The sequence below is a fragment of the Enoplosus armatus genome, chromosome 15 (genome assembly GCF_043641665.1).
Source record: "Enoplosus armatus isolate fEnoArm2 chromosome 15, fEnoArm2.hap1, whole genome shotgun sequence".
NCBI classification, from domain to species: Eukaryota; Metazoa; Chordata; class Actinopteri; order Centrarchiformes; family Enoplosidae; genus Enoplosus; species Enoplosus armatus.
In genome coordinates this window covers 20,218,220-20,329,053 of record NC_092194.1, presented here as the reverse complement: position 1 = coordinate 20,329,053, position 110,834 = coordinate 20,218,220, and the positions used below count along the sequence as shown (strand labels likewise).

Genomic DNA, 110,834 nt, shown 5'->3' with positions numbered 1-110,834 from the left:
TTCAACCATTACATCAGTGATGACGTGAAGGCCAGATGGACACGAAGGAGACAAAACAGGTTAAGCGCTTTTTAAAACTGGGCCATTAAGACCAAAAAGGGGCTGTAACTCCCGCAGGAGGTGGTCACTAATGTTGACCGTATATATTTACCAGGTGGTGGTTTGCAGGATGACATCCATCAAAATTTTGCGCACATCCCCTCTGTCAGCATCAGGCTTTATTAGAAAATCTATTTGGACGTTTTACCTGCCTGCTGGCCAATATCCCACGAATCTGAGGAAATCAGCGCTGCACTCACAACGTCTCTGGGTGCTCTTGTGTTTGATCGTCAGTGCTAAGTGATGTTTGGACCTGAGAGTGAAGCTAGCAGTGCATTAGCCATGTTGGGACGAGCACTCAGATCGATACCGCAGAAATGCAAGGCAGCATTATGGTGTGACAGGCAGCGCAGGTATCAGGTAGCTTGTATTATCCAGGCCTTGTCTCTGATACGTGTTTGTGTTTCTTCCTCTATAATGTTTTACATGCGTGTGCTAAATAACTAAAAACGTATGAAAACACGAGTGCAGCAATATTTCCAAATCATACTTCCAGAGTTTAGTGCTCCGTTTGGGTGTTTCTTCCCCGGCAGGGCAAAAATAATAATATCAGGTATCAGGGCAGATATTTTAGTCACATTCTCAATCTCTGCTCACTGCAGCATGTAGTTACTTTCCAGTGATGCAGCAATTCAATCTGATAAAACAAAATGAGCAATTATTCAAATGTGAAGGAATGACAGTTATTTTAACCCATCACATATTGAATCACACGTCAGTTAAACTAATTCAATGATAAAATGTCTGTTCCAGCTCCATTTTCTGCTTACAACATGTCTACATTTGTGATTTTATAAATGTTCTTTTTCCGAATCTGCATTCAAGTCAGGACAAATCCAGACAAATGAGATAATCTCTTTACATCTTTTCTTTTTTTTCTTCGTCTTGGCTATGAGCAGACAAAATGACACAGCATTTAGTTTTGGCACGAGTTCAAAAAAGATTTCCAATCCTTAATCAATTTCTGGCTTGAGAGAAAAAGGGAAAAATAACAGCTGCGTTCTTTGTCATCCGTGTGGAAAATACAACTAGACGATGTGCCACCACATTTAGACTTTTCGTTCATTTTCTGATCTTATATGTATTAAATTAGATTTGAAGCATTTATCAAAAAGCGTGTTATGTGAGAATGCTAGAAGACAAAAAGACACGAGTCAGAACAATGTGGACATCAGTACCACAGTCGGAAAAGGCAGATTGTGCTGTTCTGTGGTTTGTTGTTTATCCTTCTCAGGTAACATGTCTCAGTGTCCTTCACAAATGTCACAAAACTCCTGTTTATGATGTGTATGATTATATTATGTACCACTGAGGATATGGCAAAAGAAAACAATTTAAGTGTTAAGTGGTTTACGTTTAAGAGGGTAACATTTAGCAATGCATGTAAGCAAGATAAGAACAAATTCACATTATAGCAAGTTAAACTTCTGAGTCTAATATCTTTAAAAGCTTGATGTTATCTGCATCCTGTCCAGGCCGTGTCCTCATCCATGAAACTGTTTTAGCAGCTGGCAAAGTTGGAGCTATTAGTGATTTAACTGATTATGTGGAGACCTCGTTTCATCTGTACAGATAGAGGATCCAAATCCCATTCTGTTAATTTACTGCATGTCCACTTCATGATGCTCTGATGAAGGTTCATGATATCTGAAGCTGAGGTAAATGGACAACACACGCAGCTTATTGATTGTAATTTGCCGCACCTTACTACCCGTTATTGATGACTTTACCGATACCACCGCCATGCGTTCTGCTGATAATGTTAAATGCTACTGCCATCAAACTAGACGTCTGTATCCTGTGAGCCAAGTTTTCCATTTGATATTCAAAGGAAGTCTGGAAAGCATCTTATCAAGCATTCAAAACATATTGGAGCTGCTTTCTTCTGCCTCTCTAAAACTGCCAAACCTCATTCACTGATATCAAAATTATGTGTTGCTGATATATAATGAAGCATTCTGTAATAACATAGCCCATTTATAGCCTCAAATGTATTTTAAAAAAGATGTGGATGGATTGGTTTTTGTCAGGCGAACAACATATTGAAAACAAACACACACCACACCATCTAATGTACCTGATATCCATGACCAAAAAAAATAAGAAAGAGGCTAGCACCCTTATTTTAAAACACAAATGGATGATGAACTTGGCACAAGTCATGGAGCTACAACAGGTTCTTCACAGCTGGATTCATTGATTTTGGTCCAGCAGGACAAGCTGTAAACACACCACTGACATATGATCACCTTTTAGATAGATGTGGCGAATAGTTCCTTATTTACACATCGAGCAGATGAAGCAGCAAAGTTGACATATTACCTCCTTAGATAAGTTGAAATGGCGACCATGTTAGCAAACAGTTGCTAAAACCAAAACAAAAGGGCTGAAAGATGAAACGCTGCGTAGAGTCAGCTGATGATAAATCACTATGAGTGACTCCTTTCACACACCAGCCGTTTGATCAACTGTTACAAAAAAAATATTGATTACAGCTGCTTTAAAGTCCATGATTAGAGTTCTGTAAAAAGGACAGTTTAAAAGTGTTCTTTGCTTGTTTTGAAGCAGTGCTGATGGATTTGTTGCAGGTAACCAGCCGTGGAAATGTCAGGTGTCAGGTGTACAACCTTGTGAGAAGTTTGAGTGCACTTCATTTCCCAGAGAAATGCAACACGATGAGCGTTCAGTTCCACACAACATAGTGTGAAAAGCAATCCTGACGGTCCCAGAGACGAGCCAGCATCACATGGCAACGAAGCCTGATGATACACAGCCACACATAAGGACACACACACACACACACACACAGAAAATGCATGCAGACACATACAGCAGACTGTTGGAATGTGCATGGATGAGACTGTAAAGGATCTACATGCTCTGCCGGAGTCACGCTGATTTTAATTCAGACACTGGGACATTCAAGCGCCTCATGTTCATCAGCAGAGGGCTGAGGGCACATAGGTTCTGGGCAGTCTGCATATTTGTGCACTTCAGCTGAGTAAGTTGAAGAGCAGGAAGTCTTCACCCATTACAGTGCAAACACAGAAGCTACTCACCAGCCTGGTAACTTTTTTAACAACTATTGGATGGATTGCCATGAAATTTTGTCCCCAAAATGAATCCTGACTTTGGTGATCTTCTAACAGCATGCTAACGTGGCTATAGGCACTTTGTCTTGGTTGCTAAAAATTCTTCAAGAAATCTTCTAAAAGATGAATTTTGGAGGGTCAGTGTTGGCCTCATCTCTAAAACAATAACATAACAGGAGCAAAGTGGCTGTTTTCATCCACAGCTTTACATTCAGTGATGAATAAGGCTTTGATTTGATCATCAGTTTTTTAGATTTAATTGGGGAACATTTAGCTTTTATTAGATAGCTGACAGGTAAGAGATCAGCCAGATTGTAACTGCGGTCTTTGAGAATACATGGTCAGCAAAACCCCAAGGCCAGTTAAACTTAGTTAAACTGGCACCAGTATCTGCAGTGTTTTCATTATTCTCCAGTTGCTCCTCCAGTCGGAAAATAGTAGCGTCCAATCAATGCCACCCTCAGAAACAAGTATGTTGGGATTTTAAAGTGTGATTTATTGTCATTTCTCAATTGTGAGCATATAATTCAGTATGAGGCAAAACCTAGAATAAAAAACACACAGTTTCTCTTTGCAACCGGGTTTATGGGAAACACGTTCAGCAGCACAAACAGTGCTAGCAGTGTGAAATACAAATGTTCTCATTTGTTTATGGTCGTTACCCGGGGATCATAATAAATTTGCAGTCATGCTATTTTCTGAGGTTGCTTGTTTTGTTTTGTGTGAGTTCACCAAACAAAATTCCTGTCAGCTGTGTTGAAATGGCGGCAGCGGTCAGTTGTGTAAGAGGGACACAGCTGTAGAGTAAATATCTCAGCTGGTGACTTTCGATCAACATCATGCTTTCTACTCAGCAGTGTTGGAAATGAATTATGTCTTCATGCACACAGCGTGATTTAATTCTCCACGGACATGAAAACTTACTGAAGGTGGACAGAAGAGGCATGTTCAAAATGCTGCAGCGACATGCTTTGACTTTACATCATTTGAAATGCATTTATTTATGGGTGGATGGGTTTATTACTCACTCTGTGCAACAGTTTATCATGTGGCTTCTTCTCATATTGTTGCACCACAGAAACCAAAGCGTTTTTATTTAAAATACGATCTGAATGTGGACAATGTGAAGTCAATTATGATACCTCGCAGAAAGTACCTTTAACCTGTATGTAGAAATATATATTGACTGTTTTTCCTTCATTTTTTTCCCCCAGCTTCCAATAATTGTCATCTTAAAAAGGTGTACTTGAGGCTGGAAGGTCGATGGTTCAAATCCCCGCACAGACAGGTAAATAAAAAGTCAGTTTCTCTGCTCTGTTGTTTAAGTGTTGTTGAGCAAAGCAGCATGGACTGATGTGATTGTGAAAGAGGGCGTTTCAACAGGTTTCCCCTGGATAAATAAGATACCTAGAAATGTTTTTACGGTTGAGGTTCGTGCACCATCTTCTCTGTTCTTCTCTGTTTTGTAATGTGTAAGTCATTATGTAGATTACCACAGTCTGTTAGAGGATAAGAGTTGATGCTTGTGTTGCATCAGGCCTTTTCATGTACAGACCCACAGACATCATCTGTTTCAAAACCTGATCGTGAGTGATGAGTGGCATATTTAACTGCACTTGATTCCCTGAACTTCCACTGACCATGAGTTACTGTTTTTATCTCTACGTAATACAAGAGCTGTCCAGACGTGTTAAAACAGAGCTCTACTCACAGATTGGCTGATTTTGGGGGGAGGGCGACAGCACACATCATCAACCACCCTGACAGTCACTGAGAGTTTTGTACTTGCTAATTATCAGTACAACTGATAATTGACTGACTGACTTGACTGAAGAAGTTGTGATCAGTTGTAATTGAAAGACATTTTTCTGCCTCCAAGCAAATCTGGAGAACAAACTTGAAACTTCAGACAGGCATGCAGAAAAGAGGAACAACCATTGGCTTCATCCTCTTATTGCTCTCAATGCTTTCAAATAACTGGAGCCATTTTGACGGCAAAGTCTGTGATCCACGAGGAAATCACCTTTGTTTTTCTCCTGCTTTCACACTTTTAGGACTAGCAGCATGACTATAGGGATGGCATGGTCAGTCAGTCAGTCAGTCAGTCAGTCAGTCGGTTGTTCCACCTCTTTGGTCCAGAAAGAAAATATCCAAAGAGCTATCGGATAGATTTCCATGAAAAAACATTCATGTTCCCCAGACTGTAGTTAACCCCTGACTTCCTCTATCGTCATCATCAGCACAAAATTTACATTTTCACAATACCTGGGGTTTAAGAGCACCTTCAAAACTAATGACATTTCCATCAGCTTCGGCTTTACTTACTTTCATTGTTAAGGCTTATTGCATGCTAACATGCTAAACTAAGATGGTGAACATGGCAAACATTATACCTGCTAAACATCAGCATGATCACGGTGACCATGCTAGCATACGGATGTTAGCATTTAGCTCAAAACACTGCTGTGCCTCACAGAGCTGCTAGCATGGCTGTAGACTCTCCTCAGCCTTGTACATCTAACTCTGGAAATAGACCTCTAGTTTACCCTTTATGGTCGATACTGATTGGGTCATTAATTAATGATAAGTACTATGACAATTTATGGGGGGGGTTTCTTTGTAAGATTGTACATTTTTGAGGATATGACTACATTTTATCCTGTTCAAGAAATTGCAAATTATTCTTGATATTATCCTTTATCGTCATCAAACACTCATACATTGTCACAACTTCACAGTTTGACCGCTGCCTATACCATCATGATAGTCATCATCTTTAGTTTCACGCCACAGATACAACGTCTGATACAGACTTATTCGAAATCATGAAAATTCAAATTGGTCGAATGACACAGTAAAACATCAAAAGGTCCGAGACGAGTAAAACTGTGAGGGATATTAAGTTGTAGGAATAAAACCGATGATAAAAACAGACGAGACAACAAAGCGTTTTATAGTATAACATCACTATGCTTGACTGAAAGGTCTAACTAATATCTGTAATCAATGTCATTTAAGCATACAACTCAAAAATATGTCCCTCTGTCATGTTACCACATGACATGATCCCACATGATGGGCCTCCATGCATGTCGATGAGAGCACATCTGCCTCATGCGCGTATCTCATCTTCATGCGACCAGCGGCAGACGTGACTAATAGCTTCTACTCTGCCTTTAATTACCCACATTTATAATTAATTTGGAGAAAATTAGATTGAACCGAGCAGACAGGGCAGCCGTATGGTACAGAGTCACTCTTGTTCGAGGACTTAAGTTGGTTTCCAGCCAAGACTTACCATCATCATCATCATCATCATCATCATCATCACCATCATTATTATCAGCAATGCCTTCATGTGAAAACCTTATTCAACTAATTTTGGTTGATTTTCTTTTTACAAGTAAGAGAGATCAACAATCTTCAGGCTAATTCACTTTTCATTTTTTCGTTGATTGACAGAAAAGTAATTGGCAACAATAAATGCCAAATCTTCTCAGGTTCCAGCTTCACAGATGTGAGTATTTGCTGCTTCTCTCTGGTTTCTATCATTATAAACCAAGTATCTTCAGGTTTTTCAATTTGAAGGCTTCACCTTAGGCTTTGGGAAATTGTGATGGGCATTTCTTCACTGCTTTATAAACTAAATTAATTAGATTAATCGAAAAAGTATTTGATTTATTAATCAATAATGACAAGAATGAGTTGCAGCACCAATTTCTGTTTACTGAAAAACCTGTTTAACTTAGCTCCTGAAATGTTTTGGAAACATGTTGGAGATGTTTTTCACACAATAACAGCAATATTAATCAGGTTTTATAGTAGGTGGAAAAAGTATTCAGTACTTTTACTCAAGTAAAAGCAACAATAACTCAAAGTAAAAATACTCCATTGTAAGTACAAGTCCTGCATTTGGACATTTTAAGGTCTACAAGCAGCATTTTATGTTGATGTATGCAACTCTATATACTGTTGGGTTGTTTAATCTATATGATGCATCTTATTTTAAAAAAACTCAACATATAGATTTTATGTTAAACCTTAATCTGCAATGTATACAAACACATCTAGTGGAGTAAAACGTTACTTGGTGAAGTACTAGGGTAAATGTACTTTCCACCACTTGATGATATTTGGTCCAAAACAGATCAAGCAATAAAAAACTAAACTTTTGGGAGTTTTCAGGGTAAAGTTGAAAACAGAATTACCGTTGTAATGCCATATTTGGATCGTCGTATTCTCAAAACATGTCAGTTGTGCCAAAATTGTAAATGTTAAATCTTGTTTACCAAAATGTGATTACTTCACATTTATCTGTTCCATAGTAAGGTTTTAAACGCACAACAAGTCAGATCCAGAGAGAGATCAAGTTTTGGCAATGATCCGTTCACTAACTTCCCCCTTATTTCCCCTTTTGATTAGCGAGTCCACGTGGTCCGGGGTCACAACCTTTCCAAGAATGCTACAAATCACCACAGCCTGAGCTCTGTCTCTGTCTTACAGTTAGTCAAGAAAAACAACATACCAGCAGCTAATTTGTTTCCCTGTGAAAAATGAATGGGAGCCTATTAGTCGGAAGATGCCGGTTCTAATCCATTTCTACATGAAGGCGGGTGTGTGGGTCAAATCTCGGACCTGCACTTGAACCTCCACGGTGTCTGGAGGACCTTGTAAATCCCTTACAGATAATCAGACAAAAAGGAATTTGTTCCTCAGGGTCATGTAGCTTGTCAGACACATTCCCACATCGGTCTTCACCGGGAAAGAAGTCAAAGTTGAGACATTACTCAGAGAGTCACAAGATTTCAGTCATTTTTATGCGGCCAGAGGTTTTATGTTTTCTGGTTGTCCGTCCGTCCGTCCCATTCTCGTGAACGTGATAGCTCAGGCCTTGAAGGAATCTCTGCAAATTTTTGGCACAAACGTCCACTTGGACTCAAGGTTGAATTTCTATTGCACCTTTAAAACTTCACGGGCGCACATCAAATTCAATACAGTGAAATACAGCAAGAATTTTAGGGAAAAGAACAACATAACTTTTCAAACAAAAATACCAAACAATCCCGAGTTTATCTGATATTTTGTGCTGTTGTTCAGTATTTTTGAGATCATGTCGATATCCAAAGTATTAAATTTTTTTCTAACCAGAGTTTGGCAAAGATAACTCTGTCTTTGCCAAGAGAAAAGCCTGAAGTGGCATCTTTAGACCAGCGTGGGGCGCCAAAACTCTTCACTAAAACCAGACCAATGAAATTCTTTTAGTTAGCAGCTCTTTAAGGCACCACATCTTGTCATCTAAAGGAGAAATTGCAATTTCTTCTGAACAATAATATAAAATACTACTAAATAAATGTGGAAAGAAAATGAAATAAACAAATATCCTGTTCATCATATCAGAGGAGGCTAAGACTAAATAATACTGGCCAAAATATAACAAAAGCTACCTCAGACTGCTTTGCATGTTGGCAGCCCCAAATGGCAGAAGTAGGTACTGTAACTATGAAATTATTACTTGTTTCCTTCATGTTTATCAACCTAACTAGTGTATAACATTAGTTATACATAAAAAAAAGGAATGAGAGAGCAAAAATGATGTATTGCTACTGTGTTTAGCTTTCATGGAGTTCAGTTTCAAGTGTATCTTAAAACAACAGCCCATATGAACATTGAAACAAAGGTCTCTCCTGATGCACTCTCAATGGAAGTGACAAAGGTTTATCCGAAGTTAATATGCAGAAGTCAAATCAAGTGGACATACTCCAAAGTTACAGCCTTTTTACAACAAAATGATCCCTCCTCTGCAGCTCAGCACGGAAACACAGAGGGGAAACATGTTTTTCTTTACATTGAACACACGTTTGTCTTGCATGAAGAACTGCTGGATCTGTCTGTCCATCAGTCCAGTCGCTCCGTCCCGTTGTTTTGCAGCAGCAGAGGTTGTTTGTTCTGTGAGTGTGTGCTGAGTCAGCCTGATGGAAGGAGCCAAAGCTCGGCTTCAGTCCGCCGCAGCAGGCTAATGTCTGCCTGCAGAGAAACATTAAACCCAGACTGACTCACCGCAGCACTCTGCTGGGCCGCAGGCTGACGTTTAGACATTTATACATTTATAGTACACCTTCAGTTTGACTGTGACTAATGTGCACTGTCATCAGAGAGAGATAGACAGATAGATAGATAGACAGATAGATAGATAGATAGATAGCTCTTTTCACATGTGTGTAATGCTCAGCATTAGCAGTGGCTGTGTGCAGTAGTGCACGTGTTGCTCCTCCTCATGTGAGACCACTCCCTGAATTCCAGCACCAGAGCCCTCTCACCAACAACATCTACTGAAACTCTCTACTGCTGCCTTATTCTCCGCAGTGGGATCAGACTCAGTCGTGTACTGAAGGGAGGATGAAGTGTGCTGCAAAAGAACATTGCAAAAACACATTTAATGCCACATCCACGTCATGTTTTAGTTTCTTTAGCTGTTTTATCGTGAAAAACCAGGGACATGGGCTGCAAATAAGCTCTATCTAGACGCCCTGCACTCTGTAAATGTGTTTGATTTATTTTCCTATGCAATGTTTATCTGTAAAGTCTCTGTTAACAAATGAACAGATGCATGAAAAATAAACAAAGAAACCAGAAGAAAGACACAAATTAGTCCTCATGGAGCCACATTTAAGTAGATTTCATCCCAGGCAGCCATATGGGAAGCTGTGTGTCGTTCTTGTTTAAGTAGAATTGACAGAAGAAGGAGGTAACTAAGGACACTTATTACAGTCATGTACTCAAGTCCAAGTTTGAGGAAATTGAATTTTATTTGATTATTTCCATTTTATGAGACCTTTTCTACTCTTTTACTCCACTGAATGTATCTGACAGCACAAGTTACTGCTTACTCTCACGATTTTTGAATGTAAGTTGTTTGAATACAGAGTTCAAACTACCAAACAACACACAACGCACCTTGTAAATACTGCTTACATGTACATATCATCATATTGTTTATACCACATTTCCTGTAATGCAGTATTTTTCCATTGTGTTGTTGCTACTTCTTATGTAAGTAAAGGATTTAAATACCTTTTCCAATATTGACCTGTAGCACTGCAGATGTGTCTGCCGCAGAGGTGAGAGTGAAACATGAGATTAGGCCTCTCACTCAATACTTTCCAGGACTGGAATAGTTTCCAGGGAACTAAATGACATACCGAGGAAACCCACTGGAAGGACTAGTGGTACTTATTTTGCCGAAGAGCACCGGAGCTGACTTTGTGAAAGGATCAGTTCATGATGAAGCTGCAAAAGCACCAGACTTCAGGATCAACTAACACCACCGAACATACTTTTTGTATTTGCACTGTCATGCTTTTACCATCAGCGCACATCTGCTCTTCAGTCAAATGGCCACCAGAGGGCAGTCTTGGCTTCCATTTGACTCTTTAGCCATGTGTGGAGAAACATTTACAGGGAGAGTTTGCCCTGCGCTTAGCTTCACAGGCTGCGTACAGCCTGTAATAAGCTATACCATTTAAATGCTGCAGGTTAGAGATGTTAGCACATTTGGATTAGTCAGTCACAGTATAGACAGCAGGACTTTGGTGAAGTCTGAGAGAAAGGTTTCCCTTGGAGGCTTAACTCAGGGCAAAGTAAATCCTCTTGATGCAGAAAAACAGAGCCAGTCCATAAACCACATGCAGTCAGTCGTGTATTGACTAATACCTCATTGTGTATGCATGGTTGGTGTGCGGTAAGGCACGTTTTTTGAGAGGTTGTTAGAAATAACTGTGAAATAATTTGTTTCATGATCAGTTTTGTGTAATCTGGATGTGTCTTTCACCCAAAAACCTGCATGTTGCATAATGAGGCCTGCTTTACAGTTGAGTTGTTGTCAAAGGAATTAAGACTCACACATGGGTATTTTTAGGGTCTTTTTTTTACTGTATTATTGAATAAAATCTATAAAATATTCCACAAAAAATACAATACATTATTAATTATCATCTTATTACAGAGAAAACTCATCCTTCGGTTACATTTATATCATAATCAGCATCAACAACATACAGCTTGTGCTTTACAGACCTTACTGACACTCTGTATTTTCATACAATTATAAATAACACTGCAGCTTTCTGCTTTTTGTATTCAGTCCGATAGATGATGTAAATGAAAAAAAAGAAAGAAAAGTGGTTTTATTTCAGAGGCTGAAATCCAACAGATTCACACTGTATTTCTGTGCAGAGCCATTAGGAGCAAAAACAAGTTGTTGTCGGAGCAGCAGTGTGCTCCTCGTACATCTCGTGTGATTGGTTGGTGGTCTGAGTCTGGGCAAAACAAGCTCTAAACCCCTCCTTACTGAAGAAGTGACGCAAGCTGCTTCCTCCCACCCCTCCTCCTCTTATTTTTCCCTCCTGGCCCTCACTGCCACCCCCTCCCTCAGCTAGTTCACTGTCAGCTTGTCAGGATACATTAAGCTCATATGCCACTAGTGTTCACTGAGCACAGAAAAAGGCCAAGAAGAAGGAAGAAGCGATGGCGGCTCTGGCTTTACATAACACCTCGCCACAGTTCTTAGGTTTTTATCAATCAAGCTCGAGCTCAGACAACCACGAAACCCTCAACGCGAATATAAATTAGGTTCAGTAGTAAGGCACACTGTCCACGTGAGACGAGAGATGGAGATGAGGACGGATTGCTTTGGTCTGACAGGAAAGCATTGGATTCCATTGGATTTGATTTTTCAGCCTAGTTAAAACGATGAAATAAAAAACACTAAATGGTTTCTATCGGTGACAGACCGTCCATGGCTCACGGCGTAAAACAGGAGTGTCCAGGTATACAAACAACAAACAGACATCAGGAGGTAGAACAGGAGTAAACCACATATAGTGAAGGTCAAGCATCTGCTTTGCAGCCCTTCATTCACTGTATCTCTTCTATTGGGCAGGTGATTGGAGTTTCAGGTAGAAACACATATAAAACTGTTAAAAAACTCCCAACATTGCAATAAAAATTCATACCATCATGGCCATAAAAATACATAGGCTTCTGTTGTCATTTACAATTCTGAGACATGGCAAAGTGTTCCTGACGGCTGACTTGAGGCGATCAGCTCCTCAGTCAGAACCAGGCTGGGATTACATTACTATTTAAAATACATGTTTTACGCTGTGTTCATGACATGTTGCATTTACCGTAAATACAAGCTGCCGAGAAGGATAAACTGTTCACGTCAACCTCATGGTGAAAGGATGAGTATGTTTCTTATATGGCCTCTGATGGTTTGCCCCATTTGATGTCACAAATGGTGCAATGGTATCAACAAAAGCAGTGACATGGCAGCCAATACACTGACGCTCCAAAGTCTTCTAAATTATAAGTTACACTCACACCCAAACAATAGACTCTACATATAAAGAACAAATAATATATGCTGCGGTTTGTGGTTGATTTTTCATTCATAAATAAGAATATTAGATAAAGGCGTTCCAACAAGTTAAACCTTTCACCCTTTCTCTATCGAAGCAACAAGATGTCGTCCATTTTTCCCGCTTCTTGTGATAAAACGTGAACATGGCATTCATCTCCAGGGATTTGGCTGGTTAAACCCCAAATCCAGTGGCCACATTCTTCTTTTCACAAGCCAAATAAATATATAGACCGTCCATCCTCTGACTGCAGCGTGACCACAGCCACAGAGACGTTCTAATTTACAGATCCTACATGGAGCAATAAAAACACTTCATATGGAAAGGAATCCCAGGCCTTTGCCCACCGGGCTGGCTGAAGCACAGCCTCTTAAGTAATTGAAGGGATTTCAATTAATAATCAACCCAGGTCTGATCTAACAGCCTGAGTGACGCACTAACCATGGCAGCTCAGGTTGCTGAGAGAGGAGCTGCTGCTTTTACTAAAACTTGATAAATCAGGAGAGAAAAGTGGCACAAACACTGTGAGTTTAGAAATGTAAGGTTCCATCTGCATTTAAAGTCTTACTGAAATCCTGTCAGTTACAACATTTCCTTCACAACTGTTACACTGCACTTCTGGTGTGCCAACTTTGTCTCAACATGCCTCATCCACTTTTACTACAGATTATACTCCCACTGCTCAGAACACAACCTGTCCTGCAGCTGCAGAGCTGTTTCCTGCTACTGTGGGTGCAGACATTGGTCTCTGTCGGTTCAAAATTGCATTTCTCCTTGTTGAACGTCAACTAGCTTAACTGCCAACTAATTTCACAGAGGCTTCACGCCATTTAAGGTGATGTTATATCAACCAAAAACAGTATAAAAGTGTTTCAGAGTGGATGTTTCCTTTATATTTCTTAATCTCATGAGACGTTTTAAACTGGATTCTGCATCCGCTCATGTACATAACTCAGGATGTTGGATGGTTCTTTATAAATGAGTTACGTGCATAAGATTTAGTTTTTTGTTCTACCTCAAACTAGCTGAAGCGCAGAGCACATTTTCAACCAAAATGTCAGATGGAGCCTTAAAAATCCAAAGTCACGTTAGAGTCCATCGACCCTCAAATCAGTCCTTGTTCCCCGTCTCCACTGTCCTCAGCTAGAGCAGCTGTGATCAGACTCTGAATCCTTGATTAACCAAGTGCAGTAAATGTTCAGGAGTTTGTCTTGCTGATCAGGACTTAACCAGAATCTCCATGATGTGGTCCAGCTCATTCATGTCCATCAGACATGACTGCAGACTCCCAGCTGAAGCGTGGCTGGGAGAGCGCATTTTCACATCCTCATCTGCCCAAAGCGACACACTGACGGGCCACAGGGAGCCCGCCGCCCAGGCAGAGGGCAGATCTGAAGTCTCATACATTGACGTGTCAATGTCCTCAAAGATGTCGTCCAGGGCGAGGTCGCTGAGGTAGCCCATGGCGTTTACTGCATCACTAAAAGCATTGATGGTCGCAGTGGGATGTGATTTCTGCAGGTCGGGCGAGCTGTTTGCCTCCTGGGAGGGGAATTCTGGGGACAGCGGCGGAGACAGAGATAGGTTGTCCCCATCACCCTCTGCACACCCGGGGCACGTGACCGACATGTCCTTCCTGAAGTCGTCCCTGAGAAGACAGGAGTCTGTGTGGACGTCGTTGAGGAGTACCTCCGATGTGCAGCTTCCCGCTCCGTCGCTCTGCATGTCCTCCTGGATCTGCCTGAGCGTGTTGATGAGCAGCACGGAGCGACGCAGGCTGAGCTCCACCCCGGCCTGGTAGCTCTGGAGCTTGTCCAAGCAGAGGCCAAGCACAAGCTGACGCTGCTGCAGGTGACTCATGTCGGACTTGGACGGACCCACGAGGAACCCGCCCTCATCTTCCCTGTCTTCCTCCCCATTCTTCTCCTTTTCTGCAGCAGCAGGGAGGGTCTCGGCCTCCAGCTCCTCCAAGCAGCTCCACTTCCGCTTCACGCCGCGACCCAACATCGACCTAAATGAATAGATTACCAGTTACACTTGATGTACAATGCATTTTTCTGTAGTAGTGCAGCTAAGATTAATATATTTACATTTGCACCGTTTTCGTGGTAAAACACCACAAGTATTCAGTGGAAATTCAGTGCAAAATTGCAATTTTGGCAGATTAGAAAAATTAGTATTATCTAAATTAGTATTATTAACTCTTTAAGACAGACTGACCCACTTCAATAAGGGAAACTGACAATATTTGACTGCCTTTAGTCTAATCTAACTTAACAGAATGACAGACAAAACGTGATGTGAGTAAGAGACACTAAGGATGCAACCAAATATTATTTTTATCATCGATTAATCTATAGATCATTTTATCTCTATTTTGTAAATATGCATGTGTGGATGAAGTGTGTATGTATGCATGTATGGTTTATGTCCCTGACTGTACTAGAGGGAACTATTATACTTTTTACTCCACTACATTTATTTGACAACATTAATTACTAGTTACTTTGCAGATTAGATACAAATATAGATACAAAATATACAAATAAATTATCTTTACCTCCATCTTTACTAGCTGCAACATTAAAGTGATGAACACATATTCACCATTTATAATCCAATAATATAATATACATTATTCTGAAATGGACCATCACTTAATTTACTTAAGTAACATTTGTGTAATTTCCCCCGGGGATCAATAAAGTATTTCTGATTCTGATTTTAAAAGCAGGACTTTGACTGTATTTTTACACTATGGCATTGCAACATTTACTGCTGCCATGTGATTATTTTTTAGAAACACAGACACATTTAGAGTCCCATCAGGCTGCATTGCCATGTAATAAACCTTGCATCCAGTTTATGTAACAGCACCAACCTGGCCAACACGGCTAGTTCTCACAGTCACTTTCAATTGATCAGCTCCAAAATAGATCTTTCTAACATCAAATATAGACTTGCAGACAAATGCTGCTCAAACTGTAGAAGTTTGCAGGGTGAACGTTTGAGTTTTTCCATTGAAGACATCTGAAAAGGTGAACATTATAACTGTTATGAGTCACTGTTAGACACCCCTGCAGGGTGAGACTTTACTCAGCCATACAGACATGACTTAGTCAGCTATAACGTACATCATTGTGTCTCAAGTGTTTCCCCAAATAACAAATGGGGACACATGAAGCCCCATTTGATGAGAGTTTGACCCCCATATGGAGATAAAAAGCCGGCTATCTGATTCAATAGAGATGAACAACCGAAGAAGGTAAAATGTATGATTAAAGAACGTATCCCTATAATTTCCTCTCTTTAAAGGAGTAAAATAAGGGAATTATTTCACTCCCATCCTACTTATTTCCTCCTCAAGAACCCCCCCAAACCCTCCAACGGCCGCCGGACTTCAGTGGGGAAACACTAGCTCCGTTTAAACCAAGTTAAAAAGGGGGGGAAAATGACGCCATTTTAAGAGATTAATAAAAAAGAGGTTAAAAAACAAACCTTACGTGCCCTTCGAAAGTGTCATGAGTTGTGTGAATCCGTCGTGTCTTCGGCTCGTTTCGTTTCGTCCCCGCGTTCCTCCGCTGTCGAGCCCCAGGAATATGAGGAATGTTCGGTCCATCCGCAGCAGCGGGGGGAGGAGGCGGGGCCGCGGGGGAGCTCCGGAGCTCACGGGCGGACGTGATTGGTCCGTTTACTCGCCGATCATGCCTCCGCCCCCGCCACTCACGGGGCAGCGAATGTGCGGCCGTTTGGTTCAGAGAGCGAGCTGCCGCTGCGTTCAGGTGCGTCTCGTGAAAGTCGGAAACAACATCGGAGAACACGTGAGCGGCGAAAATGGTTAATATAATCGGGTAAATTTGGTCGATTTGGTCCTGCATTCAAAAATATAGTTAAGGAAAACTATTAGCCTCAAAATGTACTCATCTGGTCGAGGAGGAGCTAACTTTAACTACTTTACTGGGTACAATACATCAAATTTCCCAAACTGATCATATGTTTGTTATGTAATGTCTTTAAGGTAAATAGTAACTAAAGCTGTCAAATAAATTTAGAGGAGTAAAAAGTACAACTTTTCCCTCAGAAATGTAGTGGAGTAGAAGTATAAAGTAGCATCATATGGAAATACTCAAGTATGAGCACCTCAAAAGTGCTCTTGAGTACAGTACCGGAGTAAATGTACTTAGTTTCAGCCATTTCTGCTGTCATGGTTGTCAAGATGTCATGTGAGTGTGAATATAACAGGTGGCCTAAATAGAATATATAGAAATAACAATGTATTTCAAAAGTATCTAAGTTTTCAAATATTATCCGACAAATATCAATATGTCAGTGTGAGAAATATCTTGGAGGCCTAGAAAGTTGCAGTGAGCACCTGAACGCAGCATTTTAAAGGGACAGATGACTCAGAAGGGAAGCGAGAGAACGTGACCGGAAAGACGTGGAAGGCTAACACCAAATAAGGAAACTCTTCATTCATTTTTTTTTTTTTTGCCGAGTCTTCCTCCTGAAGCTGTCACAGCTACACTTCCACTTCTTCTTCTGAGCAGAAAGCACATTCAACATTACTGCATTTACTGTGGTGTTTTGCATGTTCATTATAATCCACCTTAAAACCCCAAAATGCTGATGTGCCTGTGAGCCCTTTAAATTTCACACTAGTGCCAAAAGATCCGAAATACCAAAAAACTACAAGATCTAGTAAGTTCATTATAGCCTGTATGCATGTGGGGGTTAGTTAATTAAGGGTTTGTTGTAAAATATAACAGACATTTTTGGTTCTAAGTTGTTTTTATGGTAGTTTATTCAGACAAACCTAGAATTTAACCAGCAACATGGTCTATTTTGTTATGTCTATCCAAAATATTTTACTTTGATTCGTGAGAAATGGTTGTCTTGACTGCAGAGTTTATGAGAAGCACCTGAAAGCAGCATGAGACCCATGGCCTGTTCGCACGTAGTAACTCTGAACCTACTCACGTTTTTAAACATTCCTCTGACAGCAGACAGCACTTGTATTATGAGTGCAGTGTGTTATATATGATATCAAAGGTCAGAATAAGTGCTTGCAGACATGTCGGTAGCGAAGAAACACGGTGTCTTCACATCATAAGGGTGTAAAACTTGGGATTTCTCGTGTATCTCTGAAACACTGCCTGGATTTTCTGCATCACATTTACTGTTTTCTCTGTTGCTGCTTTTTCAGACACAATAGTCTCTTTCTCTGATGACTTGGTTTTTCCTCTGGCTGCCTTTTTGCTGAGTCACGGAGAGGCCATTAATCTTTAACTATAGGCCAACCAAGACTAGGCGGCAGGCCAACATGCAGAGTAAGCTGGAACCTACGAACAAATACCTTTTGACAGTTTCAAACAAGACCTTATGTTTCAGAATATGAAAAGTGTCTCTTCAGTAGGCTGTGAACAGGTCAGCTGTATGCATGTGCTGAGCTGCAAACAGACAATAGTCCCGCTCTGTTGAGTTCATTGTGATTCTGTCTGCATATCTAATGCAGAATCTCACGGTCGAACATCGTCATGTGAGAGCACGTGAGGACAAAGGTCCTACTGCAGCCGAGTCGCATCTAATTAATTCAGCATTTTTACGTTACAGAAGAAAATCGACTCACAAACACACTCAGAAGTTACTGCAGCAGTGCCTTTGAGCAAGGCAGTGAACACCTTCAGGGTTTTCCTGATCCTGGCATTTCTCGAGTGGAGCTCAGTTGCAGCATTAATGCTTGGTCTTATTATTTGATCACGTTTTCTGATTTAAAATAATTAATTTAGTTTTAAATGATTTTGTGTCACAACAACTCTAAATACGAATGCAGTTCACTGATATACAAATGTTTGGCCTGTTTAGTGTCTTGGTGAGTTAGACATTTACAGTGTTGTATTGGCACAAGCAGTCAAAAGTCAAGAGTGTACAATTTCCAGCCACAACTGCCCGTTTACTCTACACGTCAGTCAGTGATCTATTGCTCTGAATGACAAGTAACAATCAAATGCTTCCATCTGAACAGTCTCCACTAGAAACAGAATTTAGAAAGAGCACATTAAAAGGTAAGTCTTGTGATTTTTCTAATGTTGACAGATCATGAAAAGACCAAACCCAACAACGACTTGATCCTACACGAAAGTATTATTTATCTAAAGCCTAATGCAACAACAAAAACATGGGCACATTTGGAATCGATCCAGCTCGAAATATTTGAGCTCAATCAAATCTGCAGCTTAAAAAAGTCCCAAACAAATACACTGCTTACCCCTGTTTGAATAACATTTGCTAAAAACTACAATATCCGGCTGTTTCAGGAAATTAGCTTTTTTAAAAAAGCCCAGTAAATTATATATTTGTGACACGTTTTTAAAGACTTGTCTTCAGTAGAAATGAATGGGCTTGGGGCTGAGTGCCACAGACAGGATAAGGAAGTCACCAAAGTATTGAAAAGAAGTCACGTAATGTTGGTTTTGGTCTTTTCATTGGTATTGTTGACAATAAGAAATATCTACTGTATATTACCAGCCTTCTCTTTTGAGCTCACCCAAATCCAAAAGGTCAATACAGGTCTATGATAAAAGCAGTTAAAACAACAAACCTCTGCAGAAAAGGAAACGGTTCATACCTATTACAAAAAGAAGTGATCCAACCCACACCACACAATCAATAGTTGCACCTTTTATTATAAAAAATATTTACAAAGATGCTACAATGTTTTTTCCTTAATATAAAAAAATGCATACATTTTACAACGGTAATTAGTCTTTGAAGTTCTAGCTCCCATTCAGACCAGAGTGACATCCTTCAGGAGTGTTGTGGTAAGGTATTAAGCGTGTCGTAATACTGTATTTTTGTCAATACATTTTGTTTGCCTGAGTTAATCTCTTCATCACGATAAGGAACAATTTTGAAAAATGCATTTGATTTTTCCACATCTTTAGGAGAAAGGCAACTGTTTGCATAAAGGAATTAAAGGACATTTGAGTCGCATACAATCATTTTGAAACACGTATGACAGAGCTGCATAGTGATTTGAATAGTAACCCGGTTATTATTATTACTAATAATAATAATAAAAAAATGTGAGGAATAAATAGGTACTGCATTCAAAACGGAGGGCAAAATTTGGATAAATATAATTTCATTGGGCCTCATGGTTTGTTTGATAAGTCAATGTGGCATGTCTGTACCTAGATATAATAAATACAATAAATAAAACAACAATAAATTAGATTGGGTTAACACACAGAATTCCTCATTTGTTGTACAAACAAATGAGAGAAAGAAATATGGCTTCTTGATGCAGTTATCACCCCGTGGTTTCTCCAAATGCTTTAGGAAAAGCAGTTATTATTGTTATTAGATCTGTGTGTGTAAAACAGGGCAGGAAACTTAAATTTGTCCACTGGATCCTGTAAACTTACCAGAAAGAGTCAAATGTTAACCAGCGTGTGGTTGGTGGCTGGCAGTAAATTCCCTGCCCTGCATAAAGCTTTGAGAAAATGAAAGAACAGCGCCTATAAAGTGTGACGATGCCAGTCCTGACACCTGTTACAGTCGACTTGTTATACCAAACCATGGGAAGACACTGTCTCGAGTCTGGCTACATTAAAATCTTAAAAACCGCTTGGGAGGGAAAAATAATAATAATATCAAATGATACTTGAAAAATCCCCCAGCTGTATAATGCAAAAAATATATTTCTATATACACATACGTACATATACATATATTCCATTCATAATTGCTCAAATCTTTAGGAAAATATGCATTGATTCATAGATTTGGATTTACAATTTGTTCTGGTTTCTGATGCATGTAGTGTGATGAATTGTTCCTCAGTCCATGTAACAATAAATAGAAATGGACAAAATGGCAGAGAAGAATACGACCAGAAGGAGCTAGTATGACAGAATGTATGACAGACGTAAACATGGAAAGTACGTAAATAAGAATGCATCATGGTATAGGTAATTATCTTTGCCCTCTCACAGATATTGTCAAGTTTCGGATTTCATCAACAAAGTAGGAAACTAACTGCTTCGCCCACAGGCCAGGGTGGCTTGTGAATCCCAAAATTCATAAATTTCACCCTCACTACTTTAACTGCCAATTACATTTTTTGAATAAAAGGTCCCAACAGCAGCTGCCGACTTGCCTAAGTGGCCGTTAGAGCAGACTAACTACACCTCTAACAGCCGATCCCAAAATCTACTTGGCTTGCTGTTAATTTCCCACCTTGTCCCAAAACCTCCAACAATCTCCATGTGTAACAATACCACATACAGAACATGCACATGTGTACTGTGCATAGTCTGGAAAGAGTCTGAGGGATCAGTACAGGCCAGAGGAATGTTCTGAGTTTCAGGATCCCACTATTATCTCCATGATGTGGTCCAGTTCATTCAGGTCTGACCTGCAGCTCGAGCTGGAGCTCAGGGCCGTCGGCCCGTGAGAGGAAAGGCTCTCCAGCAGATCGTAAGGCCCCATCTTTGGGGCACTCTGCATGCCTGTCAGCACCGTATCGAGGTCATAGTAGGACGGGTCCACGTCTGAAAACAGTTCCTCGAGCGCAGGGTCAGGAGGCGGCGCCGGGTGCTTGATCTCAAATGTCCCAAAAACCTGCTCCCCTGTCCTGGAGTCTGCATTCAGGTGGTCCCGGTCTCCCTCCTCTCCCTCTGACACACACTCCTCGCTGTCCTCCTCTTCGTCCTCCTCGCACTCACCGTCTTCCTCTTCCTCCTCCCAGCAGGGTCCCATGCCAAAGGGACCTGCCAGGTAAGAAGCAGAGGACAGCTGGGGGGAGACGGGCGACAAAGTGGACATGGTGACCTCTGTCTCCACGTCCCCTTCCATCACCACCTCCTCAGCGTGGTAGCCTTCCTCCAGACCAACCACTGAGAAAGGTTTCGGGCTCTGCCCGGCCTGAGCTGCTGCGTCCGTCTGCCGGCACAGCACCTCGGTGGCTACCAGGCGGTCGGCGGGACACTGGGCGGCTGCCAGGGCCTGGGTCATTATCTGCCAGGTGCCGTCCTGGGTCATCTCCTCCTGGATCTGCCGCACCGTGTTAGCGATGAGCACCGAGCGGCACAGGTTTGGCTCCACCAGCATGTGGCAGAGCTGCAGCTTGATCAGCGACATGTCAAGAAGCGACTGCCGCTGCAGGCTGTAAGAGGACGTCAGCGTCCGAGCCACCGCAGATGAAGCTGCTGGGCCCTGGTCACCGCTGGAGACCGGCTCCTCCCCGGAGTCTGAGAACTTGCGCTTGGTACCCTTCGGGAACATGTTGTCTCTCTGTGGTGATGGCGAGGAGACAGAGACACAGTCAGACATCAACGGCAACACTCATCTGAACTAATTTATCACACTGACAAACACAAAATGCCTACTGTTCAGAATTTCACTAGCTAAAATCATAGTGAAAAGAATAAGTGCCATGTAATTAATTACGTAAATGTGTGATGTAATGAGGCTATGTGGTGAGCTAGGGCTACAATCTGCTCAACAGCAGCTGTGACTTTATCAATAAACTCTACAAGTTTAAACTCTTTATGAACTACAGTAAACAGTAAATTGTTTGTTGTAGTCTTGTTCTTAAAGTTTGCTATACCTTTCCTGTTGAGAGGCACAGGCAATAGCAATGCAGCTTGGTCCCGGCTGCAACGCTTCAAGTACTTTTGTACGAGCGACAAGCAGCTTTTGTTCAGCACCATTTCTGCCCATTTTAGGCCAGTCTGAGGCAAGACTCCTGCTGGGCGGAACAACCACACTTTTAACAGACCACTGAGCCACCGAAAATAGCATGGTTACCAACTAAATGCCGACGCTGCATCAAAGTAAGCACAGACTAGAGAGACCTTTGTCAGAAAACAAAAACAGCACTCAAGTTACATGATCAGTGCACTTAGATTCTTTCCCACTGCCACCTGTGATCAAGAAAATATCCTAATCAATATGGTGCTTTTAAGGGGTAAAAGTGATAAGAATGTGGAAAATAATAGCATTTACAATATTCACAATACAACATACCACCATGAACCACTAATATTTACAAGGGATATCAGGTTTCCAGGTCTACACACGACACGCTTCAAAAACTAGTAGAACAAGATTTTCACTTTCTCTTCACTGAGGGAGGGGAAGAAAAGTAGAGTCAACTTCCTTATTACACACCGTTTGGAACACACAGATGTCTTACAGGAACAAAACAACACTCCTGCCAACATTAAAGGCCCTCTGACTCCCCAAAATAAACGAGATGCAAGTAAATAAGGAGACTGAGCTCTGAACAGCAGCCTGTGGCATTTAATTTTTCCATCAGACAGAAACATAGTGTGCAGTGTCCAGCTGTGTCTCCTCTGTGTAAAAACCTGTGGGCAGGGCATTTGGGTGAATGAATCCACTTGCTTCAAATTTCTATCTGTGATACATTTTTTACAAAATAATCACAAAAAGTAAAACCAGGGGTACAATGACAATAGTATTGATACATGCTGGACTGTAAAAGCATAGCATTAGGGTTTACAGCATAGAAATCAAACAGCAAAGAGTTGTTAACAATTTTACAAAAGCTGCCCACTTTTCTGTGGAAACCAAGATGAAACTAAATGCACTGGACACTGCTGTTATTGTCACAATTCATGTCCGCAAACAACAAAGCAGAATTTGTTTTTCTTTAAGTTTTCATCTTATGATGCCAGAAAAAACTCAGGCCCTATGATCTATGCAAATTACATACCATCTTACAGTTAACACATTGTGCAAGATTTAACAGCCAAAAAACTGGGATGACAAAAAAGATTATTATTTAACATTTTACATTTGATCAACATATAATCAAACATGTAATCCAAAAATTGAGTGATTTCTAATTAGGAATTGCTTGTAAATGCTCTTTTACTTCAACCTTCAATAGAGGGAGGTACTGTGCTTCTTTACACACATGAAAACCTGACATAAAGTGAGAAAAAGGGATTAAAATACAGCTACTGTCTTCACCTGATTGATCAGATGAATGATCTGGAATCAGCACCATATAACCCATACCAAAAAAAGAAGTGGCTCTAACGTAAAAAGGTCTTTGAGTCCTCGCTTGCATACAGAATAACATTTCCTGACAGTGGACAGAATAGGAAAAAAAGTCATTTATGAAGGTACCCGGAGATCTAAAATACAAAGGGTGAGAAAACAATTATGGACATATGTTGTCTTCTTGTGTAGTGCATTTGTGGCTGGCCCCTGTTAAACAAGAGACACTAGAGAGAACTATCTCCCTGAAGGAAAACAACAATGTGTAAAAAAAAATGTAAACAGAAAATGAAATTCAACCAGGAAGACCTACAACCTGAGAGAAAGCACACTGCACAGAGAATTAAAAAACACTTTTGGACATATCAGAACTTTTTTTTTTTTTTTTTTTTTTTACAGGTATATTGATAAATCTGTTTTTTTGAACACCCTTTAGTTTAGCATTTTGGGGTTAAATCTCAAGGATTTAATTGTAAATATAAATCTACAGAGAATGGTCAATATTTGTTATCTTTGTTAAAAAAGATTTGAAATTTGATTTTATATTGATCATTCTGATCTTGCACCTGTAGCAGACAAACGTGCAACTGATTCAAAAAAATCTGACCTACAGAATGTAAAAGAAATGAATGAATAAGGATATATTAATTACCAAAATCTCAGATAATAGTGCTACTTTTATTTTCTTAATCAACAAGGATATCAATTATGTTAAGAACGTCCCCCAAAAGTTCCCAAAACCGATGGACACAATTACAAGAACCCCTGAAAGAAAACACAAAAAAGTAAACAAAACCCTCTATTTCTAAACATTTAAACTTGATTGTGCTATTCTACGCACCCATCATTAACAGTGCTGCTAGCATACATTTATAGAATATATTGAAATTATGACATATTTTGTCTGCTATAGATGCTTAATAGTGATTGAGATCATTTTCACTCAACAATCAAATCATAAAAAAAACAGTTTGATTTAAGCATGCCTGTTATGCTCTTCTTTAAAAGGGCAATACATTAAGTCACTTTTTTAAACAAGATTTAACAGGAAAATGCTGAAACATGGGGTGTTCAAAAACTTGTCTAGCAGATATCAGGAAATGAATAATCAAGTGCAAAAAAAAAAAAAAGATCACCTCGTTAATATTACGCAAGTAGTATTGAGTGAGATAGTAGTATTACGCAAGTATATATGTATATGTCAGACAGCGCTACTAAATACAGTGTTATAAAACATTACTACTAAACTGAGCTCTTGTGTTGTATTATGCTAGGAGCCAGAAGCCAAACAAAATGCAGCCTCGCTTTACGTCAATGGCTCCTAGCATGACCCATCCCCCACTGCACACTGAAACCCAGCACTTTCACAGCACGCCGTGGTACTAAATGAATAAATAAACTTACAACACGGCGGCATTCATTTTCACATTTCCCATCAAAAAAATGTGATGTAACCACTATAAGCCGCCATATTATAGCCGTTACCGCCGCTGTACAGAGCGGTCCGGAGCTGTTGGCCGTGACTGCCGCATGCTTTGTCTTTTCAGCATCACAGCTACCGAGCGACAATGAGGCCATTTTGCGCTAGTAGCTAACAGCTAGCCGGCTAGCTATGCTACGGATCTGACTTTACGCTTATGAGCTGGCGCTAGCTAACTGGGCTAAGGTGTTCAGTGAAACGGAAAAATGATGCCTCAGTGGAGGTACAAAACGGTTGGCATTCGTTTCAGTTCGGCCTTCTTTGGCCATTTCCTCTCACTCCCCCCCAAAAAAATGAATGCTAGCAAGCGTAAAGCTAATTAGCCAAAAGCGCCCACCCACACATCCTCCGCGGTCCTTCCTCCTTTCTAGCCAAAAACAAGAGTTTTCGCCGCGGCTGGGCTGTTAAGTTCCTAAAAACAACAAACGGTCACCCGGGTGCCTGGTTAAAACGACTATCGCCGGGTAGCTGTACTCACCTCGTGTTTGTGTTATTTTATTCCCGTCTCGGTCATAGGATCGACGGCAGGGAAAGCGGAGATCAGGTTCAGATGAGATCATTCATGCCACGGCTTCAAAAACTGAGCTACCTCTGTCCTGCTGCTGCTGCGGAGCGGACGGCAGGAGGGAAGGAAGGGAGGGGGAGGGGAGCCGACAAAAGCCAGCCATATGCCTGGGATTCCTCTCTAATGATTTCTCCCTGGTTTTCTCTCCTCCTAATGCATTAATTTGACAAACAAGTGAAAGCCTGTGGTTGGCATCGAGAACAAGAAATAAAAGGTCACAAGTTAATCTGGATATTCGGTCTGCAGATACACTCCATTTTACATTTACTTACCTTTTTTAATCAAAGAAAAACAAACAAATAATTGGTGGTGGAGGAATTATTCATTAAAGTAAAGTAATTTCCACTACATCTCCTGCTGATATGTTGTGCTTTTTACTCCACTATTTCTTTTCAGTTTCTTTCTTCAGATTAAGAATTTTTGATTAAATAAACACACATTAAGCTCACACAATCCAGTGCATTGTTTAAGAGAAGGCTTGTGGCCCCTTACGAACAGCAGTGACTAGTTGGGGCCGTTGTCAGGTTTCAGATGTCTATGAGTTGTCAGCACTTCCACCAAAGAGTGATTCCCCCTCTAAACTTCTCAGATGGTTCCATTTAAATAACGGTTCAACTGGCTTCTTCTTTCCTCTCCCATTAATCATCTCATGACCCCTCAGATTTGTCTTGTGATAAGGGCCCGACCCCCATGATGGGAACCACTGAATTAAACCAGTGAAACTCTACAGAAAGTAGTTCAAGTTAGCTCCAACTCGACCAGCTACATCAGCACTTCACCTTTATACTTAGTGTATTTTGTTGATAATACTTTTAAAGGACATTTATTTGTATTTTTAAATTGTTGACACACTGTAGAAATACACCATTACAAGTTAAAGCCAGTATTATTAGCAAAATGTACTTAAAGTATCAAAAGTAATAAATGCAGAAAAACTTACCTCGGCAGTGTTATACTATTATATATTATATTATTAGATTGTTATTGCTGATGCATTAATGTGAAAATAGGAATTTATTGTAGTAGTTTGTGGAGGTGGGGCTAATGTTATATACAGTTGCATAATCTGTAACAATGCATCATATTTGACAAACTCTTCATATGTTTTGCATGTAAAATCTTAATTTGTAAAGTAGCTATATAGTTGTCAGATAAAAATAGTAAAAAGAACAATATTTCCCTCTGAAAAGTGATAAATAAAGACTTTGTGGCATTGAGATGGTCAACTGTAGGCTATAATTTACACACCACAGTAGTCAAGTCAATTTTATTTGTATAGTCCAATATCACAAATCATAAATTTATCTCAAAGAGATTTACAATCTGTACAACATACAACACCCCCCATCCTTGGACCTTTGATTCAGATAAGGAAAACCAACACAAGAAAAACCTCCACCAGGGAAAAAAGGGAGAAACACCAGGAAGAGCCACCAAGGAGGGATCCCTCATCCGGGACGGACAGACAGGAAATAGACGTTGTGTGTTCGAAATAGATCAACATAAAATTACAGTGGACATCATGATCTCGAAATTATAGATAGATTGTAAACATATATGAAGAGGATCTGGGAGGATGTTGAGCAACTTCAGGTGTCGTCAAACGGACCTGAGCCACATGACCTCCTCCACCATGGAGACCTGGACAGAGGACAGACTATAAAAAACACGAGAGAGAGAGAGAGAGGCTGAAGCTCCTGGAGGACAAAGATCTGGATCCAAAACATCTGGAATGAGGCACGGACAGCCAGGGGAGAGAGAGAGAGGTCCCAGGACGGATGATGGTCCAGGACAGAGAAGCCTGAGTGAAAAGAGAGGACACGGAGGAGAAATAATTAGGGAGAAGGCACACAGTTTGTAATGATTAAAGGGTGAATAATGTCACCACTCACCACACATTTGAATACTACTTTAAGGAGTCAATAACAGATAAATGCAGATTTTCTCAGTAATTTATGGACCAATTTATGTATACTGATTACAAATAGCTGAAGTCTACATGCAATTGGGTGTCATTTTTGTGTCTCCACATGTTTTTAACTGCAGATGTTAACTGGGACTGATGTGTATTCCCCTTTATAGAGTCAAAGCTCATATTGTAAGTTGAATTAAGTATCAAATTCTAGTATGTTTATTTCTTCCTGAATTTTCCCTTTTACGCAACTAGTCACTGACACGTTTAGCAGCCACCGTCAGTCTTTTCAGTATTTCTTTTTCCTCTCTAATGCCAAGACTACCACACATAACACCCTTTGAGTCTGACTGGTGTAATTATTGGTGCCAGTGATGCTCATTACCTCTGCCATGAAGATTTTTTGTTTTTGCTCTTGGTAAGTAGTTTAATCTGCCTTCCTATTAACGATGTATTTCAGAAACCTAACAATAGATTTTAAATGTTTTAGGAAGATTGGGATTGAGCCAAAAAACATTTGATTCGATTTCTTTGCTGATCTGGGATCTCATAGGTACAGTAATTATCCTTCACACCAAACCTAGAGGGGGTGTTGCTTAAGGTCAGACAATGAAACCTCACAACATGGGGCTTCAGCAAGCTGCTAATGCATCAATATGGACATGATCCGTGAACCCTGACAATAAAATAAAGATAGTAAGTTGTTTCTCATGTCAGCAGTGGAGAGTGCAGTGAAACGGACTGCAGTTTAAAGACTGTTAGACTGGAAGAGCAGTGCCTTCATTTTCCTGCTTACGGTCTGATATGTAAATTCTGCTTGTTGGAGGACTGTGAGACACGTAAATGCTCTAGGCAGGGATGCAACTGACAATTATTTCCATTATTGATCAACTGTTGTCTATAAAATGTCAGAAAACCGTAAAGCCCAAGCTTTAGTTACTTAGAGTCCAAGATGAGGTCTTAAATGTGCTTTATAAATAAATATGATTGATTCATTTAATCAGATGTCTTGATTTGTCCTACCAACAATCCAGAACTCAGGCTTATATTAAATATATAATGATTTAAAACAGAAAAGCAGCAAATCCTCACATCCGTGAAGCTGGAACCAGGGAATTATTCATAATTAAAATACATAATTTAAATAGTTGGCGATTCTTTCTCTGTTGATCGACTAATTGATTGATCGTTAATCTTTTCAGCTTTACAAAGCAGCCCTTTGGATCACCCAGTAAATCCATTTTATCAAAGCCATTAGCATTAGCCTCATAGAACAAAGCACAAGTGTTGCTGAATTTAACAACACATACTGTCTGTGAACGCGTCTTTAACAGAACAGAAGAGGACATTTTACTGTTAAAAGACAAAACACTGCTTATGTCTATTTTTCTCAAAGTTTCCTCTGCGGTCCTTTTCCTTTACGACGCGGAACAATTCTTCAGAAAATAACTTCCGGCAGGGGGGAAGATTTTTTACCTCGTTCCACAAAGTTCCGTTTCCAGCAATTTCTGTGGCACGGCGCATAAACGCAGGAGCACCGCTAGAGAGCCAGCAGAGGCTAGAGGCTTCTAGAAACAACGTGCACCGGGCTATTACCGGCAAACAAACTCGCTCTCTCTGCACACAACGTTACACATTAAAGCCTTGGAAAGCACTGAGCGGGCCAGATGGCTAAGTGGGGAGAAGGAGACCCTCGTTGGATTGTAGAGGAGAGAGCCGATGCGACTAATGTCAACAACTGGCACTGGTGAGATATGATGAAAGGACACTGACGGCTAGCTAGCTTGCTAATGCTAACATCACACATTGAGCTTGTATCTAACGCTATGTCAAGCTACAGCTGTTGCTTGTGGACTTAGATCACATATGCAGATCGATCGGTGTTATTCGGGTGTTCATAGACAGCTGTGAGTGTAAATGTAGAGCATTATTAAGGAAAACAGTGACATTTTAAGGGACCTTATGATCGTTTTCAAGTTAGCCTCTCTTGTAGCTAGCTACTGTAGCTTCTAATGCATGCATTGAGGTTGTTAGCCGTCTGGGGTGGTTAACAACACTGTGTCTGTTACAACACACGTGTTTCGGTGTAATAACGTGCTCTATAGTTTAATCATATGGTTAGAAAGTTGTCGGATTGTGTTAGTACACATGTATAGAGCACGTGAGGTTGCCCCATTTACAAAGTGGCTGTACATTATATATAAATATATTAATATAGTTTGCAGCTAACGTTACTAGCTAAAGAATAATCAGTGGATCCAGATTTTGGTGTTCGGACTGTTGTTTCTATCTTGTTTTGAGCTCGAGGTAGAAGTGTAAAAGTGGCCATAAGTATGACAGCACATGTCCTATATGTGCTATGCTGTTTCTCCATGGAAACCTTATTCATCAGATAAATCTGAAGACTCAAAGGGCCTCTAGATGGCATTGTGTCTTGACTAAATTCCTATCAAGTAAATTCTCCCAGTGATCCCTGGTGATGACTAAAAAAAGCTCTTAGTTTTCCCAAAATGCCGCTGTAGCTGCTTTGAGAATTGGCCTGTTTTAAAAGTGTTAAACCATTTGAGTTGCTGTGTGTACTTTACTGTTTTACCAGTTTTCTATAATATATCATACAATGTTAGACTGCCTGAGATGGGTAATTCATCACATACGACATCATGTCTGGATGTATTTTTGTCAGTTATGTTGTCGTTGTGTGGTAATGCAGTAAAGCCTTCCTGTAACAACCAAGATAATGTAATGTAAGTGTGACATATATAAGCAGATTTAACATTCACTGTAATGAGTTCCATCTGAGGCAAGTTTGAAGTTGATGATTTTTATACCACAAAAGCAGCAGCAGCCACCTGAATGGCAATACTACACAATGTAGAATGTTAAAATACTACTAATGAAATCATAAATACTATATATCAGGTTTATAGAAGGAATTTGCTGTGATGTTTTGGTGCATATCAATAAACAGAGAAAACAAATACAAGTAATACAAAAGTCAAGAGTCATAAATCTAAAATAGAAGAATTTACAAAAAAATATGAAAAATACATTTGTTTTTTTTAAATATCTGTGTAAAAGTAACACATTGGGTCAGATGTGGAGACTTTACGTTAATGTAACATGTCTTGTCTATGGGGCGGGATAGGAGTCGGTGTCGGTGGGGGTCCGTGGCCTTGTTGATGAGGCCAGCTACTACACATACAAACACATTGGTATTCTTTCAAAAACATAATGTATGCATGTGAAAATAGATTTTCCCCCACAAGTCTGTCTCTCTTGTAAATCCCTAAACTGTGAATCTATCCTGAAGATAAATAGGTCAACAGTATATTGATGTCCGTCCCCTCTCACTCCCACATTTCCCGTCTCTCTCCAAGCTATCACTATCTAATAAAGGCAAAACAATGGCCAAAAAATAAAAATAGTATACTGATGTCAGAAAAGTAGGTAGCACAGTGTACAAATATTAACCAGTAGGGAACACCTGTTCAACATAACTGAACACAACTGTGTAAATGTTCAAGAAACGTAAGAATCAGATTTGTGTTGTTTACCTGTCTGGATGTGTCGCTGCGGTCTCTGCTGGACTTTTCAGGACTGAACGAGATGCGACAAACTGGTCGTCGGACAAGTTGAAAGCCCTGGTCCTCGGACTGACCGTGGAGGACGAGGACGGGAGCTGCGAGGTGACGGAAGTCAGCAAGTTGGAAGGAGAGGCCTCGATTAACAACCGGAAAGGGAAACTTATTTTCTTTTATGAGTGGAACCTGAAAGCTGCCTGGACCGGTGAGTAGCAGACTGAGGCTGCGGTTGGTTTTGTCTGGGTGGGGGTGGGGGGGGGGGGGGGGTTTGGTCAAACATTTGCTGCTTTCGCTGCTGGATGAAAGCAGAGGAAACAAGCAGGAAACTGTCTTCATCACCTGCATACTGCAGTGCACGTCTTGACAAAAGGACAGTAACTCATCTGATCTCCGCTGACATCTTTATTCTCTTTATTTTACCAGGAAAGTCGAAAGCAGGAATCAACTATAAAGGAACAATTGAAGTTCCAAACCTCTCTGATGAGAACGACATGGAGGATCTTGACGTAAGTTTCATTAAAGAACTTGTGTGGAATGATTCTAACTGACCGAGTGGTGGAGGAACAGTGTGGTGACGTCCGTCCTGTGGTCTTTGTCCAGATTTCTGTATCGTTGAATAAAGACGAACCTGAAACGCCACTGACCAACCTGATGAGGACGAAAGGAGCCGAGAAGATCCGTGAGGCCCTGGGAAGCTACGTAGGGTTCTTAAAAACAGGTGAGTGGAACCGGGTCTCGATCTTAAAGGAACAATCGGCGATCTAAAGTGAAACAAAAGGGGTCTGTTATCAGTGTCAAATCGATTGTCAAGTCTTTTTGGTGTTTACAGTGTATTCCTGTACTTCAAATGGTCAGAAAAGATGATTTGGTGTCATTTAAATCGTGGTGATGAGTCATTTGTAAGATTTAGGGTTTAAAATGTAACAACACCAGACAGAAAAAAATCTTTCTCTTAAAAAACAGACCTAACATTTGAAAGTAGGCATCACTGTTAAACATGTTTTTATAATATTTAGGATAAACAACCTCAACGTTTATCCACTGCAGAGATTTAGAATAAAACCGTTTGTATTTGTTTATTTAAAGTGGAATTTCTTTGTATTTTTAATGAAGTGATGATGAAGAAAACGCTGGTTTTCAGCTTCATTTTTCAAATCTTCATTGCAGAGTTCACACAGGGGATGATCCTGCCGACAGCCAACGGTGTGGCCAAGCTGCAGTCCACGTCACAGTCCAAAGCCAAGCAGGATAAAACTCAGGTTCGTGCTCACGTACAAAAAAAAAAATCAGCTACGTTTTCAGACAAACCTCTCGTCTGTAAATTATTCACTGTAACAGAATCATCAGTTATGAACCATCGCTGTGTTTCCCCTGCGGCGGTGCAGCAGATCTTCCCTCACCAGACGTTTGTTCTTGTTGTGTGGAACAGATTTCCTCCTCAAGCAGCACAGCTGCTCCAATCAACACCGGCGTCAAGATCCCCACCTGTAAATTCAGCATGAGAGAAAAGTTCCTCACCTCACCGGCGGATCTCTACAGGGTGTTCCTCAACCAGGAGGTGAGCTTCGCCTGTTTATCTGACGTCTCATGGACGATACAGCTGAAAGAACAGGTGACGAGCGCTTAGCGACTGTGAGATTTGACTTCATCTGACTAACATTCGATCACTCTGCAGATGGTGCAGGCGTTCACACACGCTCCAGCGATCGTGGACGGAGAGAGAGGCGGAAAGTTTCGCCTGCTAGAAGGAAATGTTTTCGGTGAATTCACAGAGCTGGTAAGACTTCTTTAAGTCTTTAAACCATAAAATATATCCGCGTGTATATCATTTTATACACGTGCTCATTACCTTCAAATGAAATGGATCATTTCTCTCAACACTGAATCTTCTCTCCGTCAGGCACCTGATGAGAAAATAGTTATGAAGTGGAGGTATAACAACTGGCCCTGTGGTACGTTGACGACGTCATTTTTTATTGAATATTTGCTGAAACAGTTTATTTAGTAAAACACTGTCCGGTTATATTTTCTCAAATGAGAAATATTTTCTTGCTTTCTGTCACTTCACTGAAAAATGAAACTCGTTAGTCATTTTTGTTTGTTGGTTCAGACAAAACACACAATTTTGACATTTTATATATATGAATATATAATTTATCAGAAAAATAACAGGTACATTAACATCAACAACTCTCAATTCTCTGTCCATGAGACAACATATGGAAGTGCAGAAATAACTAAATGTCATTTGCTGTTTGTTACTAATAAAGTTTGTAGTGCGACGTCAGACACTGATGTTGAGGTGCGACTGTATTTCTGCTCCTCAGAGCATTACGCAACCATCACGATGACTTTCTTGGACCGGAGCAGCGAGACGGAGCTGAAGGTGGAGTGTCGAGGCGTCCCGGACGACGAGGAGGAGCGGACGAAAGAAGGCTGGAAGAGATACTACTTCGAAGCTATTAAACAGACTTTTGGCTTCGGAGCGCGACTCTACTGAAGATGGTTTACTGTAGTACTGTTTTCATTTCCGTTCTGAATTTCTAAACTTCTTGTCCTTCGATCTCTCTGGCACAAGTTGTTTCATTGTAAACTCATAGCGCGAGTTAACGAGAGACAGGAAGTAGGCGAGGCCAGTCTGTCACCTGTCTGTGTGTGTAAATGTTATAATTTCAACATATTTAAAGCTGGATTTCTCCCCGTCAGTATTCGGTTTGTTGTTCAAAGGAGCGTAAATGGACTGTGCCTTTGGGACTCTGGATGGAAACTAGATTGAATAAAGCAAAGAAGAATCTATTGAACCACTAATGCAAATTGGCCTCCACTTCTAGAAATATGTAATTACTGCAAGAGTGAAAATAAATGTTGGTTTTCTTTTATTTGAGAACATGTTGCTTTGAAGATGAATTATTTTTTTTTTTACTTCTTTTTAATCTTTTCAAGTGTAACTGTGGTGAAGATGCATGTTTCATTCTGCCAGACGGAGGATCGACTACTGGACTGGAGTTGAACTTTACTCGTGAAGTCTGTCTCTTATAGCTAAAAGCAGTACTGTACTTTCAGTTGTTTCTTTCATGCACATTTCAAGCCCGGCGTCGGTCTGTGTGATCGGAGCAGCTCGGCCCTTCAGAGGGAACATGAAAACTTTCTTTCCTTATGCAGGTAGCTAGTAGCAACCTAACACAGACGTTTTGTTTTATTTGGCTTCAAAATGTAAATTTCCAGTAAAAAGTTTTCAGAACAAAATGCATCTATTTATTGATCATTTCATCCCTCCATGATGTAAAAAGATTAGTTGGTTGGAATAAACCAATCCCTGTATGCCCTTGATTTGTTTTTATTTATGTGAGCACATCTTTTCACATTAAATCTGTCAATCACAGACGCTGAAATGAACTTATTTTATTTACAATTTGACTACATTTCACATGCAAAAGGTTTACTGTCTTTAAAACGTTAATTTACGAAGTGCTTTAAAAATTAAACGCTCAAAGCAGAAACCGCAAAAGGCCTCAATTCAGCAAAATAAGCACTCAGTTTGGTTTTAAAGTGGTATTTCAACCACAGAGACATTATCTTACCATCTCAACTGTAACGTAATTTAACCACAGCATAACATTTACTTTCTATTCAACTGCAAAACTCAAGTTTAAAGCAAACAAAGCTTTTAAAAGTCTGAAGCAATTGATATATTGCATAATTTAAGTTCATTACAAGTATTTTCTTTACACAGATAATTCAAGTACTTCTCGTCATCCTAATACGTATCTGCTACAAACAAAAAGGGAAAGGGCTTCACTACAAAATGTCATTTATCTTTTCAAAAACAAAAATCCCCAAAACTATATTAGCAGGCAAAAAAATATTAAATAATGTTTGTTTGTTTTTTCCCCCCCAAAAACAACTTGTTCTTTTCATAGTAAATATTCCCAACAAGATGGTGACCTGAATCAGCTTAATGCTTCAGTCAAGATAAAGGTGACATGTTGACGCAGCTCTTCCTCTGGTTGAACACTCATAAGCAGATGAAGAGCTCCGACTCCTGGAAGAAACACAGCGAGTGAGTCACGTCAAACTCTCCACACGTTAATAAACTGGTAGTGACTGCTGGGTGGATGTTCTTCTTTACATCTTTTATAAACGCTGCCGGTCGACTTCTCCTCCGCGGCCTCAACAACATGGCCTCTCCTCTCTGGAGTGCAATGAGCATTACAGCCTCATGGGGCCGCTATTTGTAACTTACAGCCTTTCTGTCTTGTTAGTTTACGACCAACTGCAGCTACAACGTGCTGCATCTAACCTTTTCATACGTGACCTGCTTCAATGGCAAGTGAAAGGAGAGCCTAATAATCTGAGTCGTATCTCTGGATGAATGAATGTGAGTGAAAGTGTTTTCAGTTGTAGGACACGAACCCCGGAGCTGGAGTCATTGTCCAGCGAGTCGAGGCTCGACCGCGGCGCCTTTTCTACCACGTCAGGCGGCTTTTTAACAGAAATGTCATGTCGTCTGCTCCTGGAAAGAACAACGTGTGAAGTAAAGGTTAGAGCTGAAACAACTCGTCAATCAACAACAGAGAAAGTACTATTATACTATTTTGATAATGTTTTGATTAATTGTTTGTCATTTTTCCGATTCCAGCTTCTCAAATGTGACGATTTGCTGCTTTCCTTTGTCTGATATGACACTTAATTTAGTCTTTTCAAACCTGAAGACGTCCCTGTGGAGTTTGTTTTTAATATTTCACAAACCAAACGACTATTCGACTGATTGAGAAAATAATCTGCAGGTGACTCGATAATGAAATCAAACATTGCAGCCCTGATATTGATGTACTGTGGATCATTTTCTGTCTCAGATTTAAGTTAAATTGAGTAATTTCAATATGCAGCATTTAAAACACAAATGTTTAACCTCACTTGCACAGTATTTTGTTGTAACCGTCTTCCTTTAATGCTTCTAAAAGTGCTAATAAACAAAGTCAGCTGCCTAAATGCTACAACACAATATAAATCATCTGTGTCACACTTTTCACCACCCGAACAGTTTGTGATGTTAGAACTTTCTCTACCTGTACAGCGGCCACACGCTCATGCCTCTGTTGTCCTTCTGGCCTGCCGTAGACGTGGCTCGCTCCGCCAGCTCTCTGAGGAAGTGGAAGAGCTTCTCCGACTCGATGCACTGCTTCCTGCACAGCAACATAACATCATTTAATACACTTAAAATATAAACATGGCTTCAAGTTATCGCATTCTCAAAAATCTAAGCTTTGTCCAAATTCCATAAGGAATATGTTTCAAGTATTTAGTGCATTCACAAAATTGTCTGCAAGTTAAATTGTAGACGGTGATGGAGGAAGATTTAAGAAAAAAACTTAATAAATCTTTAGAAAGTAATTTGCTGTGATTTTGTGAGTTGAATTTGCAGCAGCCGACCGAAATAACATCTGTCATGTACAACGATTTCTTGAATACTAATACTATGACGTATGTAGTACATACTGTATACTATTAGTCTGGCATGCAGTCAGTGAATGCATCACAGCTGGATTAGTCCTGATTTCTTTTTCAGCACAGGTTTTAAGCGGTAACACAGTGACTGTCAGTGAATGTGTATATAAACTGTATAAACTACACATTCAGAAATCTGCACATTGTGCCGAATGAGACGAGGCCTGTTTCTGAGGTGAAGTCATGTGACCGACGGACCTCGGTGAAGGTGGAACAACAGGTTTACTCACATGTGAGCGACGGATACGACGGTGCTGAGCTTCGACTGAGTTATCAGACAGGTTTCCGTCAGCAGACACTTCAGGAACATTTCCAGCGCCCGAGCTGAACTCTGCAGTTCAGGACTTCACGCCACTACGCCTCACCCTTTCATCACATCTCTACACGTCTGCTTAACACAGTCACTACTATCTAGTCACACCATCTACATTTGACAGCAGGAACCAGAAAGGATCACCTGCAGGGGTCTTTTTCTGGTGCATTGTATTAAACTATTTATCATTGCAGCACTTTGTTTGTTAATTAATCATTTGCTGGCTGCAAAACCTGGAAGAAATCCATCTGCTCGGGTTTCAGTGGAGAGTTTTGTGTCTCATTGCAGCTTTTCCACCCTCATAATTATAATATACAGTAACTGGGAGGAAGAACAATACATACTTTGAGTTTTTGGAAGAAATAAAGAGTGGTAAAATGTGGGACTGGATATTTGAAAAATGTTCAGTTCCATTGCCAACAACATACCCGTGTTTCAGCACCTAAAACATGTTTAATATATAACATAATTTCTGTTCAAACATAAAATATAAATTCCAAAATGCAGTTTAAATTCAGCATTAGAAACCGATTGTTTTGGTTTGTGTTTAAAAGGTCCTGCATGCCATGAAGAGGGTACGTAGGTTAGGAGGGAAACAGGGGACTAAAGTATCTGTTCTCATCATAATCCTGCACATCTGCAGGTTTTAAAAAGGATACAGATGATCACAGGAACCGCCATCGCAATCCTCCCCACCTCTGCGTCCTTCTGCATGATCTTTTTGATGCGACTCTGGGAGCAAAAACAAAGATTTCACCACTATCAGAGAAGAGACACGCTGCTGCATTCAGGCGCTCCTCGTAAACCTCCGTTCTCTAGATCTGAGGTCATGGAGGCAACACGTAAAGCGCTCAGAGCTGACACCTGCAAACGATAAACAGACTGCATATGAACTGAAGTTTTAATGGCTGTTGTTTTATTAAATGGTTAATTTGGAAACGTGACACCTGTGATTGTACCTGTCTGTTCACTTATCTATGTGTTTACATAACATAAAATGCATTATTCAACATGCCGAAGAAGAACAGAAATAAAACAGAAAGCACTGCAGCACAGCGAGATATACAGTTTCAGACAACATCAAAAGTCTCATATCTCATACGTGAACCTGTTTATTATGTTGCTGATCTCTGTGTTTTCCTTTGTCATTTTCTTTCTTGCTCTTTTACTTCTTTTACTTGAGGGTTTTACAGGTTAAATTTGCCTTTTGTGTCGTCCAAACAAGACCAGAGCCGAATAAATCTGTCAAGTACTTTATCATCTGAAAGTTGTTACGTACAGATTCAGATTTACCATAAGTTGTTAACTCAGCTCCCGGGCTGTCCGTAAATATCCCGTGTTCGACCCGGTTATTATAAATAAAATGACGGTTGACAGTCGTAGTGTTTACCACTTTGTCAGGACGGTGATAGCCCAGTTTTCCGACAGTCCCTGAAGGCAGCAGCTACTCCATGCTACATGAACGCTGCTAGCTGTTAGCTTGTTTTAAACTCACCTTTTCAAAGCTTTAACACACCAGAATAAAGTTTGTACTCACGGGGGGGAACCGTACATGATATCTTCTCTTCTGTCCGGGCATTTTACTCGCTTCGATCCGCGCGGGTCGATCACATTTTTCATGTTTTTACCGCAAACCGCCGCTGAGTCCATTTGTTTACCTCCAGCAGGAACAAACCTGAGAAACACGCGCACCTGAGCGCAGCCCCCCTCGTGACCCCAATAATGACGTCACGACCCGCGCAGGTAGTTCATAAAAGTAATAAATCATTTTAACGGGTTTTTAAAAACTTCATCAAACCAAAGCAATTTAAAGTTGTGAGATTTTATTTTACACTGAATGTAACTGAACACTAAGAGTTTCACCTGTGAGTCAGATGAGTCATTTAGACGTCAACATAAGATGTGATAAAAGATAAAGACAAGAGTTGTAAACTGATAGAAACTTAAATTTACATAAAACTTTTCCACAATATAAACATCTGACATCTAGCTGAGATCAAAGATGTTTTTTCTTTCTTTCACGTAAATACTATAAACATACATACTATCATGCATATATAAACTATATACACACAGTTTCTTTATTTGCACATTAATTAATCACATTTATGCACTTATATTGTACATATTCTTTATTCTTTATATTGTGAATACAGATTTGCATATTCACCCACTGTGCAGCTCTTTATATATATATATATATTACATATTTGTAATGTACATTTTTATCTAATATCTACAATTGCATGACTTCTGCAGTACTTGTTGTTTTCTCTAACTTTGTATATTGTGACCGTCATGCACCACAACATAAAGGCTTGTATGTGAAAATGTAGTACAATAAACCTGATTCTGATTTATCGGGAGCAGCACACAGTGACATCGATGGGATGTAAAATGAGCCAGATTTTAAATAAGATACTGCATACTGTTTATTTAAACAGGTGGAGTCTTGAAACTGATAATATTAACAGGAACTTTTGTGCTGCCTCACAGTGTCCCTGACAGTTACATCTTATATATTTATAATGTCGAGTTCAAGCTCAAACAGTCTGTTGAAGACTTAAAGACCATCTAGACGACATGGACCTGTTTGCCATTACAAATCAATTATCTACATCATATCACTCTGCCTGGACGGCTCCGGTTGCACTAATGACTACAAAGGTCAAAGATAAAGTTAATCAGTTTTCTTCACAAAGGTTAGTGTTATATTACACTGATGAAGCTTCGAGGCAGCAGGACGACTCTTTATTTTGTTTCTGTGTTTGGAAGAAAGACGACATCATGTTGCCCCGTGTGCTGTTTGCAGTCTGTTTATTTGCAACACGTCATGTAGACGGTAAGTTAAACGGTGAGTTCAAAAAGTTGTTTCTTTGCAGGTTCTTGTTCTGTATTATTTTCTGTGAAACACACTAAAAACACCTCTTTTTATTTGCTTTTGCTTCTCTCTTGCAGGTCACACATTAAAGGAAGAAAAAGAACATTTCAATCAGGTATTTTCTCCACCTAAAACATTCAACACTGCATGAGATTACAGAACAAAACCAACTATTTCTTATAAATATATATATATATATATATATATATATATTATCATATCTGGATCACAGGAATATGTAAAAGTTTCACTCTGCATAACTGACTGTAAATAGTTTGTGTAGTATAAGAATCAATAGTGTAACTGAGTGTGTTTACATTTAGATATTTATTAGATATCAGACTGAGCTCAGCTGCAGAAAAGGACGCAGCTACATTTAGGTTCTTCTGCTGTAAACAACAGACAGAGGATATAATGATTACAGCATACGTACTGTAAACCTTCTAGTCTGAGCAGGTGTGATGGATTGCTCTTCTTTTAATAGCTTCTAGCCCTAAAAGAGGTTCATTTAAACCGCTTCCCCCCGTGAACCTGAACCCATAAATCTTCCTGCAACGTCTCATGTTGTGTGGAAGCGAAGCTCGATTTTCAGGTGATTATCACACTTATGAAAAGCTCTATTTCAGGAAATCTTCCTCCGTGACTCAGCAACATCTCCAGGTAAAGGACTGAAGAGGTTTTAGAGAGACGAGCAGCCTGCACAGGTATCCAGTCAGCTGCGTTCTGGGCCTAAAGGACCAAATGTGGGTTTACGCTCTCCAATACGTGGCTGCCACGTTTAGGGCTCAGAGTCGTTCCAGTGTGCAGGACTTGGACTAGTGTTGGCACCTGGACTTAGACCAGTATACTTGCAACCCAAGAGCTGTCTAAAACCAAAATATAGACCAATCCAGAACAATAACTTAACGATACCAACACATACAGGAGAGAGAGCGGCTCAGTGTGGACTTGGACTGGTCTACATGCTGCTGTAAAAACAGATTTAAACACTCGGAATAAACTTGCAAACTGTTGGCTGCTGTTGAGTAAAGTTTAAAACGATAAGGCTGTAATGGACTCATCAGTCACGCCCTGTTGACACACTATCAGAGTTCACGTAACCCTGAAGCCATTTCAGCTCCGTTCAGAACAAACGAGCCTCCAGTCAAAACCCTCCAACTCTAACCAGACGCCGCTCTGCGCTCTCAGCTCCACATGAACGGTGGGAATGTGTCTGTGCGGTTTCCCTGCAGGATGTTTCAGGAACAGATCTTCTCCGCCGTCGTCTGCATCCTCCCTTCACCTGCCCTGACATGAGCCCGTCCCCCGCCGTCCCCACCTCAGGTGAGTGTCAACATCGACTGTTTGACCATGAAAGAAACAGGGACCCTGTCTGTGAGTGAAGTATAGTGTGTTTGCTCTTCCAGAGACGTTCTTATGCTTGAATAACTAATTGTGTGGCAATAAAAAATGAAAAACAGCACACAGTTTCCGAGCTCTGCTTCATGTGTTTGTTTGTCTTCTGTTCTAGTTGAATATGTTAAAGCTGCAGACGTCAAAGTCATCGCCGCGCTGGGAGACTCTTTAACTGTGAGTGCAGTGATGTTTGGTTCTCTACAGAAAATACTCCGTGCACAGCAGCTGGGAGTAAACCACACCAGGATACTGGACACTATTTTATTACCAGATTACATTAAAAACAAGAAAGGGGGTTATTTGTTTGTCTTTGCTTTATATTTTGGGAACTGCACAGGTTCGTATTGGCATGGATCAATCATTACAGTGTGTTCCATCAGAAACCATTAGAGCTTATAGTGGAAACCATCAGAAACCATTACAGGCTCAAGGAAACCAAAATAACTTAATAAGGAAAACGCCAGAAACAATACAAACCCAACAGAGAACAATATATTCCTTCATGGAAACCACGAGTTTTATTGTGGTTTAATGTCGTTGTTATTAGTAATAGTAGTAGTAGTTGTAGTAATAAATTATATTAATACTATAACAGTGTTCCTCTTCATTAAGAACATTGCCTGCTTTTATTGCAGACAGCCATCGGTGCCAACGGTTCTACGATTCTCTCCATACCTTTTGAATTTCGCCAAGTGTCTTGGAGGTAAATCTGTACAACAGCCCAATTCCAGACTCCATTTGAAATAATCATGTTTTAGTTTTTTTATCTATGCAACCAATCAAGAACTCCAAACTCTCACTTGAATATCAGTTTCCTGTCGAAAGTTATCAATGGATGATTTATACCAATTTGTTTTAGAACACTATCTGTTTTAGATCACTGTATTGACCTAATTTAACTTATCTTAACTTGAGATAACTTTATCTTATCTCGCCAGTCACATTATGAATTCATTAAAATGTTATTATGATTTATGTTACTGTTACAAACTGTGTTCCTTTCTTCTGTGTGCAGCATAGGAGGATATGGAACTTATCAAAACGTCATAACACTGGCAAGTAAGTTAGTTTACAGTGAGCAGATTGCAGTTTAAAGAATCACAGGTTAGGTTAAACAACCTAAGATAGTTAGATAACTAGCTAATGAATGAATGAGTGAACTTCTGCAACAATCTGTGATGTCTTTGGCTGAGATTGACATTATTTCTGACTCCAATAAACCCCTTCATACCAGGATGACTTGGCTTGTTTGTATCATAAAAATCTATGTTATTATAAAGCAGTTTGGTGTGGTAAATATTAGAACTATTAGTAGACAAAATCGCAGGGTTTTTTCTGCTTCATGAGGTCTCTTTTTGATTTTAAATGTTCGATTGTCTTGTTGTCCAGATATTTTTAAACTCTTCAATCCCGATCTGCTGGGTCCAGCACCCGTAATGACTCTCCACGGCAGCCCAACGACTGTCAACGAGACCGGTTTCAACTTTGCCGTCACCGGCCACAACACGCTGTGAGACTCTAAATGTTCATCATGCGGCTGTAGGAAGCTTCAGTAAGGAGGCTGCAGCCGTGATGAGACTCTGACTGCCTTCAAAATGTCTCCCTTCAAGTTCAAAGATCAACATAATTACAGCTGCAAATTGATATTGATATGATAGGATAATGTTTTATTGATGTCAGTGAGACGCTGTGTGTGTGTGTGTTTGTCTGTCTGTCTACAGAAACGTCTCAGACCAGATCAGACACATGATAGACACGTTCAAGTCTTATCCAGTAAGTCTCAGGGTTCATCATTCTGCATCTGCGTTTTCTTCTTCGTGTGACCAAACTGAGTTTCTTTTTTAGGGTCTGAACTTCAGAGAGGACTGGAAGGTGGTGACGATGCTGATCGGCATGAACGACATCTGTGATTACTGTAAAAACAAAGTGAGAGCTCTGCTCTTCTGAAACGTCTGCGTTTGTTGTGCTCAGTTCGTATTTAGTTTATGTTTTAAAGGCCAATATAGGTTGATCCTTCTCTTTTGTTTCTGACGACATCTTTAAAGCCAAACTTAATGGGAAATTCCAGTGTTTTATACCATTTTACAAATGTCTAAGTGAGTAATAGTTACCAAAGGTTTTGGAATCGGTCCCGCAGATCGCCTCAGCCGGCAGCCGCGAATGAGCTGCAACGTAATCCTTGGTGGCAGCTCGCCCGCGAAAAGTAGGACCGCTAAAAGTGTTTGCCAGTGGCAGGCTCAGATTGTTATTACAAGTGTCATCATGGAAATGATCCCTGCACAGAGAGACCTCTTTGTTTAACCAGAAACACTCTTGATTTCAGAGTGAGACTTCTGTTTCTGGTTAAACAAAAAGGATCTTACGCTTTAACAAAAAGGTGTGTCTCTCTGCAGGGATCCTCTCTGTAACGCTGTCAGACTATTAGAATAAGAATCTGAGCGAGCACTACAGGCTGAGGCGATCTACTGGACCAATTTCAAAACTTATAGTCACTAAAACACCTGGTTTTTTAAGACACCAGAAGCTTTTGCTGTGTCACTGCTGCTGGGTGTGGTTACAGGTGCAACAAAGCTTCCTTCTGACCACACCCAGCAGCAACTTTTAACCAGAGAGGGCAGAGAGACACTTACTTGCTTACCAGCCTCTCATTAAGGCACTTGTCAGGATTATTCTATTCTCTTATATTCGGTGGCAGTGGAAAGTGTAATGGACATATAAATTAGGCCTGTGAATGAAACACTGAACGTTTACATGAATGAGTAACGCAGACGCAAATAATAATGGAGGAAATCGCTTCACATGTTCTGCTCAAACTCTCCACAGATGCTGTTCTCGCCCGACAGCTTCATTCAACACGTGACAGAAGCTCTCGACATGATGATGAAGGAGGTGAGATTTTATAACTCAAAACCAGGTCAGAGACTGGATTAAAGGTCCAGAACCACACCAGGCTGAAATCCTCATTACACACCAGGCAGCGAAGTTATTGGATGAATGAGTCTCAGCGTAACTCAAGAGGGTTTATTCTGTTTTAGGAGTTTCAGGCTCAGCTCCACGTTGTCAGACTTGATACCTATTAGCTATAGCACTTCAAGTTTTAGCAACTGGCCAGGTGTGCACAGGTGTGACAGTACAAAACAACAAACAGGATTTGAACTTGGAGGGATTGCCTGAAAGCGTGCACCAATGTCCTCATTTAAAATGTTATTTCTTTATAAAGATTAATGCGTCTCACTCCTCTCTTTGGAAGCAGGCTTTTTGCTTCACCTCCACCTTTGACCACTCAGAGGGTTTTTTCCTTCAGATGTGTTCGGACAACACGTCGTGCGGGAAGCACACTGAACCCTTTATCAGCTGTACTTTGGCTTAGCTCAGTGCTAACATCAGCTGACGATAATGCTGCTGTCGGTGTGCTAACGTGCTCATGAGATGCACATTAACATGTTGGTCTGTTAGCATGTTAGCGTGACCCAGAGGCGAGGGCTACTGTGAAATACCAAGTCGAGATATTTCAGGCGTCAGGACCGACATCAGCGTCCCTAATGTGGCTAAAAATAGAAAAAGTAAAGGCAGGTTTTAACCCTCCTTACACAACGAAGAAACTATTCATTCAGCCATTGTTATTGATAGAAACACAGAAGAATGAATGCTCTCTGTGAACTGAGTTGCCTAAGGTGTGAATGTATTGTCGAGCCTTTTATTGACTGTGCCTTTGTGTGCATTTATATCTGTGCAACTGTTGAATGAACAGTTTCTTCATGTGAAAACCCCACTCTCCTCCTCCTCCTCCTCGTCCTCCTCCTCCACTATCACACTGAAACTATGAAGTATGAGAGAAGACATGCAGACATTTAAAGAAACACTCTTCAGTCAGTGGATGAACTTTACCTTCTGGTTTCAGATCCCGAGGACGATCGTGAACGTGGCGCAGATTCTCCTCATGAAGCCTCTCAGAGAGGTCCAGAGACCGACGCTGGGCTGTCAGCTGCAAAAGTCACCCGTTTCTCCTTTTTGATTTTACATGTTCATCTAAACCTCTCAAGTCAAACTGCAGGATCAAACTGTTACCACCACTTTATATTAAAAGATATCGAGTAGTCACTGTTATCCACTGTTGTAGATTTCCTTTTTCAGGCAGTTAATATGTTTTATTAATAAATGTATCGCAGAAATTCAGCTATAAAATCAGATTAGACAAAGAATTATGATTTAAACACATATTTATGAATTTATTTATTCAGCTTGATTTGTTTAGAATAAACCTAAACTATCAGGAAACACTTTAAAAAGAGAGTTTTCATCATAACATGAAAAGATTTTAGAGGTCATACGATCTTCTAATTTATATTCTGCAGTGTGTGATACGGTGAGATGAAGCAGTGCAGTGACTAAACAGGGGTTTCATGCTTTGTCTGCTTCACATCAGTGTTCAGATCTGTAAGGATTACAGGTCATAACTGATCTGATAATCTATTAATTTGATAACCTGATAATCCAGCAGTGTGATAATCTGATAATCTGCTCTCAGGGGTTTCTGCTCGTGTCTCGTTCAGCCTGAAGAAAACTCCACTGAGCTGACGGAGCTGGTTGAGATTAACTATGAATTCCAGGTGTGTGTAAACTAACAAAGCTGATCAGACTGTCCTCACTCGATCAACATCTGGTACAGAGTGGGACAGACAGTCCCAGTCTCTGTGATCAACTCTACTGTGTTTTAATAAAGTGGAACTCTTTATTTCATTATTCATTATTCTCATTTACATATTTTTGACAAAACAAAGAGAAAGACGGCTTAATGACAGCATCTGTATTGTGTGATCAGCTGCATTGACATTTAAAATGAGCGACCACAGAGGAAGTTAAAGGAGGCGGGAGTCGGCTTCGTAACTTAACTGAAACGTACACATTAAGACCTAACAGCTGACATTTTAAGAGACTATTTGATCAAGTTTCGGGTGAGAACACAGACGACAGAGAGAAAATATGTGTTTCTAAATTTAGCCTTGCATTTAAATTTGATCTGGCCCATAGAGAGGTAATATATCATCAGGCTAAATACTCGAAAAGTCATTTTTATAGTTAAAACGTGTTGATCCGTGGGTCACTAATGAAAATGTAATGTGTTTCCATAGTAACAGCAAACATTTTGACTTGTCATTGTAGGAAAAGCTCAGGAGTTACTGATAACATTCAAGTGTCTAAGGCGTGACAGTGTGACAGTCAGCATGCACAACGCCAGGACCTAGAACTGAGTCAGCTAAATGGAATTCAGCCATCGCTCATTTCAAAATGTCTGCTGGGTAAAAGAACTTAACTATGGTTTTAACTTCCCTTGTTTCCAGAGAAGATTGGAGAAGCTTCTGCACAGCGATCGTTTCTTCAGAAAGGACTTCGCTGTTGTTCTGCAGCCTTATTTAGAGAACGCAGAACCACCGAGACTTCCTGTAAGTCTCACACACACATTTACTCAGGTCACTTTTGGGGGCATTACATAGACTTCCTGGAGAATCAGCTCACAGCACACACACACACACACAATTTAACATTTACATTATCCATGTTTTGCCTTTTGTTTTCCTTCTGTATCAATTTCATTTCACTCGTGATGCAACTGTTATCATTATTTCTTAGTGATTAAGTTTTTTGTCTGACGTAACTTCAGGACGGGACGATCGACTTGAGCTTCTTCACGGCAGATTGTTTCCACTTCACTGTGAAGGGACACGAGGAGCTGGCAAAGGGACTGTGGAACAACATGGTGAAGTCTTCAAAGAAGGTTTTATTTAGCTAAAGGTTTGGTTTAGATTGCTATGACTAATATGTTGATATTTGTATCAACTGTTTTAATATAAAGTGACTTAATTGGGTTTGAAATTGATCAGAAATTCTGTCTAATGCATTTAAGTATGCCATGACAACACGACAACACAGGACAGAAAAGGCTGAAATATTGTCCACCTACATAAAGTATTTGTTTTTTTGATACTGACCCTTAAAATGAAACCTTTTCCTCAGTTCCAGCCTGAAGGAGGGAAAGAGACGATAAAGACGTTTTCAGAGCCAATAAAACTCACCTGCCCGACAAAGGTACAGCACGACCGACATGTTGAAGACTTTCCTGTTTGTGTGTGTGGATAATAAAACTCCTATAATAACATTTCTGTTACATTTCTCCAGGAGCATCCGTACATCTTCACCAGACCCCGAGCTGACTCGTCGGCACCGACGCTGAGACGTTTCTCCGTGACCACGTTGACGCTGACGTCTCTGCTTTCTGTGTTTAATCACCTGTAGTTCGACAACGCTGCCTGGACCGAGGGTTTGATTCCCACCGGAGCCTAAAAACACATAAACACTCAGGGAACTTTGTGAGAAAGGCTTCCACCTCTGGAGATGTGATCAATCAACACACCAGTTTATCATTTGTTTTTTAATTCATCAGTACATTGACCAATATACTGTATTTGTGATGTCTCCTCTTCTGTGATTAGATACATTAAAAAATGGTGAAAATGTTGAATGTATAACAGCTGCAGAAAACCTCTCAAAAATAATTTTACAAATAAGTTTCCACTCTTGCCTCATGATTGAGTTCATTCGATTCTGGTCCGGGCCCTTCGCTGCATATCGTCCCTCCTCTCTCTCTCTCTCTCTCCAGCGTTTCCTATCTCTCTCTGTAGCTGTAACTACCCAATACAGAAAATATGCAAACTATACACATCAAAACTTGAATTATAACTTTGTACGTTGTTGTTTAGAGACTCTCGTGTCTTCAGAATAACCTTCTCTTGGCCCGAGTCTGAAGGTGCTGTTGAACATTGTCGCTGAGCACGAAAAGACAAATATTAACCTCTGATTTTGTCCCATTATGTCTCAGAAATGTTGTTGTGGTGTTTATGTGCTATTGAACTGTGTATCTGTCCACATGGAGAGATAACAGAGCTGTGATAAACTTTCTGTGGCCTCATTTGCAAACACACTGATATGGATAAACTGCAGCTGTTGATGTAGATCACTCAGGAAATTGAACTATTTAGATTAACTACGATTTACTTTACTCATTATTGACAGATAATCCAGCATTACAACATAATTTAACACTGGCTGATGCTGCAACTTGTCAGTAAAACATAGAGGAACATATCTATCTAACTAAATATTATGATGCCACGTTTCCGAAAACATTTTAAAGCCATTTTGTTGCAGTAGATTTTAACTGTGTCTTATTTCTGGTTGATAGTTGATATGAAGTTGTTGTTTTTTTTGTCTTTCAACTAAATTAAAATAAATCTGTCAACATGAAGCCAAATCTAAGTTATTAATAATTATATCAATAAAATAATCACCAGTTTGTTTGTTTTTTACTTATATTTCTGAATTGATGAATTAATACGCCCCACAAACATGATAAACAACAAACAGGCAATATGTATGAAATGAAATGTTTAGTGGTTTAAATGTCGTATGTTCTCACTCTAGTACTGTACGTAAGTACAACTTTGAAGTACTTTACTTGAGTCTTTCCATTTAATGCTACTTTACACTTCTACTCCACTACATTCTGGAAGCCAATATTGTACTTCTTCCTCCACTACATTTATCTAACAACTTTTCAGATTCAGATTATTAATACAAAATATAAATAAACTAATAAATGACAAAGTAATATTATGGATTAGTTATAACGTATATAAAGTACTTCAATTTAGCTCTTTTTTTTTTACCAGCTGCAACATTAAAGTGATGCTTACTGATTATAACACAGTGATACTGTATGTATTACTCTGAAATGGGCCATTCTGCATAATGAGTACCTTTACTTTTGGTACTTTAAGTACAATTTGATGCTAATACTTTTGTACTTTTACTTAAGCTTTGAATGCATGACTTTTACTTATAACAGAGTATTGCTACTGTTCCTTAAGTAAAATGAACTTCTTCCGGCATTGTACAAATGTTTTATACTGTATATTTATTCCACAGTGCCCTCCAAGTTAAATATTTGTGTTGCAGTACCGCCGCGTGGCCGCCGGGGGCAGCAGAGTCACTGTTTACAGGCAGAGAGCAGCTGGCTGCACGAGCTCCTAGCTGGTAGCGTGGAGTTGAAACGAGAGGCAGACAGAGAGGAGGTCGCTGGAGTAGTTGTTTTTAAAAAAGTTACAGAAACTCGCAGGCGAACCAATTCAGCGTGTGTCGTTTACATGGTGGCTGACTGCGGACTCAGAGGTAACCACTTGTTGATATGAAACAGTCGATCGGGGCGGAAAACAACAACATTTAGCTCGAGCTGACTTCTGCATGGTCGCTAGCTAGCTAACTGTTAGCTGCAGGAGCTACTAGGCTAGCTGGCTAGCGAGGTCCAACCCAAAAGTTGTTTACCTCAAGTTGTGGATGTGGTGTCCCCCCCTGAGCTTTTCGCGACTTTTCTCTGGGATAAGAGAGCAAGGACCAACAAGTCACACTGGATTTAACACTGCGCGCTGTTAGGAAACTAGCAGGATGTCTACAGAGGTTGAGGGTAGCCAGGTCGAGTCGGGTTTGACAGCGGCCAGCTCCAACGGAGCGGAGGAGAAGAGCCAAAACACGTCCGGGGGGGCTCACCTGCATAAAGAACACGAAGAACAGGGGCAGAAAGGCTCGGAAAAACAACTAGCAGATGACCACAACTCCGAGGCAGCCAAGAGCCCCGCGGACACGCACAAGAAATGCAAAGAAAACGATAAAGAAAATGACCAAAGCAGCAACGCTGACTCGGCTGTTGAGACGGTGAAGAGGAAAGTTGTTGAAGCTCCTCCGCCGAAAGTCAACCCGTGGACGAAGAGGACCACGGGCAGAGTGCCGATCAACAACATCACCTCCAGCTCCCAAGAGAAAGGTGAGATGGTTATAAATTAAAACAGACTGTCGTGACTGAACTGTACAATAAAGTTAGAGCACGCAGCGGCAGCAGCAGCGTCTGAGCACGTTGCTGCAGCATTTTGACAGCTTCACTGCAGAGAAATCCACTTTAATCCACTGCACGGCTCTGTCATACCTCATTAGGGTTTCTTTTTTTTAAAGAGCTGAACGAAGTGCATAAACTTTGAATGTCAGCACAGAGCAGAGGTGTTGATGGTGGCATATTTGTCCCATCCCCCTCTGTGCTCGGATTGCTCCGGAGCACCACGTGTTGATTACTGACAACTGCTACTTCTTTTGCCTGTAACTTAGCTACTAGCAGCTAGCTCTCCCACCGCTTTTCCCCTGCTTGGAGATGCCAGTGACACAATGCCGGGGCTAATGTTGGTGAAATGCCAGCACAGGAGGGGGGGGAAGCACAGTGTGTCAAAATGAGCCTGAAGCTGGTGATGTCCGAGTGTAGAGAAGCTAAGACAGCCAGGCTAACTGCTGCACTAAAGACACGTTTTGTGCGTCCAATGGCCTGGCTGCCTGCAGTTCCTCCCACCAGCCTGCTCTCCACTGTCACCAGTGAAAGCACAAGTAAAAGTGAACAAGGTGCAGTAGTGGAAGAAGTACTCGGATCTTTTACTCAAGTAAAAATAGCAATACCACAACGCGAGAGTACTCTGTTTGAGTCCATCACTGTAATGTTGCAGCTGGTAAATGTGGAGCTAATTTTAAATACTTTATATGTGTAGTTAAATCTATAATAATGCATCACAATATATTGGTTGATTTAGTTAATTTTGTATTAATTGTCAAAATCTGTAAAGAAACTAGTAACTAAAGCTGTCAAATAAATGTCGTGGAGTAGAAGTATAAAGTATCATACAATGGAAATACTCAAGTAAAGTACAAGTACCTCAAAATTGTACTTAAGTATGATTATTTTTCTGTTTCTATTTAATCATTAACTGTAGGAAATGAAAAAAGAAGTGCTAAGTGCTGAATTACTTAGTCTGACAAACATGACAAATAAAACCCAAACTTTTAAATTAAGAAGGAATGAATTTGGCGTAACAAGTGATTATTTCATTTAATCAGCAATTAATGATAAGAAATGTAATTTATTTATCTCCTTTGATGCACGAAAGGCAGCATAAAACGAAAACAGATAAGAGCATACAATTTAAACAATAGTTTAAATAATTAAAAGTAAATATTTTATCAATTATTCTTCTGGTTAATTGATTAATTGTTTGTAAAACTGAAAATAGTGAAAAATGCCCATCACAAGTTGTCAGAGCCCAAGATCACATTTCAGACAAACCCAAATATTCAGTTTACAATATATATAAAACAAATATATATAAAAAGAGCAGCAAACACTCGCATGTGAGAAGCTGAAACCAGTGAATACCATTTTTGCTTAAAAATTAAAAATGATAATGAAATAATTGATCGACTACTCAATTTAACATAATTTCAGCTCTAAAAAGTTAACGTTTTTGATCTTTAAAGCTTTAGCTTGAATACGATTTGTATTTTTACTTAATTAAAGGGGTACTTCACCGACTTTACTCATGAAGTTGAGTTATTTGTCATAAGCAGTATTACTCAGCCTTTGAAAACAGTTCGGGCTCTGGAGGCTTTCAGCTCGAGACTTAACATTTATAACAACAAGTTAAAACTCTGGGTGTGGAGTTTAAATGATGTGTATGTTTATCAGCCAGGGAGGGTCTAATGGAAGACACGATTGCATTGTGGGAAATGTAGGATCCCGTGTTTCTTTTTGCTTGTGACTAAAGGTCAGGATATCTTGGCCTCTCATGCTTCAATTTTAACTAATCTTATTTTTAAATTTTCTCTCTTTCTTACAATCCTCTTGAACTTTATGGAAGTTGGAATTGGTGGAGTATTCCTTTTAATAATTGACTGTTGCGCATCAGAATTGGACTACTGATTCGTTGTTGTTGGTCACATTTATTTGGCGACACATGCGACAGTTGTCTCTGCCTTAAACAGTAGCTTTGTTAAATTCAGACAGTCAACTGAAGTTGAGCTGTGAATGTGTGTCAGAGCGCAGAGCGACCAGGGGGAGCTATATTTGAAGCGTTTGACTCCGGCCTGAGCACAGGCATCATTTTACAGCGTTACTGTACAACCAGGTCTGTGGGTGGACGTCTGCAGGCTCAGCCAGGCCTACACCCATTCATGTGGAAGCCTCGTCCCCGCGTCTCTTATCAATCCGACCATCCTCTGCCGAGCGATAGGGACTGTCGGGCTGCAGCGGGCCACTCCCAGCCTGCAGCTGCCTGCAGAGACGCAGCCACACACTGCCGCTGGCTGCACACGAAACACCCTCAACTAGTTCAGTCGCTCGGTCCCTGGAGGGGAGGAGGATATTTATTCATACTGTACTGCCTGAAATTCCCACAGCAGAGCATGCAAGAGTAGATGACTTCTTAACTCCAGTGTTGAGCAACCTGCTCACTGCTGTTGTTAAACCCTTTGCATTTCAGCCTGTCAAATATGATAATGTCTCTTTCACTTATTGATTCTGTGTCTGCAGATCAACAAAACGCTCTGAAAGTCGTCCGAGCCAGCAAACCCAGAACGAGAAAATCCAGCAAGGTAATGGTCTTTACTTTTTAGTTTTTTTACCAATGTTTTTGTTCCCCCTTTTTTTTTTAAAGCTTCTCTAAAGTTTCTGTCAGACCTTTTAAAAACATGAGGTGTCCAATCGCTGTAGGTGACATGTTTAGTGTCATTAATATATCTTGCTAATTAACCCCAAAGCAACACTTAATAATGAACACATATTGCCATTTTGTTCTGATGTTTAATGTCTCAGTTTGTCTGTAAATAGATGTTTTAATTGAGCTTTTAGTCCAATTCGAAGTCATGAGTGATGGTTGTGTTTGAGTGTTTCTCTCTCCTGTAAATAAACCCACATGTCTGGCTCTTTTTGAAGTCAAGTGTCTGGATCACATGTTCATATTTCACCACTGTAACTTCTGCCAGGTACTGACATGCAGTGTGGGAAATTAACATCTGCCAGTAGCCAAACGTGAGCCAGTTTAAGCTGCTGTTTTGTTTACTTTTCCAACCAGTTTTTCCACTGCTGCTGTTAAAAATGGTTGGAAGGGAACCAAATAGTAGAAAAATAATACAAATGTAAGAATTTAATAAACACATCTTCGAATAAGTGATGATGATTTTGAAGCAGGAAGTGTGTGTATCAGCTCTGTGGCTCTTTAAAGCTGCAGTTTATGAACTGATTCCTACATATATTCTGTTTTTTTTAATGTTACTTCATTGATGTAGCTGCAGCGGGACACATAGACAGCGGATCTTTGTTTGAATCGCACCCTGCTGACCCAGAATGCAACCTGTTGACATTTTCATGGGTTTGAGGGTTACACTAAAGCTGCACTGTACTGTTGTTTATAATCATTAGCACAACATCAACATGGATCATTTTCAATATAGATGTATTGTATTATTATCTATTGTAATGTTTTATATGATACAGCTTGCTTGGAATCATTCATTAAACAAACATGGATGTAAACTGGAATACTGGATTTAAAATACTAAATGTTTTATGAGGAGGGAAATGCATTCAACACACGTGTTAGAGCTCAGGGATACACACAATGCGTTTTTAGGTGATTAACACTGAATGTAAACAGAAGCTTTGTTTGTTTACAAGAAAAGTCCACAGGACGCCGTTAATTCTCCGTGAGCTGAACCCCCGATTCAAAACACAGCCTGCTTTTACTCCAATTGACGGGTCTTTTAACACATAACAACTAAATCTATGTTAAAAAGCGTTTCTCATGCTGTTTTATTCAACAATAATGATGCTAAATGCAGCATTGAAGCAGATTTACATTTTTCAGTTGTCATAGGTCAACTGTAAGAGCAGCTCTCCAGTTATAGACTGAAGGATATATAGGAGTTAGCTCAAATCTTCATGGTCAGAAATTAAAGGTCACACTTTTAGCTGCTGTTGTTGTGTTTTGGTGGTAATCATTATTATTTTCCTGTGCGATCTTTCACGAACAGAAAGTGGGAAAAAATAGTCCTTTCTTTGTGATTTGGGTGAACTGACCCTTGAAGCGTGAGTGTTACAGAGGGACAAAAACTTTTCGGTCAGTACACATACATCAGTGAGAGTTGTTTTTAAAAGCCAGAATACCCTGAAGGAAGAATTTAGTTTTGTATCCAAAACCACAGTACAAAAAAAACGTCCTTTTGGGTGATACACCTGTAGTAGAATGATTGTGATTAAAGTATCAGTACTGCAGTTGTTTAAGTGTAACCCTCGTCTGTCTAACCTTGGTCTCCTATCAGTCTGTCCAAATTTACAACGTCCCCGCTGGTGGAAAGTGCCTCGGCCTGTTTATCATTGTTGTTTGCAGTTTCCCCACAGACGGAGCACTGACCTCCTTTTCCTCCCCCGCTGGTTTCTACCAGAAGGGCACTTAGACTCCACCTGACCCGCGCACGATGTTTAAAATGTTTAAAATGAGTCCAGGTGACAGGGATCCGCTTGTGAACGTTGAATTGACGAATCGTTGTTGTCAATTTCTTTCTTTACAGTCAAGTGACTTCAGTGATATCACAAACTGGCCCACACCTGGTGAACTGGCCAAAGAGGTATGACAAGTGTGTGTGTGTGTGTGTGTGTGTGTGTGTGTGTGTGACGTTGGTTAAATCAAACATGTTAAAGGCAACAACTGGTGCTTGTTTTCTGCTGCCTTTTCTGAACCGACTGGTTGGATTACAGAAGAGCTTTTCTGATTTCTGCTCACTAGATGGAGCACTATAAACATCAAACAGTGTTTTTAGTGTTGAACTCTGCAGTTGGCCCAAAAAGTCAAACTCTTCTCTAAAGTAAAAAAACTGCAGAGGCTAAGTGCCCAGTCGGTTTCACAAATGGTTAATCCAGAGGAATTTAAGGTGTTCTTGAAGTTGTGAAAAGAAAATGTTCTTCAGGCACACAAAGCAAGTTATGTTTAAAATTGTTTATTTAGTTTAATTGTTTAAAACACTGACAGATTTGTCTTGTGTCTATTTGCGCTGCATAGAAGTCCCTGAAGAATATTTTCTTTTAACCCTTTTCTCTAAAACAATTTGATGTAAAAAAACAAAACAAAAAAAACATCAAGTCTTCCACTTTTTTTAGGTAGAAAACCAAACTTTGTAGGTCAAAGTCAATGCTGGACCAAAAACTTGGCTTGTGAACCCCAACAAATGAAGCAAAGATGCACCTGAGACCCGGGTTATGAGTAGTTAAACTGTTGAGGGATTTTTTCCTCTCTGGTTGTTTGAGGCCATTTAAGTCAGTAAACACTAAGCTTCATTTTAACGCTAACCCATCTTATTAAGTATCTTGTGACCTTTCAGATCTTTCTATATTTTTCCATCTTGGGGGGGCCTGACCCTCAAGTTGGAAACCACTACATCAGAGGAATGATGGTACAGGAGTTCACTGGTGATTTGGTTCACACCAGTTCAATCTTTAATAAAAAATGATGCCATTGAAAAGCTTTACAAGTACTTAATTTATCTTTAATGTTCTTAAAATCTTATCATGTCCTGAGAAAACCCTCATGATGGAGCTTTTTGCTGATTCAGAACCAAATTTAAGATTTAACCGTTTTAACCATCATTTCTTTGACAGGATCAGTTAAAATTAAGACGAGTTAACTCTGATACATGTCAGTCTTAAGTCCTAGAATTTGCTGTCCAAGTAAGTGTTAAATCCCTGCATCAAGAACCAGAACCCAAAATGTGATAATTGTTTTTTACAAAGCAACAGTGTACAGAACAAGCAGCGAAATGTCTAAGAAAAAAAAGGCCACATCATCCTCTAAGAGTATAATTAAAAGCTGGTCTTTTCCATCTTCCAGCAACAACAAAATGTCCTGAACAACAATGGAAAGAAGCCTCCCCCCTCACGCAGAGAGAAGGAGAAGAGGAGGGAGCGACCGGAGAGGAAATCGGAGAGCAGCCATGACGGCGGCGAGAGCAAAGAGAACCAGGAGGCTCAGCTGGACCCGCTGGGAGAGCTGCCCAAAGATGGAGAGTCCAAGGCGGGACTGGACGCCAAGAGCGCCGCCCTGAAGAAGAGAGGTGGTGGAGGTGAGGAGTTGTTGGTGACGCATGTTAAACAGCATCCTTTTTAAATGGTCTGAATACGGCTGATTATAGTGACTGCAGACCAGACTGAGTTTGATTAACACACATTTCTTCTCTGACCTGTGAAATGATTCATCTCCAGAATGTCAACTTTTATTTAAATAAAGGAGTTTCAGTTTTCACATCATCTAATGGTTTTAAAGAATCTGGAGATGAATGGTTTTCACTGGACACCGATGATTTGTACCCTTGATTGCTGCGTAGAGGGAGCATGTCAATGACCGTATTGATCACAGTTGGTCATTTCTGATTGGTGCATGTTCTGCTCTGAAAATCGTATGTGTTGCACTTCCTCAGATTCACTGCGATCTTATAAACATTTGAATAAGAAATAACAGGCACCGATATTTTATGGAGGCTGATAAGAGACACAGCACTTCAACAGCTCCTGAGTGTCTAAACCAGAGAGGAAGAGTTTTGTTCCAAAATGGGTCGATATCATCATCGCTTTAGATTCTCACATGCTTTGAAAATCCTGTAAAGTTTGTTGGTGTAAAAAAAAAACAACCTTAAAATGTTGTTGAAAATGTGTTTTGACTGAATATTATTGACAAAATGATTTTTATAATGTAAAGTGTGAAACTGCATCGATACAAATACACACATAGTGATGGACGATAACCGGATACGTGTTTTAGTACATTGGTGAAGTGGTAGTGGTGTAGTAGGACTAGTAAACTACACAATGTAGACAAAACAATCTCACTATAAGGTCAGTTTAGTGGCTGTTCTGGAGCTTTTGATTGTATCGCACAATCTTCACAATCTCAGCAGATGGAGTTTGTCAAGTTAAGGACTTCTCTAAATTTCCACCAAATATCTTTTGAAATTTGTTAAAGAAATAGTTAAAAATGTTAGGAGATATGCTTCTTTGCTTTCTTGCCGAGAGTTAGACGAGAAGATTGATACCACACTCTTATCTGTTTGTTAAATATGAAGCAGCAGCTGGTTAGCTTAGCTTAGCATAAAGACTGGAAACAGGTAAACAGTTAGCCTAGCTTCGTCTTAAGGTGACAAAATCCACCGTTTAAAACTCGCTAATTAACACGTTACATCTTGTTTGTTTAATACGTGCAAAAACTGAAGTTGTTTGCTTTAAGCAGTGAACCACAATTGTCATTTTTAAACAGGCTAGCTGTTTCCAGTCTTTATGCTAAGCTAAGATAGCCATCTCCTGGCTGTAGTTGTCATTTTCTTCAAGCTGGAAACATTTCATAACTGACTAGTTCTCATTCTTTATGCCTCGAAAGCAAGATTGATTGCTTACAAATAAATCGGGCTTTCGAGCTGCAACGTGACTCACAATCTTTTGAATATTTCAGGTTGGAGGTTGAATATTTCATTACAACTGACAAGGTTTTAAATGACCTGTCTCTCCCTGACGTGATAGTTCAACATAATGAGGTGTTCTTTGAGGGGAAACATGTACAGGCCATTAATTAAAAACCTCTTGAATGTGTGGTTACCTCAGAATAAACCAATTTCAATCATAATTTACGAAACAGTTCCTTGAAAATCATTAAAGGTTTTGAGTTTTATGTTTATGTGAAGTTTAGTAACCAGTGGATCTTCAGATTGATGAAGTTCAGTTGATGCTTTAATTTGTTCCAAACTGGATTTCCAGCGTTTTGGAACAAAACTCTTCAAGCTCTGTTTTCGGTGTGCAATCATCGCCAGGTAACAAACGTAAGTGGGTTTCTCTGCCGCTGGAGGAAGCGTCCCGGGACGACGGCGACAAGACGCCCGGCGGGGGCCCGGCACGCTCGGACACAGAGCCCACCAGCGACTCGCCTGACCCCACGTCGCCCAATCACACACTCCATAGTAACAGAGCACATGATAGCAGCAGGAGTAAGTGGCTGTTTTCACCGTCACTGTTTTCTGCTTCTTCTCTCGCTGTTTGTCCTCCACTTCATGTTTGCTCACCACTTTTCTTCACTGCCATCTGTCTTTCCAGTGTCTGCACGCTTTCCTTTCTCTTTACTAATGAAGAATGAAAGCATGGCCTGATTCTGACAACCTTTGATGCTCTTTTACTTGAACTAAAACCTCAGTGACCTCAACTTTTTGCATCAGACAGGTGATTCAAAGCCTGTTTGGCCTCTCAGCCTACATTACTCATGAGAGGTTATAATAGTATGCCAGAGAAGATACTATTTTGTTTTTTTTTTACGACCTTACTGTCATAGTTTTGGCAACCATGTCTGTTGGTTATGATAACATTTGACACACCAACTTCCTTTCTGAGATCCAGGGACTTCACTAGAATCGAATCTCAGCAAGAGGAAGAAGAGGATGAGTAGTCAGCCCCCATCTCTTTTCCCTTCTGTCATCTCAAATGCTCAATTATATATAATTATAGATTTAAAAATGATTGAGATACCCAATGTCCCGAGGAAAAAACAGATCATTAGCTTTTTTTAGACGACTTCCTGGTTCAACTTTGATCCGCAGTACTTCACTGTAACTTGGCAGGTTTGATAATGGTGGCACACTCACTTCTGGTTAATGCTGAAACAGTCAGTCAAATTATTGATTAACTGCCAAAGATCTAATGGCTCCAGCCTCCTGGCTCCTGCTCAGACAAAACATTTCACCAACTTGGACTCTAGGAAGTTGTGATGGATGTTTTTCACTATTTTCTGACCTTAAAGCCCAAACAATTAATTGATTGGTAGTTTAAGAAAATGAGTGTTGGTTGCAGCCCCATATAATGCCCTCCCAAAAGGTGGTTTTGATAATCTGACTGAAGTGAGGGCTTCTTTACAACCTGTGTGATCATCTGACAGCTCATGTTTCTTCCCTGGATGTTCTGGTAATAGTGATGTTGCTGCATCTCCAGATCAAGTTATAACCAATAGGAATCATTTATCCCAAGTTCTTAATATAATTCCTCTTCAGAATTTATCAGGTTTTATCAGTCCCCCAGAAGCCTTTAGGTTGGGAACCACATGAAGTATCTGTAAGATCTGACTCTAGACTTTCATGTTTTCCTGTTGGCAGGTTGGAGAAGAGAGCAGCGGGACTTTGGGGATGATACTGCCAGCGTCCGGAGTGACAGTGGGAGCGTTCGTGGAGGAATACGAGGCCGAGGGAAAGGTCGTGGACGCGGGAGAGGTCGTGGACGAGGTACGGCTTTTAGTTTCTGCAAATTCTTAAACTGGATTAACGCCATGTCATGTTGACCGTGCCATTATCTGTCTCTACTTAACAAATGAACCTTATTTGACCTGCTCTGTTTGTATTATGTGTCATTTCTTTGTTTGCTTTCAATTCCTTGCAGCAAACCTTTGAGTCTGGGTTTTATTTGGGCAGCTTTTGTAACAACATGAGACAAGAGCTGGGGTGCAGTTTAGCTTTTTAGGAATGTTTTCCTTCACGTCCTTGACCAGAAGACAGCATTTCAATGCTTCAATATTCAGTAATTGTTTCTCATATTTGTTTTCCGTATTTTCCTGCTCTTTCAGGCCGTTACGAATACTCTCAGAGCTTCAGGGACTCTCAGTCGTCTGACGGCTCTGTTCAGGCCTCCTCAGAGTTTGGCACCAACATGGTTTACTACTACGATGACGGCAGCAAGGTCCAGATGTACACAGTGGATGAAAAGCTTCTTAAAGAATACATCAAACGCCAAATGTGAGTGTTTGACAACTACTGTGGTGCATTTCTGCAAACAGCCCACATGATCGGCAACTTTCAGAAGCGCACTGACGGACTGGGAGTGGTGGTTCAGATTCCTACAGCACCAGGGAAAGAAATGACACTGTTTTTCCTCACCACCACCTCACAAAATGTCCACAGCCTAAACGAGACCCATAAACCAACTCGTAACTGTAATGAAACATTTATAAAGTTAATTCACCTTCTACCCGAAATGTTTTACGACTGCAGGAGAAGAGGGAATGAAGAATCAGCAACACACAACTTCAGTTTATCGTAATTTCCATCATTTGTTGTGTTTAATTGCAGAAAGTGCTTTTTTTTCAAAGGTCATATCTTATTTATTTAGATCTCAGCATCTTATACAAACAATGCAATACAGCTATATATCCAGTTTCCAGCGGGCTTCATTTAAATGATAATTGATTTAATTCTAAATACACAGAACATTCAAGGGGACAAGTGACATTGAGTGAAAGGAAAATATAATAGGAACCAAACAAATATGAGTGTCAGTGTAAACGTCATTGCATTACAGGACCACATCGCTTAAAAAAAGTGGGTTTTTTGAGGCTTTAATACATTTAGTTAATTGTTCCATCCTAATATTACTTTTTGAATCTATTTATTGTATGAGAGTGAGTCAGGCTTCAACCAGCTAATTGTGATATATCTAATGGCTACCTCTAATAGGACTGGTAACAAATACAATTTAGGCCATTCCTCAAAGCGTCGTAGAAGACGTATCTTTGGATCTTTTGAAGTGATGTGATGGAGCGCTTCAAACAAACACATCCTTCCAACAGCACTAAAAACTTTAATTTATGGCTCTCTGTGGATCTGCAGTGGAGATCCAGGCAATCTAGTCTTAATTAGCTCTGCAGTGAGGCAGGTAATGACATTTTGACCCCAATTATTTATCAGGGTACGGACAGACATGGCAGAAAAGGTCAGTGTGGAAAGTGGTCAAAGTTAACCAGTTAACCACCAGCTCCTGCAGAGTCAAACAGGTGAAGACTGAAGGTGTGTGTGTGAGTCAAGGACTGATCAACAGTTCATGTGTAGTCAGTCAAGCTCCTGGGTTCGGTGTGTCCTGCAGGGGGCAGCGTGCTCTCTGTGTCTGACTGACAGCTTTGGCCTCATTGCAGCAGCAGACTCAGAATAGTGGAGGGTGAGGTGGACACCTAAATATAGTCTGAGTGCCTCGGAGGGGACAGGGGATGAATTATATGCAGGCCTGAGCAAGGAAATGTAAAAAAACCAAAAATGGGGTAGAGAGGGAGGCGGGGGGGGGGGGGGATTGAGAAGAGGAGGAGGAAGAGGAGGAGGGACATTCATGTCTTCTCCTCTCTCGTCTCCCTCAGCGTTATTCAGGCTGCTCACTCAGCCGGCGTTACTCAAACGACGACTACCCACCGCCTGCAGGCTGAGCTCCACGTACAGACGAGTGTGTGTGTGTGTGTGTGTGTGTGTGTGTGTGTGTGTGTGTGTGTGTGTGTGTGTGTGTGTGTGTGTGTGTGTGTGTGTGTGTGTGTGAGAGACTTTAAGTGGTGTGACAAGTAATAGACAGAGAGCTTCTCCTACGAACTACAGACTCAGTGCTCCAGTCAGAGGATTCTACATTTATTGTTGCTTACGAGAACATTTAGACAAATTATAACGTGACATTTGTCCATAAATAGGTTTAGGGCTGGCTGTTGAACCTCAATACTTGACTGAAATATGTGTTGGTGTACTGAAAGCTGTCAGATTCATAATCAGCTTCTTTTGTCAATGTGAAAAATGATTTTGTAGAGAAACATGTTCATATTTCTCAAAGTAACGTTTTAGTGTTGGTACTGAAGCTCAGGTATCATATATACTAAAATAATCAAGACATTTATACAACTGTTTTCACGAGCAGAGTAGTGCTAACCATGACTACTAAAATGCAAAATTCTTTAAATGATTTAAAGTTTACTTTCAGTAGATCGAGTAAATGGTTGATCGGCTAATCATTTAAGCACCGGCAGCTACATTTAAGCTCATCTTAGTGCTGCTCTCCTAGACGGGTCTCTCTTCTTTAAGACATTGTTTTCATTTTAAGAGTGTGTTCCTGGTTGAATGAAATGACAAGCCGATGTTGCTGATGAGCTCTAAATGCATCACGTTGTCCTCTTCCAGTGAGTACTACTTCAGCCTCCACAACCTGGAGCGAGACTTCTTCCTGAGGAGAAAGATGGACGCGCAGGGCTTCCTCCCCATCTCCCTCATCGCCAGCTTCCACAGAGTGCAGGCTCTCACCATGGATATCAGCCTCATCATGGAGGTAAAGCACCATCATCAACAGGTTCAGAGCTGCAGCGCATATTAGACTCCTGACTCTGTAGTGCAGTGTTTCCTCCGGGGATCAAGTTAATTTTGTCACAGAGGAGTCACTGTTTGGCTCCAGGTTATGTTTCAAGTGTCTTTGGCACACAAAGGTCTCAGAATAACTGGCACCGTCAGTGTATTTGTTCAAACTTTTGATCCCATAACGATCAATTATAGTTATAAAACTAATATTTATAGAGATGCTCGCTGTGAAAGATCAATGAGAAATGACAGCACATACGTTTGTTAGATTTGAATATTTATATCATAGTTTAGCTGATTTCCTCCCCCAAAAACATTTTTGAGACTCTTACTGAAAACCACGTTGTTCAAATTCAGTTCAAACGTCGGGTCTGGCTACGCGCTGGGCTTTGGAAATAGGAAGATGTGTTTTGTCCTTGTTTTAATAAATCCTGCTCTCCAGGCTCTGAAGAGCAGCAAAGAGGTGGAGCTGGTGGACGACAAGGTTCGCTGTAAAACCGACCCGGAGCGCTGGCCCATCCCCTCCCCTACCATTGTGGGTTCCCCTCGGACCGACTTCTCGCAGCTCATCAACTGTCCCGAGTTCGTTCCTCGACAGACCCTCAGCTCCACAAACTCCGGTCAGTGTTGGGCTCCGTCCACGGCTTCTTTGTTTAGACGCCAAAGTGAAGATTAAAGGAGAAGCCTGGTGATATTCTGTGTAGACCAAAACCAGCAATGAAAGTATCCTACTGAAGTATAACTAATCCGAGGGTGCTTGGTTATTAATTACCAATTCATGTACACAAGTTATTCATTCAGTGGTATGAATTAGTGCTGAAAAGATTCGCTGCTTTTCTCTGATATATCACTGTAAATTAAATATATTTGGTGTGTCGTGGTGGGCTGTGAGAACTTCCAACATTTTCTGGCATTTCATAGATTAAACAATGAATCTATTAATTTATAATAAAAACAAACATGTTTTCAATATTGTTGCCCCAGTATGAATAAGGAATAAGTGTGCAGTAGGGCTGCCAGTAACGGTTATGTTCTTTTTTGATTAATATGCAGATTACTTTCTTGATTATTGTGTGGTCTGTAAAATGCCATACGATGGAAGACAATGAAAAGATTTAAGAAGGTGGAACCAATTATTTTATTATAATACATCATTATAAATTACTTAAATGATTTAAGTGTCATTTCAGCTCTAGTGGGCACATAATAATGAGTCACGACTGTAACACTGGGTCCTACATTTCCCATAATGCAACAGTGTCTTTCATTAGAATCCACAGATTTGACCTCTGATACATTCATAAAAACATACATTCAAATATACAGACAATATACAAACAGCATAAACTGTCCCTCTCTCTCTAATCACAGGTTTAAAGACGCAGAATCTTTGAGCTTTCAGTCTTCAGCACCTCTGTGGCTAAATGAGAGCTGACGGTGTGACGTGTGATTTTTAAAGCTGTGTTGAAGTGTGATGTGTTCGGGGCCTTTTCAGCTTCGTCTCCTGTGAAGACGACTCCTCCTGAGTCTGCTGAGCCTCAGGACTCTGCTGAAGCCAGCTCCTCCAGCCAGGAGTCACTCCCAGCCTCAGACGCCTCCAAAGACGCCCCCCAGCCGGACCCCGACGCCTGGATCCAGGTGGAGAAACGCCACAGACAGCCCTCCGGAAAGGCAAAGGTACCGAAGAATGATCGAAACAAGCTAAAGCCGTTATGATCTGTCACGCATCATATTTCCATTTTTCACTCCTTTCATCATCCTTTTTTCCTCCGTCCTCCGTTCACCTGTCGTTTCCTCCTGCTCTGTTTGTGTCCTCCACCTTTCGGCCGGCAGCATGTCAGTGATGATGTGTGCGCTGTCAGCTCTTCTCCTCCCTCAGCACTCCAACCCAGTCGCCTCCCCTCTGCAGTTGAGTACTTCCTGCTCTCACTTGCTCTCCCTCTTCTTCTCTGTGCTTCTCATCCATTTAACGTCTCGCATTTACTGTCAACTACCTCAAACTTTTCTCACGCAATTTTTATTCATCAGTCATGCTTGTTTTTCACCCTTCACCTTACCTAACCGTCCATTCCTGTCAATCGTGTGAATTTTGGTTTCATAGCTGACGTGAGCAGCTTTATTATCTGAACTGCTGCAACCATTTAATTAGTGATCGTTAATACAGCTTCCTGTAGAAACACGGCAGGTAAATCCTTATAGTTTGATTGCAATGATTTGATTTTATCATATTTATTTGTTATTTTACTTAAAGGGGACAGTGCACATTAATAAACATTACTGTAAATGTGCTGGAGTTGACCAAGGAGTCGTCCATGGACAGATGACACATAGAAGCCAACATAAAAAGTCATGTAAAATTATTTATTGAAATAGGATGCAAATGCTAATGTTATATACATGAGGTCATTACTCTACATTGTAGAGGACTAATTAAGATATGTAACACATAACTTTCAGATTAGACATTATTTTTGAAATTATACCAAAGTGCTGAAAACCGCTCAACAGATCTAAGACCTTTTGATTTAAAAAAATAAATAAATAAATGTTTGACTCAAGGGTGATAAAACACTACTTGTCACCTGTCATGTTGGATCTGTGGGTCTTAATGTTTCCTAAAGTCAAAGTTTCGTTTCACTTGGAACAAAGCCACCCAAACACATGTTCCAGCGTCCCGACAGACATGAGACTGGTATCGATCTTCTCATCTAACTCTCAACAAGAAAGCAGACTTGTGTATTTTCCAAAATAAAATAAGTTTTAAACCTCCTCCATGTTATCATCCCATCCTGCAGTTTAAAGCTCTTCCTGTGTGTTCCTTCATTAATTGCTGTTCACTCTGTGGTCCAGGAGCGTAGCGAGGCGTCTCCACGCAGCCGTCAGGCTCCTCCGCCGGCCGAGCCGGACCAGGAGGAGCTGGACTTCATGTTCGATGAAGAAATGGAGCAGATGGCGCCCAGGAAGAACAAGTTCACCGACTGGTCAGATGAGGACGACTCGGACTATGAGCTGGACGACAACGATGTCAACAAGATCCTCATCGTCACCCAGACCCCTCCGTACATCCGTAAGCACCCCGGTGGCGACCGGACAGGAAACCACGAGTCCAGGGCCAAGATCACCACCGACCTGGCCAAAGCCATCAACGACGGGCTGTTCTACTACGAACAGGACCTGTGGAAGGAAGAGGACCAGGTTGAGTGCAGCAAGGTAAGAAGAAGGTGGAGAACAGTGTCTAAAGGAGGGAAATTAGAAAAAACTTGCAGCTTAATGGTGGATTAGAAAGCTTCTAAAGTTTGTAGCTATTAGATGTGGATTTTCATCCCTACTGGCAATTTCTTCCAATTTGGAATTCCCAAACATTTTTACTCAGAAAGTTTTTCGATAAATATCACACTATAAAATGCTTGTGTGTCTGACTCATCTTCCCTGTGTCCTCAAAAACTAAACTTTGAACTGAGTACTGAACTTCAGTACATATATATGAATCAGCACATTGTGTACAACTCAGTAAGACGGCAAATAAGCACCTTCATCGTCACCTTTATTGTTCTGGGAGGGAAATTCGTCTCACAAACAGGAGACACCGACACAATGAAACACAACGAAATGTATAAAACATACGATATAAATATAGAAAGTGTGCTAAAAACTACCACAGAAAATACAATGAACAATAAAACCTGATGAAGATCTTTTCACCATCCGTGACGTCTTAAATGTGCTCAGCCTGTTAGTTATTACGTGCGTCAATTTGGTATTTGTTGACTAACATTAAAGGTTTTCATAAGACACTTATGTTGCTTGAAGTGAATAATAATTTTCTGTCATGTCAGAAGAAAGAGGGAGACTGATGACCAGAACTCCAAGACGCAGTAAAACTTTATCGTTCTGCTAGTTTGACTTTGGGAAAACTTGATTCACTTCCTGTTATTGAATTAGCCGCCCTGTTGTTGGACACTGAAAGGGAACTTTGTCCACAGTTAAAGACAAAAAACAGTTTACATAAACGGCCGAGCTGCTGGATACAAATACACAGCACACTGAGACCCACGCTCTGATTCTTTATTACTTTAAGTGGGGGGAAAACTCTTTCTTCATTATTATTGTACAGTTTGAAAGTTCAGAAAACTTCTAAAAAAGAAACAACTGAATTGGCTTCAGTGTAGTCGTGATACGACTTTCACAGATGCAATAACCCTGAAATGATCTTTCTGTAAATCTGTATTTGTGGCAGCAGGGAAGATGTTTTCTTGATGATGATAACGACAGCTGCTTCATATATATGTTTGTTTTATCTGTGACCTCCGTGGAGACCCATTAAACACACAGAGCTGGATATTTGCGCTGATTTCAGAATCCTGTTTACATTTGATTTAGAGCGTTTATACACCAGACAGCTACTGAGATTGCATAAATATAAAAACACTTGTGTCTTTTTATTCCACAGGTGAGCAGCCATACTTTTTGACTAAAAATATCCTTTTTGTTTTTGTTGTAATAACTCGTTTTACGCATCATGCAGCCCTGACTCCACCGTATATAACAAGAAACCTACGCGTAACATTTAGCACAAATGTACACATACTTTATTCACTGAGATAGATTTAGATCATTCAGCTGAAAATCCCGATCGCCTCGTCTTAAATAAGGCAGCAGTATCATGACTACACTGGTGAGGGACCTGACATTTGATCCTGGAGCGGAAAAATAGGTCAGACAGGACTGTTGAACTCAGCGAGTGCACAATGTTTACATCGTGTCTTTTGAGAGAGTCAATAAATTGAAGCATTTTTTTTATTTTTTATTAAAGACTGAGACAACAAAGTTGCCCTGTAGTGATTTTCTCTGCCGTTCTAACCCTTGAAGCTCAGCACGGCTGGCGCTTTGACATAAAGACTTCATGACAGAGCTGTTAAGTCTCACACTGTAGAGGGGGACAAAAATAAAGCACCATTTACCGCTCACTATACGAGCCTCCAGACTACATGTGTGTCATGCAGCTGCTGCCAGAGCTGAGTGTGATCTGCTTTTTTGGAAAAGCTGCCTCGTCTGCAGAAACAGTCTATAGGTTGCACAGCATGATGTAATCTTACTCAATTACAGAAGTTTGTAGTGAATCTTCATGGTCCAGGAACAGTTACAGTATTATATAGTGTTGTATGACCCAGTGGGAGACGTATTTAAAAGATTACCCCGTGAACTAAATCAGCAGGTTGAAACACAAAACTCAGATAAGAACTTGATTTGAAAATGTAAAAAATACAATATGTCTCCTCAGAAATGTCTCACAAAATGCAAATAATCAAGTAAATTGTACACGTGAGTAAATACTAATAATATTTACGTTGTGTAAAAGCTGGAAGCGTTCAAACAGTTTGAAGGCTTAATGAAAGGAAGTCTTCTTTTTCTCGTTGTTGGCGGTGAGTTTTCAGCGTCGTCATCTCGTTCTCGGCTCAAAGGTTGTCGACAACGTCTCCACATGTGGGAAATGTCACGCCTGAACACACACACACACACACACCAAGGTCACCTGGATATTTACGCTGACGTGTAAAGTTCAAAGTACGCTGCACATCTGCTGTGTGTCACACAGGCTTGCATGGCTGCAGCTGCTGGCATATCAAGTATTTTTACCACCACGTCACTCTGTTATCAGTTTAAAGAGCCTGTAACGCGGTTGCTCGTCATGTTGCAGATTATTATTTGAACCCACTCTGCTGAACTGGGTCTGAGTGTTTCTACCCTTTTTAATTGTCCTGGTGTTCCGGTGTTCCCCAGCAGGAAGTGGAGAACTTCAAGAAGCTGAACGTCATCAGTAAAGATGAGTTCGATACGCTCACCCCCAAAGTGCCCGTTGACCCAAACCAGGAAGTCCCACCTCCTCCGATGCCAGGTGGGTCTGTGGAGCTGCTGTGAAGTCGGTTTTACACAAGCTGAGCTTCCAGTTTGCTGCTTTAACCGCACCTTTGTAATATTCCTTAAACATCTCCTTTTCTTGTGCCGGTTTCTGATGATTGTTGTTTAGTTTCCTTTAGTTCACCAGGATAATCCACTCAGTATCAATCCTGCTGTCCAAACAAACAATAAGACACTGAAAACATATCAAACAGCTGCTGAATGTGTTATTGTCCAATAAGGTTTGGATTTAGCTTTGTTGGACCTCAGCGTGTCGTGTGTTCATAACGACGGGAACATACAAATAATCTTCTTTATATAAATAATCTTTTTTTTTGTGTAAACATCTTGTGGTCTCAGTGGACAGCGGAGACGAATTGGCTCGCTCTCTGCCTACAACGGTCCCAGAGTCGCCCAGCGCTCACCAACCCCGAACCCCCAGAACGCCTCGCACCCCCGGGCGCCAGGACCCCAACAAGACGCCCCGCTTCTACCCCGTCATGAAGGAGAGCGGCACCATCGACGGACAGGTCAGTTCTAATTCAATCTTGAAGTGCTGTTTAACCTCTTTAGGCCTTTTAAAAATAGTGTGTGACTCAGCCTCGAGCCTCAAGTTTCCCTTTCACTTCCTTTTTGTTGCTTAGTCAAATGTTTTCAGGCCTCTATGAGAAAATTAAGATTTTTAACACATTTTTATTGTTGATATCTGTGAAATGTGCTCCGTTACGACGTCCATCGCGATCTGATCTGCAGTTCAAACGTATTCCCGGACTCTTCGCTGCTGTCTAATTCAAATCCAAAGAGTCCAGACTGGAAACGCGCTCTTTGCCTCCCTGATCGTTTTCTTGTCGTGCACAGTGCAGTACTGGGAGCTGACATGCATACACCGTACTGGTTTCAGCTTGAACTCTGCCTACCTCTTACCTGTTTTGCATGTGTGTTTACAGGGTTACATTGTCGCAAACAGTCAAACAACATATGCAAATACTTCTGTTTTCTCGTGCTCTGGGTAACAATGGAGGCCTTGTTTTATCATTTTAGATACCAACGCCACAGTCAATTTACAAAACGACCTTGTCTTGTCATTTTCTGGATTATCTGACGCAGCAAACCATCAGTAGTGCAAACTCACTTGACTTTAATCCCACTATGCCAGTTATCAGGGACATCCTGCAGCGAAAAAGGTGACACATTTCAGCCTTTGTAACACATGAATGTCATGAATCTGTTCTTGTGGTCTCTTATTCCAGACGCCGAGGAAGAAGAAAACCAGCCACAGTTCGAACCCTCCTCAGGAAGCCCACATCGGCTGGGTGATGGACTCCCGTGAACACCGGCCGCGCTCTGCATCCATCAGGTCCGACTGCAGTAAAGATTCAGCCTTTCACTCGACACTTCAGTTGTAAACAAAAGAAGAACACAAACTTCCTTCTTTCACTCTGACTCTCTCCGTCTATCATCCCTTTGTTGTGGTTGTTCTGCTTGACCTTTCGTTATGACCTTCATTCACTTCTCTGTATCAATACACACTTTTTTGCCGAAGTGCTTCACGTAGCCACAGAAGGTATTAATTACACATCTCCTGATCGAGTTATTCCTGCCCTGAGTCATTTAATATGGAGCTCTGCAGGAACGGACTATCTGATATCTACATTTTCCTGCAATTCCAATGTACTTTTGGTAAAAGCGGATAGTGGCTAGCTTTCACAGTACAATAGACTCACAATACCAAGTCTTACCAATATTAACTGTGAATCCTGTAATTTTATATGTTTTGATTACAGCTCCACTGAATAGTGGTTTCTTACCATATTTTTCATGTTGAGAGTAGCTGTTAGCAATGCTAATGTAGAACTACTATAATTTTCATTATCGAGTATATGGTCAATTATATTTCTGATTAGCCGTTGAATCTTGTAAAAATAGAAAAATACCCATTGCAAGTTCAGTTAGCTGAAGGTTTCATTGTCAAACGTCTTGTTTTGTTTGACCCACAGAACAAATTCCATTTACAACCTTATTAAACAGTGAAGTGCCGCAGATCCTCCTGTTTTTAGAGGCTTGAACGACTGAAATTTGTTGCCGATTAATTTCCTGCCTGTCGACTAATTGATAAATTATTTCGGCAGTATGTCAGCTGGTGTAGACTACAGGGTAAAATAAAGAAATTATAAAAAAAAGAATAGATTTTAAGATGAATTAACTTTAACATGAGAGCAATCTAACTGTTAAACACGATGTGAGTTTCCTGCCTCCTCCGTCCTCCTACAGCAGCTCCAACGCCTCTCCGTCAGAAGGAGCCCCGCTGACGGGAAGCTACGGCTGCACCCCCCAGTCTCTGCCCAAATTCTGGCATCCATCCCACGAGCTACTGAGGGACAACGGCTTCACTCAGCAGGGATACCACAAGTACCGCCGACGGTGCCTGAACGGTATGGAGACGAGAAGCTCGCTCACACTTTGTCAAAGTTTTAAATAGAACAAGATATGGCTGGTTGGTTGTTTCCAAGCGTAAAAGAAGTTGTATTTTTGCATGATTAATCTGAAATTCAGGCAAATTGTATAGGTGTTTATAACCTTCCGTTGACCACCTGTATATTGAAGACATGAAGCTGCTCCCTGGTGACTGAATCGATGTTTTGCAGAGAGGAAACGGTTGGGGATTGGCCAGTCTCAGGAGATGAACACTCTGTTCAGGTTCTGGTCCTTCTTCCTGAGGGACAACTTCAACAGGAAGATGTACGAGGAGTTCAAACAGTGTGCGCTGGAAGACGCCAAAGAAAACAACAGGTGAGGAAGGCCACCAGGTGGTGTTTAAATGCTAACATGTTTCTGTTCCTCGGGTGGACACGTCTTAGCATTTTTAGCATTTTCCACCAAACAAAAATGGTGGTGGAAATGAGCCGTAGAGACAAATGCTCGTCCAATTTAGAGACAAATTTAAAAAGAACGGAGGAAATTTGCATTCACCAAAGAAATTCTCATAATAATGACTCGGTATGTTATGTGTTGTGGTAGTCGTAGGCAGAGTTTTAGCTAAATGCTAATGGCTAATGTTTTGATGTTGAGCGTAATAAATGTTTCAGTCACACAAACCTACTCATAAGATTAGATGCTACATTAGTGCTAAGTGATCAGGTCACACGCTGCTCGTGACCAGCTCCACGCCGGTTCATCCGATTTCGTTGCTATGGAAACGGCTGTGTTTGTTCTGTCTTCTTAAATGGCAGTGATGGTTTTATGAGATCCGGATCTTGAAATTATGAGACACTTGTCATGTGATTTTTGCAGTGCACGTTCACACTGTCATCTTGGAATTGTTTGTTTTGTCCAACATCCAAAGATATTAGCAGATAAAAGCAGCAGATCACATATCACATTTGAGAGGCAGATTATTTTTTTTTTTTTAAATGACTAATTAATTCAGCACTAATATTTACACAAAGTAAAGCTGCTGTTGGGTTGAAAAAAACTTTGTCCACTCAAAATTTTGACTTCAGGAACTTTGAAGAAGAATATCTGTGTTATGTCGATCACAGGGCATTTTCTGTCTTACGCAGTGGGCTTTGACAGGGTTTCTTCAAGCTGGAGTAGAGCTCTAATGTCTCAGAGGAGCAGTTTGGTTTACAGACAAAGATAATAAATACAAAAAAAAGTACTGCAGTTAATTAAAAAAGATCACCCAAACTCGCCAAAACATGAAAAGAAAGCAGCAAGGAGGAGCCAGAACCTCAGCTCAGTTTAATCTCCTGACAAGTTCAGAAAGGCTTTATTTTTCTTTGTGTTAACTCGACCGTGTGATGGTCGACATCAGAGGGTTAACAGGGGAGGCTGCCTCGCTGTAACACTGTCGTGTGTCTGCCAGAAGCGCCTTCACACACCTGCCAAACCCACAGTCTTGTCTACATAAGTAGGCGGCTCAGCCCTGTGTGTTGAAGTGGGAGTGAGTGTAGTTTCAGGGTGTGCTGACAGACAATCTAACAACCCCATCAGCTGTTAATGCGGCAGCTGACATCGACTTAATTTGACCGAAAACTGGTCGATCCGGTTCCTCCGCCAGCAACATTAAAAGCTATTAATAATCTGCGAGACAAAGCTTTTACTGCTGTGAGTTGTTGGAGGAATGTGTGGGGAAATGGCTCCCACGCTAACGATCAGCTTACAGTGCAGCAATTACATCACATCACACCCGCTCCATGTGTTTGTGTCGAGGAGCCAGATTTGAAGCAGTTTACTTTCTGTGGTCAGTGCAGGTAAATATTTGTTTTGCCCCTGCAGGTACGGACTGGAGTGTCTCTTCAGATACTACAGCTACGGTTTGGAGAAGAGATTCAGGTTAGATCTGTTCAAGGACTTTCAAGAAGAGACCCTCAGGGACTTCGAGAAAGGTAATTAACATCAAAAAAGTAACCAAGCTGCCCAAAACTTCACCGGCCACTTTCACTGATTTAAGAGATTTTCAGAGTAAAATCATTTAACTGGCCACTGTTACAGAATGCAAACACAAACTGGGTTTTCCTGTAATGTAATAGTTTTACATTTTAAGACATTTTCTACCTTTGCTCACATAAATACTGCAACATAGAAGCCGTATCGAATAAAAAGAAGTCGACACTGTTAGAAGATGTGGTATAGGAAATAACAAATAAGTAAGAGATTCAGTCTACGACAAAATAAAAAGAAAACACAGTCACGGGACATTGTGTCTATGCCTAAAATCTAAACAGGCTCTCCATCGATCTTTAAATACTGTGGGTCCAAAAGAGGTCCCAGGAGGAACTCCTGTCTTCCGAACTACCTTTTAATCTGTTGAGCCGAGTCTCAAAGGATGTAATCTCTACCACTGCATCTGCAAAATCTTTCAAATCTGGAGATTTAGCTGTTTTCCATTCTGGAGGGTGTGATAATACCCACCATAACAAGTGAAAATGCACATTTTGATATATTTGGTATTTGAGGTCTGTCCCCTAAATATAAACCAAACCAAACCAAGGACCCAAGATTCAGTGTTTGTGAACAACTGTAACTCCTCACATGAAGAGGAAATAATTATTATATATAAACTATTTCAAACTGTAAACCTTAGCAACAAACTAGGTATTAATTGTTCGTGTACATCTTATAAATGCTAGATAAGATTTATTATTATGTATTTTGTGTCCTGTAAACCAGCTTGACCCGACTTAAAGGTTCACTTTGCGGGGGCTCGCCCCTCTAAGCTGAATGTGTAGTTGTGTGAAAAGAGGAAAAAAAGGATTAAAGTCGATTTCACAACCTATTTCAACACTGAGTGACCCAGTGAAGCAGAATGGAGCCTTGCCAGTAAAGACTTCAGCCACTTATTTCCAGCCGAGTTATTTTGGTGTTCAGTTAAATGTTTCTCATTCAAACCCCCCCCCCCCCCTTCAGACTGGAGGCTGATCTGTCAGAGAGATGTGGCACTAAAGTGATCCACAGACTAAACAAAACTAAACAGCAAATGTCTGGGCTCAGTCACCGCCCAGATACTGATGATCAAGGCTCTAATTAAGATGCTTCATGGCCACGAGATGTTATTTCAGTATCAACGAAATTCTTTGAATCTGAAAGATAAGGAATTGTCTGCAGCAAGTTTCTCAAGCAGCTAAACTATAAACGGGTGTGACAAACATCATGGTGGCAGGACGTCTTATACAGCTTATATTTGTGCTTCTCTAAATACAAGCAGCCATCTAATTCCTTCAAGTCGTAGTTTTCAATTTCAATAAATATAATAATAATAAACTTTATTTATGTACTTCGTTACAAAGTGCAAAGAAAGAAAAAGATAAAACGGCACGGATAAAGAAGTTTTCACTTGAAATTATGTTTTTTTTTTTAATGATAAGCGTCAGGTTTTACGTCCCCACGAACCCAAATGTTGCTGCAGTTTACAGTAAACGAGGTCCAATTGTGTTCCAAGGTAGAGTGAAATCACACTGTGTTCAAAATAGAGCTGAGCGATGATCCAACACAGCTCGGAAAGTCCCCTGGTTATACAAACTGAAGGGGAAATTTCAGAGAAAATGCAAATGTGCCCCTGATTATGTACCTGAGTTTCCCCGTGTCCTAACAAAAGGTTAAACCTTAGAGTGCTTGCACTGAAAGTACTATTTGACATTGAATGAAGTGTCAATTTTGTACTAAATCAGTTGTGTGCTGCCCCCCCCCCCCCCCCAACCCCCGCCCAGGTCAGCTGTATGGACTGGAGAAGTTCTGGGCCTTCTTGAAATATTCCAGGATGAAGAACCAGCCCATTGACCCAAAGCTGCAGGAACACCTCTCCCAGTTCAAGAACCTGGAGGACTTCAGGGTGGTGGTGAGCAGAAATACTACACTGTAAAAGTACTGCATTTAAAATCTTAGTATTAGCATCACAATTTACTTAAAGTAACAAAAGTACTCATAATGCAGAATGGCCCATTTCAGAATAATACATATGATATTACTATTGATGCATTAATGTGTTCATCACTTTAATGTTGCAGCTGGTAAAAATGGAACTAATTTTAATTACTTAATATTCTGCTGGGCAGCGATCAGGTCTTACCTTAATCTGTAATAATTGCAATTCATTTGTTATTTGTTTAGAATTAATCGGAAGTTATTAAATAAATGTAGTGGAGTCAAAAGCCTCCAAAATGTAGTGGAGTGGAAGTATAAAGTAGCATAAATACAAGTACCTCAAAATAGTACTTAAGTAGAGTACTTGCACTTAGTTACATTCCACCACTGACTTGCAACAACTTGTCCAGCTAAGTCGACATTTTTCTGTTGCTATTCTTCATGAATGTCGTTGGGTAGCTGTGCAGGAAGACGTCCCCCTTCTTAATGAGGCCTGCTGAACTCTGATTGGTCAACTGGGGAAAATGTACAAAAGTAGATCTGGTGTTTGAGTTGTTTGATCAAATCTGAGATGTGGGCAGCGAATCAGGGGTCTAGAAGCAGGCTGGAGATTTGTATCATTGCCTGTCTTCATGTAATGACCTCTGACCTCTGTGTCCGCAGCCCCCGATGGGAGAGGAGGGAGGCAGGAGGAGACGCCACTCATCCTCGGCCGGGGATGAAGGGAGACGTCGGCGACATCCTTCCAACACTACCTCAAAACCCACGCAGGCCTCTAAGTCCGCCAGTGCCGCCGCTCAGAACGCACCCAAAGACAACGCCCAGAAAACAGCAGCAGCAGGCGCCGCCCAGGGGAAGAAGGCCGAGCCCGGAGCCGGGAAGAAGGAAAGTGTTGCACCAAATAAATGAAGCTCCCTGCTCTAGGTGTGGGTTTGGATAGAAGAGATGTAGAGCGAAGCGGCGGCGGCGGCAGTTCTGAGCTCATCGTTCGCTCTTTTTCAGCGGCAAACTGTTTGGGTATGAAGAGAGACTGAGCGTGGTTCACTTAATTTGATTGTTTTTTTTATCTGTGCATTTCATTTTAAAGCAAGCAAGCACGCAAGCATAAGCAGTGAGCTCGAATCTGTGCGCCTGACAGCTCATAATGTTTACAAAACAAAACAACAACAACAAAAAAAAAAAAAAGAAAATGCATTCCCTGCATTTTGCCTTTTTATTCTCTCAGATGCCAAACTTCTCCACAATCTGTAAACAGCTCCGGTCTGTAAAGAGCTCTCAGCCTGTTGAACTGTGATTGTAGTCTGCCAAGATAAGAGATACTGCAGATTGTCTTGTGTGCCTTAATCTGATTCACCAGGAGGACGGAAGTGATGGTGACAAAATAGCCCAAATTCCGCTCTCTAAATTCTTCCCAATTGATTATTTGGGGATTGAACGTGTTTAAAACTGACACCACTTGCAGGTTTTTTTTTGTTTTTTTTCTTGAGTCATAAATATCTTCCGTTTTCATCATGACAATCATTGACAGCTGCAGTCCTGACACCCCCGAGGCTGCTGCTCCATCACAGATGTGCCCTGATGTTTGACTGACAGGCATCACAGCTAAACCGTCATGTTGGTTTTTGATTAAAACCTGCAGAAATAATGACAAATTTATCTGGGAAGCTTTAAGCCCCTTTTTACACCCAGAGGTAGTATAATTTATTGTTTTATTGTTGTTTTTATTTTTCCATGTACTTGATTTGATGAAATAGTCTTAGTTAATCATTGCAGTTTTTAATGGCTTTTGCTATTGATTTATGATATAAAAAAAGGAAATGTTTCTGCTGGAATTATGGGTGTGAGCTAGCATCATAAAACTACAGTATATTTTTAGCTGCTTTTTGAAGTTTACTTCATATTGTGTTTGAGGCTTGGTGCTCTAGAGCACTTAAATCATTAACTTTCCTTTATCAATGGACTTAAAAGAGGTTTTAGTGTTGGATTTAAAGAAAAAAAATGTAAATACTATAAAAAATCATTTGCTATTCAATTATTCTTTTGATTTTAAGAAGCGATTTGTTTTATCGGTAGTGTGGTTTTGAGTGTGTTTTAGGATAAAGCAATGCATGTTAATGCCAGAGTCTTGAATTGTAAAATGCAAAAAAATATAAAATAACCGTTGATTGTATGAAGTTGCGTTTGTGTGATCTGTCCTACTGTCTCACAGCTTACTGGGCACATTTCTCTCTCTCTCTCCTCCACCTTTTTTAATATCTTGTGTTGTTGCTCGGGGCGAGTCATCGAGCCTGATCAGCAGGTTTTTGTTCCCAACAACAAGTCGGTGGAATTCATCAGCCGTCTTCACAAACCGCAAATCTAAAGTGAGATTTGTACCGCCAAGTGCAGATCACCAGTTATCATCTCCAACAGAATAAACAAGCAGCGAGGAGGGAAAGGTGTTTACATAAAGTGTGCAAACAGCATCCAGATAACGTCTGAATAAAAAGGGCAGCACCGGGGAAATGGAGGTGTGAGCTAAAAAAAACAAAGCCAACCAATGATATTAGTATTCGTGGTCTTAATAGCCCAAATACAACGTCTAATGAAGAAGAAAATGGAATTTATTGTATTAGAAATGTATATTGTCATGTAATCCTGCTCACATGATCATAATTTCACACCATTAAAAACAACACTAACAGATGAGGAAACATGCGAAACACTTCAGGACGAATATGAAGAAGTTAGAGGAAAGAAAATAGTCCAACTACTTGGTTATTTTAAATTTATTACAAGTTAGTGGCTGTTTGTGACACTACGGGTCCCGATGGGGGGACAAAAACCATCAACAGTTCAGTCTAAACTTAAAGCAGTGGTGGGCGGGTGTTTTGATGCCTTCATGTGTCCCTCGTAAACCTGAAAGACAAATGGATCTTATTGGGACTGTCAAGAGCTACTGTGTCATTACAGTGTTTAAAGTGTTTAAAATCCAAGTGAAGCCACACCAAAAACATTTGATTGTATTGTGTTCCATTTATAATTTCCGATCTATGTGTTTGTGTCATATATGTGTCATGTCTGTCAATTTTCCTCTTCTTTGTGTTACTTTGAAACTGTTCCATTGTAACTTGGTCTATAAACAAAGTTAATAAAGTAATGAATGAAAATCCATGGAACAACAAACTGAAGATGCAGAGTTTGAAAGATGTGGACAGATTAACAGGCAGCAAGGTTTAATAAAAAGATGCTAACGGGTTGCATTGTGGGAAATGGAGGACCCAGAGTTTTTAAAGCTTGCTTGAACTCGTGTTATTTGCAAATAAAGGTTCATCCGTTTTACTGGGAGGAATTTTTATAAATGCTCTGGAGTGCACAGGGTGTTAGTAAGAACAGAAGTGGGAAGAAAGGTTTTAATGTCAAAATGCATGTTTGGCCACAGCTGAAAGCATTAGTCTATTAATCAATTAGAAAATGAAATATATAAATATGATAATAGATAATTAATAATTTGTAATATAAGTTTTAAAATGAATTGGTTCCAGCTTCTCAAATATGAATATTTTATATTATATGATAGAAAAAAGAGAGAAAGTAGATGGTAAGTGAATATCTTTTTATGTAATGACTCTTGGTGGGCTTCAGTGAAGGGCATTTTTCAATATTTGCTGTCATTCCTTAGAGAAGATGATTAATTGATTAATCGACAAAATAATCAGCAGAATAATCGATAATGAAAGCAATCGTTAGTTGCAGCCCTTTACAGGCCACAGGATGGACAGTTTTACGTTGCACCAAAGAACACGATGTAATGACACAAACCGCTCGCTCAACTAGTGGTTTCACTATTCCCGACAGGACCTGAACGCAGCATCTGGCCAGGGGCGGGTAGGCGCTAACCGTGCAGTATGGCGGACGATGGAGACAGTTCGAGCGGACCAGTTGAAACAAGCGGCGGGCAGGGGGCAGCGGATGAGTCGGACGGGCTCGGCCTCGGCGGGATGTTGTTGAATATCAGTATTTTGGTTCTGGTGGTGGCGGTCTGTCTGGCGGTGTACCGGCGGTGGGGCAGGCGGCTCGTCTCTGACGCGGCCCAGGGCGACGAGGCCTCGGCGCTCCCCAAGATGAGGAGACGAGACTTCACTCTGGAGCAGTTGCGGGAGTACGACGGACTCCAGAACCCCCGCATCCTGATGGCTGTCAACATGAAGATTTTCGACGTGACCAGCGGCAAAACGTTTTACGGGAAAGGTGAGCGGGCAGTGGGTAGATCACGCATTGACAGCTGGGCGAGTTAGCTGACACGTCCCCGCTTGTGGTGAGTTGTCCTGAACAAAAATTTGGGCGCAAACCGTTGTGGTTAGCTTAAGCTAGCTCTTTGGCTTTGTCTGTGTTTTTGAATGGGATGCTAGCTGTTAGCTAACTAGCACTAGCATCTGGGGTCGTGCCTGTTGTGATGATGTCTGAACACCTCTGAACTTTATATTCTCGCACACTAAACATGTGAAACTTTTTCTGGTGAAAGTTGTTGAGTTAAAGCAAGATTTTAACTAGCTAGCCTGCTAACGTTAGCCTGTTAGCTTGTTGACGTGCACACAGACACACTGCACTGTCTGGATGTCTGGTCTGGAGCCGCCGCTTGTTGACAGTGATGGGACACACCATGCGTGGGCATTGGGAACTTTGCACCAAGGTTTTAATCTTAAAGGATATTAATCTTACCATAATTGCACATGTAGAGGCTAGTTTGATGTAGAAAATACGTTTTTTTAGCAGCTTGGGCCGCTGAGTATTATGCTGTGCAAAGTTAGACAGTTTATACAAATGCAGCCATTTTTAATTGTATCTCAGGGAACAAAATAACATGTTTGTGAACAAATATGAAGAGCAAATATTACCTTTCTTTACTTTCACAAAGCCTGTTTCAGTCCCCATTATCTTATACTTACATTTCTGAAAAGCAAGGCTTAGCCTGCCCAACATTTTCTCTGCCCTGACTGTCTCAGCCATCAACTCTCCAATAAACTATTATTATTCAAACACATTCCCGGCAGGCTCATGTGTCAGATCTGCTATTCCACACCGGCAGGGCCGAGCCAAGGTGCTCAATCTAGCCAGCTCACCAAATTATGACGCACAGTTTTAGAGCCACGCTGGAGTTGGCTGGGCCACATCTGAAACTGTCTGGTTGGACAGCTAGTTGATCAATCCACACGGCAGGAAAGTGATTCACGACTTGTTTGGTAATCAGTTGAAGTCGGCTGGAAACACAATATAAACATTTTCTTGGTTCGGCTTGTGGAAAGTGAGAGTTTGCTGAGTTTCACTGTTGTTCAGACAAGATAAACAGCTGGAACCCAGTGAACACGTGCATTTGTTATGATTTCTGACATTTTATGGACCCAAAGATGAATGAAACATGAGAATAATAGTCAGCCCTGTACTGCTGGTTAGAGGAGGGTCCAGCTGGAGCTCTCATTTACAGCTCAAGTCTTTCAGACATTATTCAGGCACAAATCTGGCTCAGTAAGGATTAACTAATCATTAATCGTTTTAAAAATGCCCAATTCAGAATGTCTTACAGAATCTGGATTCAATCTCTTCTAATTTTGTAAACTTTTCCCAGAGCCTTTAACAAAATGTGTTAATAAGTTCCTCACTGCCAACAGTTATATGTTTTTACCTGCACTTTAAATCGAGGTGGGTTTGCATAGGTGATTGTCTGATTGTTGTTCCTTTGTTGTGAGCCACGATTCATGACATTAAAAAAAGGCCAATGTGATTCTAATAATAGACAGTAAAATATAAACATCAGTATGTTGCTGTCGCTGTGGTGTTACTCGTGGGATTAGCAGTTTTATCTTTAAAATGCTTGTTCTTGTAGTTATGCAAGGTAGGAGCACATCTAATCTTTGAGGTGATAAGGCTTCTTTGCTTCATGGACTCTTTGACGGCGATTTGAACACTGAGTGTTTTTTCTCTCTGTTGCACAATTATGAAAAGAGGGAAACCTGAGGGCCTGCAGAGTTTTCACATGTTTGTCAGATGATGTTCTTCTGGAAGATGACGAAGGATTTAAAACACAGAGGAAACCTGAAGGAAGGCCCGTGGCGTGGTTTACGAAATGTTTAATAGAGACTGAATATAACAAGTGCCTTTTTTGAAGGGATTTTAAATGCATCTAATATAAATCAAATAACTGGAAATTGTGTAACACACGTCATTTCAACACAGTGTCCTTTATAATGTCTTCCACTTGTGTAACACTGAAATTGCAAAATCTTGAATTTAGTTTAACTTAGATATGAATTTGTTGCTGTTATTCGTAGAAGTTGCACAATAGGACAGCAACACGAGCTGGGCAATATTTGGCAGAATGCCTCAATATTGATAATTATGAATGTACTGATCTTTCAGACTTTCTCTACCCCGATACAGATTCTGATACCCCATCTCAGGGTAACTGCCGATACTGCTCTCTTTTCCCCAAATTTAAAATCTGTATGTCTTAATGTGTGCAACTAATTGCAGTCGATTGCTGTGGCGCTAAAAACTGAGTCGGCTGTGACAAAATAAATGTAACTGATGGAGAAAAAACTGTATTTTGTAATGACACTGATGCAGACGCTGTATTTAATCTCAAATATCAATATCAGTATCAAAGTATTTAGTATTGGTCGGGCTGTATTGTGTATATTATAAATAAAGTTTTAATTTGTATTTTATTACTTAACAGTTAGAAGCATTCATTTCTAATTTTTACTCAACTGAAAAAGTCCAAGTTCAGAAGTGTTATCTAGCTGCAACAATAACTATTTTTATTACTGATTAACTTGCTAATTATTTCCCAGATTAACCGTTTAGTGTGCAAAATTCCTGCAGCCAAAGATGATATATTCATTTCTTATTGTATTCGCCCATCAGTCCAAAATATTATTCAGTTGTACCTGAAGAAAAGCAACAAGGAAAAAGGAGTGACCACACAGTGGATTAAAACCCCCCAGAGAAGGTATATTAGACTGTTTCTATAAACTGTTTTAATGCCTTTCTGTCTCATGTGAAGCACTTTGAATGGCCTTGTTGTTGAAACATCACATCTGAGCAGCTGAAAACAGCGAATGTTGCTGCTTGAAAAACAAGTGAACCTATTAATCACATATCAAAATATTTGCTGATTTAATTATTGGATCGGCTGGTAGATTAATGGATTAATAGCTGCTGCTCTAATTGAACTCTAATGCATTCTTTAAGACTATTTAAAAGCACTCTTGAGATCACCAGACAAAATCATTTCCACATTAAAACGTCTTCCAGCTAATAACAACTTCATAATGAAATCCTGCTTAGTCACCCTCAACAGTGATCCAGAAAGAGAAAAGCATGTCTGATTTTCAGAAGTCCTTTTATGAACTCATTGTATCTGAGCTGCGTTCAAGTGGTTTAATTATTGGCAGCGTTGAAAGGCTTTTAATGTGAAGCAGCGTCAGTCACGTGATGTAGGTCTGAGTTAATCGCCAAGGGTTAACTCTTTGCTTCACTTCACTGTTTGTTTGTACAGTTTTTACCACTTTTTAAGCGACAGTAAAGTCGGACTCATTGTTAACCTGTTAACGACTCTACTTGTGTGTGTTTTTTCCTCAGATGGTCCTTACGGCATTTTCGCGGGTCGGGATGCTTCGAGAGGCCTGGCCACCTTCTGCCTGGAGAAAGACGCCCTGAGGGACGAGTACGACGACTTGTCGGACCTCAACGCTGTACAGATGGAGAGCGTGAGGGAGTGGGAGATGCAGTTCATGGGTACGCTTGTTTCCTGATGTTCCCACCAGAGAAAACGCTCGTCAGATATTGATTTGGCTCAGATTTCACAGATGGATTCACCGTGTTTGTCGCCCGGCCCACAGTGCCTCTGTATCTCTGCATATTCAGCCAGCTCACACTGGAGATCCGAAACACAATCACAAGACACAACTTGTGCAAGAGCATCCACTGCTTTTGAATGTTTTATTACAGTTTGAACAACGTGATTTTTGTTATTAAATTAGGACAATTTAAAGCTGCAACCAAAGCCAGCATCTGACAACAACAGATTCAGACGCTGTCCTTCAGTTTTCACTGCATTCAAATATGTTTTACTTTATGTTCAGAGAGAAATCTGCCTCTGCTGCTCGTAGAGAAAATGGATTGTAAGATGGCAGATTCACTGTGCGTCCTGTGAAAACAACAACTCTGAAAAAGCTCAGTGCTCAGAAGTAATGTTTTCTTCTGTAACGCAGATTGTTTGTTTGTTTATTTGCAAATAATAGAAACTAGAAAGACAAAATGTAAGATACAAAATAGAAAGATAATATAAAAAGATCAGAGCTGTATTTTAACAGGCTAATGTGGCATTCACGCCACATCCGGCGTTGCGGCGAAAACAGCAGTTTTCCCATTAATGCTGTATGAGGGTAGTGTGTTTAGGCTGCGGCGGTGGTAACTGCGGATGGTTCCGGGGGGAAAACGTATCACCAAAATCCAAAGATATTGATTTTAGAGCTGAAACGATTAGTCAAATAATTTATCATTCACTCGACAGAAAATCAGTTGTGATAATTTCTTAATAGTTATAGTCATTTTTAAACATTCCCTAGATTTGCAGCCTTTCTCTGCTGCATGTGTTGGGTAACTGAGTATCTGATGATCGATTGAGAAAATAACCTGCAGATTAATCGATAATGAAAGTAATCGTTAGTTGCAGCCCTAAATGAGTTTACTATCATAATGCTAAGACAACCAGAAAATATTCACAATCAAAAATGGTAATTTCTGCATAAAATAATCCATCTATTATCAAAAGAGTTCTGTCGATCAACTAATTGATTCACCGACTGATCGTTTCAGCTCAAAAAGGGTCATTTCTGAAATGTGCAGTTGAACAAATTTAGAGTGAACTTAGAACCGAAGTGCAATAAACCAAAACTAAAAATACCCTCTGCCACCACATCCGCTGAAGAACAGTTAACAACAGGAAACAGTGAAGGACTGGAAGGAAACTGAGGCTTTCTCATGTGTCTCCTTCTTCTTCTTATTATTCTGAATGATCTTATTATAGTCTGTCGTTTTAAAATCAAAGCCAGTGTTTTATTTAAAGTCTAGAGTCCTTTTTGAATCCTGGGTGTCTAATTTTGGACTAAGTAATGTCTGGCCTCTGCTTACTTAAATATCAAGTCTCTGGACGCTCGATGCAAGTAACACGTTTAAAGCTGGACCGGGCAGCTCTGGAAGCTGGCGTCCCCAAACGGTGGCTGATTAAATCGTGTAAGAAGATGTCAGTAAATGACTCGCAGCATGTTGTTTATCACCCCGGCTGCTCTGAGAGTCCGGCGGCGTCCCTGATGTTCAGGACAACATTCAGGGCAAATCTGAAGCTGAAACAAGTAGTCCATTAATAGATTAGTCACAAAACTAATCGGCAACTGTTTCGATAACGGTAATAAATAATATCTGTGGGGTTTGGACTGTTTGTCTGTTGCAATATGTCACTTTCCTGCCTGGAAACTAATAATTATTACCATTCTCTCAATTAATCGTTTGGTTGAGAATATATAAACAGGCTGATTAGATTTAGAAGTCCCGGTTTACGTCTTCCTTACAAAGTTCTTGACCTGTCGGGGAATTTATAGATGAATTGATTAATAAGGCAAATAATCGATGACTGCCACTAAAAGTTATTTTCTTTATTGAATGTGGATATTTTTGTAATAAATTCGTAACTTTTCAGAAAACAAATGTCAGAAAATAGTTAACAATATCATCAAAGTTTCAAAGTTTTCATGTGTCTTATTTTGCCCAACCAACAGTCCAAAACCCCAAAATATTCACTTTACTATCAAATACGTTGAGCTGAAACGATAAATCAAAATTGGCAACAATTTTGATAATTGAGAGTTTTTCATTTTTCAAGCACAAATTCACTTTTTCAGCCTCTCAAATTAAAATATTTCCTGCTTTTCTTTGTTTTCCATGATTGTAAACGGAGTGTTTGTGGTTCTGGACTACTTGCATGACTTTTGTTGAGGAAGTTGTGATGTGCTTTTATCACGTTTATCAAATATTTAGTAGATTATTTGAGAAAATGATCAGCAGATTAATTGATGATGAAATTAATGTTTAGTTGCAGCAAATCAAACAAAAATCAAATGAATTGACATTTTTGCTTGAAGGAAAACTCAAATGATTAACCGATAATAGTTTCTGATTCTGTTGACTAAATGATTAAGTGACTAATTGTTTAAACTCCAACATAACTTGGATGTTTTAACTTTGCCTCCTTTTTTAACATTTTATCGACGTCTTCCAGAAAAATACGATTACGTGGGGAGGTTGCTGAAACCTGGAGACGAGCCGTCGGAGTACACGGACGAGGAGGACATCAAGGACCACCTGAAGCACGACTGAGCGGTTCCATCACATCGACCAAAGCCAGGAGCCCCAAACAGCTGCGACAGACCGCCCCCCAGCCCCCCCCAGACCTCCTCCTCCTGCCCCATCGATCTACCTGCCACTCCTTTCTCCTGCCCCTACTCCCCCAAACTCCTCACCTCCTGAATCTGTCCGGTGCCGTCGTGGCTGTTATGGAAGGGCAGGACTCAAGTCTCGACGCCCAGACCTCCCTCCCTCTTCATCCTGCGAAGACCACCACCAACAGAAAGCGATTGAAAACCTTCGACGAGGGAAAACATGTCTGGGGGAGAGAGAGAGAGAGAGGGGGGGGGGGGCGGGTTGTGCTATTAGCTGTATTTGAAACAAAACCACAAAATATTTTAGTCATTTCTCCAGAGGGGGGGGGAAAGTGTGGTCGCCGCTGAACGCTGGGTGGAGGTTGGGTGGAGGTTGGTCCGAGGTAGTCAGAGAAACACATTGGTCGAAGCTGATCAGTGGATCGGGACGGGGAAACGGATTTCTCTCTCTTTTTATCTTTGGTTTAGTCACATCGCAACTGAAACTGCTTCAGCTTCGGACAGCTCATCAATCAATCATTTCTTGTTTTGGTTTTTTTTCAAATCATTTCCCACCCACCCCCCCCTTGTTGAGGGCAGCGCTGTGGCCTCACCTGCGCTGGGGAAATTGGCGGGGCGTCGCATTTTCCTGTTGTGTTTGTAGTGTATGCACTACTAGTTTTCTTTGTTTGTCACCATGTGATTGTATTTGTTGAGTAGCATAGAGGGAGGGAGAGCGGGAGGGAAGGCTTTCTTTTTGCTTTCTTTTTTTTTTTGTTTGATTGGGGGTTGGGGGGGTTAAAGGTCCTTGCCATATGAATCCTATTTTGAATCACATCAGACGGACTGAATCACTGATCGGGAATACAAAGGGAAGGTAGGCAGTCCTAATCAATCGACTCAATTGTTTACATGCCTCACAAGCCAGCTGCAAGTCTGTAGATTCCCCTGAAAATGGTCCAAGTATTAATTGTGCCTTATTTTGTTTGTTGTGTCAGTCCTGACCGTTCTAACAGAGGAGGCGAGCGGAGGGATGGAGGTGTCGGTTTTTCCTAGACTCGGTCCCCCAGACTTTAAAGAAGGCATACGTCTGTCAGTCGTCCACACAGACTGTAATATTTCCCCACTTCACAAACTCTGTAAATAGACCGTATGAATTACTCAGTGTTACTGCCATATTTATGTAGTTGATGAACTCCATATATGTATAATGCTATGTCGTATTGGCCAAAACCCCCATGGTTTGTTTTTGTTTTTGTTTTTTTCTTTGTTTTTTTCCTCTCAGTTCTGAACTTCTTTTTAAAACGTGGGTGAATTTCCAAAAAAAGAGGAGCGTTGCAAAGTGCTGCAGGGCGGGACCGGGAGCTGTTCTTGCGAATTTTCTTCGGAGACGTTGCTTATCCTGTAAATATATCTATCATTTTATTAAAGCATGTGCAACAACAAAGTGAGCTATGCCGAATTCCCACCACGTCATGTATTTAAATGTTGGGTGTGTGTGTGTGCGTGTCTGCGTGACAGAGGCAGGAAGGGATTTGTTCATGCATAATAAATCGATTTGGTTAATAATTGAAGATGTCTGCAATTTATTTGCTTTTAGAGACGCCGTGATTGGATCACTACCAGGAAATGTAGTAAAGTAAGTTCGTTAAAATGTTTAACAGTAAGTGTCTGTTTACCTGCAAGGAAAATACAAACAGTTACTGTAGTAAAGTTTAGTATTTTTATAATATAAGTATTCATAAAACTCATCCTCATACTGATTATTATCATAATAAGTTCATTTTCTGTCTCTGAGTGTATTTACAAGTAAAAACAAACTCCACATTTCAGCAGTTAATGATTTAACTATAAAGAAGTAGATCAGGTTTTAATAAACCATAAAGAAACGTTGTTGAACTGAGTTACAGTGAGATCATGTTTTTCCTGCATATCTTGAGAGAGTGAACATTTATTAACAACAGATGTTGAGAAGCCTGAAGGAAAACCAGGAAACAAAAACTGATCAGTAGAAGAGAGAGAGAGAGAGAGGAGTTTTCATTATATTATTATATATTTTCATTATATTAGAAAGTAAGATGTCAAGAATTAATGGGCTTAAGGTGTTTATGAAAAAAGTTAAGCAAAGCAGTTATGGGTGCTGGAAGGGGACATAAATGTGTACAATAGATGCTTTAACATCAAGGCAATGACACCTCATTATATATATATATATATATATATAAAATAATTTTGAAATCAAATGAAATTGATTAATAGTAAATTCATATATTGGGAAATAATATGCACAAAAATGTGAATAAATAAATAGGAAAATACAGAGTTGAATGAAGAATTTAATGGATAAGAAAATTAATGTATTGGGAAATAATATGTATCTTAAATAAATGCAGAAAAATATCTTTATAGACTTATTTCTTATTTAATTGTTTATCTTTAAATGTATGTAGCCTTTAAAATAATTACTGCAGTTGTCTGAGGTACTTTTATTTCCATTTTGTGCTACTTAATATTTCTAATCCTCTACATTTCAGAGGGAAATATTTACTTTTTACTGCACTGCATTTATCTGACAGCTTAAGGTACTTTTCAGATTACAATTTCACACAAATACATGGTGATTAGTTTATAAAAATATCCAGCTGTGACATCAAAATGACACTTGTACATGATGCATCAATAATAATAATAATAATCCAACATTATCATATATAATAACACAACCCTGACATGGGCTCTTCTTCACAACACCACTTTTACTTTTGCGGTCTAAGTACATTTTACTGCTAATACTTTTACTTCTTGAATGCAGGACTTTTTATATTGCAGTATTGCTACTTTTACTTCAGTCGAGTATCTGCATACTTCCTCCACTACTGCAGACGCCACAGATCTGCAGTAATGTTCATTCATGTGAAGTTTTGAGGGTCACCACCACTCACTAAAAATAAACCTCTCTGTGATCAACAACAGCTCAACAGCGCCCCCGCTGCTGCTCCGGATGATCCCGGAACTGCACCGACACGCTGCGAGGGGTGTGTGTGTGTGTGTGTGTGTGTGTGTGTGTGTCTCCGTGTGTGTTTGAGTCCAACTAGTCGCGGTCGTTGCCTGTCGACCATCGCAGCGGCGGTCCCCTGATCTCTACAAGACCCGGATCCGGGATGTGTTTGACCCGCTGATGATCCGTCGACCATTTCACACCGACTTCCTCCCGAGAGCAGCCCCTCAACACACCACCGACATCTTGGCTGTTTGGGCTAAAAACTAGACTAGACACCCAAAACATCCGTCTTTCCGCCCCCCCCCCGGATCGGATCATCTCGGAGGCTTTCCGGACAACATCATCGGGTGAGTGATGATGTGTGTTTGTTCACCTTCACGATCAGAAGTACGAGTGAATTCCTGCAGTTCTTCACGGTGTGATTTGTGTCCCCACCAGGAGGAAATGGCAGAGCATCTGTCCCAGAGTGAGCTGGACTACCCCTTCAAACTTCTGGAGTATTTCAACGGCTTCAGGGTCTCTAAGGTACACGTTGGAGAGTTTATTATTTGTTTATTTAATTCATATTTTAGACGCAGAAGTGTGCAGTCTGCAGTGATGGTACCAACAGATTTATTTATTACTGATTCATCTGCTGCAGGGCTGCAACCGATTATTATTTTCCACAATTAATGCATTAGTCCAGTTGAGCCCAAGTTGACATTTTCATATTTCTTGTTTTGTCTGACCAACAATTCAAAACCTACTGAGATTTAGTGGAATATCATGGAAGTCTTAAAAACAAATCACATTTAACAAGCTGGAAACAGTGTTTGTTTTTGGTATTTTTGGGATTCATCATCTGGGGAAAATGAACGTCTGTACAGAATCACATGGCAATCCATCCAATAGTTGAGATATTTCAGTCTGGATCAAAGTGTTGGACCAACAGAGCAACATTACCATTTCTACCGGTGCACAGGTGTTGATGTGGCAGTGTGTTCGTCCCTCCAGGTGATATTTTCAGCCTGTGAGTTGGGAGTGTTTGACCTCTTGCTGAAGTCCCAGGAGCCCCTGAGTGCCCAGCATGTAGCCCGGGAGCTGAGCACCAGTGTGGACGGGATGCAGAGGCTGCTGGACGCACTGGTGGGCATCGAGATCCTGGAGGTGGAGACCACAGACGGGACAGGTGAGAAGGAGGAGGAGGAGGAGGAGGAGGAAGAGGAAGAGTTGACTACTGCATTAGGTCTATATGTGGAGTTTTCCTGATGAATTTAACAGCTAGCCGAAAAGAAAAAGGAGGACAAACACAACCTGGCAACCCAAACGTTGTTCTTTTTCATGGCTTGTAACTGATCTATATAGAAAACATACTGTAGTTTGTGAATGCAACTCTTCTCTGTGAGAAACTGTGAGAAACACGAATGTCGGAGCCTCCTTGGACACACCAACAAGGTGGAGCTTTTAAAGGATAAAGATGGTGATATTCTGTATTTTTCTTATTGTCAACGAATCCAAAGAAAAGACCAAAGATACATTTTATTCCTCTGTGCCACCCAGGAGTATTATATACCACCAGGGGTAAAAGTTGGTTATTGTCATCATCCATTCATCTGCTGATAATTCTCTTTGACTAATCATTTTGTATAAAAGTGAAAAAACTATAACATTTATAAAATTATAATTTCCCAGAGTCCAAGGTGACATCATAAAATAGCTTAGCAAAACATATTTAGTTCACTATCATATATGACAAAGAAAAGCATGAAGTCTGCACATTTGAGAAGCTGGAACCAGAGAACGTTTCCAGCTTGAAAAATGTTCCTTTGCTCGACTGATCGTCGTGTGAATGCGTTTTGTTAAAACAGCTTTGTACAGCAGCACTGACGTGGCCAGTCTTTACCTGGCCAAAGGCAGCGCCAAGTCTCTCCACGACATGATCATCTACCAATCCCAGACCATCTACCCGCTGTGGAACAACATGGTGGACGCCGTCAGGTCAGTGGGGTCACATGGGAGAAGGTCAGGTGACTGAACTGAAGAGAGTAGTAGTTTATCTCCTACTTCCAGTTATGTGCCTCGCAAAGTTTCTCGCTAGCTTCGAATATGGATGGATTGCACGTTTTCCTTTTCATAACTTTGAGGGCTATCCTGGAAAATGAAGATTTATTTGATGTGAATAGTTGCAGTCAAGGTTTATAAGGGATGATACACACATGTAGAATTTCGGTTCGCCTAGAGAAGAACTGGGAGAAAGAATGGGACTCGACCAAAAGTGTTGTTTAGATTTCTATAACAACATGCAGAGAGGTTCATGTGGGCAGGAAGCCTGCTGGCACCGATAGGGTTAAACCTGAGCGGTACAGTGTTTCTGGCTGAAGCAGAGAGAAAAGTAGAAAACGCTGTCTAAACATACAAAGGTATCCAGGTTAGCTAATAGCCTCCAGAGCTCCTGTTTGCAGAACTAAAACAAACTCCACAGAAGGAAACGAAGAGCAAACATTTCAGTGATGATAATTTACAGTACAAACAGAAGCTTCTTCTTCATCTTCTTCTTCTTCTAATCATGTTCCTCCTCGCAGGGAGGGCAAGAACCAGAATGAAAAGACCTTTGGCCTTCCACCCGAGGATGTTTTCCAAGCTATTTACAGGTCGGTGTTGATTTTGTTGCTCCAGATGCTTCATTGTTTAACTTCATTGCGGATCTTTGGATTGTATGATTCTGTGTTTGATCGTAAACTAAACCACCCAGATCGGAGGAGGAGATGCTGAAGTTCATGGGTCTGATGAACTCCTCGTGGGTTCTTGACGGACACGACATCGTGACCGCGTTCAACCTCTCCTGCTTCCAGAAGATCGTAGATCTTGGAGGTGAGACGTATTTATATATTTGTTTATGGCTAACCATTTCTGTCTGCATCAGTCATTGCCTAAGAATCAATAAATGAAGGACTTTCAAGATAAAATGAACATTTTTAATTATATTTTTTTGTATTGTTCTGATGTAACCCCTCTGACACAGTCACCTATCAGACTTCAGTCTGAAACGTCCCCCCTGTGCTGTTTCACACTAAACACACTGTCATTATTCTGTCTGAGTACCTCCCAGGATGCACTGGTGCTCTGGCCCGTGAGATGGCGAAGGCGTATCCGTCCTCCTCCGTCTCGGTGTTTGACCTCCCGCAGGTCGTAGAAACGGCTCAGAGACATTTCTCTCAGGAGAACGACGCTGTTGTCTTTCAAAGCGGTGAGTTTCATTCGGCCTCGTTCAGCGCGTCAACAGCTGACTACAAAAAAAGTGACATTTTGGTTGGAAATTAACAGGCTCTATTGTACATAATGATAAAGAATAAAACTGGTGCATAAGCGTAACTGAATGTATAAATTATATACTAAAACTGCATTACACAAGGGACCTTTTTTTCCCACATTTATTTATTTAAGTGTAATCACATTAAGATTTACTTTGGTATATTTTGCAACTCTGTGGAAAAGTCATGTTTTTGCGTTTTTGCAGATAATCAGAAGAGCAAATCAATAGTATCTGCTCATATACTTCTTGCATTTATATTTGTAACTTTTATATAAACCTGCTTGCCATTTTGTTGGGTCCACCTAGCTAAAACGAGTAAATCCTCCCCTCGTGAAGGTTATAGCGTTCCGTCTTTGGTCACAAACTTTCCGTTGTATTTGCAGGAGATTTCTTCAGCGGTGAAATCCCTCCCGCTGACCTGTTCGTTCTGGCCAGAATCATTCACGACTGGCCTGAGGAGAAGTGCCTGACGCTGCTGAAGAAGATCTACGACATCTGCAAACCAGGTGAGTGTAAGAGTGTGTGGACACATACGTGTGTGTGTGACTGTAATCTTTATCCACTCTGCATTTACACTCAGCAGGCGCGTGTTTCATGCACATTAAATCCACCACTTGACGAACAATTTACTGTGTTTGTATGTATGTGAGTTATGGCTACTACAATTAAAGTTTCATGTGCTGTTCTTTATTTTCTTAAAGTTAGTGGAAGTTGCTGTCTTGTCAAACCAAAGGGTCAACAGTTGCAAACCAAGCTCAAGCTCTCTGAGAAGGCAAAACTAATCCGTCTGTGGTGCAGTTACACCTTCAAGTAGATAAATCCTATTTGGTTTCAATCTGGATGCTTCGAACGCACAAAGTGACTGAGGTGTAAACAGGTCCTGTGATACTGTTCTCTGCCAGCTGCCCTTTGTTTATATATTTATGCATGAAGCCCCAGTTTGAGCCTCTCTTGTAGTCGTAGTTTTTACATTTGAAACTTTTGCGCTGATGATCACAAGCTAGTAACTCAAGTAAGCTGCTGTCTCCCTCAAAAACAGACGACATATTCATATGATTTTGAGAAACACAGCAGGTTGTTAAACAAAACCTAATGTGTATTTGTTCTTAATCCTCAAACACTGTTCTGTCCTGCAGGTACAAACAATATTTCCTCCAGAGTACATGAGGTCGAATTTTAACCCGTTTCTAGAGATGTGTGCTTAACCCAAAGCAAGTTCGTGAAAAAAGGTCCTGCCACCTCCTCTGCATATTTTTCTGGTTAAAACAATCTTTGATCTATTGTTTTGAACATCAGTTAGAGATAAGGCTGTAAAGGACTGTCCCTTTGTTGTAAAGATGGAAACATCATTTATCATCAAGGAAACTAAACTAAACTTTAATTAGGGTTGGCCTGTACTGTCCTTACTGTGAAAAGCATCATGAGATTTGAAGGCTGAAGCTTGTGTCCACACCCCCACCTCTGAAACCAGATCCAGGCTCTTGACCCAAACAAGACAACTCTGCGAAAAATAATGGAGATGCAGTGAAGGTGTTCTGTGTTCTGCGTTTGAGATAATATGTTAGGTACCTGCAGGATAGAAGAGACTCTGAAGATCATGGACATGCTATCAAACGTCACACTTTCACTGGGCAAATCAAGGGTTTCCATGGCAACGTAACAAATTATTACAGACTTATTTCCCGCCCTCCTCTGTACTGACGCTGTTTTGTCGATAAATGCTGAAACGCTTGATGTTTACACTCACACGTTCACAACTTCCAGCGCTCAGCGTCTTTGTTGGTCCTCCCGGCAGGCGGCGGCGTCCTGCTGGTGGAAGCCATGCTGTTTGAGAACAGACGAGGGCCCGTCATGGCTCAGATCTTCTCCCTCAACATGCTGGTGCAAGCGGAGGGCCGGGAGCGCCCGCCGTCCGAGTACACCCACATGCTCAACAAGACCGGCTTCCGCAACGTTCAGGTGTGCCGGACCGGCAAGTCCTACGACGCCATCCTGGCCATCAGATGAGCTCAGACCGAGACCGGGACAGTCCAGAGAGGCATCCTTCAAGTCTAGGAAAGTAAAGAAAGTTCAACTTGAACTTTTCAAGGCCTTGAAAAGGTTGGGAGGTGGACAAAAGCTCTGAGTGCACGTGGGTCTCCAGTTTATGTTGTGGTCAACCCCAGTGAGATTTTCAGACGTTGTGTTTACAGTTCAACTTGTTTTTCAAGGATCGTATTAATACAAACCTGCTGCTGGATAATAGTTTGGATCAATAGTTGCCTCTCGAAGTAATATTGTAAACACATTTCTGCATGTTTGTAAAGAATCAGATCAAAATGTTGCATTGGATTCAGGTTAAAGGAATAATTTGACATTTTGGGAAATACTCTTATTTGCTTTCTTGCTGAGAGTTAGATGGATGGATTGACACCACTGTCATGTCTGTATGCTAAATATGAAGCTATGGCCAGTTAGCTTAGCCTAAAAGGTAACAAAATCAGCCATCTAAAGCTTGTTAATTAGCACGTTATATCGTTGGGTTTTTGTTTCCAGTCTTCATGCTAAGCTAAGCTAAGAATAGTGAGTGTTTCCCAAAATGTGGACCTCCTTCAAAGGTTTCCCATAGACATCCACTACAGTGTCAGTTATTTGATAGATTTTATAAATGCACCGATGCTGATGTTTTCTAAAGAATCGTGGTGCGTTTACAGCCCGTGCTTTTCATGCTGACCTAATTTTAACAGTGTTTAAAAACAAAAGATGTTTTTTTTACTTTTACTTTTATTTTATTTATCTTTTTAATATCAACCGTTCACAGCCACCTATCACATATACCAGAATCAAACACTAAATAGTGCTGGGTATCATATCAGATTATAGTTTTATCTTTGGTCAGTATCATGGAGGTGTGTTGCAATTATTGACAGATTTTGGATAGCTTTTTATGAATATTCAGCCAAAATATTGGACTAACATCACTTTAAAAAAAGTCTGTAAATAATTTGCAAAACAATTTGTACGAGAAATGTTATATTTATAATCCTGAACTAGTTTTTATTGACTTTCTTCAAATGATTTTCACCTTTTTTTTTTATATTTAAAATAAACACCAAGAAATTATTTTATATTTTTTTAGAAATAAACAAACAAACAAACAAAAAGAGCCCTGTATACATATAATTAAACATTAAACATGCAACATTTCCATCTAATCTACAGAGTGATAGGCCTCTGTTATCTGCTGTTGGTGGATATTTTTTATATTTATCTGCTTTTGAGGAGAAACATATTCAGTTTGAATATGTTGATTTATTTTTATTCTGTTGTCATTTTTTTACGCAGCCCGTACAGAAAACAAAAATCAAACCAAAACCTTCAAGCGCTGTGAAAAAGTAAAAGTTTCAGAGAACACTGGAAAGACAGCCGTGTGTTGTGATGTTGTGTTATGTGTGACTGTGTGTTCCCGGCTTTCCTGCTCACTGTGATGAGTTCAGGTTCCCTCTCAGACTGCATGTGGGTCAGACTCTGCAGGACAACCCTTTATGACAAACCTCAGTTTACCTCCATCATTCCTCTGCTGGCATTAAAAAGTTCTCATACGTATTACTTTTGGTGTGTTATTTCTGTAGTTGAAGGGGACACCTCTGTAGCACTGTATTAAAAGAAAGTAGAAGAAAAATTGCATGTGTGTTATAGATGAAGTGTGAATGCAGAAACATAAAAACTGTCCTTTCTGGATCAGCTTGTTCTCTTGTCTTCTGATCATTCCAGATGTTGGCAGCATGGATTAAATCAAAGACATACATCTTGTTTGTTCTAAATATTTATTAAAACTATGTCCTTATTATGAGCTATGCAGTAAAATGGTCCCTGTCAGTGTTTCTATTATATCTGATGTTTCTGGATTAATATTGCTGCTGCATTAATGTGTCTGTTACATTTTACTGCTGTAGATGTTTAAGGTTGAGCTCATTTTAACTACTTTATATACTGTTTTCAGCCAATTGTGTCATTTTTAAATATGCATTAAACAAATTACAATACCAACCCTCTTCATATAACTCCAAACTCAACCTGAGTAGGTATCTTTAATGCTAAGTGTACACAAGACATCAGTTTCTAAAGTACATTTCCATTATAGTATATGTTCAGGGGATGTTTATGCATAGGAGTTTTAGGAATATCGAAAAACAAAACGAAGTCATTTTGAATTTGAGCAGAAACTGGATGATTTGTTTATGTAAATATGTATATAAAGGAGCCGGGTGCAGATTTTAGTGGGTTGTAGGACACTTTTATTGGAGTAAAATGAGTCTATTCTGTCTTGTATCATTTCCTAACATTGACATTGGCTGGTCTGTCCCTTTAATAGATAAAGCTGTGTGCACTTGCCAAAAAAGGAGTGTCTGTCAGTCAATGGGGCCGCTGAGTCACCGCACGCTTAGGAAAGAATTATGTTCACATTATGTCTGTTGACACTTAAACTGGCAACCGGGGCAGCGTGGGTTTGAATTGTAACACTGGAAACACAACAACTTAATGATGAAACATTTTTTCCTGCATCAAATTTAAGGATCTGTTTGATTATTGGGACTGGTGCCGGTTCAGCGGTTTCTGCTGCCCTCTACCGGCGTCCAGGCGGAGCTACACCCCGGGCTGGGTAACCTCCTCCCCGGCCGCCGCCGCCGCCGCCGCTCTGTGTTTGTGTATGTGGAATGCGGGTCAAGCGGAACTCACGGCTAAAACTGCGCTTCACATCAAACTCAAACACCGGCTTGCATCGGCCTGCCGTGCTCTGTATGTACCGTCCAATTTATTTTCAACTCTACACGGATGTAATTCATGTGCATATCTGCCGGAATGTTCTTAACGGGCTATTTGAACGAGTTTATGTACGTCTAGTATCGTCGCACTAGCTGTCCGCTAGGAAAACGCGACATCGTCATTTAAAATGGCGCCAAAGATTAACCTCAGCCAGTGGATCGCTGGTAAATGTGCCACACTGTGCCCTGCTGGCTAGCAACACAGATAGCACAACAACATTCTCGTATTAATTAACAGTTTTCATGTGTGTGTTCACGTTGATTTAAGGTAGTTTGTTTGAATCAATTATTGACCCCTAACCATTGACAGATAGCTGACTGGAACTGTGGGGTTTAATAAGCGGCACCATAGAAACGAAAGTTATGTTAGCAGAATTGGCTAATGCTAGCTAAATTCCAACTACTGTAACATAGGTGTAGTCTCCAGCTAACGAGCTAGCCAATGTTGCTAACCACTAACGTCAGCTAAATTTGACGTGAAGACTAACGTTACTACGCCTGTAGAAAACGTGCATATCTAGCGTAAACCCTTCTGATATGAACAGGTTTCTGGTGGGTCAGTTTTGCAAAATGGTTTATTTTAAACGAACGGACGTAGCGGAAAAAACTAATTCTTATCATAAACAACATTTCCACTTGAGGCGCCGGGTGTGGGTGGGCCCGCATGTTGCATAACGGCAGTGGGAGATTAGCTATCTGGCTAACGTTAGCCAGCTAGAATTTACAGTCTGATTTTCTTTTAAAAAGCAATACAATGTGGTGTGCTTGGAAGCATATTGCGATCACATCGTAAAAACACAATATTGCCTTGCATGTGTTCCCATGTTGCCTGGGTAACACTAAAGATCAGCTGTTTTTAGAATGCTAGCTAAAGTTAGCCGCTAGTTAGTTAGCCGATACTTTCTGGTGCCTGTATGCTGGAAGAAGGGGCGTCACAGAAACCGTGGCTAGCCTAGCCAGCTAAGTTAGGGTTAGCACCTTTCCCCCCTGTGCACGCTGTCTGCAGATCCGAGATATTTCCACCTGTCTGGAGTTTAGAGTCCTTGCTGGTGTTTTTGCACGCCGTGAGCTGAACTCGTAGCACCACAAGGCGTTGTTTACTGCCTGTGTTGCATGTGGTTACTTCTTGTTGTCATCGCTGAACAGTGACTGTAGTGTGTACACATCCCTACATGGTTGGTGTGTTGTCAGATCAGCTCGGAAACAGGTGGAATAGTAACACGTTTTTACACTCGTGTCCCACTGTTTTGCTCTGATATCAACCTGACTGTGTCTAAGAAGTGATGTTTTAGTAGAGTAGAGGTATTATAAATATCGAGAGAGATGGTCCATTTCTTAGCCTAATGGTCAAAACCACCCTCAGAAGATTGGCACTTCCATCTCTGAATCTTAAATCAGCATATTAGCTGTTTTCAGCAGCAGCGTGAGTGCATTTTTTAATGAACTTCAAGATGTCTTAATGCCTACGTGTGTCTGTCATGCTTTTATTTATGGTGGAAACTAACTTTATGTTTAATGGTGTAATTGTGCATCATTTCTTGGTGCTGTGTTAACTCGTTCAGGGATTGTTTAGACTCCAATCATAACATTGTGCTTTAACATCATGTCTGTCAGCTTTTGAGTCAAACTCCTTCTCTCATTCCCAGATATTAACGTTTGTCTTTATCACAGCTGTATGTCTTGTAGCTTGTCACCAATCCCTTCTGTAACTTAACCTCCTGTCTGGTTTGTGAAGTGTCCCTACGCCGGAGCTCCGCAGACAGACGACGATGAAGAGGAGCAGGCACCCAAGCAGCAGTGATGACTCCGACAATGGAAGTAAGCAAACTATTTTCTCTGCTGACTCATTCATACCAAGTCCAAATATAGACCCGAATGAGGTCAGTACAATCTTGCAACCTTCCTCAATTTCACAAGTTAAAGTGTAAAGCAGCAACTTTTATCCTTAAATACAAGTACATTTTAACATAAATGTAATGGTTCAGTATCTTTACTTTCATTTTTGTTGCTTTCAACGTAAAAGTTGCATCTTCTTGTCAGCCATTTTGCAGCCATTACATTTTGTGAGAGTAGTTGTCTTTTCCTGAAAATATGTCCCCTATCTTGTTACTGTCAGTGTCAGTAAATGTATACTTCATGCACAGGAAGGAAACCAAGAGACAGAAAAAGAAAGAAGGGCGACAGATGGATAAAGATTAAAGAAAAGAAAAAGAAGGCAGTCTGCAGTCTGAGAAACAGGAGACAGAGTAGGGACAGGAGGTGCATTTGGACCTTTAAAGACGTCCTGGCAGGTCAGACAGATCAAATCTGACCTCTGTCAGCAATTTGACAAACTCTTTATAATGTTTGTTTCAGCCTCCACAAAATCTCAAATGGGTGGGGTTTTACCACATCGTATAAAATCTTGTGGTAAGTTGTTAATTACAGAAGACCAAATAAATGTGTAGATGCTTCCCTGTTATTGTTTGGATTTACTTATCATCCAGTCTATCTGATGTGCCATCTGGTATAAAAACAAACCCTGAGCTCTTACTGGAAATTGCTTTTAGCCGAGGTCTGTTTCATGGTTTTGTTGGGTAAACAGTTAAATACATTAACAAAACAATCCTTCAGGGTTGTGAGGTCCCGCATGTGTTGCAAATGAAGGCTTCTCTCTCACACAGGAGATTTAAATGCCAAATGACTGCTGCTACTGTCAGTCATTTTATAAGTAAAAATTTGTGAATAGTAAAGAAATGAAATTGAAAACAGAAAATGCCAGTTGCACTATTTTGACTATCCAAATGAGCCGCGCACACGTATTTCTCGAAGTTTCGCCTGTGGGGGAAAACCATACGTTTTTGGGACGTGAGGTTGTTTGTCAGGGCAGCAGCACGAACAGACGAAGAAGAAATGCTGAGACCTTTAACCCTCTGTGGTGTTTCCCCTGCAGGTAATTCTACCTGCTGGTCCCAACATTCATCACAGCCCAGGAGGGGGACCGGGCAGAAACCCTCAGAGGTACGTCTGTCTGAACTCATAATCATGATGGTGTTGTAGGAGGATTAGAACTTGATTAATCTGTCTGTTGTACTTCATCAACTGTCTTCTGCTCTGCTGGCATGTTTTTTTTTGTTGTTTTATTAATTTTTTTGGATCTTTGAAACCAAACACTACTAAAAGCATAAATATTTTAATTAAAAACAAACAATCTTAATGGTTTAAGGAGCAGATTGAGGTCTGAAATTAACATCAGCAGAAATACTTTAGTTGTTACATGTGGTCCTCCACATTGTACAGTGGGTCTTTGGGATGTAAACACAAGTGCTGTTATCTAATGCACAGTGGACTTGGTCCCTGCAGGCCACTGTACACTCCCTCTGACCGAGAGCCAATCAAATCAAAACAAAACAATGACTCTAGCCTAAGCAGGATCCTGATTGGCTGGTTCCCGTTTGGCTGTCTGTACACAACGAGGTAGTTTTATAACCTGTGCAAACACTCATATGCAGTGTTATGTGATATGCATCTGTAAGGGAAAAAAAATCTTATAATGTAAAAACACTTTATAATTATGTAGTAAAGATGATCATTATACATTTTATATTTATATATATATATATATATATATATATTCCGATGAGGCAAAAAAAGAAAAACAAATTTGCACTGTAATTGTGTACTTTTTGAAGCTAATGTAAGCTTTAGGATAATTAGTAGTGTTCCTGATGAAATCATTTAATATCAGTATTTTTGAAGCCAAGATGTGGCTCTATGATTACTGAAGAGAAAGTGAGATGGTCTCACTACATTGCAGTAAAATGTACTGACTCTTTTTCATGCGACTGCTGCAGGTTTTCAGGACGGACCTGATCACCGCCATGAAGGTGCATGACTCGTACCAGCTGAACCCCGAGGACTACTACGTCCTCGCCGACCCGTGGAGGCAGGAGTGGGAGAAGGGCGTTCAGGTTCCTGTCAGCCCCCAGTCCATCCCGCAGCCTGTCGCCAGGTAGGACGAAAGAGAGACCGCTCCGAGACGAGAAAGCTGCATGTTCGGTCCAGTATTGTCCATGAGTGGGAATCCAGGAGAGGCTCATGAAGTTTTTGTGTGGAGGCGACTGCTCGCATAACAGGCAGCTATTTAAAAGCCTGTTTCTTAAAGAGCCTTTGTCTTATTTCAATGTGGTTTGACAGCGTGGACAAAGTTAGAGAATGTTATTCATGACTCAAGGAGGACTTACTGCTGCGAGGAAAATGTAACAGCCAAATACATTACGTCTAATCTCAGTTACATTTGCTCTTTGATTGATAAATAATGTTAAGGCACAAGAAAACTTCAAAGCACCCCGACGTAAATGGACACACTGAAGAGACTAAAATTTCCCACCTTTTTGCTCACAGGATAAGAGCGTGTAGAAAATGGATGGATGGATAATTCATAGTACCACGCTGTAAATGCAGAAACTGAAATTCTCTCCTGGCTGTGTTGTGCAGGGTGCTGGCAGAGAAAGGAAAGGAGGTCATGTTCGTGAGGCCAAAGAAGTTGATCCGGACGTCGGGCGCAGAGGCACTGGGCTACGTGGACATCCGGACGCTGGCGGAGGGGATGTGCCGCTACGACCTGAATGAGGAAGACGTGGCCTGGCTGCAAATCACCAACCAGGAGTTTGCAGAGATGGGTGTGTCTCAGAACAGATGTTGTATTCATTTTGTTGGTATCAGCCGTTTGTACGTTTGAGGGAAAACACAAAATTAATTGCTAATAGTGTCAGTTGAAGGACTTCATTGCGATCATCAAGTTTGTCTTTTAAAGTTTGAATTTTAGTGTTATTCCAACACATTTGACCTTTGACCTCCATGAGGCTTAAAGCACTTCAAAACAATCAGGGACTTTAAAGGCTAAAGTATCAGATTTACTCTCGTTATCATCCCTGGTTGTGAAAACAAAACCACACTGCAGGTTTACATTCAGAAATAACTGTGATTCTTGTGTCTCATCCTGTTTATCCTTCCTGTCGTTAACACCCTCTCAGCTTCACTCCATCTTCTCCTCAAGCTGGAGACTCGTGTTGTTCTGATTTTGTTTTGCTGCTTGTGTCGCTCTCGACCACATCTTTGTTTAGGCTGTCTACAGCTGAGCTCTTTCTGTGGTGTCCTTTTGGTCAGATGACTCACAGAGTAAACTTCATAGTCAAACCTGTAATTATGCTTGTTGTCACTGTTAAGGAGAGTAGGGTTATCTCCAAACTGTCAGCCGTTTAGGCAGAGAGAAATAACGTTTTAGTTAAATTCATTTTAAAGCTCAATGGTTATAAAATCCTCGAGCCACAGAGATTAAAATGTGAAAATTATGAAACCGGACTTTTCTGGAGGAGGTTGATCATGTCTTGCCAAAGGTTGTCGGGCTACTTTGAGACAAACGAATCAGGAAACCTTTGCTCCACTCCACTTTTCCAGCCATGCTGCCGCTGGACGAGATCACCATGGAGCGGGCGATGGAGGAGTTTGAACACTGCTGCCACGAAAACATGACGCACGCCATGGAGACGGAGGAGGGGCTGGGCATCGAGTACGACGAGGACGTGGTGTGTGACGTCTGCCAGTCGCCCGACGGGGAGGACAACAACGAGATGGTGTTCTGCGACAAGTGCAACATCTGCGTTCACCAGGTCAGAGGTCATCTAACACTGTGTGATATACAGAGACTAACGATGGCTTCCATTACACTTTTTGTTCCGTGTGACGTTTATTCAGTATTCTTTGTCCCCCTGTTGATTAATTGAGCTTTGTACACTTTGTAGTTTATTACTACATGAGTTTAACTTGACTTCTACTGGCTGTCTCATTTTGATCACTTTCTGTAAGACTGTCAGCTGAATGTCTTAAATGTAAACCACATGATTGGACCTAACTGTCAACGTTCTTCCACCTCGTGATGGCGTTTCCTCTGAAAAGAATTAAAGGGATTTTGTTAAAAATCGCTGCTGTAACGACACGTGGCTCATTTAAAACAGCAAACACACCGTTTTTATCCAAACTGCGTTAACTGTTGATGTTTCGCTGTGGTAAAAAGCAAAATGAAAACGGCTCGTCTTATATTTCACATCAGCTGTTGTCTCACACCCACACACACTTTCTCTGTGTCTTCATTTGCTGCTGCTGCATTGATTTCTGCTTGCTGTCTGGAAGCTGAGCCGCCGCCCGTTTGCGTTTCTCACCAGGCATGTTACGGCATCCAGAAAGTCCCAAAGGGCAGCTGGTTGTGCCGGATCTGCGCCCTCGGCATCCTGCCAAAGTGCCAGTTGTGTCCCAAGAAGGGCGGAGCCATGAAGCCGACCCGAAGTGGAACCAAGTGGGTCCATGTCAGCTGTGCCTTGTGGATTCCAGAGGTGAAGATCAAATATACCTGTTATTTTGGCATCATTGGGCAAAAAATACGTAATAAGCTTTCAGTATATTGTAAGTCAAGTGGTCGGAGAGGAAACCAGAAGGAGATAGTCTGATACGATGGCGGAAAATACAGCAGGAAAAGTTGGCAAGGCAATTGAAGGTAACTTTATAGTTACGTAAAAAGCAACCGGTCGACCCGACGAACTCCTGGGCCGACTCGCTGGCGGTTGTGGGCGTAGAACAGAGAGAGGAGAGCTGTATTTTCAAATCCTGCCGTTCTTTTTGCCTTTTCCAGAAAACTGCCCACCCCAGCCTTAAGTTATTTTACATTGCAGTTAGAGAAGGTGGTCCATCGCTGTGAATGACAAGCCAACAATCACGTTTTACAAATTTGTATCAGGTGCTAAGCGACTTAGTTACCATCACAGTTTCATATAAATGCTCTCATCAGCTTGTAAACAAAATATTTTTACTGTCAAATATACACATTATAATTAGAAGCTAGTGTTCATTTACATTAGGCTGTGTCTCCTGTTATTTATAGAATAATCACAGACTTTCCCGCCTGCCACAGTCTGTAAAAGAAAATGAAATTAAAGGTCGTAGTACAGGGAATCTGACAGCGTTGTTTTAGAATATTTACGTTCATATGACTTAATGAATCAAAACACATGACATGAAAATATAGCTTGAATGAATTCATGACGTTTTTGTTATTTATTGGACGAAACACCGTGAAACACTTGCAGCTGTTTGTGCTGCGAAATGAGTGAAAACAGCACGGCACAGACGCTCACCGGAGGTTTTATTCCTACCGGAGCATCAGAACATTTCTGCGCACATGGTGATTTTCTCTCAGCATGTTTGTGTATTTGCTTTTCTGAATGAGGCAACACCACCTGCGCTGACACGTGAACAACACGTGAACCATTACATGTCAAATCTGCTTGCAGGTGAGCATCGGGAATCCAGAGAAGATGGAGCCAATCACCAACGTGTCCCAGATTCCCAGCAACAGATGGGCTCTGATCTGCTGCCTGTGCAAAGAGAAGACGGGAGCGTGTATACAGGTAGAGTCGCCGCTCACATTTCACTCCCACAGCGCAGAAACACAAGGACGTCTAATGAGACGTGAAAAGCAAAGCGCGGCCCAGCGTTTCCTCTGCTTTTCACAACCAAACAAATGTGGGAAATGAAAGTGTGATGATTTCACAGCTCAGCAGGTTGGAGGAGTGAAGAGGCAGCTGATCAGTCGGCACACAATCTGGAATGTTTCTGTCTTCAAGTGGGTTATATTTTGCATTGAGCATTATGTTTTAATAATCAGAATCAGCTTTATTGGCCAAGTATCTGTACAAATACTTTGTATTTGTGTGACACAGAATAATTCACAGGAAGATAGAAATAGACAACAAAATGAACAAAGACCGTAAACGTATATATAACTTTACTGCCATTTAAACTCACCAAAAGACAAACAAAATGTTTTTCTCAAAATATGGAATAGTTCTTTTTTACTTTCTGAGCTGTTCCTGGTGATGTTTCACCACCATCCACAATTTATTTATATTTTTTCCAGCAGCGCGAAGCTCCTCAGTTTACTTTGTGCATCCTGCTTGGAATTAGTGTGTAGTGCGGTTAAAGCTTATATACAAGTCATGTGATTCTGTGTGTTCTGAATGTTTAAAGGTCTAATAATGTTGTGTTTGCTGCCGTAGTGCTCAGCAAAAAACTGCCGGACTGCCTTCCATGTGACGTGCGGCCTCCACGCCAGCCTCGAAATGAACACCATCCTCACGGAGGACGACGAGGTCAAGTTCAAGTCCTACTGCCCCAAACACTCCGGGCTCGAGGGCGCAGAGTCCAGGGACCGAGACTCAGGAGGCGAGGAGGAGAAGGAGAGCGCCAGAGACAAGAAGTGCAAGAGGAGAGGCAGGGTGAGAGTGGAGGAAGACGCCGCCTCCTCCTCTTCGTCGTCCTATGTGGCTCCTCAGCTCATCAACAGAGCGGCCAGCGATCTCGAGGGGCTCAGCAGCCGCCAGCAGGAGAAGAGGGTCAACTTCCGCAAGCTGAAGCTGCAGGCGATGGAGGAAGACTTCTACCAGTTTGTGGAGGTGGAGGAGGTGGCCAGTCACCTGAAGCTGCCGCCGGAGGTGGTGGACTTCCTCTACCAGTACTGGAAACTGAAACGCAAAGCCAACTTCAACCAGCCGCTGCTCACGCCTAAGAAGGACGAGGAGGAGAGCCTGGCGCGCCGCGAGCAGGAGGTGCTGCTGCGACGCCTGCAGCTCTTCACACACCTCCGACAGGACCTGGAGAGGGTAGGTTTCTACTTCACCTGCACCAGGGTTCACAGGAGCAGGGAGAGCAGCAACAAGGAAAACATCCTCAGGAGGAGGGAATGACTTCCTGTTGGCCAAACAGTTTAAATAAATGTCCATACATTCTGCGTGCAGCGGGAAAGTTACCTTGTTTGTAGATTTATTGAAATTCCCATGTTACAGTGTGACAGAGGAAGGAAACAAAGAAGTGTTTCAAATAACAAACTATTTAACTACAGTACATACGAGCGTTGAGAAACTCGACTTTGTATCGCTGTTTGAGATCCTGTGATGATCCCTTTCTGATGAGATCCAAAAATCCAACTGTCACCTCTCTTAAAGCCGTCTGTGGTCCACGTCAACCCCTAGACCACCAGGGAGCCTCCAGCCTCTCGTTTAGGCTCAGAAAGGGACATTTTGTGCCGTGTTGATGGTCGCAGCTGAAGTGTTTATGTTGACCAAGTGTGCAGTTTGGCGCAGCTTGCTGCACGAGAAATTAAAAGCCATTAGCTCAGATTTAATATTATTATACACAAACATTATTTAATATTTTTATTATTAATACATTCTAAACGTTTGGAAGAACTTGATGAAATTGTGTCCCTGAGCCTAGTTTAGACCATACAGGCTGTAGACCAGACTCGGTTCACAATTGTGCACATTCTTTGCAGATATAATTGGTTCACTAGTGCAAGTCCATGAGTTAAGAGTCACACTGAAGTAGAACCATGTAGCTTCAGTGTTCGTACTGTCCATAACATAAATATAGGTATAAGTATGAATGATAAATACAATACACACAAGATATTACTATATAATACGTGTGTAATAGGATAGAAGTGTTGGAAGACGGTCATCTTAAAGCCTAAAACTAAATCTGAGTTCATGACAATCTGCCTGAAGAGCCTGCTGTTGCTCCACAGGTTCGTAACCTGACCTACATGGTGACTCGGAGGGAGAAGATGAAGCGCTCGATGTGGAGAGTCCAGGAGCAGATCTTCCAGCACCAGGTCCGACTGCTGGACCACGAGCTGCTCACAGGTGAGTCTGCGAGACGAGACGACGCGAGTTTGAACTCGGCGCGTTGGTCTTTCAGTAAATGTGTTTTTATTATTAAAGCTCCACAAATCATGTCAACTTCAAAAGGCAGTAACATGTCAGGGCAGGGTCCGAAACTCCCAACAGGGATTTTAAAAAATGTACAATTTAGTTTTTTTAAAGGTAATTATTCATAGAAATCTGCATCCAAAAAGGAAGCTGGCAGATACTTTAGAGTTTCGAGCAAAATACTTTTTAAACAGCCGACACGTAACACACTTGTTTTAAAATCCACAAAAAACACAGACTCACTCCGACATGGACATGCAGGAAGAAGAAATGTGACACGCAGATTTAATTATAGCAGATAAAATATTTCTCCTCTCTCCATTACCTCAGATAAATATGTGTACGTGCAGTTATGGTTGAAATCACTCTAATGACGTTGATACAGCTGTTTTCCTAGATCACAAAATGGCAAGTGTATGAAAAAATAATCCAAGTAAAGAACTGTGTCCTGCTGTTGGGCATTACATCGGACCAAAATCTTCAATAACTCATCGTTTAAAAGAACATGAATGTGTAGAACAACAGCATTAAAACATAATATCATCACAATATGATTCCACTGAAGTCAGTATCCCTTGTGTCTGTTGCAGGTAATCCTTCAGCGAAGGATTTGGAGAAGCTCTTCTCTCTGGGCTGGTTATCCTCTCAGGGCTCCCAGTCTCGCTCTTCCTGGAGCCACTCTGGACTGAAAACCAAACGAGGGTCTTTGAAGCAGGAAAAAAGGAAAAGCAGCGACAGAAAAGGCCTCTCTGACTCTCCGCACATTCACAAGAAGGACAATCTGAGCAAACCGCTGGAGATGAAGGACGGTAAAGGCTCCCGAATCAAAGACTCTGTGCCTGCTGAGGCCACAAGCAACGCCAAAATCCAAAACTCCGAGATCAGCCCGGAGATCCCGTTCCCAAAGCTTCAGAAGCCAGACGACGATCAGGAAACTGTCACGGTCAAACTGCACAAACCTGAGAGCAGGAAAGGCCCGCGGAGGGAGGCCCCGGGGCCCGAACACGAGGCGCTGGCCAGGCGGAGACGAGACAACGACCACGAGCAAGAAGAGAGGAGGAGGAAGAGGAGGTGCGACGTGACGGAAAGCCAGGCGAAGAACAGGTTCGGGTCAAAGCATCTGGAGAAAACGGTGTCCATCAGGCTTGTCGATATCAGGAACTCTGACACGGACGACTACTTCATGGACGGAGGAGGGACCAGAAGAAGCCCCGTCTCTCCGGATGTGACGACCAACACTAAACTCGGCAGAGCCGCCGAGGTCTCAGACGCCGCCAAAGCCAACGGCTGGCTGAGGAGAGCTCACGCCAACGGCTCGCACAGACCCGTGGCCGGACATCTTAAGGGCTGGGGGAAGTTCAGGATCCCGAAGAGGACCGAGAGGCCTCTGACGGCGACAGTGAAGGAGCAGGAGGAGGAGGAGGAGGAGGAAGAGGAAGAGGAAGAGGAGGAGGAGGTGGAGCACCGCAAGCCGCTGTTGAGGCCACTGACCAACACGCCAGAGCCATCGTACCCCAGGACCAGACTCCGCACGGGGACGGAGAACGACGGCTACACCTCCGACTCCAAACCAGGCGACGGCGAGATGGAGCCCTGCCTGAAGCGATGCCACTCCCACCAGCTGAGGGGCGACTCGTCTCTCGGCCGGCGATACGGGTCCGATATCATCCGGCGAGGCGTGCTGGCCTCCTAACGTTCCTCATGAAGACTTGTTGAAAATAAGCTGCACTGTGTTAGTCGGAAAAGAACGACGGCCGCTCTTTGTACCTTTATTTTTCTGGATGAATCGTAAAAATGCCTAGATTAAAAACAGAGCTGATATTTATTTTTTATTTGTAACATATGTAAATCTGGGAAATATTTTACCTTTTGACTTTATTTTGAGCTAGTTTTTATTTTTGTTTTTTTGTTGTTTTTTTTCCTTAAGAAGTAGAAAGATGTCAAGTTGCCACTTAAACGCTCGCTCAGATATTTACAAGCAAAAGCATCACACAGGGAGAAGCTGTGAGCGTCGCTTGGGACCATAAGCTTGCAATGTCATTTGTTTCTGACATAGTATTAAACTCTGTTGAACTTAGTTGAAAAAGCTGACCCAGATAATCCTCTTCCTGTCAGCGAAATAGGACTCTATAGGTCTTTTTTTTTTTTTTTTTTTTTAATCAAGCTTCATCAAACCTAACAGCTACAAACAGGAAGTCAAACTGCCCTTTTATCGCTATTTAAACTCCCGCTGTCATCATCTCTTCAGTCCGCAATCGTTGAACGTTGAACTGGGAATCTACAAACAAACAAAAAGGAACACAGAATGACGTTTTTCTTGTCATCAGCACTTAAGTGTAATTGAACTGCGATCGTATCGTATCCATCATGTGCCTAACTTTTATTTGAAGCGTTTGCACTACGAGAGGACGGCACAGGTGTGAGGTATGAGTAGAGTTATTTTTACACTGAAAAATAAAAAAGCGTTTTGTACCCTCGGCCGCTGCTGTACTACTGTTATGCAAAATGAATCTTGTTTTGTCTTTGTCTTAAAGAGGAATAAAAACTCTGGAGGATTTAAGTCTGTGATCAGTGTAACTCTCTGCTTCGCATCAACTCGGACCGACTTCTCTCTCCTCCAAGATACAGTGGAGGTCAATGGTGCTACTCAAACCATTAACGAAGATTACGTTTATAAAGATGAAGCTGTTCTTCTGTTATTCAGACCTCACTGTCAAGAGTTGTCAATGGGACTATTTTTTTCCCCCAGGAGAAAGTAGTGCCAATAAAAACAGTTCACATTGAGGTCTATGGATGAACCAGAGTAATTGGGACACTTTTTTTTTTTATGTAAAGATGCTGATTTTTGTTGTACACTTTCAGTACTTTGAGCACAGATGAAATTCCTCCACTGTGTTGGGGTGGAGACATAAATCTCAGAAGGGGATATCTCAAAACCTGGACACTTAAATTAGCTGCATGGCTAGATCCCACTGGAGGTAAATTGGAAAAATGTCAAATGATTTGAATGTCGCTGACGCTTTCATGTTTCCGAGAGTGAACATGTAGACTTAGAGCTCATGTACAAAGTACAGTCTGTTTAAAAGATCAGTTTCACAAAAATAAGGCTCGATGTTTCTCTAGTCAGGCGGTCTGCAGCCATGCAGGTGGTTTTTTGTTTCATTGCGTCTAAAGCCTTACCTTATGAAACTTAAATGAGTGAGAGCATGTTTCTGTGTGTGTTTTGGTTGAACAGACAACTTTAAATCCATTAATTATGAAGTTGTACGGCTGCAACTAAAGATTATTTTGATTGTTATATCCAGAAAATAGTCAAAGTAAACGTCACAATTACCCAAAGTTAAATGTCTTCTTGTGTCAAACCAACAGCCAAAAAAGATTTACAGTTTAACTTTAGAAAATATTTTTACTCAAAAATGATTTAATTATCAAAATAGTTGTCGATTAATTTTAACTAATCATTTCAGCTTTTATCACTTGGATTAAACTAATATTTTTTAGCAGAAAGATGAACGTGAACACAAGTTGTAGTCTTCCCAGAGTAGTTTTTAAGGCTTTCAGACTGAACTGTGGATGAGTTTGATTTAAAGTCATATTGAAGAAGTTTAATATATATATATATAAAATAAAAAAAAGTCGGTAATGGACGATAACAGAAGTCCAGCAGCGTGCACACAGCAGATGCATGTTTGGTCACTTTTTATTGCACGATTCAACAGACGTGAGATCCTGCACACAAAAGTGTTTCAGCACTGCATCAAGGAAAAAAACAACAACAAAAAAAAACAAGATCGTATGATATTTACAATAGATGCATCACTATTACCACTTATACATTATGTACATATTAGTCTCTGGTTTACTATGACAGTAGTTACAGAATGAAACCCCTACGCACACGTTACACTTCAGCTCTACAGGGAATTACAGTGCTTACAAAAACAACTGGCTGGACTACATTCACTCAACACAAGGTTAGGATACATACAAAGACGAAAATACTCGTACTAGACTTGCTGCACCGCTGGACATGTTGCATTCACACGCCCTGGGAAAAAGGAAAACACAAAACAATAAAATAAAAAAAAGGTGCAGTTATATATATATATATAAAAAAAATGGCCTGTTGCATTTGTACAACTCTAATCTGGTTTCTGGAGAAGTTTTAGAAACACAGAGGAGGAAAGAAAAAAACAACGATAGTGGCTTCAGATAAAATGGCTGAAACAAAAGCCGCCTGTTCGGAGAGATTCAGATTTTAAGATGAAACAGTACAAGTTTTTTTTTATGAGCGTCACATATGAAATTAAATTTGTAACCTCAGTGTTTCTGGAAAACAAAACTAAACTGAGAGACTGATGACCTTAACCCTTCAAAATGCCTTCGAACTTAAATATGACAGATCCACTCAAACCTTGATCACTGTTGGGGGGGGGGGGGGAACCGGGCACCTCCCAGTTGTGATCTTTGTTTTCTTTATGCTTAAACATGCATCTTTCCGCCAGAACCAACGGGCATCTCAAACGGTTTCAAAGCTCCTTGTATGGTGGCCATTTCAGACGCAGTTTGTAAGACTCAGCTCAGTGTTACTAACAGCTCCAGTCTAGTGGACTTCAGGCTCCTCACTTTTAAATACATGTGACTGCATGTGTAGTGAATGTACACCAGCAGCATTATGATGCACATTTCAATACCGAGTCAAACATTTTAAGTTCTGAGCTCCTTGTGAACCTGGAGCCTGTTTCACGTGAAGAAAATAGTTGCAGCATCACCTTTCACAAATTACAGACACATTTGGAAGTCGTAAAGAGCGCTCGCACGATCGTGCGTGTGACGCAAGTAAAGCAGTTAGTATAATTAG

At 40.8% G+C, this 110,834-nt stretch overlaps 8 protein-coding genes and 1 long non-coding RNA gene across 14 annotated transcripts; 6 read left to right on the top strand and 3 right to left on the bottom strand.

Annotated features, from left to right (window-relative positions):
- Positions 1 to 13,815: 13,815 nt before the first annotated feature.
- On the bottom strand, positions 13,816 to 16,181 carry LOC139298158 (cell division cycle-associated protein 4). Its single transcript, XM_070921046.1, has 2 exons — positions 16,109 to 16,181; positions 13,816 to 14,621 (listed from the first exon to the last, which is right to left on the bottom strand). The coding sequence occupies exon 2, from the start codon at positions 14,615 to 14,617 to the stop codon at positions 13,829 to 13,831; it is 789 nt and encodes a 262-aa protein (XP_070777147.1). The 5' UTR covers positions 14,618 to 14,621; positions 16,109 to 16,181; the 3' UTR covers positions 13,816 to 13,828.
- A 3,092-nt stretch (positions 16,182 to 19,273) lies between these two features.
- On the bottom strand, positions 19,274 to 25,703 carry cdca4 (cell division cycle associated 4). 2 transcript variants are annotated; one of them, XM_070920275.1, is made up of 2 exons: positions 25,597 to 25,703; positions 19,274 to 21,904 (listed from the first exon to the last, which is right to left on the bottom strand). In XM_070920275.1, the coding sequence occupies exon 2, from the start codon at positions 21,893 to 21,895 to the stop codon at positions 20,975 to 20,977; it is 921 nt and encodes a 306-aa protein (XP_070776376.1). In that variant the 5' UTR covers positions 21,896 to 21,904; positions 25,597 to 25,703; the 3' UTR covers positions 19,274 to 20,974. The 2 variants fall into 2 exon arrangements, with proteins under 2 accessions (XP_070776376.1, XP_070776377.1); XM_070920276.1 differs by lacking the exon at positions 25,597 to 25,703 and adding an exon at positions 22,221 to 22,324.
- Positions 25,704 to 29,139: 3,436 nt separating this feature from the next.
- On the top strand, positions 29,140 to 34,559 carry ahsa1b (AHA1, activator of heat shock protein ATPase homolog 1b). Of its 2 annotated transcripts, none has more exons than XM_070920061.1 (9): positions 29,140 to 29,342; positions 31,191 to 31,381; positions 31,600 to 31,682; positions 31,777 to 31,894; positions 32,344 to 32,435; positions 32,606 to 32,734; positions 32,852 to 32,953; positions 33,077 to 33,128; positions 33,504 to 34,559. In XM_070920061.1, the coding sequence occupies exons 1-9, from the start codon at positions 29,263 to 29,265 to the stop codon at positions 33,674 to 33,676; spliced, it is 1,020 nt and encodes a 339-aa protein (XP_070776162.1). In that variant the 5' UTR covers positions 29,140 to 29,262; the 3' UTR covers positions 33,677 to 34,559. The 2 variants fall into 2 exon arrangements, with proteins under 2 accessions (XP_070776162.1, XP_070776163.1); XM_070920062.1 differs by having other exon boundaries at positions 32,344 to 32,441.
- On the bottom strand, positions 34,436 to 38,653 carry LOC139297413 (dr1-associated corepressor). 4 transcript variants are annotated; one of them, XM_070920065.1, is made up of 6 exons: positions 38,535 to 38,653; positions 37,657 to 37,729; positions 36,915 to 37,008; positions 36,246 to 36,362; positions 35,584 to 35,689; positions 34,436 to 35,215 (listed from the first exon to the last, which is right to left on the bottom strand). In XM_070920065.1, the coding sequence occupies exons 1-6, from the start codon at positions 38,574 to 38,576 to the stop codon at positions 35,192 to 35,194; spliced, it is 456 nt and encodes a 151-aa protein (XP_070776166.1). In that variant the 5' UTR covers positions 38,577 to 38,653; the 3' UTR covers positions 34,436 to 35,191. The 4 variants fall into 4 exon arrangements, with proteins under 4 accessions (XP_070776166.1, XP_070776164.1, XP_070776165.1 ...); XM_070920063.1 differs by having other exon boundaries at positions 34,436 to 35,218; positions 35,590 to 35,689; XM_070920064.1 differs by having other exon boundaries at positions 34,436 to 35,218; positions 35,590 to 35,689; positions 38,550 to 38,636.
- An 8,292-nt stretch (positions 38,654 to 46,945) lies between these two features.
- LOC139298206 (uncharacterized) lies at positions 46,946 to 47,705 on the top strand. The gene is made up of 3 exons (XR_011598496.1): positions 46,946 to 47,031; positions 47,289 to 47,360; positions 47,451 to 47,705. It is a non-coding gene; the product is annotated as an uncharacterized lncRNA (long non-coding RNA).
- Positions 47,706 to 49,394: 1,689 nt separating this feature from the next.
- Positions 49,395 to 76,773, top strand: larp1b (La ribonucleoprotein 1B). Its single transcript, XM_070919866.1, has 19 exons — positions 49,395 to 50,148; positions 52,726 to 52,787; positions 54,762 to 54,818; positions 56,075 to 56,306; positions 58,041 to 58,214; positions 59,367 to 59,492; positions 59,831 to 59,999; positions 62,187 to 62,331; positions 62,800 to 62,977; positions 63,853 to 64,034; positions 65,208 to 65,567; positions 68,142 to 68,253; positions 68,616 to 68,785; positions 69,506 to 69,612; positions 70,527 to 70,687; positions 70,901 to 71,045; positions 72,534 to 72,643; positions 74,465 to 74,592; positions 75,282 to 76,773. Exons 1-19 carry the CDS (start codon positions 49,773 to 49,775, stop codon positions 75,525 to 75,527), a joined length of 3,240 nt encoding a protein of 1,079 aa, XP_070775967.1. The 5' UTR covers positions 49,395 to 49,772; the 3' UTR covers positions 75,528 to 76,773.
- A 1,732-nt stretch (positions 76,774 to 78,505) lies between these two features.
- pgrmc2 (progesterone receptor membrane component 2) lies at positions 78,506 to 85,305 on the top strand. The gene is made up of 3 exons (XM_070920578.1): positions 78,506 to 78,848; positions 82,239 to 82,394; positions 84,937 to 85,305. The coding sequence occupies exons 1-3, from the start codon at positions 78,506 to 78,508 to the stop codon at positions 85,032 to 85,034; spliced, it is 597 nt and encodes a 198-aa protein (XP_070776679.1). The 3' UTR covers positions 85,035 to 85,305.
- Positions 85,306 to 88,401: 3,096 nt separating this feature from the next.
- asmt2 (acetylserotonin O-methyltransferase 2) lies at positions 88,402 to 93,381 on the top strand. Its single transcript, XM_070920537.1, has 9 exons — positions 88,402 to 88,423; positions 88,515 to 88,601; positions 89,070 to 89,244; positions 89,924 to 90,053; positions 90,638 to 90,706; positions 90,808 to 90,926; positions 91,165 to 91,302; positions 91,752 to 91,874; positions 93,164 to 93,381. The coding sequence occupies exons 2-9, from the start codon at positions 88,521 to 88,523 to the stop codon at positions 93,373 to 93,375; spliced, it is 1,047 nt and encodes a 348-aa protein (XP_070776638.1). The 5' UTR covers positions 88,402 to 88,423; positions 88,515 to 88,520; the 3' UTR covers positions 93,376 to 93,381.
- A 2,701-nt stretch (positions 93,382 to 96,082) lies between these two features.
- jade1 (jade family PHD finger 1) lies at positions 96,083 to 108,533 on the top strand. The gene is made up of 11 exons (XM_070919950.1): positions 96,083 to 96,147; positions 97,909 to 97,991; positions 99,106 to 99,173; positions 100,007 to 100,164; positions 100,650 to 100,834; positions 101,613 to 101,824; positions 102,377 to 102,544; positions 103,499 to 103,615; positions 104,264 to 104,866; positions 105,790 to 105,907; positions 106,564 to 108,533. Exons 2-11 carry the CDS (start codon positions 97,943 to 97,945, stop codon positions 107,664 to 107,666), a joined length of 2,781 nt encoding a protein of 926 aa, XP_070776051.1. The 5' UTR covers positions 96,083 to 96,147; positions 97,909 to 97,942; the 3' UTR covers positions 107,667 to 108,533.
- The last annotated feature ends 2,301 nt before the right edge of the window (positions 108,534 to 110,834 follow it).

Coding starts and splice junctions, on each gene's coding strand:
- jade1 (XM_070919950.1), top strand. CDS start 97,943: ATGAAGAGGAGCAGGCACCCAAGCAGCAGTGATGACTCCGACAATGGA. Junction 99,174..100,006: donor CCGGGCAGAAACCCTCAGAG/GTACGTCTGTCT, acceptor CGACTGCTGCAG/GTTTTCAGGACGGACCTGAT. Junction 103,616..104,263: donor AGACGGGAGCGTGTATACAG/GTAGAGTCGCCG, acceptor TTGCTGCCGTAG/TGCTCAGCAAAAAACTGCCG.
- LOC139297413 (XM_070920065.1), bottom strand. CDS start 38,576: ATGCCCGGACAGAAGAGAAGATATCATGTACGGTTCCCCCCC. Junction 37,009..37,656: donor GGCGGTTCCTGTGATCATCT/GTATCCTTTTTA, acceptor TGCAGAGTTCAG/CTCGGGCGCTGGAAATGTTC. Junction 35,690..36,245: donor AGCGTGTGGCCGCTGTACAG/GTAGAGAAAGTT, acceptor TGTTCTTTCCAG/GAGCAGACGACATGACATTT.
- larp1b (XM_070919866.1), top strand. CDS start 49,773: ATGTCTACAGAGGTTGAGGGTAGCCAGGTCGAGTCGGGTTTGACAGCG. Junction 50,149..52,725: donor CTCCAGCTCCCAAGAGAAAG/GTGAGATGGTTA, acceptor CTGTGTCTGCAG/ATCAACAAAACGCTCTGAAA. Junction 59,493..59,830: donor CGGGAGAGGTCGTGGACGAG/GTACGGCTTTTA, acceptor CTGCTCTTTCAG/GCCGTTACGAATACTCTCAG.
- asmt2 (XM_070920537.1), top strand. CDS start 88,521: ATGGCAGAGCATCTGTCCCAGAGTGAGCTGGACTACCCCTTCAAACTT. Junction 89,245..89,923: donor GGAGACCACAGACGGGACAG/GTGAGAAGGAGG, acceptor TTGTTAAAACAG/CTTTGTACAGCAGCACTGAC. Junction 91,875..93,163: donor CTACGACATCTGCAAACCAG/GTGAGTGTAAGA, acceptor TCCTCCCGGCAG/GCGGCGGCGTCCTGCTGGTG.
- cdca4 (XM_070920275.1), bottom strand. CDS start 21,895: ATGTTCCCGAAGGGTACCAAGCGCAAGTTCTCAGACTCCGGGGAGGAG.
- pgrmc2 (XM_070920578.1), top strand. CDS start 78,506: ATGGCGGACGATGGAGACAGTTCGAGCGGACCAGTTGAAACAAGCGGC. Junction 78,849..82,238: donor CAAAACGTTTTACGGGAAAG/GTGAGCGGGCAG, acceptor TTTTTTCCTCAG/ATGGTCCTTACGGCATTTTC. Junction 82,395..84,936: donor GTGGGAGATGCAGTTCATGG/GTACGCTTGTTT, acceptor GACGTCTTCCAG/AAAAATACGATTACGTGGGG.
- LOC139298158 (XM_070921046.1), bottom strand. CDS start 14,617: ATGTTGGGTCGCGGCGTGAAGCGGAAGTGGAGCTGCTTGGAGGAGCTG.
- ahsa1b (XM_070920062.1), top strand. CDS start 29,263: ATGGCTAAGTGGGGAGAAGGAGACCCTCGTTGGATTGTAGAGGAGAGA. Junction 31,382..31,599: donor CCTGAAAGCTGCCTGGACCG/GTGAGTAGCAGA, acceptor TTATTTTACCAG/GAAAGTCGAAAGCAGGAATC. Junction 31,895..32,343: donor CGTAGGGTTCTTAAAAACAG/GTGAGTGGAACC, acceptor TCTTCATTGCAG/AGTTCACACAGGGGATGATC.